The sequence below is a fragment of the Amphiura filiformis genome, chromosome 19 (genome assembly GCF_039555335.1).
Source record: "Amphiura filiformis chromosome 19, Afil_fr2py, whole genome shotgun sequence".
NCBI lineage: Eukaryota > Metazoa > Echinodermata > Ophiuroidea > Amphilepidida > Amphiuridae > Amphiura > Amphiura filiformis.
In genome coordinates this window covers 19,204,345-19,314,394 of record NC_092646.1, presented here as the reverse complement: position 1 = coordinate 19,314,394, position 110,050 = coordinate 19,204,345, and the positions used below count along the sequence as shown (strand labels likewise).

The window sequence follows — 110,050 nt, the reverse complement described above, 5'->3', positions numbered from 1 at the left end:
ATATTAAAACGGCGCTCTTTCAAACTAAGAAACATCACAAAGGACTCCTTCTACTTTTGTTTTTTCAGATCACTCCATTTATCCACATGTAAGTCAGAGAGCCCTTGTGAAAAGCAGGGCTTAGTTCGCTAATCCACCCAATGGCTGCCTCTTTAGATATGTCTGAATTAAATAAAAATAATAAATGAAGATAACATTAGACAGCCTGCTCATTTATGATAGACATTCATGTAGCAAGTGCTAAACAGACAATTTAAAATCGGGATCGGAAAACATCGTGATACCAGGCGCATTGAGCGCTGTAGCTATGGATAAACTTCTGTACACATAAAATGTATAATAAACTATAATAATTATAACATAAATTTTCTTATTCCAAATTTTATCGGACCAAATTATCAACAATATTTATATTAATTAATATAATGATTAATAACATACTAGAGTATGGACTGGATATGGCTATAATAAGCTTAATTGCGTTTGCCATCAGTGGTTCCTAAATTATAAAGACATATGTACCAGTTGAAGAAGGGTTCTTTCATTTCCTGATTGTTTTATGGGTTGAAAAGAAGGGCTCTCAGAACCTGTTGGAACATTTTTCTCAGCGAATACACTATGACATTTTGTAGGTTTGTCAATTCTTGACGTTATTTTTCAGGTGAGGAATTCAATTACTGCCGAGTGGGTGAGAATGACAGCTAAAATACATTCAACGACAACCAAATTCAACAGCATTAATTGCAGTAAGTGTCATCCATGCACGTGTAGCATCTGTGACGATACTTAAATATATCAGATATATGCTGGGAAAAGAAGATAATTTTTCTTTCGTTTGTGTGATAACATTACCGATTGTGTCCATCAATATTTATAATGGTCAAGCTGTTATCAAGACCGGAAAATACGCGCGGTATATAATTTTCATTTTATTTGTTATATATTTTTGCTACTTCTGACATTGACCTTGTTGATATTTTACTTTTTTATTTCAAATTCCACAGTCATCGAGGCAAGACACCCGCGAAGACAAAGCATCACCGTCACGTGGGAAAACTCCCAGCAACCACGAATCTATCGATTATCTCAAAGAAAACATTATGTTGAATAACAAAATCAATGGACTTTTATTCAAATTGCTCTTTTCAAACTATTTGGTGAAATATTTAAGCTATTTTATGTCTTACTCAACTTAACTTAGTAACAATGTTATGAACAAATATGTATTAAGTTTCTGACTCTTGAAATATGTAGATATAATGTAAATTGTTATTGGTTGTGTTGCTTATTATATATAGTATGTACTGACATTGTGCAAGTTTCATTTAAATCGCTCGACTGTATCGAAGGATATGATCCCAAATGTAAAGTAACACTGATTCTGGATTGTCTCAGACAATCTTAAAATATTTTCCCATTCTACTATGCCCACTATGGTCATCTTCACCATATCTTCTCCAAACACTGATGCAACATTATTTATTATTCTTAGATTCCAAGAGCATGGATATCAGAGCAGGTATTCAAACACATTTTTTCCGGGATTGTAGGTGCAGAGAAAAATCACTGTGTGGCCAGACAATTTGCGCCCTCGCCATGCTCACAAAACCTACACAATTTGATCATAGCATTTATTTGTAAACGGCGCTCTCTTAAACTAAAACACATCACAAAACACTCTGCTGCTACTACTGTTTCGGTGTCTTTCAGATCATTCCATTTATCCATATTTAGGCTGAGAGTCCTTGTGAAAAGCAGCGCTTAGTTCTCTAATCTTGGTTACCTCTTTAAATTTGTCTGAATTAGATAAAAAATAAATGAAGTTAACATTTGACAGGCTGCTCATTTTTAATTGACATTCATATAGCGAATGCTCAATAGACAATTTCAAATCAAGATCGGAAAGGTTATAGAAATAAAGAAATACCGGGCGCAAGGGGGTATTTATTGAGCTACGGTCAAAATGTCGGACAAGAATTGTCACGAACCTTAAGCGAAAATAAAGCTTATTTATAATTAAAAACAGAGATAAAAAGAATTTATCGCGTCTGACGTCATCTGTCAATCAAACTCGAGCACGGTTTGTTTACAAATGTCGTGATGATGACTTGCTTAACGCGGCGGTATTACCGGGCGCCTTATTGTTAATTTTGCACTTTCAAACATGCAAACCATCACAAAAGTTAGGTATTTATAGTAGGAAACTTTCTTTGGCGAAGCATGTCAACAATGCCTAAAAAAGCTGCTTTTTGCCTCCGTTTATTTTTTGAATTATGTATCATGGATTTCATGTCGTATACATAACAAATTTAAATTGTCTCTCTGTCTTCCACAAAAACTTTTCACTTGACAATGTAGGCGGTGGTCGAAAAGGTTACAACGGCTATTACCGCTGCGCTGAATCTAACATTTACGCCACCAGCAGCTGGGGTAAGTTATCTTTTATACTTAGGCAAATCGTCACATTCTGTATACATTAGAAACAATACAAATAGTAAGAAATGGAGCTAAACAGTGCTGTTGCCTACACGTGCCAAACTAAGTTTCACTTATGTGTGTCTGAACATGCGTTGTTATAACTTAAATCAGTTATAAATGCCTACCAAGAAATTATTGTATTTCTTTAAAGAACTCTGGTGAAATGGGTTCTGATACTGATGAGGAACTACCAGTGGAGGATCTATTGCAGCAATGGGTAAGTAACATGCACTGAGTTATTTTATGGACTAGGACCAATGTTAAAGAAGAAGAAGAAGAAGAAGAAGAAGAAGAAGAAGAAGAAGAAGAAGAAGAAGAAGAAGAAGAAGAAGAAGAAGAAGAAGAAGAAGAAGAAGAAGAAGAAGAAGAAGAAGAAGAGGAAGAAGAAGAAGAAGAAGAAGAAGAAGAAGAAGAAGAAGAAGAGGAAGAGGAAGAAGAAGAAGAAGAAGAAGAAGAAGAAGAAGAAGAAGAAGAAGAAGAAGAAGAAGAAGAAGAAGAAGAAGAAGAAGAAGAAGAAAAAAAGAAGAGGAGAATGTCGGAGCAAAAGAAGTATAAGGATATTGGAAAAGAAGATGGTGAATACAAAACAATAATAATAATAATAATTATTATTATTTCTAATGATTATCATTCAAGATGCAAAAGTGGAGCGTAAATCAACAAAGGATCTGAAAAGGAAAGGATGGATTTATACCACCAATGTGACCAGTAATGAAACAGATTACATTGGAATAACAGCAGAGGCTTTCCAACTTATTTCATCTGGTCAGTAATTTATCTCTACTTAATTATTTCATTTTACATACTATTAAAAAAAGCTTATATATTCTTGGTTAATATGCGCGATATTTAGGATTTATTTTGTACATTGGAAAAAAAACACAGATGCTTGCAAATTAGACATTGATTTTACCTATATATTTTAGGCTTTTGGTTACATTTATGCATGAATGCATGAATAAATAAACGAATGTGTGTATGAATGAACGAATGAACGAAAATTAATGAATGTATGAATATAGTATTAAGCAAGAGGACAGCATCATTGTAGTAAATTTTTAAATAAAATGTTTTTCAGATGACGCTAACACATCCTGCGCACTCCTCGGGATATCATACAAGGGTATAGCAGCATCCATGTCAAATCTAACTACTAATTTCTCTGGACATGCAAGCTACGTTGCCGCGGACGTAGTTACGACGTCAGTTACTTGTAACAACCAGAAACAAAACGTGCCCTCATATTATAAACGATTACTGATTCAGGTAAGGCCTCGGCTGGTTAGAAAGACTAAATATATAGTAGTGGGCATTTCTTGATTTGAGAGGTTTTATGTGTGTTCCTGTTATAAATACCTGTTGTTGCCGTTGGTAAACTGTCGTTGTGTCATCGCCATGTCGCCTAAACATGTAATGCCCCTGTCAGACTTTCCTGCCGCTTGCCGCTGCGGCAAGTAGCATGAGGTATCAACCAATGACAAGTCTTGTGTCCGTTTGTCTACAATGCGCGTGCGTCACACCGCTTAGCGGCAAGTGGTATAGTAGTATGAAACCAGCATTATGCTTCAGTCGAAGTATTAACATTTAGCAGATACATAATACTTTGATCAAAATTACAATACTTAGGATAAGGAGCAAGCGAATTAGTTGTTTTTCTGAAATTCATTACGTAACAAAAAGCCGTGTGAAGATTATGCATGAACGGCTCTGTCTAACTTATACAAATCATATAAAAAGTTTTCTTTTAATACTTCATTTCAGCCTACTATTGAATTTGAAAAAGATGAACGTTTAGAACCGCGTTGTGTGTTCTGGAATGAAACGGAAGAGTAAGTATTTTTAGGGTTTTTTTAAAATTATTTTTCTTCAGTTTCTACATGATATGAGCGTACAAATGTCAAAATTTTAAATGTTCTGGACCAAATCATGTGGAGGAAAAAACATAACTTTCCTAACTAACATATTACCCTTTGTAGCCAACGGAATTGCCTCCTTTAGAACAAATGGGATAACATCTTAGTTATTAGTTTTGGGAAAAGGATAAAATATATAATATTGAACAATGTGTTTTCCAGTGGCGGATCATGGTCCGATTATGGTTGTGAAATACATTCATCTGATGGCGATCACGCAATAACATGCTTCTGCAATCACACGACTAACTACGCTGTTCTGATGCAAATCAAACCACCGCCTGTAAGTTTAGTACTATCTGTTAAGGGGCACTAAATCTATAGGTTTGTTATTATATTAGCAAACCACCGCCCGTAAGTTTAGTACTATCTGTTAAGGGGCACTAAATCTATAGTTTTGTTATTATATTAGCAACGGCAACCTATAACAAATCGTTTTGGTTTGCAAATTAGAAAGTGAGGAAAGTTATCGCTTGGTAATGATAATGCATACTCTTCCCATTAAGTTGAATAGATAGAATAGACGTACACCAGTGGCCGTGATAGGCTTAGTGTTTCTAAAAGGCTGCTAGAATTTAAAAAAAATTGTATACTAATTTATTGCACATGCCTTTTTAAAATAGCCGCGTGAGAGGGGTTTCAATGAAATATTTTTTGTTTAAAAACTGAAGCATGATATGTATAAAGGAATATTTGAATATTAACTGTACATCATATATAACGATTCGTTAAACGCCAAAATATTTTCTGAAAATTAACACTGAATGGATGGGGAAAATTTTCTGTAAAATTTACATATGTCCCTACCAAAGATTACTGTTTCGTCTTTATGGGAACCTCATCTTTTAGTATCTGACAGAAACTTGGAAATTTCTCCCGACAGTGATGAAAAATCAAATGAAAGTTAACAAAATCACAGCTACAGTAAATGGTAATGAAGTCCTTGATATTAAACAGCAACGAAATGGTCCTAAGAGATCAAGAATTGAATAAGTGTCCTTGAAACTCGTCCAAGGTCCAAAAGACTTGCTGACGTCACCACTAATGATATACGTGCTGATACAGTGGCATTGATAATAAAGAACCAAAAAAGAAAGACGAGGTATGACATTTCTGATGAAAAAGTTTTCAACATAAATTAATTAATAGTTGGGTATTCAAGGGCGTCAAAATTGATAAAAGTTTAATTAATCAGGTCCACACCTTCTATACACTTAGAATGAGGACCGAGACAAGTTTAATCTATATTTGGCTAAAGATGATAAGATATACATTAATCACTGGAATTATGAGCAGAAGCACATGTATCTCCTGCCCATAAGAAGGTCATCACTCGGTCACCATAGTGGAAGGTCTTCATCGCTGTTTTCTGAGATTCAGGGAGAGTCTTGATAACAGTTCATTTGCCAAATGAAAGTACAATCATAGGTATATATTGCACAGTTGAGGCAAGCCATCAAGTGAAGAACGTTGGTGGTAGGAATGAGGCTGTTCTCCAATTGTGTCTCAGTTAACTAAATCAACCATATTGTGGTCCAGCCAGGGCCTCTAGTTAGTGAAACCAATTTTAGAATTTTAAGTCATACCTTCATAATATCAGATTTGCTGGTGATCGATGCTGGTGAGCCTTCCCTGAAGAATGGCTCATGAAGCAGTCGGAAGACCTTTATTTTGTTAACATTGAAGCTTTCAAGTAAATTGGGACGGATGCATTATGGTTTGCAGTGACCATGTTCAACAGTGAAATGGAAAGAATTTGGCTAGTCCTTGTACCTTGTTCTACGAATTTATTGACCGCCCCTCTTAATTCTATACCCGATATGTTGTTATGTACATAGCTTCATATTTCAAATTACTACCTGACAATCGGTGACCGAGGGGTCTAGCGCATCGGAACCATACACTGACGTTTATTTCAATAGCCATGTTAGTGGCAGGCGGCGCAGGTTCGCGGCCCACCTCTACCAAGTGAAGTTTTTGGAAAATGTTATTTTAGGGAAATGAGGCTAGGCGAATTTATGTATAAGGAGGAGTGAACTAGACGGCCGAACGATCACGCATTTGGAAATCGCAACATTCCTAATAAATCTATAGTTGCCGGACGTACACGTACTTAAATACCGACATAACCAGTTTGTATAAACATATGTAAATAATCATTATTCGCATTGCAGTTTGAATTGTGCATTTACTACATCGCGTATATAAAAAAATAAGAACGCGATGACAAGATCATTGCAGATATTTATCACGATATTTTAACAACAATCGGAAGCATGTTAAAAAGCATTTTTGAAATATGGCGGGCAAAAAAGTAGAGGGCGTACTTTCAAGTGAGTAATCTTTGGTCAGCTGAGAAGCATACAAAATATCTTCCTTAATTGTATTCAGGAGTACATAATCAACTCAATAGTTCAGTCTGTAATCTTTAAATTTCTTTTTTTTCAGGCTGCCAAGAATCATGATGAGATATTATCCAGCATAACATTTTTCGGATGTACAGCGTCTATCCTGTTTCTTTCCGTCGGGCTATTGTTGTCATGTCTGTTGCAGTAAGTATTTTTAACATATCTCCTTAGTTTAATATGCAGAGTAGCATATGAGGCTCAAATCTGTATTATTATATAATTTTATCAAAGGGATGGGAATTCATTTGATCGTTTCTTTGCTGGTTGTTGTAAAGCACATTGGCAATATAATTCAATCATTAAATACATCTTAACTTTTCTTACAATATTAATTTCAGTATTTCTATAATGCTATATATGCTATATGAAAAATAAGCGTCAAACAGGGTGCCTCAAAAATGTAACATAAAAACAGTGATTTTTCTCCTTAAATTATGAAACCGAAATTTTACACCGTTCTTGAAAATAAGTTTTTTTACGAAACTACCTCATTTTCAAAAATTCCCACGGATTAAAATAAAATCTCTAGGACACTTTAAGATCCTAATTCCTTATTGATGTCTTTTAAAAAACGACATACATAAGTCAATGCTGCGTTTCGGAGATATTTTCAATTAATAAATATAAAAGCTGGTGGTTATGTATTTTAAAAATGATTTGTCGTTATTTATACAGCCAATGCTACTTAGTATTAATTGATTAGATTTCTAGCAAACCCTTTATTTGTAATAGATTCGTCAGCTGGTACGACCAGATCCGACATAAATTAGTCATACATTATGAATTATGCCATTATGCGTTTTGTAATCCGGATTGTTAACACAATTGCCAAAAAAGATTTATATAATGGTTATTTTTTTAACATAGGATACAAGAGTGGCGTCGTGGCTTAGTGGTTAAAGCGTCTGTCTCGTAAACAGAAGATCCCCGGTTCAACTCCGGGCGGTGCCTGTATTTTTTCTTTCGTTCTGTTTTTGTTTTTGAATATGCTCTTATTTTGGGAAAGTGATGAAGCCTTGTAACTTTGAACCATTCTTATTTTGTTTTTCTTTTTAATACCGACACAATGCTTTAATTGCTTTGACCGACATAAAGAAAGAAACTGTTGGTAAAAAATGTTATTATTATTATTATTTTTTTTATTGTTATTGTTGTTGTTGTTGTTGTTGTTGTTGTTGTTATTATTATTATTATTATTATTATTATTATTATTATTATTATTATTATTATTATTATTATTATTATTATTATTATTATTATTATTATTATTATTATTATTAGGCTATTATTATTATTGTTATTAAATGCAGACACGCATCTTTGAGTGCAGAGAGAGTTATGATACATCGGCATCTAATGGGATGCCTGTTAGTTGCCATGTGCTTGTTCTTGCTGAGTAGTCACTTTGAATATATGTTTGTAAGTATGACTTTCACAAGGTTCTATAAGAACATATAACATGACCTTAAAGCGCAAGTACGTACAGGTTAAAAAGCATATACGTACATACTTCCTTACTTTTGAAAAATGACTTATGTAATTTTGTTACGAGGCTGACGATATGATAGTTGAAATGTGTTGTTTTTTCAAAGTACATTTTTTAAGGGTTCGGCGTTCCGGGTAGTTGTTTTCAAAGCCGGACAAATACTGATAAATTCTGCCTCTCGTCACGTGGTTATGGGTTTTAATGAACATAATTAAAATATTGCACAGGTTGGAAGGAAGACTGTATGTAAGACTTTTGAAAACCATGTCATTCAAATGAATGGAGCTGCGATCATGCAGCTTTTGCCACCCAAGGGTGCAAAGCAAAACGTCGTTAGGATACCTACGAGGAAGACCGAGGATTATCTTTCCAGCTGCATTTTGAAGTTTGTCAATTTTGGATAGATAAGTCTTGCATGCATTCCCCCATATAATGTCACAATAGTCGAAATCAGGGACAATAAGTGATTTAAAAAGAAAATTTAGTGTGTTTTGCGGGAGGATATTGCGAACACGCCTAAGCAAACCGATACGTTTGTTTATTTTAGAAACCAATTCATCGGTGTATTATTATTATTTTTTTATTATTATTATTATTATTATTATTATTATTATTATTATTATTATTATTATTATTATTATTATTATTATTATTATATTATTATTATTATTATTATTATTATTATTATTAGGCAGCATGTAAGGCCTTTGCTATAGCTCTTCATCTGGCTTACACATCCGTGTTTTCTTGGATGTTCGTAGAAGCCATACATCTATATCGTCTGCTTGTTGTTGTTTATGGTAGTGAAAGAGATATGACAAAAGTCTATTATGCTGTTGGATATGGTAAATATTACAGGGAAAATTGATAACCGTTTGTTATTGTATAACTTTTGATGTTTTAGGACAACACTTTCCTTATCCATATGTGAAAATGAATAAAGAATAATTAAATAGAGATTGTGAACTTTTAACTAATCTTACATATCCTATATGACATCTACTGTATGCATGCATTTCAAACACCCCACGCAAAACGCATACCACAGTATACCTCAGTAAACACCCTTACAAGCACACGCCCAACACACTCCCCATCACAACAAACGATTTAAACATGAATTAAGAAGGTATCTGCTAATTGCTTTTGTTACAATAGGTCTACCAATAGTCATTGTCGCTATATCAGTTGGAATTGGAAACAGATATTATGGCCTTGATAATATGTGAGTACAATTTCATAAGACTCTATATTTGAATAGTTAAGATTAGGCTAGGACTTCCTTATAGGGAGAGTGAATCCTAATGGGCCGGGGTTATCTGAATAGGTGACTCCATTTGAAATTAACACCCCTTGCGTGGGGAGCACCCAGTCGGGTGACAATTCGGGATTTCCCTATTACTGCGTGCGAATCGAGCCAAAATTTTTGAACAGTCTAGGGAATCGAGACCCGTGACCCCCCCTTTTGCATAATAAGTATGTCACATGACCATCCCAGTAACCCTGGTCTGATGGTATCAAGCAAACCACCCTACTTAGCAAACTAAGCAAGTTTCAGTTATTAGTTATTGATAAAATAAAAAAAAATAAATAAAAAATGATCGATCTAACCATCAGAAATATAGTAATAAAACATTAATTTTTATTTATTTGTTATTCATTTATTTATTCTTACATAAAATAAGATGTTGGTTGTCGGTAAAAAATGGCTTCATATGGGCTTTTGTCGGACCTGCTTTGGGAATTATTTTTGTGAGTATGTAACATAAGGTACAAGGTATTCTGACCTTCCGATATTGCATATTAGAGTTCACAGAGACACATTATAATTATATAATAATTAATACGTTTCCTTTAATTGTAGATGTCTTGCACATACACACATGGAAATAAAATCTACACTCAGAAAAAAAAGAGTTCTTGCTTATAATAACCTTTCCTGGGGACTCACTCGATATATTTTTAAACCTCCAAGTTGTAAAACCCAATGCTACGACTTTCTAGCGTACCCATTTACACAGGGAAGAGGAAAAATATACTACCAAAATCAGGTTTTGTTGGAGTAAAGAGGGATGGGTTGTAAATTGGGTCACTAATTTAGTTCTTTCGTTCTTTCATAACCAAGTTAGTTTTACACTAATGATTCTATTTATTTTATTACTTTTTGCTGTATTCAGGTGAACACTGTTGTGCTGTTGATTGTTGTCAGGACAGCTATGAGAGCATCGAACATAATGGAAGGCAGTCAACTTGAAAATGTTAAGTAAGTTTTATTAAGTGGAGGTTAATGGGAATTATTGGTACGGGGATGTTTATCTGGGGGAAACTGAGAAACCTGGTGCAGAGAATGTGTCTTATTTTATTTATCTTATTTATTTCTATTATTATTTTATAACAACATTTCATGTTCATCCATTAAGTTTACTACCTTAATTTTACCCTTTATTTAGGGTTGGCGTAAACAGTGCCTTTATGCTTTTTCCAATGTTGGGAACCACGTGGATCTTCGGATTATTATCTAGCTTTCATATCGCTTTCAGCTACCTGTTTACAATTATGAACAGTCTGCAGGTAATAATTCGCATTAAACAAGAATGAAAGATATTCTATTGAAACGAAAACAGAAAAAAAATAACCACAACAAAAACACGAGTCAATAGAAACTACAATCTGTAAGACAATAGAACCAGAATATTTCGAGCTTTCGATCAACCGTCGATGTTCGGTCGATGCTTATTACTTATCAAATTAATTAATATACTATTGTTTATTGCGATTATATGAATCTGAGCATGTAATGACATTGACCACCACAAATGTACTACTGATTCTAATTAATTAGTTGATAGTTCACTAATTACAAGCATCGAAACAGCATCGACGGTGCATACAAACATCGGACAAGTTTGGTTCTGCTATTACACCCAAACAATATCAAAACTTTTATCTGTAAATGGTTCAATATAATGACAACATGCAGGCTTTCTGGTTACATGAATTTGCACAAACAGGCTAGGTACAGAGTCATATGTATCCATTAAACATTAAACATTACGCTTGAAAGTTAGACAGAAAATGAAAATGACTTCACTAATAAAATTATTGTTATAAAATGTAGAAAAAGTTGATTCGGTTTATACAAAGTTTTAACATTATGCCTTACTATTGAAGACTGTTGCTCTTTTGCAGGGTGTGTGGTTGGCTTGTGTTTGCGTTTTGATTAACTCGGAGGTAACGTTGAATGTTTCTTTTATATCTTAAGATTTTCGATTTTTACACAATTCTGGAATGTTAGAATTGCTTGTCAGAACAACTGTATTAAAAATTAAATAATCGAAGGTTTAAAGGTTTTTTTACTTGTTTTCTCATGGTTTGCCATCAATGGTTCAAGGAACCAATAAAAAGATCTTCACTCTTTGAAGAATAATTATTAAATTTTTAAGGGCTTTCCCTGGACATTGCAAAACCTGTTGAATCATTTTTTCTTAGAATGTACACTATGATATAAACTTTGTAGATATCAATTTTCAATTTTTCAGGTGAGGAAGTCAATGGCTGCCGAGTGGTTTAGAATGACAGCTAACGTACGTTCAACGGCAACCAAATTCAACAGCATTGCAGTAAGTGTCATCCATCCATGCACATGTCGCTTCAGTGACTATAATTAAAACAAAATAATGTATTATGTGATAGTAACCGTGCTGGCAGAGGAAGATACAATAGTAAAACTGTTTTAACACTTAAACCTGGAAAATACGGCCCATATATAATTTTTATGGTATTTTTATTTATCTATTATTCGATGTATGACATCCAACCTATTGAACCAAAAACGTATCTCACTTTTTTTTTTCAATTTTATTTGAAATACCACAGCCATCGCAGGAAGACAACACCGAAGACAAAGAATCATTGTCGCGTGGACAGACTCCCATTGATCACAAATCTATCGATTATTCTATCTCAAAGCAAACTTCTGTGGAATAACAAAAGCAATGGACTTGCATATCGGTTATCTACCTACTTTGCAAACCGATATTGCTTCTTTGATGCAAAGCTAAAAACTGTAATACCCAATGATATATACTGCGCCAAAATGTATCCTTACACTTGGAAGAAAAATCCTAATTTTAAAACTAAACCTTATTTGGGTAAATTTATTTGTTTAAAAGGACACACTATGACACCACATCCAATCCAATGTGAGTTCAAAAAGCAAAGTAACAAGCATTTGATTAGACGAAGGTCCAGTTTTAAAAGTGACAAACTGTCCTATTCAAAACTCCACGGACTAGAAATTCGTTGCCACACCTGCACGTTCTGGTGTTTAAAGCACGCAATCGGAGCCAAATATGTGATAATTCCGTATTATTTTGTATAATAGTTGCAAATCGTCGGACGCATCACATACTGGTCTATCTCGAAAAACATGCATTTCGAGAAAATCGCAATTGAAAATCTTCGTATTAAGTTAACCTTTCTATAATTTAATTATACTATGGATTTTAATGAAAGTGGTTTTAAATTAAAGCATATACTTAACAAATTTATTTAAGTGGAATTTTGAATTATATTTATGTATGCAGTATTGCTTAAAACTACACTAAAGTTGTAGTTATGTATGTGAAATAGTTAATTTCCCGATATCGTATTTAAAATTCGTTTCATACTGGTCTATCTTGGGGGCTATCTCGATTTCGCGAACAATGATGTGACTTTAGACGCATCACATACTGGTCTATATCGAGATAGACCATAGACCAGTATGTAATGCACTTTCAATACGATATCGGGAAATTAACGATTTCACATACAGAACTACAATTTAAGTGTAGTTTTAAGCAATATTACATACGTAAATATAATTAAAGATTCCACTTAAATAAATCTGCTAAGTGTATGCTTAAATTTAAAACCACTTTCATGAAAATCCGTAGTCTAATTAAATTATAGAAAGGTAAACTTAATACGAAGATTTTCAATTGCGATTTTCTAGAAATGCGTGTTTTTTTCGAGATAGATCAGTATGTGAAAATACGTATTTTGAAAAAATCATAGATAGTTTAAATTAAACATTTTATAACTAATTATCTAGGAAAAATTGAGGTCTGTAATTTGTTGTATTTGAAGAGCTCCGTAAAAAAGAACTATATACCAATTTTCTCAAAAAAGTCAAAAATTCAAGATAGACCAGTATGTGATGCACCCGACGAAATGTACATTCAGCTCACACTCGCCCCTTCTCCCCCCCCCCCCCCATTTTTCAATGTTAGGAGACTGTAATGTAGAAATAATGACGATTGTGTCCAAAATCAACATTGCAATAGGGGAGCGGGGAAGGGTGTTGGCCAATTAACGCTCAGGTGTGGCAACATTTTCCGCCAAGGTTGTGGTTTGAGAGTGGCGAATGGCTACTTTATGCGTGCATTTAATTTGAATCAAAAAGGAACAAAAGAAAACTGAAACAAAAGAACTGAGAAATAAAATGAAAGTTATGAAAAGTACAGAGAAGTAAAAACTGCTTTAAATAAAGCTTCATTGCAGAAACTGTGTTGTCACTTTGTTGCGCTTGTTGGAATCTTTTTGCACCCTGTATAGGTCAGTTTGTCACTTTTAAAACTGGACCTTCGTCTATTCAATTGCTTGTAACTTTATTTCTTGAGGTCACATTGGATTCAATGTGGTGTCATAATGTACAGGGTTAGATAGTGTGTCTATTAAAAAACAAATTTATTCCAACATGGTTCAGTATTGGAATTGTGATAAATTTTCCAAGAGATAATCGAACACTAGTATCGAACTCAGCCGAACAGAATCATTGACGAAAAAACCTATGCGTGCATTACAAACGGCTGATGCTATACGTATCAGTGGCGTAGCTTCATAGGGGCACGGGAGGCACGTCAATCGATCTCAAAATTCCCATAGGAAAATTGCTAAAAAATGGCTTGTGCCCCTATCAGACCCAGTGCCCCCCAATCATGGTCCCCCCCCCCCCAATGTGATGACACACGCTACGCCAACGTGTTCTTTATACGTCCATGCGTGAATCTGCCGTAAGTTCAGTTGGTGAATCTCGGTTAACTGAAACACACAGTGGACGGACGATACATGGGCTAGAATGAAATTTTACTATACTTCATTTGGTCAAAATTCACAGGATATATCTGATTGAAAACTAACAATATTTGGGGAAAATATAATTAAATATTGTAACGCAAATCGCACAATATTGCTTGAAGTTAATACTGATAATTTAATAGTACTCTTAAACATGTGACTCATATGTACATATTCGTATCTCAATACTAGTGCTCTCTGTATAAATATAATAAGAAAAAAGTAATGTTGAAAATGATTAAAAGGATAATGTTGAATAATTATGAATGGTAACCTTTTATCAGTGTAGTGTATGAACTAAACCTTTTCACATGTCTTGCTGTTTGGTCAGTGTAGAAAATGTTGTATAATAATAGGTATATCACCTCAAAAATAAGGGCAGCAGAAACACATTATTTAATGTTTCTACATGAATGACCTTTATTAAAGCATCAAAAATAAAAAAAACCGAATTGAAATCGGTCAATGCATTGTGACATAGTATCAATTTTAAGATGCTCATAAATGGAATGCAAATCTGCCACAAATTGCTATAATGACAAAATTGGCACATTTCGAGATTTTGAAGGTTTATTTGGACACTTGCTTGAAAAAGCAACGTTAATTTAAGTATCACAGGTTAATTGCCTATCTTTTTTAACTTCGTCAAAGAAAACAAAATTAAAAAATCTATCATTGAATAATTATAATAAATTTACCAAATATACTATTTTAGTAATTCCGGCCAATCTGCAGACAAATAAAAGTTGAAAAAATGACTAAGTTCAGCTAATTAATATGCAAAATTGATGCCAAAAGAAAACTGTACATGATATCAGGGTGCGGTTTTTTTCACAAACATATGTATATAAAGTTTTTTCAATTGATAACAAAAAATACAAAAAAGTAATCAATTATGCAAATTAGCTTATTACAGCTAATTATGTATTTATGATATTATTATGTAAATTAGGCATGAGTAATTTTTTTTTTTCAATATTTAATGAAAGTCTTTTCATTCATCATGAATTTGTCAAGTATGAACCTGTTATGATGTTGAGTAAAGAATCTGCAGTTAATTACTTTAATATAATACAAAAAATTTGACGGTGTCTGGAATAGAATTTTCATTTTTTCTGTAAATATGGTATGTGTCACCATTGCTCAAAGCCAAATCCGAAAAGTAAAAATAAAAATTCATTTGCAATGAGACTTTAAATTAACATTTTGTTATCTGGATTAACATGGGAAGCGAAACGGTAAAAGAAACAGCCCCTCTATTATACAGCGTATACAAAAATGGTGTGGCCTTGGACACACACAATGGCTTAGAGCTATTGTGGTTTGGAATATTACTCCCTTTAAACTCACTTAAAAAATGTTTTGTTTCAAATCGTTTTCCTCAAGTGTGCCATTCGTTGTCGACGGAAATAATTTACATGCTTAGAAAGATAAGTATTCCAGCTAAATGGTGGTAGATTTTGATTTTTCAAAAGGCCTATATTTATTGATTTATGAGGGATCTTCAACAATCCATAAAAACAGGTAGTAGCTCTTAAACGAAGCAATATTTATTTTAAAAAAACCCGATGGTAGTCACAGAAAGGTTTCACACACCATATATCAAAAATTCAAACAATTGTGATAAATAGCACATATGAGGAAATTAATTTTTCGGCATGGATGTTTGCCAAAATTGAACAACTTTCATGCGCGCGCTTTTCAATTTACTGTTATGCTTGCATGCACAGTGTGGCAGAAGTATTGTGCAGCCACTGTGACATGCCTAATAATAAGGACGTTGAGGGTGCTATTTTGTTTGCACATTTACAAGTGGTAAACTTTTGTAAACTAGCAATTAAGACATGAAGGTTCGAATAGATAAAACGAAATTGTCAGGCGGCATAGGTCACGCGACACGTAACGTACGAGGATGGCGAAAATACAAGGCTGACAGGCCCATTCAAAATACACGGTTAGCAGGTATAAATTGAAAAACAACATACTTGCAGTGGGGGTACTTTGTCGTACCCCAACGATTTTAGAGTAAGATAATTTTGCTTTGACACCACATAACACAGAAAATATTTAGAATTGTTTGTGAAGGTTTCGTGATTACGTATTAATCAAATGGCGATGTTAAAAATGGCGATATCGCATCCACCACCACCTGGAAATTGTAACGGATTGTTTTACCGCCGCGTTCAGCAACTCATATCCTCACGACACTTGTAAACAAACCATGCTCGAGCTTGATTGACAGATGACGTCAGACACAAACTAGTCTTTTTATCTTTGTCTTTCATTATAAGACGTATTTCTATTTGGTATGACATCTTAATGGATACGCAATTTGGATTTGACATTGTTGCTAATTTGCTGCATGTGCCTGTTATCGGTGTATTCTATCTCAAATCAAATAAATCTATTAGCGGCTCGTAACAGAGGAAAAATCATACGCGTATCTTTGCACGTTTGCATTGTTGAAGGTAAATTAGCCTATTCTTAACAATAAACAACCATCCCTGCCATCCCACGGTTGTATGATGTGATCATTTATTAGGTTTTTAAATAAAACATCATGTACAACCCAATGTTTAGGCTTAAACAGCTTAAAGCGGTCAATATTAATGTATACAGACAACATTATTTACTTTCACAGCATTTTTTAAACTTTTCGGATATAAAATGTATCTATTTATGACAAGATTGGTGGCGCTATTTAGATACTGGAAATTACTCTTTTAGGCTTTTGATAATAATAATTCCATTTATTTTTTGATGAAATATGTTTACAAAATTTCTTTGTTCCTTGTTTCACCTATTAAACCTGTTTAAATGGCAGTATTGATTACCTACCCCTTGCAAATTATGAAATATGATTTATGATAAATAGCGCCATCTGTAGTTTGCATTTTCTTAATAATGAAGCCAATTATATATACATCAAACAACCGTGGCCACGACAATTTTTGATATTTGGATAGGAAGAATCAGCAGCAGTTAATTAATTCCCAAAGAGAACCAACTCAAGCATGCATTAGCCACATCACTTAATTGTTTCTGCTGCGCTATTTGGATTAATTATTTTAATAACAAAAAATCTAGCGTCTAATATCCATTAGCACCAATACACTTAAATATTAATGATGAACACAAATTACTTTCCTACAAATAAGCGTATACTTAGTCACGTGTAAATATATCGTGTACAACAATAGCAGCTGCACCAAAAATAGGATATTGACCTCTTGAAAAGTTATCTTAAAAGGAATCAAGATACACAGTTCGTTTAGAATCTCGAAGTGCTATTTAACTGCTACTCAGTTTCGAACTGAACTTCCTGAGCCTTGCTGAGTGCATTGTTTCAGTCTTTCTGTATCAATACGGCGACGTCTCCGGCAATTACAGCATTTTGCCTAATATGTTAGAAAAATAATTATCAAGTACGAACCATGTGATTTTATATTAAACAAACTCACATTGGCCATAAAAATCAATAAAACTGCCGTCTCTCAACACGCAATATTCCAAATAACGGGCACTGAAATGACGTCCCAGTAATCATGGTAATACATATACAATGAAGGCTGACGACAATTGCGCACAAATATAAATGGCGGATACCTTCAAAATGCGCCTAAGATATTACGCCTAACCTTAAATGTCTAAGATGCAACCTTAGACGTCTAAGATGCATTCTTAGGCGTCTAACATGCAATCTTAGGCGTCTAAGAATTTCGCGGTTACTTAAATCATCGAATCACAGGACCAGATATCCCAAACAGCCAATCTTCTTAAGCGTATTCAATTATTGACCAATGAAATCTTGGACGCCTAAGATTTTACACGCCTAAGATTTTCTACACGTCTAAGATTGATATTTTAGTGGTGGACGGTATCACCAATGTGATAGCTCGCTCGCCTAGCTCGCAAAGCACCTTGGAAGACTACTATCAAGCAGCTCGTATTACAGATACCATGCGCAATGATCGATCATAAAGTACGGCGGGATAATCAGTTCAGTTCTGTTTATATATAGGCCTAAGTTTCGAATATTTTATTCACTATTATCAGGGAAGTGCCATTATAATCTGGCAGAATTATGGCAATTCGCTGCCCCATTGTATATCAGGTAGTAGATCAGTTTGACCAAATAGCATGACCGCCAACCATGCCAACACAGCCTGCAGCATCATCTACAGGGTCTGACCAACAACAACAGGCGCCAGTTTTGCACATTTGCGATACCGTCCATCACTAGTCACGGTTAAATGGTCAATCTTGGACGTCTAAGAAAAATCTTAGCCGTGTAAAATCTGAGGCGTCTAAGATGTCATTGGTCAATAATTAAATACGCCTAAGATGATTGGTTGTTTGGGGTTTCTGGTCCTGCGAAATTCTTAGACATCTAAGATTGCATTTTAGGCGTCTAAGATTGCATCTTAGACGTCTAAGGTTAGGCGTATTATCTTAGGCGTATTTTGAAGGTATCTATGTATGGCGGACACCTTCAAAATACGCCTAAGATAATACGCCTAACCTTAGACGTCTAAGATGCAATCTTAGACGTCTAAGATGCATTCTTAGATGCATAAGATGCAATCTTAGACGTCTAAGAATTTCGCGGTAGACTTAAATCAACGAATGACAGGACCCGAAATCCCAAACAACCAATCATCTTAGGCGTATTCAATTATTGACCAATGACATCTTAGACGCCTCAGATTTTACACGGCTAAGATTTTTCTTAGACGTCCAAGATTGACCATTTAACCGTGACTAGTGATGGACGGTATCGCAAATTTGCAAAACTCGCGCCTGTTGTTGTTGGTCAGACCTTGTAGATGATGCTGCAGGCTGTGTTGGCATGGTTGGCGGTCATGCTATTTGGTCAAACTGATCTACTACCTGATACAAAAATGGGGCGGTGATTATAACGGCCCTTCCCTGATAATAGGGAATAAAATATTCGAAACTTAGGCCTATATTACCATCTCCGCCAATTCCTCTTTTTATTTAATTCCCCGATTTTTTTTTTAATTTCCCTTTTTTTATTCAATTCCCAGAACTTTTTAAATTCCCCCTTTTTATAAAATTCAATTCCACCATTTTTTAATTTACTGATGAAAGGCTTTTCCAAAGTAGTTTATTATTTTTGGAATAATTCCCCCTTTTTTCATTCCCCCTCCCCCTTTAAAAAAAAAATATTAACATAGTTAACATATCAAATAGTTTATCTTTTTTTTTCTTCAAAATAGTTTATCCTTTTTGAAATATTAAATTTCCCTTTTTTAATTCCCCTTTTTATCGCACAAAGCAGAATCTCGACTGAGTTACAAAATACTGGTAGTTGTCCAAGAATCTGCTCGCTTCCCGCTACGTTTGCTGGTCTTCACGTGTTCGATATTTGACACTTTTGTTTAATAGGGGAGGGGGAGGGGGAGGGGGAGGGGGGAGGGGGGGAGGGGGTTAGCCTTCTAACGAAAGGACTTTCGTTTATAGGGCTTCATCGAACTTCTGGGTTGTTCCCTTAGAGCCGTATTTCAAGTCACGGGACTAGTAAGAATATTTATGATCGATCACTGCGCATGGTATCTGTAATATGATCTGCTAGAAGTCTTCTAAGGTGCTTTGTGAGCTAGGCGAGCTATCACATTGGTGATACCGTCCACTACTAAAATATCAATCTTAGACGTGTAAGAAATCTTAGACGTGTAAAATCTAAGATTTCATTGGTCAATAATTGAATACGCCTAAGATGATTGGTTGTTTGGGAATTCTGGTCCTGTGATTCATTGCTTTAAGTATACCGCGAAATTCGGGCGTATTTGGAAGGTATCCGCTATCTATAGGTATCCGCCATCCATACACAAATGACCATTACGTCATTGCACTAGACAATTTCGGTGCGGGGATATTGAATATCGTGCTTCATAATTATATTTCTAACATAAAGGCATAATGTTAGGATTGCCGGAGACTTCCTTTAAGCATCTTTATTTGTATCTACGGTGTTGTGCGTGCTAGAGGAAAGTGATCGAAGGGTTGGACATCTGTATAGCGGGGACCAGACACCAAGTATTTTTTTGTTCCGAATGGTTTATATTTAGAAGGGTCGGTTGTCGAACTAGTATGTGTATTCAAGTCCTAATATATTGTTTTCCGCTCCGTTGAAAAGGTTTTGGACTCTTTCAAAAAGTACAACCTGTATTTGTTTTGATGATAAATATACTTTGCACCGAAGAATAATGTGGTATCTTTAAGACGTCTGATGCAAATGGGACACTTTTCTCTTTTATTCTTTACAATAAATTTTTAATAATATTTTCTAATCACGCGACAGAAATTTATTAAGATAAAAGGTGAAATTTATTCTGATAAAAGGTGAAAAGGTGACAGATAATGCCTAAGTGCTTTTAGTAGCTCATCAGCGTTTTATTTTAGCACCGCACGAATGGTTTCTCAACTGCATGCAGGCACACCAAAATCCATCAGAGGAATAATTACAGTTTTTCTTTGGTTACTAAGTGGCGTTCTAATCTAATATCGTATGGCAATTACTTGGAGATGAGCATTTTAGAGCAAGTTATCAAGAATGTGACACCCTCAAGTCTGCTCTCTGCTATGGATTTGTAACTATAGGATAATCACAATGGACTTCGATGTTTGTTTTATGGTGTGGTTTTCTCTTTGGGTATTTTATTGCCCAACTTCTAAATGCCAATGTAAGTGACGGTGAATAGTTATATTTTGTTTCTGTGTGTGCTTTACTAATTTTAACTTCAGAGTATACCAACCAAATGTATCTTACCATTTTATAACACCTGTTTTATGTGAAGTTGTAAGCGAGCAGAAGAAGAAAAAAAAGCATTGTGAGTGATACAATCAACGAATATGAATCCTTCAATCGGCATTGACACCGATATACCGTGACCCATAAATGAACTCAATACCTATGAAATCACGTCGCATAAGTTGAAAGGAGAAGAATTGTCCAATTATATCGTTATGAACACGGCAGAGTGCCGAATACGCAAAATTGCTGTTCTGAGTAAACAGTGTTTGAAAATGTTGGTACCATTCCACTGGTCCTTCTGAAACTTTAGAACATTCGTGACCACTCATTTGAAATGTATATTATAGAAGTGAATGTACACGAATTATTTTCAATACTTGCATGTTCTGAAACAATCGATATATCCCTCAAAACGCGTTTTGACAGCTATTCGGCTTTATGCTGTATCCAAAATGTCTCTACCACTGCGCAGAGAGTAGTATTCGGGGTCGAATACGCATTCAACTACGTGTAAACCATAGCACGTATTCTTGTTTTGGGGCTTTTGTGTAGAAATTACTGTTTTTCCTTAGGCTATGTAAATTTAACTTGTTATATATATAAGCTATAAATAGTCATCCCTATAATATTTAGCAAAAACTGGATTTTAAAGCAGAAATAACAATATTGGCCTATATTTTGCGTATGATTTTCTGGGATTTTCAAATTTCACGGGGGCGCACTCACATTATTAAGCCATAGCGATATAATGTGGGGAATATTTGTACTTATTTTGGTATAACTGGATAGAAGATACCTACAGCTATACGTTGGTATCAAATATATCAGTACAGGGTATGTAATATAGACAATTCGGGGTTTCCCGCTATTGAATACTATAGATCAACCAGATTTGTACAGCTAAGTATACGATTCCTCTCTCTGCCGAATTCATTAAACTCACTAAGGCGCGATTCGTCCAAATCAAAATTTCAATTACTACGTCGGGGAGTAATATTTACCATTAATTTGGAAATAAAAGATAACCTGAAACATAATCATATAAGCCTACAAAAACTCAATTTGCTCAAAATTCTCGATTCGTCCCTCTGCCGAATTCATAACGATATGTCGGGCTAATATTTTCAGTATGTTATTTATAACAATACAGTTTACTATACTAGAAACATACTGTTTATACTGTCTAAACGTTCCGTAACATTTTGTCTGATCAGATCGTTGTGTATATCAAAGACCAAAGTCAGTGTTTTAATATTTTGCAGCTGTGCGGCTTGAGGGAGGCTTTAATGCATGGGACGGACGCGTCGAAATCTATCATAACACAGAGTGGGGAACGGTATGTGATACTAATTGGGATGCCAATGATGCTGAGGTTGTATGTCGTGAGTTGGGGTATCCAACTACTGCTTCAGCTATAGCGTATCCGGGTGCAGTATTTGGTCAGGGAAGCGGTACAATATGGATTGATGATGTTGCTTGTAGTGGGTCAGAAAGTACTTTAGAATCCTGCGCTGATAACGGATGGGGTGTTCACGAGTGTGGACACCATCAGGACGCTTGTGTTAAGTGTGATGGTAAGCTGATTTATTATTACATTACCTCTGTCTTAAATAAATATATGTTGCACTTTCACTAAATAGCTTAAATTTCCCTTGATGTTCTTTTTGTATCACAGTGAGATGATTTAGCCATATAAGTAGGTCGATGAGTTACTAAATATAACTTCAAACTGCATCATCTAGTGTAGTTCTAAGAAGTGACCGGTTGTTGAAAAATTGACAATCTCAATTTTTGTTCGTTAGCAATTTGACTGAAAAAAGCTGTAATAATATTATTACATATTCTTTAAAGCATAGGTAATCTAATAGGTTCCGCATTAAGTAATTATTTTAATTATATTACATTTGCTTGGCTTGTTGAAAAAAATTAAGTAATCAAACTTAATATGTAAAATACCGATGCCTTTAAATTTGAACAATTCGCTTCATACAATTAACATTTTGTTTCGCATCATCTTTCAGATACAGATGAATGCGCGTCTAATACGGACAACTGTGATTCTTTCGCAACATGTACCAATCAGGTTGGTGGCTTTACTTGTGCCTGCATAACTGGATATGAAGGCAATGGGGTCACGTGTACAGGTCAGTGTCGACCCACAGCTGCAATTATGCATGCGTGCGTCAAGTTGATACTTGAGAGTAAAGTACAATTAGTATCTTGCTCAAAGGTAATCTTCAAACAAAGTTTACATATTTCTGTATTATTAATGACCATAGCTGGTGCATCGAAAATATAGAAATATCAATTTGGCTGTTTCACTCGCATCTGTTGGTCGTGTTCACTGGGTCTCGTTGGTCTGCTGCATTTAAAAAAGCTTAAAATGCAGCACTTTGCCCAGGCATTCATCAGATTATTGCGAAAAATGCCACTCAATCACTAGAACACGCATAACAAATAAACAGTTAAAATGTAACGCATTAGTCTGTACTTTTAGGTCCGTATTGCACAAAACAAGTTAGACCAGGTCTAACTTTAAACCTGGTCCAAACAACGAGGTACAACAAAGAGTAGCGACTACACCATGCTTGCTTGTCATTTATGTAGTGAAAAATAGTTACCTCTGGATACGTAAAATGTATCATGTCTGAAACTTGTGTGCGTTTATACACGCTTATGTGTTGAATTCATTATTTCAGAGGAATCGGCTAAACATTGTCGTTTTGTTTTGTAGTTTTGTTGCTGATATCAACAGAGAAATCTTCGATCTTCTTGAGTGGCAATAACTAAACTGGATATTATCATGTGAATAAGACGGTCTTTAGCTTGTTTTGTTGTTGAAAGGGATTCGATTATGTTGTTCATCACCGTTTAACACCGGCGCATCTGCGAAATGTAAACCACGCAGACGACGCGGACGCATCGTTAATAAACGGTAATGAACAACGGTGAAACATAATTGAATCCTTAAGTGATCCTTTTCAATCCAGAGTGTCAATACTAGTCAAAACGAACTAATGTATTAGTAATTACAAGTCTTTCTACGAAAATATCAAAATATCAAATATTATTAATTTAAAAGGACATATTGATGTCTGATAATGTAAAATAATCCTCTATTCTCTAATTCAGAGTGGTTTATGTGACTTTGAGTACACTTAATGCATTGTTTTATTATTTAAATTAAAATGAGATACTTATTGATGTGTAAACCCAAGCAGACATCATTAAGTGATGAGTTGCGATCTTGATCGATGAACATGCCGCCCGAGTTTTTGAATAATTTACAACAGTATGGGTCATTTAACTTATTCTGTATGTGCGTGACACCGCCGTAGTTTTTGAGTACACTCATTATTAAAATGAGATACTCGTACTATAGTTTGATCAATGATCTGTAAACCCCAAGCAGACTTCATTAAGTGATTCGTTGCGATTTCTATAGATGAACATGCCGCTGGAGTTTCTAAATTACTTTTGACATTTTAATAGGTTTATATATCTGTCATTTGCGAATTAATTATGTAGCGGGATCACCTGTTTGCATTTGGAGACAAGTCCTTACAAAAAGCAGTATCTACACGAAATTAACGTAGCAGATACAGCGATCTGATATGGGAGGAGAGATGTGATACTATTGAATATGGATTCAGGCAAATATTGAAAATTAATAATCCATTTACACATCGACGTGGATCTCGGCAAATATTGTACATTCAACAAGCTATGCCACCTTTACACGCCGAAACAAAGACATGCATGCTTATCACGACTGATATTAAACGGATATTGTTTACTCGTAATTATGCTTAAAATATACATTATGGTTATCTCAGGGTCGTTTATCGGCCCTAAAATTGTAACATTTTTATCATTCCAATTGGTAAGATCACCAATCACTACAACCTTTGATGTAATTCCTTCACAATTATGCTGACAAGTAAAGATATAAATATAAATGTTTCCCACCACATGATCCATCAACATTTGTTCTAAAGTCACTTGTAATCAAATCGTGGATGACTTATTTCACTATGATTGACCTGAATAATGATAAAATAAATGATAAAATCAAATACGCTTTTTACATGCTTTTAGATATAGATGAGTGTACCGCTGAAACTGATAATTGTCATGCAGCCGCTAGCTGTACTAACAACGACGGATCATTCACTTGTGCATGTATTACGGGTTATGCTGGGAATGGACAAACATGTTCCGGTATGTAAAATGGTTCCTTATATCCACGTAATATTACATATTTATTTGGCGAAATAAGTCACTTTACAGATAACATGTGATGTGATCAAGTAAACTCAGCCAGAAGTCGGAAATACTGCTTTTGGGGTATAGCAGGACAAAGGAAGTATTTTTGTTTTGGAAACTCTTTAACTGTTCATATCTTTTGAACTGATTGTCCAAATTCAATGGAATTTACTGCAAAATTTAGCTTTGCAAATGCTGTTTACAATTCTATAAGAAACAGAAAATTGAGTATGTCCGACATCAGACTAATTTTGCTTGATCACACCACATTTACCCATTCCGCCCAAAACTTGTCGTAGTTGAACAATTGTTACATACTTGGCAGATATATGTGAGCGTACATTACGAATGAGCCGTAAAGTCGGCAAATTGTATTCTGAGATACAGTGTAAAATGTGCGTGAAGGTCGTATTAATAGGTACCTCAATTAGGCGCGACATGTTTCTCATTTGACAGCGTTTAAACAAGCGTAAATAAAACAGCCAAGCTTTGTTATTTAAAATAGGACATAAATATGATATTATTTCTTCTTTGGAGGAATGGTTAATGTTACTTTTATGACATTTTTTCGATTGTTTGTTTTGAATGTCACCAGATATCAATGAATGCACTGCAAACACTCACAACTGTCACGTTGGAGCTACGTGCACTAATGCCATTGGTTCTTTCACGTGTGCATGTAATGCTGGCTGGAATGGAAATGGAATAACATGCACAGGTAAGGCTGCTATGCTCTTCCCATGTGTTAATTAATTGATTAATGAATGAATGAATGAATGAATGAATGAATGAATGAATGAATGAATGAATGAATGAATGAATGAATGAATGAATGAATGAATGAATTAGTTAATTAATTAATTAATTAGTTAATTAATAATGAATTAATTAGTTAATTAATTAATTAATTAATTAATTAATTAATTAATTAATTAATTAGTTAATTAATTAATTAATTAATTAATTAATTAGTTAATTAATTAATTAATTAATTAATTAATTAAACGTTGAAAATTAAATGACGTCCAGCTTTGAAAATGAACGTGTTTATTCTAGATAATCAAATTCAAAATGCTTACGCATTTCGATACGTGCATTCCATAAAATAATTGCAGTCAGAATAAATCATTCTTCAAGAAGTACGTCAAACATTGATCGTATAAATTGTAAATGTTCCCTATGACAAGTTCAGGTATTTATATTTACTTTTATTGATTTAAGATATTGGCAAAATATAACTACTTAAAAATAAAGAAATTATGAGCTTTCATTTGTGAAAGTATAAAGTAGGATGTCAATTTAAGGGGGATGGCATTTTCTTTGGAAAGGGGGGTCCCAAAAATACAGGGGGGGGTCATAGAATTTTCAGACCAAAAATAGCGGGGTTATAATTTTTTGAACACCCAAAATAGGGGGGTTATAGAATTTTTAAGGGCTGGTGACTCAAAATTTTCGCGCGCTGCGCCCGCATTCTTCAACTTCGCAATCGAAATGTGCGTACAATCTATACTTTGATCAGCTCGTAATCGGTGGGAATTTTAACATCGCGGATTAATATCAATATATCTTATTTAGAGAATTGTCTTGTGACACCTCGCCAAAAAAATCACTAATTATCAAGTCAAGTCTTATACTTGTCTATTTTCTTTAACATGCACATTTTAGATCTTCAAGATGAACAATATCACTCTTAACGTGGATCTACTTTTTGTGCGTAGTGGTAAAAGCCTAACAATTCCCGCCGATTAAGAGCTGATCAAAGTATATGCAAAAGTTTTACGCCTTCTTTACATTTTCGATATAAGTTTTAGCGCTCTCCGCACACTTTCATCACTTTTAAGTTTTGGCGTGCTTTAGTTCCGGCAATGAATAATTTTTCTTGAGTCTGTGTAGTTGAAAGGGGGGTCATAAAATTTTTTCGACTCCCGATAGAGGGGAGGGGGGTCGTAAAAAATGTTGCCCTCGATAGGGGGGTCATGAAAAATTACCTAAGCATTAGCATTAGGTCACATGTTGGTGGCCGAATCTTACAAAGTTTGAAAAAACTTTTCATACACTTCTGTACAGATTTGAATGAATGTAGTTTGAGTACTGATAATTGTGACACAAATGCAGCTTGTGCTAATACCGTCGGGTCATTTACGTGTACTTGTAATACCGGCTATACAGGAAGTGGACAAGTGTGTACAGGTGAGAAAAAAATGTTACTGTTTTTTATCTGTCTACATTTGTCAATACCCGCAACATTTAATTTTTATATACATAACAAATGATGTTACATGATATCAATGATGATTATGATGAAATAAAGAAGGAAATGAAGAATTAACCTGCAGCAGAGAAAAAAGGAGAAATGGGGGAGGATAAGCAGTGCCGGCTTTGATAGTAATCAACCGATACTAGATACCAGTACCGGGTTCGTTGCATTATACTGAAGATAAATGTGCAAGATTAAACATTAAACAGACAACTGCCATAGTGGTGCTACGTGCGCCAATATCGTAATATTCCTTCTGTTTCCTCATGTTTTGAAAATTCTTAAATTGCTCATATCTTTTGAACGAGTCGTTCAATTTCAATGGGATTTTTGAAATATGCAGCTTGGTCCATGCTTGCTACAATCCAATAACCTCGGGCCAATAACATACTACAAATTGAACATGACCGGCTTTAGACTGATATTGCTTGATCACACCACATATTGCATGCGTTTGAGATAGATATGCAATATTAAACTATTTTGCTTTCTTCTGGCTTAATTTGACCAAAGATCGTGTTGCATTTCCTAATTGTTACTGATTAATAAAAAACGACGAAAGGTTTATTGACATTCATACATGATAATAATCACATACTTCGGAGAGCAAGTCAGTTGCAAAACTGAGTTGTCAATTGCTAGTTTCATTAAAATCAACATGCATTTATTTTGTGTGCCTAGATGCTGATGAATGCACATTAAATACAGACAACTGCCATGATGGTGGAGCTACATGCACCAATAACGTTGGTGCTTTCACATGTGCATGTAATGCTGGTTACAGCGGAGATGGAATAACATGCGCAGGTAATTTATTTTATTTATTTTGAAACTGTTTGAAACATTTCAGCATATTAACCATAGTTCTTTGTAGTCAAAAAATGAATGACGTATATTAACTTGTTACTACAAGTACCTAGATATTAAAATAGTTTATTTGGTAAGAAATGTGTATATTCACCAAACATGGATTGTAAATAGTCGGCAAATTTGGAAAATTATTCATAATTTTGTGTACAGATATAGATGAGTGTACTTCAAATACCGATGACTGTGATACAAATGCTGCTTGTGCTAATACCGTCGGATCATTTACATGTACTTGTAACACGGGCTATACAGGGAGTGGACAAGTATGTACAGGTGAGCCCAATAAGGAAAAATAATAGCAAATTTATTAAAATTATTTGTTCATTTGTAGTTTGATTCTGTTGCAGACGATTTATTTGAAGATGATGAACATGGTTTCGATGATGATGTGGATGCTGTTGTTGATAATTTTATTTGTTAATGATGATAATGAGGAAGAGGAGCAAGAGGAAGAGAATGTGGGGAAGCGATGTATTATTTATTATTTTGCTTACTCTGATACTGGAGTTGCAAATAAGTACTACACATTATTTTATACGACTAGATGTTGATGAATGCACAGCAAACACACACAACTGTCCGAATGGTGCAACGTGCACCAATGACGTTGGTTCTTTCACATGTGCATGTGATGTTGGTTATAGCGGAGATGGAATGACATGCACAGGTAAGTCTGCTTTTGTCATCCTCAAATTTACTTAGCCATATACCTCGGAAACTGGAGGTATGGCGCGATTTGTACTAGCCGAGCGCACCACGCTCTTTACGCGTCGTTCGCGTGTGACGCAAAGCATCGACCCCCGATGCCACAGATTTAGTTTGTACTTCTATGTGGACAGGCTGTAGCTATAGATTTTATATGTTCAATTGCTACGGGTAGTTACAGGTAAAAGAAACAGGGATTGTAAATAGTCGTCAAATTTTAAGAATACTGTAGTTCTCACCTTTTTGTACAGATGTGAATGAATGTACTGCAAATACTCATGACTGTGATACAAATGCTGCTTGTGCTAATACCGACGGATCATTTACGTGTACATGTAATACCGGCTATACAGGAAGTGGACAAGTATGTTCAGGTGAGCACTACAACAAATATATTTATACATGATGTTGTGATGATGATGGCAATGACAGCGACTGTGATATTGATGATGATGATGACAATTGTTAGACTTGCACTTGAATATTATGTGTTGATAGAACGTGGCCATCTTCAATCTGGAGATTGAAAACCAAGCCTGCATTTTAATATCAAAAACTGACATAAATTCAAAATTTACATGCTGGGAATATATACACGAATATATTTAGTAGCATGTTACTTTAAAATAGACAGTGACTTATATTAAATAATGAATTAATTCCCTTGTCAAACATGATGTTGGGTGTAAATGCAAAAGAGTTGTTCTATTGACAGAACATTATACAAATGCAACATGTTTTGAGGGGAAGTATTCAAAACTACTGGTCCCTCGGTGTTGGATGATTTGACTACTCCCTGACACGCCAGCGGAGGGAAGTAGTCTAATCATCCAACACCGAGGGACCAGTAGTTTTGAATACTTCCCCAAAATGGAACATGTTGAGCTAAAATTTTGAGTTGAAAATTTAAAACATGCACATTATTTTATGTGACTAGATGTTGATGAATGCACAGCAAACACACACAACTGTCCTAATGAAGCAACATGCACCAATAACGTTGGTTCTTTCACATGTGCATGTAATGCTGGTTATAGCGGAGATGGAATGACATGCACAGGTAAGTCTACCTTTGTCATTCTCAAATTTACTAGTAATTTTTTAAACGCAAAGAAACTAAGACATAGCTACAGATTTTATAGCCGTACACGTAGAAGAAACAGGGATTGTAAATAGTCGTCAAATTTTGAGAATAGTTTTCACCTTTTTGTACAGATGTGGATGAATGTACTGCAAATAGTGATGACTGTGATACAAATGCTGCTTGTGCTAATACCGTCGGATCATTTACGTGTACATGTAATGCCGGCTATACAGGAAGTGGACAAGTATGTTCAGGTGAGCACTACAACAAATATATTTATACATGATGTTGTGATGATGATGGCAATGACAGCGACTGTGATATTGATGATGATGATGATGATGATGATGATGATGCAAGTCATTCTCTAGCTAAATTGTACATATGTTACAAATCGTGAACACCTAATTTTGTTTATATGATACATTTTAAGGCATGCGCAATAGAAAGATTAAAATGTAAATATATTACATTTTAAGAAAAATACGACTTCTGCGCATTTCACTGAAGTGATGATGATGCTTATTTTGTATATTTAGCACGGCAGTAATTAGCGCCCTCTGTGTTACATTAATGTTGCTGTTGGCCAATTTTATACATTAAGTTTACTGTTGGTCAATGTTACATTAAGGTTAGGGTTAGGGATAGTGGATTAGGGTTAGGATTAGTGGGTTAGGGTTAGGGTTAGTGTTAGGGGTTTAGGGTTAGGGATTAGGGTTAGGGTTGGGGTTATGGTTAGGGGTTAGGGGTTAGGGTTAGGGTTAGGGGTTAGGGTTAGGGTTAGGGGTTAGGGTTAGGGTTAGGGTTAGGGTTAGGGTTAGTGGATTAGGGTTAGGGTTAGGGTTAGTGGGTCAGGGTTAGGATTAGGGTTAGGGTTAGGGTTAGGGTTAGGGGGTTAGGGTTAGTGTCCCAGTATCAACAAAAACATCAATACAGCAGGGCCGGTATGCCCGAAGGTTAGGGTTAGGGCTAGTGTCTCTACTAGGTGACGGGCTGTCGATAACGAAAAATGGGAATTTCCCTCATTCTTCAGGCCCTGCCCTCTATCGTTGGCTAATTTACAGTTTAAGCTTGTTTGCTATTCAGTATCGAAGTTACGTAATGTTACTATGTCAACGGGATCACGCGCTAGAGTAATGAACCACGATCGAAATGATCACCACATAAAGTATATGGCACTCGAAGGCATACCAAAGTAGCGTGATCCGGTAACCAAGAGAATTACGTAACCACTTCGATGCTGAATTGTATTGGGAGCAACATTGTTTCTTTATAGGCCTGCGGCGCAACCTTGAACAATATTGTCCTTGAGCTAAGAGGTCCCTCGACCCATAGTCTCAAAACTATTAAACAGGTCGGAACAAATGGCTATGCGTGGCTGTTGAAGAACCAATTTATTCGACATACCATCATGGGGATTTCTACCATGAAGATATCGGGGCGATGACACTGTGTGATGGCGATGATGATGATGATGACTCTGATGAATTCAATAAGTTGTCTGTCAAGCATTTAAAGCCCATTACGCTCATAAAAGACCCTGCAAATGTCACATAGGAGAAAGTCGATATTTGACCATATGTGCCCTATAACTTCTTAAATATAGGTCACTGGTGCATAGAGTCATCGCCCCGATATCTTCATGGCAGAAATCGCCATGATGGTAGGTTGCATCCACAGCCACGCATGGCCATTTTGTTCCGACCTATTTAATAGTTTTGAAACGCCGAGGGACATCCGACTAAGGCTAATAACAATAGCCTGGTGACTGGTCTCTGTAGATGTCAGTGAGCATGGTATACGTCATGACGTCATTTGCTTTTAGACAGCCTTCACCAGTGGCATACGCTGCGCTATAGTGTCATGTATCTTCCGTGACCCGAGTGTTTACGAATGAGGGCAGCTGTCATTTTTTTGTTCGGCACAAATAAAATCAGAAGTTTTGTCAGTTTTTGAGTTCAAAACGTACGGTTCTTTCTCAATACGCAAGCTAACGACTATCATAATCTTTCAACACATATATTCAAGTGCAAGCCTTGAAATTGGCTTCATTAGAATAAAAAAAAGTACGGGAGATATTCATCATTTTCTACTCCGGTATCCAAAGATTTATCATCTGAATATCAAATCGTGCGTAGCACATACACGTGTATAGATCCCGTGTATTGGTTTTAGTTTCTCTGCTGTACAATGTAATTATTTACCAGGCGATGTCGGTGTGTGCTGCACAAACTTTACCATTCTATGATCCATGGGACGCACGCGGTGCCGATGCGTTGATCGCCACCGCGGACAGACGGACTAACGGATGGACAAACTCTCTATAATTAGTATTATGATATGCACCTAATTGTGTGTTATGTTATGTTTCATCAGATGAAGACGAATGCACAGCGGGTACAGATAACTGCAATTCTGTTGCCTCGTGTAGTAATACTGTCGGTTCTTTCACATGTGCATGTAATGTCGGTTATAGCGGAGATGGAGTAACATGCAATGGTAATGCTATTTACATTATATTATCGATCTGATCTACTTGTTACCTAGACATAAAATGTTGCTTTCATATCTTATTTTGAATGATTTTTATTTATATTTATTATGACTATTCAATGTTAATATTATATAACATCATTATTTTCGAACGTAAAATGTTGCTTTCATAGTGTTTATTTGATTGATTTTAATTTTAGTAACTCGTTTCAGTAGTAATTAAATATGTGACTTGATCAATCAAAAGTTGAATTTACAATATGAAAAATGCTGAAAATGTCATCACAATTGGGCGGTTTCGAAGATGTCGTTTTTTGTATGATGCCTTCTCATCTGTTTTTTACTAACGATTTATAACTTAAGATGTGGATGAATGTACTTTGGATACAGACGACTGTGATATAAACGCTGCTTGTGCTAATACCGTCGGGTCATTTACGTGTACATGTAATGCCGGCTATACAGGAAGTGGACAAGCATGTGCAGGTGAGACCATAACCATAAAGATTAAACATTTTAGTCTAGTGAGGATGAATTTATTATAAAGTCTGGAGAAAAAGTAACACAGCTGTTATAAATACGCCTATAGCTTCAGAACTAATACTTTGTTCCACTATATTTCTACATAGAAAGAAGGATGATTTATTGACGCGCATTTTGATACCTCATTTGTCAAAAATCGTTCAATATCAACAACACAGTAGTGCCTGTAAATAAAAATGCCCGACATTAAAAGTTGCAGTTTACAGCGATCAATAGTTATTATGCTAGCATCATAAGCATGGTGGCACGTAAAATCCTCCATACAGGGTGTATCAAAATGATTGGTACCCATAAATATCCAGTGAGCATGGCTCACACCGACATCGCCTGGCTAATAATTACTTGGTACAGCAGATATACTAAAATAAATACCCGGGATCGATACACGTAAATGTGCTATGCACGATTTTGATATCAGACGAAAATCTTTGGATACCGGGGCAGAAAATGATGAATATCTCCCATAAATGATTTCGTCTAAAGAAACCAGATGTGGTTCCTTGTACTTGAATATACGTGTTGAACAGATATGATAGTCGTTAGCTAGCGTCTTGAGAACGAAGCGTGCGTCTTGAACTCAAAATCTGACCAAAATTCTGATTTTATATTGCGTTGGTCCTGTATGGACTACAGCGCGCAGGCTATAGCTGCACTCACTACTCCCGTGGAGGCAGTATAAAAGTCGATGACCATTGACCTCAATGTCGTATACAAGCTTACTCACACACAGAGAAATAAATTACCCGGCTATTGTCAGTAGCCTTAGTCAGGTCCCTCGGCTCATTATGCGTCTCAAAGGTGGGAACAAAATGGCCATGCGTGGCTGTGGATTCAACCTACCATGGCGATTTCTGCCATGAAGATATCGGGGCGATGACACTGTGTGGCCACGACTGCCACATTTAATGCAGCCTATAAAATCCACTATTATTTGTAGATGTATGTATTAAAATAAAAAGTCATAAAACTATAAATTGTAGTCGTTGGATCTAATGTTAGATTTAGATAACAAAGCTGATGGGTACCAATCATTTTGATACACCCTGTATATCTTCGCGCTGACTTCAAATCAATACAAATAGCTGTAACTTTTTAATTCGGGTATTTGTTCCTTAAAAAACTGCTGTGTTGTTAATATCAAACGAAATTTTCGACAGCCCGTCACCCATATCCATACTTAGAGACAGCCCGTCACCCATTTCACACTTTCAACTTTAAAAAAAATTTTACCCAATAATTTTCCTCATTCTTCAGGCCCTGCCCTCTATCGGTGGCTAATTTACAGTTTAAGCTTGTTTGCTATTGTATTGGGAGCAACATTGTTTCTTTATAGGCCTGCGGCGCAACCTTGAACAATATTGTCCTTGAGCTAAAAGGTCCCTCGACCCATAGTCTCAAAACTATTAAACAGGTCGGAACAAATGGCTATGCGTGGCTGTTGAAGAACCAATTTATTCGACATACCATCATGGGGATTTCTACCATGAAGATATCGGGGCGATGACACTGTGTGATGGCGATGATGATGATGATGACTCTGATGAATTCAATAAGTTGTCTGTCAAGCATTTAAAGCCCATTACGCTCATAAAAGACCCTGCAAATGCCACATAGGAGAAAGTCGATATTTGACCATATGTGCCCTATAACTTCTTAAATATAGGTCACTGGTGCATAGAGTCATCGCCCCGATATCTTCATGGCAGAAATCTCCATGATGGTAGGTTGCATCCACAGCCACGCATGGCCATTTTGTTCCGACCTATTTAATAGTTTTGAAACGCCGAGGGACATCCGACTAAGGCTAATAACAATAGCCTGGTGACTGGTCTCTGTAGATGTCAGTGAGCATGGTATACGTCATGACGTCATTTGCTTTTAGACAGCCTTCACCAGTGGCATACGCTGCGCTATAGTGTCATGTATCTTCCGTGACCCGAGTGTTTACGAATGAGGGCAGCTGTCATTTTTTTTTTCGGCACAAATAAAATCAGAAGTTTTGTCAGTTTTTGAGTTCAAAACGCACGGTTCTTTCTCAATACGCAAGCTAACGACTATCATAATCTTTCAACACATATATTCAAGTGCAAGCCTTGAAATTGGCTTCATTAGAATAAAAAAAAGTACGGGAGATATTCATCATTTTCTACTCCGGTATCCAAAGATTTATCATCTGAATATCAAATCGTGCGTAGCACATACACGTTTATAGATCCCGTGTATTGGTTTTAGTTTCTCTGCTGTACAATGTTATTATTTACCAGGCGATGTCGGTGTGTGCTGCACAAACATTACCATTCTATGATCCATGGGATGCACGCGGTGCCGATGCGTTGATCGCCACCGCGGACAGACGGACTAACGGATGGACAAACTCTCTATAATTAGTATTATGATATGCACCTAATTGTGTGTTATGTTATGTTTCATCAGATGAAGACGAATGCACAGCGGGTACAGATAACTGCAATTCTGTTGCCTCGTGTAGTAATACTGTCGGTTCTTTCACATGTGCATGTAATGTCGGTTATAGCGGAGATGGAGTAACATGCAATGGTAATGCTATTTACATTATATTATCGATCTGATCTACTTGTTACCTAGACATAAAATGTTGCTTTCATATCTTATTTTGAATGATTTTTATTTATATTTATTATGACTATTCAATGTTAATATTATATAACATCATTATTTTCGAACGTAAAATGTTGCTTTCATAGTGTTTATTTTGATTGATTTTAATTTTAGTAACTCGTTTCAGTAGTAATTAAATATGTGACTTGATCAATCAAAAGTTGAATTTACAATATGAAAAATGCTGAAAATGTCATCACAATTGGGCGGTTTCGAAGATGTCGTTTTTGTATGATGCCTTCTCATCTGTTTTTTACTAACGATTTATAACTTAAGATGTGGATGAATGTACTTTGGATACAGACGACTGTGATATAAACGCTGCTTGTGCTAATACCGTCGGGTCATTTACGTGTACATGTAATGCCGGCTATACAGGAAGTGGACAAGCATGTGCAGGTGAGACCATAACCATAAAGATTAAACATTTTAGTCTAGTGAGGATGAATTTATTATAAAGTCTGGAGAAAAAGTAACACAGCTGTTATAAATACGCCTATAGCTTCAGAACTAATACTTTGTTCCACTATATTTCTACATAGAAAGAAGGATGATTTATTGACGCGCATTTTGATACCTCATTTGTCAAAAATCGTTCAATATCAACAACGCAGTAGTGCCTGTAAATAAAAATGCCCGACATTAAAAGTTGCAGTTTACAGCGATCAATAGTTATTATGCTAGCATCATAAGCATGGTGGCACGTAAAATCCTCCATACAGGGTGTATCAAAATGATTGGTACCCATAAATATCCAGTGAGCATGGCTCACACCGACATCGCCTGGCTAATAATTACTTGGTACAGCAGATATACTAAAATAAATACCCGGGATCGATACACGTAAATGTGCTATGCACGATTTTGATATCAGACGAAAATCTTTGGATACCGGGGTAGAAAATGATGAATATCTCCCGTAAATGATTTCGTCTAAAGAAACCAGATGTGGTTCCTTGTACTTGAATATACGTGTTGAACAGATATGATAGTCGTTAGCTAGCGTCTTGAGAACGAAGCGTGCGTCTTGAACTCAAAATCTGACCAAAATTCTGATTTTATATTGCGTTGGTCCTGTATGGACTACAGCGCGCAGGCTATAGCTGCACTCACTACTCCCGTGGAGGCAGTATAAAAGTCGATGACCATTGACCTCAATGTCGTATACAAGCTTACTCACACACAGAGAACTAAATTACCCGGCTATTGTCAGTAGCCTTAGTCAGGTCCCTCGGCTCATTATGCGTCTCAAAGGTGGGAACAAAATGGCCATGCGTGGCTGTGGATTCAACCTAACTTTTTAATTCGGGTATTTTTCCTTAAAAAACTGCTGTGTTGTTAATATCAAACGAAATTGGACAAATGGGGTATCAACATGCGCGTAAATTAGTCATCCTGTCTATGTTGAAATATTATGAACACAATTATTAGTTCTGACGCTATATGCGTATTTATAACAGCTGCGTTACTTTTTGTGCAGTCTTTATTATGATGATGTGGTTGCTACTGTTGCCGATGATATTTAACGACGATGGCCATGATAATGATTATTATGTTAATTAATGCACATTAATGCAAAATATTATTAATTTATATTTTATTAAAATCGAAATACTTATTGCTATGTGTGACTAGATGCTGATGAATGCACAGCAGGAACAGACAACTGCCATGATAATGGTGCTACATGCACCAATAACGTTGGATCTTTCACATGTGCATGTAATGCCGGTTACAGCGGAGATGGAGTAACATGCACAGGTAAAAATACTTTTTATATTATCGATCATTTTTTAATATTTTACTATTCAAGGAATAATAATTACTTCTTACTTTTGTGTGTGGGGGTGTGTGTGGGGGGGGGTGTAGGGAGTGGGTGGGGGTGTGTGTGTGTATGTTTATTTTTATTATATAGTAAGTGGTAGCAAGACGACTGAATCGGATCTCTAAATATATGCTAACCAACACCAGCGGGTTTTTTCTTTCTTACGTCAGACTTGGATGAATGTCAGCTTGAGACCTATACATGTAGTCCGCAAACTTATTGCTCAAATACAGCCGGAAGTTACGACTGCGATTGCTTAACAGGATACGAAGTGTTAAACGAAGAATGCGTAGGTAAGTCCTCCAAATCTGTGTACTAGTTGGCCTAAAGACAAACAAATTGTGTATTCTATATGATCCCATATTTAAAGTCATGTGAGTATTTTTCTTCTACTAGCTTAAATTGAAGAAGCAATGAGCTGCATAACATGAAAAATCTTGTTTTTAAGTAGGACTACAACAAGACTAAAAAGAAGTGTGAAGTATACACATATGATACGTGGAAACAAGACAATCCAATTTAGATTTAGAAAATTTAAAAACTACATGATGGATATGTGGCTAATACAACTTGATCGATAATTTCAATTACAGATATTGACGAGTGCATCCGTGGAACACATACCTGTGATGCGCAGGCTACATGTACTAATAATGAAGCCAGTTTTACGTGTGCATGCAATGGTGGCTACGAAGGCGACGGGTTATCATGTACTGGTAAGTTATCATTTAGGGAAGAAACGCACCTCACCTTCCCCCAGAGGATGATTTAAGCACTTCCCAGCAAGTCTTGCGGTTAGCACAGCTGTGTGAGTGAACATGACACCACTGCCCGCCCACTGCATACACACGTGCATGGTTAAATTTGAATTTGGACAGATATATTTACAGTAAAAACACCTTCACAAAGTTGGTCGATTTCACATTTTATGTTATCTACAGAAGGTGTGAATTATCCTTCATGCATACATCACTTTAGATCTGAAATCGACCAAGTAATAATGACACACGGGCAATTCTAAAACAACATCTTTTGCACAGAGTTCAATGGGATTTGAAAAGTAAAGTGGCAGTTGAAACTCTAGTGATAACACTTTTACAGTGCATGATGGGGCTTCCTTAAATCATCCTCTGACCTTCCCCGATGCGTATAATAACAACACCAACCTGACAATTGTACCTTTTGCAAGGGCTTGGGGTAAATTAAGTAGATAACTCTTTTTTTTCATAAATTACCGTTTTAACATACCTTGATCGTGGAAAGCTGGCATTTTGAAAACTGTAGCTTTGACCCCTTTTTGAACCCTAAATGACCTTAAATTTATTTTGAAATATTTTAAACATGTTTAGAATGTCATAAGGATCAGCTCAATTTGAGCATTTTGAAAATCTGACCTATTTTTGACCCGTGACCTCTAATGACCCCAAATGCACATGCAAGCCCATAACTTTTGTAGAGGATGTAAAGCTTGATCATATGCATGCGTAACATGAACATGCTATACAATGAATCTGTAGAAGGAGTAGCATTTTTGGGTAAAATGACTTCAAACAACCCATAGCTACCCAATACTGCTTTTGACTAAGTTTGGTTGAAATCAGATCAAGGATGTGAAAGAAGTAGGAAATTGTGAAAAAAAGAAGAAAGAAAGAAACAACCCAATAATAATAATAATAATAAAATAATAATAATAATAATAATAATAATAATAATAATAATAATAATAATAATAATAATAATAATAATAATAATAACCGTATCATTATTATTAATAATAATAATAATAACAACAATAATAATAATAATAATAATAATAATAATAATAATAATATTAATAATAATAACAAAAATAATAACAATAACAATAATAATAATAATAATAATAATAATAATAATAATAATAATAATAATAATAATAATCAAAAGATTTTGAAAGCCACAAAACGGTTGCTCATACACAATGAATACATACAACCTCAACCATACCCAATGGTTTAATAATTATTGAGTCTATATAGTGCAACCTGTTATAAACTATGTGGTTATATATATTAAAACTTGTTTAATGAATGGCACCAACTATTCTTCTGGCATACTCTAAAACTCTTGTATTCGCAGATTTAACTTCTAAACAATTAATTGTAAACCATCATCTTGGTGAAGCTCATCATTAATTTCATAATAAAGAAGACTAATTAAAATAGGACTAAAGAATAAAGAAAACATTAAAACAAATCGTCGGAAGCATCACATACTGGTCTATCTCGAAAAACACGCATTTCGAGAAAATCGCAATTGAAAATCTTCGTATTAAGTTAACCTTTCTATAATTTAATTAGACTATGGATTTTAATGAAAGTGGTTTTAAATTAAAGCATATACTTAACAAATTTATTTAAGTGGAATCTTGAATTATATTTATGTATGCAGTATTGCTTAAAACTACACTAAAGTTGTAGTTCTGTATGTGAAATAGTTTATTTCCCGATATCGTATTTAAAGTGCGTTTCATACTGGTCTATCTTGGGGGCTATCTCGATTTCGCGAACAATGATATGACTTTAGACGCATCACATACTGGTCTATCTCGAGATAGACCAGTATGTAATGCACTTTCAATACGATATCGGGAAATTAATGATTTCACATACAGAACTTAAGTGTAATTTTAAGCAATATTACATACGTAAATATAATTAAAGATTCCACTTAGATAAATCTGCTAAGTATATGCTTTAATCTAAAACCACTTTCATGAAAATCCATAGTCTAATTAAATTGTAGAAAGGTCAACTTAATACGAAGATTTTCAATTTCGATTTTCTAGAAATGCGTGTTTTTTTCGAGATAGATCAGTATGTGAAAATACGTATTTTGAAAAAATCATAGATAGTTTAAATAAACATTTTATAACTAATTATCTAGGAAAAATTGAGGTCTGTAATTTGTTGTATTGGAAGAGCTCCGTAAAAATGAACTATATACCAATTTTCTCAAAAAAGTCAAAAATTCAAGATAGACCAGTATGTGATGCACCCGACGAAATGTTTTACTTTATTTACACTGAAAATTGCTTATTAACAATGTGTCTATTCTTACTATAATGAAAGACAAAGATACAGACAATTTATCGCGTCTGACGTCATCTGTCAATCAAACTCGAACACGGTTTGTTTACAAGTGTCGTGATGATGACTTGCTGACCGCGGATTTATAACCGGGCGCCTTATTGTTAATTTTGCACCTTTCGACATGCAAACCATCTCAAAAGTTAGGTCTTTATAGTAGGAAACTTTCTTTGGCGAAGGCACCATGTCCACAATGCCTAGAAAAGCTGCTTTTTGCCTTGTAAAAGTACGAACTTTTTCGCCATTTGCTGCTATTCCTTTTCTCCGATCAGCACCAGATAGATCGGTCTTCCTTTACGCGCTGATTAACCCCGTGTAAACCAATCAAGGATCGTAATTGACGGTGACATCAGACGCGATACATTGCTTTTATCTCTGTCTTTAATTATAATCTGCTTTTATTTTTGTTACAGATATCGATGAATGTTCTATCACAACACACGATTGTCATTCATTGGCTACCTGTTCTAATGTACCAGGGAGCTTCCAATGCGACTGTAACTTAGGCTATGAGGGCGATGGAACTTCGTGCACAGGTAAAGCTGCATTGTGGTTGGGAATCCATTTAAAAAAGTAGGGGACATATTTGTTTTTCGTTACACACATAAATATTTTAAAAAAAGAAAAGAAACTATAACATGATTTTCTATCTTTTTGTTTTTCAATGTTGCTACCCGGCTTTTTAGATTTTTGGAAACACCAACTAAACAATTGTACAACTACGATATAGCATAATATTCGCCGCAAATGTATTTGAATAACGCCCTCAAACGAAAATTTACAATCATTTGCAGCTTAAAAATGATAGCCACCGTGGCGTCCTACTATCGACACACATTATTTCTATCATTTATGCATTAATTCATTGCAATTATTTCTCACTACTTTATATAGATAGCGACGAATGCACCCTGAGCACACATGATTGTCATACTCTTCATGGTGTATGCAGTAATACCGTAGGAAGCTATACATGTGCATGTGATATCGGGTATAGTGGAGATGGATTTCAATGCACAGGTAAGATCACGCAAAGTGTGATTAACAATAATACCAGGATCAGGCCAGTAACCAAGATAGGTTATCAAGATCTATCGAGATCCAAAAACATCCCGAGTATCTCAAAGATTTTCTGGGCACCTATGCTAGTTCCGGGGTTCCTGGAGGTAACCACAACTGGGACTAATTTTAGGTATAACTTAAAGTATACCCTAGATTTCTATAAAATCATACACCTAGAGGTATCAGATTTCAATAAAAACATGCCGTATGACGGGACTAGTAGTCGCCTGGAGTTTCGGTGAAAGTCCCCCCTAATAAGACCAAGTGCACAGGTATATTACACGACAATTATTGTACCAGAAATAGCTTTTGAAAGTGTTATAGCTTTTTATTAAAAAATCCAAAAAAATAAGATACGTAGGCATGAAATCAGACAATTTGATTCCCTTTGCAGGCTAGAAGAGATGAATTTGATATCCCCAGTGGGACTAGAAGAGGCTACCGAGAATTTGATACTCCCTATGAGAGTCACAAGACTAGTGATAGTGCTGGTGTCACTTTTTCAAGTACCCTCCAGGGCATAACATCTCCTCCAATTCGTCCAAAATATCCCCAATCCCCAATTCCCAAAATGCCGCCTGAAATGATCAACATTTTCTCAAGTTTCTCTAAATTAAAGTAGAATTTTGTTTGTCACTCATAAAGGTCTACTTTTGAAAAAATCCTCCAAAATAGTTCCGTTCCTAGCTACGGGCTTGATAAGTATTGGGTACTTTGAAATTTCAATTTTTCAAGTGCCAATGGTTGTGACAAGATAGTAATAGTCAATTTGTACTATTTTTACAACGTATTACTTACCAGATATTGACGAATGCCTTACAAACGCCCATGATTGCCACGTCGAAGCCACCTGCAGCAATACAGATGGAAGTTTTCAGTGCACTTGTAACGCAGGTTACGGAGGAGATGGACAGAACTGTGGAGGTATATCGTAAAATACCAATATTACAAGATTACGGTTAACGTTTCATACGATATTTGTTGTCATATTTTAATACTCATCTTTTCACACATTCTGACGATCGGCAATTTAAACCGCAAGCAGTAATCAGCAAAATTGTGATTAAAGCATGATAAACACTGAGCTGGATTACTCGAATCTGATCAGCTTTCAATAAATAAAAAACCGAAACAGAAACCAATATCTTTTCTTTATCAGAACGATTTTTTTATCAGAACAATTTTCTTATATCATTTTTACTAATTAACATTTTCACGCAGATCTTGATGAATGCGCCACGAATACGCACGACTGCCACCTAAATGCAATATGTACAAATAACATTGGTAGTTTTGATTGCGCGTGCGGTAACGGATATGAGGGAGATGGTAAAGCACTGTGTAACGGTGAGTAATCCAAAATAATGGGAACCTTTCAAGAGAAAATGGTCTAAGATCACGAAGATGATAGTTTGTCTTTGTTGTAAAGAAGTTTGCCATGCGTTTAGTTCCCTTTACTCAATTTTACAAGTAGCATACATACTTCACCATGTGATGGTTGCAATCTATATGTAAGAGTCCTGGACCTGGAACCGTGTGTCCAAACACTCCAAGTGGAGTGAAATGATATGGTTCTGTTGTTAACGCACACTAATCATGCTAATCGCTTCATTCGAATATATAATATTGCTAGATTTCAATACTATACTAAAATGCCTGAGGTACACTATATTGGTCCCATACGTGACAAAACAATACGGTCGATTCGCACAGCGGATCCTTAGGAATTTTGACTCCCCTAATATGACCTCAAATATACATAATTGAACCCCTACATTTCCAGCAATAGAGTACCAAGATTATTTTCAATATTCTATTAATCTATAGATGTTGATGAGTGTATAACAGGTGATAATACCTGCCATTACAACGCCACGTGTATCAATACAATTGGAACCTTTGATTGTACATGCGACATTGGCTACGGAGGAGACGGTTATGAGTGTGCAGGTAAGATATTGGATGTTAATGCAACGGCTGTTACGGTGACTTAACAGCAGACCTATCTTAGCAATGTAATGCGTTATGCAAGTAAGTAGTATCACTTCAGTCGCGTATACCCAGTTAATCGCGACTAGACCACTATATCTTCCCGTGAATTTCTTTTTGTATAAAAAGAAGCAGAAAAAAGCACCTTTTCAATTGCAAAAATTCTTGAAATCCATTTTTATTTTTCTATCATTGCCTTTTGATCACAAAGCAAAATCACACTTTTATGAGAACTTTTGAGAAAAGAAAATCTAAATTATTTGATATCAGAAGGACATTCCTCATATTCAGAATTCAATTCGATATGTCCCTTGTGCTCTCATTTCTCACAAAAAATACTGTACAAACATTCATGGCAGAGCCCTTAATACTGCAGTTTTGCAACAAACTACAGAGAGTAATTTAACTCTCATAATTGAAATTTGACTTCAGGTGGTAGAGTATGAACTTTCGTACCTAACACATTCAAATGTCATTCAATGAGTATATAAACATAATGGGTTAAAGAACTGTTGCAATGGGGGTGCGACGTCCCAGTCTTTTTGGCCAAGCTTGCCAAAACCCTGTTTTGGCAATTTTTAGACCATTTTAGAGAATTCTAATAATTTCCTTGCATATAAAACACCAATGACATTGGGAGAGAGTGTTTTTAAAACTCTAGTGATTTTAGTTAGTATGGTTTTGCAACATTTCGGCGACTTTTTTTGTTGTTGGTGATTTGGTGTGAAGTTCGGATGGTTCATTTTCAGCAACCCTATACAATTATCATCAGGGTAAATGAATCAGGTCATTAAAAGGGTGAAATAACTCACTCAACCACACGAAGGTGTTTACTCTCTGGATCTATTATAGTGCATATGCAGTTTTACGGGAAAAAGTAGAGGGCTGTACCATATGTGATCAAGCCATCACACAAGATGGTTAAAACTAAGAATTGACCTTTTGGGTAAATCCCATAAGCCTTTGCGAGTACACCTGAGATGTCGTCAGTTGACGTTACGCCGATCTCGCCGATGCGATCATCGTTTATTGAGCATCGTTACTGCGCACTGCAAGTCGCCGTGACGTCAAATGGCGACATCTCAGGTGTACTCGCAAAAGCTTATGGAATTTACCGAAAAAGTCAATTGTGATTTTAAATTTATAATGTATTTGGGTAACATTCACTCTTGTATAGAAAGATGTTTTTTTAATAATGATCATCTTGTTTTGTTACGCTAATAGATATAAACGAATGTGTAGTGGAGACAGATGATTGCCATTCTAATGCAACGTGTTATAATACAGACGGTAGTTACTACTGCGTATGCAAGTCAGGGTGGGAAGGAGATGGCCACAATATCTGCTCAGGTTTGTTAGTTTCCCTAAGTTTACCCAAATTGGTTGCACAATTTCGAACTTTATGCAACATTGTTCAGTTATCATCAAACTTATTTGGGTGTGAGGTGATATTTCCTAAACTTTGTCATCAATGGGCATTCGTCAGAGCTAAAATACACTTGCAATGTACCAATATATTGAAAATGAGAGGAGCTTAAAATATGGTTCTTAAAAGTGGTACGTACTTGGGGTCAGATGTTATAAACCTACGGTACAAAAACAACTGCGCGGATTCCTAGTTGTCCAACGTACCACTGTTATGAGCCATTTATTTTCAAAAGCTCCTCCCACATTCAAAACTGGTTCATTACAAGTGCATTTCAGCTCTGACCAACACTTATTGGTATTCAGTTTCAGTAAACATCACCTGAAAATTAAATAAATTAGATAATATCAGAAAAATATTGCCCAAAATCAGAAATATTACCCCACACTACTTAAATTCGGCGTCCTTAAATCCGCCATTTTAGGTAAATTCACTACATTATGCGCCATAATGTAAACTCGTGGAAATCACATTTTCTATCAAAAACTATTTGACACCATCTTCCGACACACTCCAATAAATAGTTAACCCGTTACAGCAGTCTTGGCATTTCGTGAGGAAATATTCCATACTTAATGCCAATTCTTTATCATTTATATAGTATTTTGTCAGCATTCGCAATTGTGGACAGCCTACCACGGTGATTTTTGAATCCTTGGTACCATCGGTTTAACTGATACATACTATACTACTAAACTAAAACTTTAACCCTCGCAGATATTGACGAATGTGTCCTGGGAATTCATCAGTGTCATTTCAACGCAACATGTATCAATACATTTGGTTTATATGATTGTGACTGTAATTCAGGGTATGGAGGTGACGGATTCAAATGCAAAGGTACTATTTTCATTATTGGTTTTAAATTAAAATATCTTATAGTTCAATAAAAAAGCCTTAAAGATTTAAAATTCACTTTTACTTATTTGATTTAAGATGTGCTAAACTATAGTATATAGAACTGATAATATTGACTGATATTTGGTAAAGTTTTGACAAATGGTGTTAAAGATGGCCCGAATATCCTCAACCTCCTTAAATTGAATTTGGATGACCCTTTGACATTAAAATGACTTATTGTATAATGTTTAAGGCAACAATACCAAACGTTTAGATTTAAATTTAGTTCAATCCAAAATGGAATTGGTAATTAAACATTATCCTTTATTTTAAGGCGAGTGGGATGACAGGAACAATGTATTAAATTAAATTCATTTGCGTTTTGCACGGATCTGCCATCTTGCTACCAAAACGAGGTTCTCCCTGCAAACGCATGCGCGAAAAGTTAATTTTATTCCGCGCGTTTTTATAGAAACGCGGCAGAATGCTTATTCAAGGCATAAGCGGCAATTAAAGCACTTGTTTGACAGGCGTAGACAAACACAATAAGCAATTTGCGCGTAGAACCTCGTTTTGAAATGACCGTGCAAAGGGTCAAAAAACCATACCATTTATTTTGCGTGTCTGCTTTTTTTGATGAAATGTTTAAATAGAAAAACTGTTAGGTTATGAACGGTTCCAATAAGGAAAGCCCCCCCTTAAGACATTTTAGTATAATCCAAAAACGGCTTAATCATAGACTGATTAGTTATACATCAAGTAAGCGGGATTTGGTTACTACTTTTTATCATCTTCATTGCAAAATGCAGCCATTTATGACATTTTCGGCCAAAAAAAAAGTTGCATTTTTCTACATAGGCCTTTTATGCTTCAATTTGTGTTTGACAATTTTTTCCCTTTAAGTGAGTAAAAATTGTAGGAAGTTCTTCATGGACCATTTGTTTTTAGAAGTTTTAAACCATGAACGGTGAAGTTTCACAGGAACTGTTTTAAAGTATAGTGATCCGTATTATTTGTCTTAAATTCTGGCAGAGGACATCCGATAATTGCTAGACAAAGTGACCACCAATCTGCAACGTTGAGACAGAACTGCGTGTCCACTATAGCGTGTCCCGTCTTAAGTTGAGAGTAACGCCATGTTGATTTCGCAGTGGCAGATTAGAATCAGTGTATTTACGCGTTTGTGACACCAGCGTACGGATAAATAGTCTCTGTACGCCTGTGTATACGCATCATTAGCGCGCGTGATTCGAATCTGTCACTGCAAAATCTAACATGGAGCTCTCAACCAGACAGACTCTAGTGGAGCCCCTGTTTGCATTTGGAGTTGAAATTGTATATCATAATGTGGTTCCTAATACAGATGAATCAGGGATAACTATAAGCAGTGTCTTTGCATTAGGCTGGCTGAGGGGATCTTATTTTTCTTTTTTAAAACAATGTTAATACCTCCTGACCCATGTCGTTCCTCTTGTGTATCAAAGTGGTTCTATCTGGCCAATCCTCAAACAGTACGTCCATCAATGCCTCTGTACCACAAGGCTCAATCCTGGGCCCGCTGCAATTTACTGTCTTTATTGATGATCTGGGAGATGAATGCGAGAACACCCTGTATCTGTATGTAGATGACTCCACCCTATTCTGCGATATCAGATCAAGTGATGACAGCATAGTTGCAACAGCGAGCCTCAACCGGGACCTGGAGAGAATGAGGATTTTGGCAGACAAATGGAAAGTCACCTTCGAGCCCTCCAAGTGCAAAGCCCTGACTATCTCAAGAAAGAGGAATCCAACTAGACTAGCACTTTATTTTGGAAACAACAAACTGGCAGAGATGGATGAGCTGGAAATCCTGGGTGTTATTATTGATAAGAAACTCACCTGGGCTAAGCACATTTACAACACTGCTGCCAGAGCTGGACAGAAGCTTGGAGCACTAAGGAGGGTAGCACACAAGCTTGATGTTAAAGGGAGAGCCACAGTTTACAAGGCCCAGGTTCGTAGTGTTATGGAGTATGCCTCACTATGCTGGATGAGTGCCTCAACCACCACCCTGAAGCTTCTTGACTCCATACAGAGCAAAGCATTGAGGATTATTGGCGTTGGCGAGCAGCAGGCAAGAATGGATCTTAACATCCCCTCTTTACATCACAGACGACAGGTGGCTGCTGCATCTGTGCTCTACAAGATGCACACCAGCCTGTGCCCGCCAGACTTGAAAGCATTGCTGCCCAAGCCTTAAGTGATCAGACGACCCACTCGCACCAGTCTCTCAATGCCAAGTCATGCATTGACTGAGCCAGTCTCAAGAACCTTGTCAACAGGCAGAACTTTCGTCCATGTTGCAGTACATGTTTGGAATGGAATCCCGGATTGTGTAGTTGGAGAGATCACTGATTATGGGGCTCAATCCTTCAAGAGCCGTGTACATCAACATCTTTTGGGATTATGATTTAGCAGAGGGTTCTTGTCACTCTCCTAAGCTGCTGTGAACCACTGATTAGCCCATACGGATTACTAATATAGTGCCCTGTTGCCTATATAAGTGCTTGACTTGGTCATTCCTATTGGGCTATTGTTCACCTTGCATTTTATTTTTAAAAAAATATTTGTCTCAATATTTGAGTGTAGCTCCTCCCCCCGCTTAATGCTCAAATGCGCCTTAAGCACACTGAATGCTGTTTTCCTTAACATTATTAATCTTTTGGATACAAATTTGTTCAAACTCTATTGCACTTATTAGAATATTTAATTTTCATTAATTTATTTTCATGTACAATACTATTAGAAAACATCGTTGTTTATATCACGCCAAATACACCAAACTTGTCCTTACAGAATTAACGATTGACTGCAAGCACTATGATAACGTTGACAGCCCAGAGAGTGACTCACTGAAGGAGTACCTACGAATACTTGAATGTCGACCGGACCTTGCTGGCGAAGGTGATGTTGTAGAGCAGGTTGTGGAGGTATACCGTTTTTGGAAATTTTATTTTATTTTATTATTAAATAGTCTCTATACACAGGCGTACAGAGACTATTTAATTTTTGGAAAATAGTTATTTCCGTGTTACATGTAACAATAAAACGGAATGTATAATGCGATACATTTTCCAGAAAAGCGAATTACACGTAACCTCAATCTGCAAAAACGACCTCACTCACTCTGGTAGTGGCTACACTTGAAGGCAGCTGTCACGAAAACTAAAACCTGCATGACATGTAGGCGCCATGCAAGGGAAATAAAACCACAGTTCAAATGTGATTTAATGACAATTACAAATCATACAGTTATCAAATGTGCTTTGATGGTAATTTAAAAATCCTACAGTTAAGTATCTGTGGTACAATTGATAACTCCGTTTATTATTTGAATGATGTATAATAGATTTTAAACCGTGTACCTAAAATATTACTGTTGTCTCCATGTTTTCTACTTTAACTTTTCTCTCAATAATATAGGCGGTGGTCGAAAAAGTGACTACGGCTATTACTGCTGCACTTAATCTGACATTTACGCCACCAGCATCTGAGGTAGGCTACCTTTTATACTTAAAGTCATAATGTACGATCTTATAATATGAATTTGGTTAATTTTTTTCAAACCTGATTTTGTAATGTTTACACATGTCACAACTTGCACCTAAATGGAATCAGCCAAATTTGTTGTGTTTGTAGGTAAACAGAGAAAGTTCGACATAAAGTCATAATTCAAGAAATTATGACTTTATGTCCGCCCATAGAACTGCGTGTTAAACGGCCAAAATAACAAGCAGTGTTTCTTTCACGTTACCTCGTTATTTCAGCTCAAAATGGACAGAAACTATTCCCGATCATTATTACTAGTATTATTTCAGCATTTTGAGTATATAATGACAAATTTAAAATTTGATGGAAATCGCACATTAAGCCTTTAAACAAATCGTCACATTCTGTATACATTAGAAACAATACAAATAGTAAGAAATGGAACTTCCTACTAATGCTGTTGCCTACATGGACCAAACTCGGTTTCACGTATTTGTGTCATGCGGGGGGCGGCCAAAACGAAGGGGCGGCGGAAGAAGAAGGGGCGGCAAACAAAGGGGCGGCGGAAAAAGAAGGGATGACAAAAAGAATTAGTAAAGAAAAAAGGGCGGAAAAAATGTGAAAAGTATAAAAAATTAAAAAAAAAATTATACTACACATAAAACTGTGTTGCTTTTAGGGCGCTAGCGCTTATAAACCTTTTTTTTTTTTTGGTTTTTTTTTTTTTTTGGCTCTTCACTTTTTCAAACCACCGAAAAAAATTGGCAAAGAGTAATACAGTTATAAATGCATATCACGACATTATTGAATTGCTTTAAAGGAATCTGGCGAAACGGGTACTGATACTGATGAGGAAATACCAGTGGAGAATCTATTACAGCAGTGTGCCAACACATTGGAATCTATAACAACAGACTTGCCTTTGAAGGAGCCACTTGAAATAAGTACTCCAGCCATGGGTAAGAAACATGCACTGAGTTATCTTATGGATAAAGAAGAAGTTTAAAAAGTGCAAGATGGCGGAGAAAAAGAAGTATGAGAGTATAGGATATTGATGATGGAACAATTATTATAATAATAATTATCATTATTATCATTCAAGATGCAAAGGTGGAGCGTAAAACAACAAAGGATCTGGAAAGAAGAGGATGGATTTATACCACCAATGTGACCAGCAATGAGACAGATTACATTGGAATAACAGCGGAGGCTTTCCAACTGATTTCACCTGGTCAGTTTTCCAGTTTTCTCCACATAATTTCTTTATTACGTATCATGAAAATATACTTACATCATCTTCTCGTTTAATATGCGTTTAATATTTTGGATCTATTTAGTATAGGATTACAAAACATTGCAATAGCACATGTGTTTGCAAGTTAAGCTTATTTGTTTTATCTTTTATTCTGAAACATTTGTCAAGTCAAAGTTAATCTACCATGATCTATAAGCTTTTAGTTATTAGAAATGAGATTGAGTAATAGCTTTTTAATGTTATTAGATTTAATCCTTTTGAAATCTCACATAATCCGTACTCTGCTTCCATTCATTTTGTATATTGAATTTTACATAGCTGATGATATTGATTAATCAGCTATTAATGTTCTTTGCCATGACCAAAGGACTTTATTAGCTGCTTAATCAACCGACCTGATGAACCTCTTCAGTGATGTTAATTAATGTTCAGATTCACTGAACCTCTTGCTTTTGCGTTTGTAACTTTTTATGGTATTTTTGATTAGTGTGAGTGAATGAGTGCATGATTAAATAAACGAATGAAACAAATAAACGAACATTTCGCGATATTGAGCTTTTTTCGATATGTATGTACTTTGTTATGTTTTTTTTATAAATACAAGGAAAGAAAACCCAGATTTGTAAACTCCAACTGCACTATTTTATGGATTTTATTTCACTATAATTTTACACGTGTTTGCAATTCAAAAGGAAAGAAAACCTTACCACCAGCAGTTGTACCAGCAGGATATACTCGCGCAACAACGCAACGCGTTGCGCAGTCGCGCAATTTTTACTTTTTTGTGAATTTCTTCAAAATCGTTGTTTTTAAACCAAATCTGTATTTATATTCAGATTCCTGGTAACTTTTATACGTCTTGCGTAATTACAAAGTTGTGGCACATTTACTACATGCATGTCATTGAGTACACAGCCACCTTAATGAATGTATGAATGTAATATTAAACAAGGGGACAACATCATTACACTAAATTATTAAATACAATTATGTTTTTCAGATGATACTAATATATCCTGTTCACTCCTCGGGATATCATACAAGGGTATAGCAGCATCCATGTCAAATATAACAACTAATTTCTCTGGATATCCATGCTACGTTGCCGCGGACGTAGTTACGACATCAGTTATTTGTAACAATAGGAAACAAAATGTACCCTCATATTATAAACGAATACTGATTAAGGTAAGGCCGCGTCTGGTTAGAAAGAACACATTTACAGTAGTGGACATTTCTTGATTTGAGAGATTTTATGTGTGTTCCTGCTATAAATACATGTTGCTGTTGTTGGTAAACTGTCGCTATGTCATCGCAATATCACATAGACGCGTAATACTTTTAAATGGGTGAAAATTAAACGGATGTATACAACTTTGATCAAAATTATAATACTTAGGATTATACTTTTGAAATTCATTACATAACAAAAAGCCGTGTGAAAATTATAAATGAACGACTCAGATTGATATCGGTCTACGTCTGTCTTATTTGTATACAAATCATACAAATGTTTAACTCTAATACTTCATTTCAGCCTACTATTGAATTTGAAAACGATGAACGTTTAGAACCGCGTTGTGTGTTCTGGAATGAAACGGAAGAGTAAGTATTTTTAGTTTTTATTCGATTTTTTTTATGAGACACCAGGTAAGATGTTGAATGTTCTGGACCAAATCTGGCGAAGAGAACAAATTATCCTCATTATCCTTTGTAGCCAATGGAATTGTCTCCTTTAGAACGAATGGGATCACTTCTTTTGTATAAAATGGAGAATAAATCGCTTGCAAAATTATTAGTTTTGTAACAATGATAAAACCTAAACATTACCTGGAGCTATGTAAGATAATATTAAACAATTGGACCATCTTTACCTTTCCGTTTTCCAGTGGCGGATCATGGTCCGATTATGGTTGTGAAATAAATGCAACTGATGGCGATCACGCAATAACATGCTTCTGCAATCACACGACTAACTACGCTGTTCTGATGCAAATCAAACCACCGCCCGTAAGTTTAGTGCTATCTGTTAGGGGGCACTAGATAAACAGTTTTGTTATTAGGCTTTAGAAACGGAAAACTATAACAACTTCTGTTGGTTTGATAACTAGAAAGTGAGGAAAGTTATCGATTGGCTATGATAATTCATACTCGTCCCAATAAGTTGGGAAATACAGGCGGCGTTAGTTTAGTGAACTTTGCGTGTGTAATGCGGGTGCAAGCGCCCTCTAGCAAGGTCACCACTAACCGGAAACGGGTCAAATGGTATGTCCTAGCAGGCATTGCGATATTTTGTTTTCAAGGAAAGTCACTCTTCCCTACCTCATACATAAATTCGCCCAGTCCCATTTCCCTAATATGAAAAAAAGGGTATTTCAGTCTGGCAGTCCAGCACGCTAATCCATTGCACCACCTGACTTAATTGTAGCCGATTTGAATTTTAAACATGTAGGTTGTAGGCAACTCCAACATTTATCGGGTATAGAATAGAAACATAACAATACGTGTACAGTGCTGCGTACAATACATTCATCGATTTTGACTGCATCGTGCATGGTATATCGGTCCGAGCAATTTTTGGGAGCCCGCCATATTTCTTGTAGGCCTATAGTCCCCGGGGTATAGACGTTGAGTTTGCCCCTTTATTTCAAGATTTTCGCATAGAAACCCAAGTTAATTTAAGAAAATGAAAGATTAGATTACCATAAAAACTATAAAAGACTAATATTTCGGTAGATTAGGCCTGAGGACCACTACATGTATACAGTCGCCTTGCACGACGCCGTACAAAATGTCAATTTCAACACCCACTGTGCGTGTCATAGTGCAGATAAAATGCACAGCAAACATGATTCGACCTTTGCAGTACTACTCCAGCAAAATCAATCGATAAAGTCTAGTATATCCTCCACATTGAATGGTGGGCTGCACTTATGCCCAAATATGGCACTTGCCAATCAACAATCACCCACTTGAAATCCCCTGAATCGCTGCACTGACCAACGTTAGGGCAGATATGGGAGCTGTTTTTGCTGTTGTCTGTCATTTACATAGTAGGGAGGTACGAACATTAGCAGATAATCCAACTACTAAGTTTTTATCCTACATGTAATGTATACATTATTCTTGATTGACAGAAAGTACAAAAAATATCCGTCAAGTGGTGTAGCTTTAATGCCCTTCGGCAGAAAGCGGTCTACAAGTGAGTGATAGTCACTAAAACTTGATTTACACAGGGAATTTGCAGGCCATGTCGTGCCTTCCTTACTAAAACACCAAATTAGCCAATTATTAATAGGACTTGTTACAAAACTATATTTTCTAGAATTTCAGAGAGTACAATAAATATTGGCCGGTTATTTTTCACACAGTGACGTTAACTAGGAAATGCCATATACCTCTCACATACACTGTTTGTACAGGTCACACGTCAATGGTGAGAGCACTGTGTATTGTGTATAGGAAAATGAACAGTAACTGCAGTATGTACACAGTGCGTTTGTATCCAGACTGGGATCACCACCCCCTTGGCGCCGCCACTTTAAACAGGCAAATCGCGATCTCATTTTATACGGTCGCTCTCACAGGCATTTCACTGGACAATATTTGTATGTATGAACCGCACGTTTGAATTAAGTCAAATTTTCATACCTCATTTATCATGATGATTTTTACAAACAAAAAAGATCATATTAATAGTTTGACTGTTTTTATTATTGTTAAATGGACATTATGTGCATTTTTTGTCTATACGTTCATTTCGTACGTGCAAAATCTAAAAAACTGGCTAAATACGCGACTTTGCTCCGTTACTTTTTTTGTTTTTTGTTATGTTTTAACGTGAATAGATAGACGGACGAACGATCACGGCGTTTGGAAATCGCAGCCTCTCTAATACAGGGTGTCCCAGAATGATTTATACCGTGTTTGAACAAAATATCAAAAATATATAGTCAACAGTGTATGTAATTTTAATAAGTGCAGTACAATGACACATATGTCTCCTACTTATTCTGTGACTTTAATGGACATAACTTGATTCGTTTTGGCGTGACATTGCTATTACTGAAAATGGTCAAAAACTGCATGTGTGTAATTTGCAGCGCAAAGGCTTCATAACACATGGATCCTTTATCGCCACACTGTGCAATATATTGGAGAAATCCTACATTCTTTTGTAGGGAATACACCAAATTTGGCACAGATGTAGATCTTCCCACGCTGAATAATTATTGATATTGAATTAAGTGACACATTCCAATATAACTTCAGATATTTGGGTTGAAAAACGAACTTTTTATGTGATTTTTACCCAAAAATGTCATTATTACAGAGGATATAACTTCCTCAAGGATCCTTCGCAGTAAATTTTAATCTTCTCCGTTACGTAGCTGTGGGTTTGCCAATATACTGTGGACATAAATACATGCTGTGATACTAAGGACGAACCTTCTCTATACTTTTATGAATCTCTGCCGGCATTTCAAATGATGAAAAAATTGTCTTCAAAACTGCCGCCAAAGAAAGAATAGTTTATGCTCTCTCAAGCGTAACAAATCCTTTATTCCACACAAGGATTGCTTTGTAACATCATAAATAATCTATAGATATTGACTATTTAGTAGAAGTAAGAACAGGACACAACAAATATACTGCATAACATTTTCCAAATAACTTTGTGCTGAACGGTTAGTAATTTTACAGGTTTTTCAAAATAGGTAGTTTTGTCAAAACTTGGAATTCACCATTTTTACGCAATATCCTGTAACTTCTATTAGAAACGTCCAATTTCTAAAATCTAAAATTTCTAAGAAAGCTAACTATATGTAAATTCTATAATTTAAAACAATACTACCAATAGTAATGCCCTTCATACCTAAAAAATGCAACTTTTCCGGTATAAATCATTCTGGGACACCCTGTAAATCTATAGTTACCGGACACCTTGGTCTGGGGCGGACATTTTATAAATGAATTTAGAAGAGCAGCAACGACACTACATTCCAGATGTTAAATCTACATCATATGCAAATTTTGAGAAAAATCAATGGGGCGTTTTTATTTTAGGACAATTTTTCATGTAGCCCTATAGAGAGAGTGCCCGTTGAAGGCGCTATAACCCCCATTTTAGTAATAAAAATGTAATAAAAAATGACTCGTGCTAAAATTTTCATAGCATGTAGTATGAACATATAGAAATATTATCAAATAGTTGCCCTACCTGCTCTTCTCCTAAAAAAAATCAAAAGTCCTATACCTCAATGATAATGAAACCTAGGTGGGACGTACACGTAGTTTAATGGCGGCCTAACCTGTTTGTTTCTAAACACATGTAAATAATCATTACTCGCATTGTAATTTGATGTGTGCATTTACTACACGATATTTTAATACCAATTGGAAGCATGTATTTAGGCGGCGTCTTCTCCAAAAAATCTTCCTTGATTGTATTCTGTAGTACATATTCAATTCAATAGTTCAGTCTGTTATCTTTCCATTCTTTGAAAATTTGTCAAATTTATATATTATTTTGCAGGCTGCCAAGGATCATGAAGCGATATTATCCGGCATAACATTTTTCGGATGTACAGCGTCTATTATGTTTCTTTCCGTCGGGCTATTGTTATCATGTCTGTTGCAGTACGTATTTAAATATCTGCAATGTGTAATATACAAAGTAGCATCTGAAACTCAAATATGTATTATTATATAACTTTATCAGTAGAATGGGAATTTATTTGATTGTTTGTTTGCTGGTTGTTATAAAGCACATTAGCAATATAATTCAATCATTCAATACAACTTTTCTTACAAGATTTCAGTATTTCGATACTGCAATATCCAAATGGAAGATTAACAATTAACAAATATAAACACTGATGGTTATGCATTTTAAAAATGATTTGCTGTTATTAATACAGTCAATGCTACACTACTCCAAGAAATTAGAGGAACAAACCTAAATTTCATGTTTTCATCAAAGATAAAACTTAAATACATTGAAAAATTGGTTCAACTTCATTGCAGACAAATTCACTTGTTTGCTAGACATAATGACTAATGAAAAAATGTGTTTCTCCAATCAGCTGGTCCTCAGAGTATCGGAGTGTCCAATTGTCGAATTTTGGCATTATTCTTGCTTACAAAAGGTTCTCCAAACTTAAACAGTTTTGAAATCAAAATCTCCACAAATCATTCTTAAATGGTGCCTAGTAATGGGTAAGACCTCCTCGGGCTGCTATACACTCTTCACAACGTCGAGGCATGCTCTGGATCAGGGTGCGGAGAGAGTCCTGAGGAATGTTCATCCACTCTTCAATCAGAGCATCTCTTAGTGACTGGACATTGTCTGGAACTTGTTGCCGTTGTCTTATCCGTCTACCAAGCATGTCCCAAGCATGTTCTATTGGATTCAGGTCAGGTGACCTTGCAGGCCAGTCCAGATTCTCAATTCCCTCATTGTCCAGGAAGTTCATCACAACACGAGGGATATGTGGACGGGTGTTATCCTGCATAAGAATGAAATTTTGACCAATTGCACGAGCAATGGGGACAACAACAGGTCTCAGTACCTCATCTCTGTATCTTACACCCGTCAGTGAGCCTCTGCCTATCACAATAAGGTCCGTACGTCCGTTCAAAAAGATCCCTGCCCAGACCATGACGGACCCACCTCAAAAATGATCAACTTCAACAATGTTACAGTTAGCATATCGTTCTCCTTGACGTCTCCATACCCTCACACGCCTATCATTGGTGGAAACAGTGAATCTGCTCTCATTTGTGAACAGTACAGGGGTCCAATCACCATCTTGCCAATGTTGGTGATTTCTGGCAAAGTCCAATCTGGCTCTGCGGTGCCGTGGGATCAAAATGGGACCTGTTGCAGGTCTTCTAGCGTTCATTCCGTCTTCATGCAAACGACTCCGTACTGTTTCATTGCTCATACGCACACCAACCCCTCTGCGGAAGTCCATATAATGGATCTTGCTGTACTCTGGCGGTTCCGACAAGCAAGCAACTGGAGATAACGGTCTTGCCGGGGGGTTGTGATACGTCTGCGGCCTTGGCCTGGTCTTCTGCCATACAGACCATCTTCCAGGTAGCGATGATATGCACGATTAATGACACTGGGGGATACCCCAAGCTGCTCAGCTGCATAACGCTGTGTGTGACCTTCTGCAAGCATCTGGACAACCCTAGCAACCTCAACCTCGGTCAATTCACCATTAACAACATCCCACATGCTCAGACGAATGAGCGGTAACAGTAGAAATTGGATTAACATGTTGGAATGAAGAAATCTGAGAAAAGCTTATGAAGTCTGCTTTACACAAAATCAGTGCTTTGAGTGAACACATGGATGTCCAAGGCCGTAAGTCCTTGAAGACATGCATGATTTCACATTTGACTGTCCAGTATTGCTAAGATTACAATAGGCTACACCTGGTATACAAATGACATGTCCTTGATGCTTTCTGTTGATGCAATACCCAAAGTTACTACATAACCTTGTTCCTCTAATTTCTTGGAGTAGTGTATTTAGCATTGATTAATTAGATTTCTAGCAAACTCATTATTTGCAATATATAGATTCGTCAGCTGGTACAACCAGATCCGAAACGAATTAGTCATGCATTATGCCATTATGCGTTTTGAAATCCGGATTGTTAACACAATTGTCTAAAATGATATACATAATAGTTATTTTTTTGACTTACAATATAACAGAGGCGTCGTGGCTTAGTGGTTAAAGCGTCTGTCTCGTAAACAGAAGATCCCCGGTTCGACTCCGGGCGGTGCCTGCATTTTTTCTTTTTCTGTTTGTTTTTGAACATGCTATATTTTCTCTATCCCGTTATTTTGAGAAAGTAGCATTGTAATTTTGAACCATTATTATTTTGTTTTTGTTTTTAATACCAACACACTGTTATATAATAATAATAATAATAATAATAATAATAATAATAATAATAATAATAATAATAATATAATTATTATTATTATTATTATTATTATTATTATTATTATTATTATTATTATTATTATTATTATTATTATTATTATTATTATTATTATTAGTATTATTATTATCATTATTATTATTATTATTAGTAGTAGTATTATTATTTATTATTATTATTATTATTATTATTATTATTATTATCGTAATTATTATTAAATACAGACACGCTTCTTTGAGTCCAGATAGAGTTATGATACATCGGCATCTTATGGGATGTTTATTAGTGGCGATGTCCTTGTTCATGTTGAGTAGTCACTTTGAAAATATGTTTGTAAGTATGAAAAGGTTCTGTTAGCACAAAACATGACCTAAAAGCGCAAGTACGTACAGGTTTTTAAACATATGCGTACATATTTCCTTAATTTGAATTAACATCTCTAATAATGAAAGTTGAAATGGTGTTTTTAAAGTATACATTTCAGAAGGGTTTGGCGTTCCAGGTTTATAGTTATTTTAAAAGCCGGAAATATTATTGTTTAAGAAACCACTCAAGAAAGGAAATTGGCAGCAGAAAAACCTCAATTTCAGACCAATACTCATAAATTCTGCCTTAAAATAATATTGATTATTATTATTATTATTATTATTATTATTATTATTATTATTATTATTATTATTATTATTATTATTATTATTATTATTATTAGTGTTATTATTATTATTATTATTATTATTATTATTATTATTATTATTATTATTATTATTATTATTAGGTAGCATGTAAGGCCTTTGCTATAGCTCTTCATCTGGCCTACACATCGGTGTTTTCTTGGATGTTCGTAGAAGCCATACATCTATATCGCCTGCTTGTTGTTGTTTATGGTAGTGAGAGAGATATGACAAAAGTATACTATGCTATTGGATATGGTAAATATAACAGGGAAAATTGATAACCGTTTGATATTGTTTCACTTTTGATGTTTTAGGACAACACTTTCATTATCCATAATTATGTGAAAGTTAATAAAGAATAATTAAATAGCTTATCCTACATAACCTATAACATCCACTACAAGACTAGCAAATTTGCCAAGTTTCCGCTGATGGGCATCAACAATATTTATCTCAAAGGGTATGGTTAACTCAATACAAATCTTGCTGAGATGATGGTAATGAATGACAAAATCAGGACACTGGAAGGTATGGGGAGAAAATCAGGTGGGACTGTTGTGACTGTTTTGCCTTTCTTACCTTCAAGATCAGCATAAACATGATAGTCATTAGTATTGTCAGCGTTCTTAAAAAGAGACACCAAATAATTTAAAACCGAATCATGGCGCCATGTGTACCTTCCTTGATCAAGTATGATGGAGAGTGTGGCTGTTTTGACACAAGGGGCATTTGATATTAGCTGATCTTAGGCGCCATGTCCCCAATTCGGTCAATACAGGAAGAGATTCTGTGGCTGCGATGAGAGCATATTGAAAGACACCATGTGGAAGCGCGTACATTAAAGTTTCCAGGTAAAACAATCCTGTTAGTGAATAAGCTGGAGAAAACAAACACAATTTAAACACTGATTAATAAGGTACATGCTAATTGCTTTGGTTACAACAGGTTTACCGATAGTCATTGTCGCCATATCAGTTGGAATTGGAAACAGATATTATGGCCTTGATAACATGTGAGTACAATGTATTTCATAAGTTGAATAGTTAAGATCAGAAAAGGCCTTAATCTTCCATATAGGAAGAGTGGATTTCTAATGGGGTTACCTGAATGGGTGACTCCATTTGAAAACTACACCCCTTGCGTGGTAGATTAAGGTCATGTCCAAAGTGGGCATATAGATTTCAACTGACATAACCCAATCCTTAGCCATAATAACAGTGGCATGCGCAAAGGGAGGGGGTTGCCAACCCCGAACGTTTGGTTGTAAGTAGGGAAATGCACCCAGTCGGGTGAAAAGTCTTGATTGACCTATTACTGCGTGTGAAACGAGCCGAAATGTTTCGCGGGAATCGAGACCCGTGGCCCACACTTTTGAATAATAAGTATGTCACGTGACCATCCAAGTAACTGTCTGATGGTATCAAGCAAACCACCTTATTTGTGCAAACTAAGCACATTTCAGCTGTTGATAAATTGATTTATTTATTCTTACATAAATTAAGATGTTGGTTGTCGGTCAAAAATGGCTTCATATGGGCTTTTGTTGGACCTGCTTTGGGAATTATTTTTGTGAGTATGTAACATAAGGTATAATGTAATCTGACATTCCGTTAATGCATAATAAGGGTTCACAGGGACCCATTATAATTAATTACACAAAAATTATTAATTCGTTTCCGTTAATTATAGATGTCTTGTACACACACACATGGGAATAAAATCTACACTCTAAAAAATAAAAGGGATTCTTACTTATAACTAACTATAAGTAATAGTAACCAATATACTCAAATCCTTACTTATAATAACTTTTATGCTCAAATCATAGTATTATATTTCTTTAGTTGGACCCCACATTATATTGAAAAGCATCGTTTAACTGGCAGTAGGCTTGGCAATAGCCAGAGAGTAATATGAGTAGGTTTATTACACCTTGAAGGCATGGATAGTTTTTCAAATTGGGGCTAACTTTCTCCTAGGCCAGATGCGATCCTTTAGAGGAATTACACTCGGGGGGGGGGGACTTCAATATGGAATGGATATAGGTGTACGGCTGGCGCTTTCGCATTAAGGGGCATTCGGTGAGAGCAACATGTAAAAAAATAATTGGGTCATTGGGTGAGAGCATGATTTTTGGCATTCGGTGAGAGCAAAATGTAAAAAATAATGGGATCATTGGGTGAGAACATGACCTTTTTTCAAACAAAACATTTGGGTAAGAGCCAAAACAGCTCCACAGAAGCCTCGAACATCGAATGTCTAGTTCTAAATGGCTTCAAATTTTCGAAATAAGTAACAAAACATCAGTAATAAATAAAAGTTGCTGTTTAAATTGAACAAATAAAGGTCTTTGGGTGACAAATCAAATGGAAAAGTAGGGGGTCTTCGGGTGACAGAGCATGATTGTGTTCGCCACTGTCTAGCATACACATTTCACTAGTTCTACACAGATCATTCTATTTATTTTATTACTTTTTACTGTATTCAGGTGAATACTGTTGTGTTGTTGATTGTTGTCAAGACAGCTATGAGAGCATCAAACATAATGGAAGGCAGTCAACTTCAAAATGTTAAGTAAGTTGTATTAATGTCCATTGCTCGTTGTTGACGAGTGGAGGTTAGGAAACGAATTATGGGTACGGGGATGTCTATCTGGTGATAATTGAGAAACATGGTGCAGAGAATGTGTCTTATTTCTGCTCATCTTATATATTTCTATTATTTTATAACAACATGGGGAATTTCATCTATTAAGTTTACTACCTTCATTGTTTGATAATTAGAAATTGTATAGATATATAATATAGTATCTAATAATATAAAGAATACCATTTATATATACATAAATGTTTGATGTCATAGTCCTAACCGAATATCCGCACTTAACCTAAAAATGAAGGTGCCATGATGACCCTATTTCAACCAATATTAGTCTCTGCCATGGTCTTATGAAGTAAAACCATATATCTATTTCATATTTTCCTTTAAGGATATAGCGTTTTTTCCTTTTGAGGATTCATCTGGTAATTTCATCAATTCTAAGTTGTTTTTTGGGCCTTTGGGCACAATTTCTTCCATTTACCCTTTTTTTGCAGGGTTGGCGTAAACAGTGCATTTATGCTTTTTCCAATGTTGGGTAGCACGTGGATCTTCGGATTATTGTCTAGCTTTCATATCGCTTTCAGCTACCTGTTTACCATTATGAATAGTCTGCAGGTAATAATTCGCATTAACCAAGAATAAAATAATAATCTTCTATTAAATCAAAAACAGCAAAATACACCACAGTAATAAATCAAAAGATACTTTAATCTTAAGGCACCAGAAACAAATTTGTTCGATCTTTGGATAAATCGTCGATGCTGCTTCGATGGTTGTTATTAATGAATTAATGACTAATTAATCATCATTAATGCTAAATTTATACTTGTCAATTTCAATACAGGCAAAGATTTACATGTTTTCACAATTAATAATGGTCAATTAATTGATTTCATAAATAAGAATCGACCTAGCATGGCATCGATGGTCGATTGTTTCTATTGCCTAAGTACAACTACACAAAAATCTGTAAAACTGTAAATAGCTTTCATCTGTAAATGGTTTTAGCAGTCAAGTTAGCTCAATCGATATTCGATAAGGCGCTCGTCTCTGGTGCGAGAGGTTTCGGGTTCGAATCCTATATATATGCAAACTTTCTTGTTACATAAATTTGCACAAACAGATGCAGAGTATTATATCTATTAAACATTAAACATCAAAAAGTATGTTTGAAAAGAAGAAAAAAATGAAAAAGGCTTCACTAATAAAATTATTGTTATGAAATTCAGAAAAAGTGATTCTGTTTATACAACGGTTTAACATGTTTAGTATCGCCAACAATGTAAATTTATTTGATACCCTATTATTGACAACTAAACGATTGCTCTTTTACAGGGTGTGTGGTTGGCTTGTGTTTGCGTTTTGATTAACTCGGAGGTAATGTTGTTTTTTGCACAATTGTTGTATGTAAGAATTGCTTGTCAGAACAAGTGCATTAAAAACAAAATAATTAAAGATTTAAAGGGTTTTGTACTTGTCCTTTCAGGGTTTAACCTCAATGGTTCCTAAAAGAAACCAACAAAGTGATCTTTACTATTTGAAGAATAATTCTTACATTTTTAATGGCTCTCAATTGACACTTCCGAACCTGTTGAAGCATTTTTTTCTCAGTATGTACACTATGATATAAACTCTGTAATTTGTAAATGTTCAACTTTATTTTTCAGGTGAGGAAGTCAATGGCTTCCGAGTGGTTAAGAATGACAGCTAACGTACGTTCAACGACAACCAAATTCAACAGCATTGCAGTAAGTATCCACCAGAAGTTCCAGTGACGATAATTAAAACAAATATATATCAAATTTGTTATCTTGATGCGATAGCAACCGTGTTGGCAGAGGAATATAATTTTTCTTTCGTTTGTGTCATAACATTAACGATTGTTTTGTTATAATGGTGAAACTGTTTTTACACTTAAACCAGGAAAATACACCAATGTCATTTTTATTGTATTTTTATTGATTGATTGATTTATTTATTTAGGTATTTATTTATGTATTTATTTATTTATTTACTTATTTATTTATTTATTTATTTATTTACTTAATTAATTAATTAATTAATTAATTTATTTATTTATTAATGTATTTATTTATTTATTTATTTATATATTTATTTATTGTTCGAAGTATGACATCGAACTAATTGAACCAAACAACTTAACTTATTTTTTCAATTTTATTTGAAATTCAACAGCCATCGCAAGACAACAGCGAGGATAAAGAAGCATTGTCGCGTGGACAGACTCCCATTAATCCAGAATCTATCGATTATTCTATCTCAAAGCAAACTTCTGTTGAATGACAAAAGCAATGGACTTGCATATCGGCTATCTACCTACTTTGCCAATCGATACTGCTTCTTTGATGCAACGCTAAAAAACCTGTTTGTAATTTTTTTTAATTTGGGCACATTTAAAATAGTGATGTGCCCTCATTTTTTCCCGAATTTAGACTTTTTGCACAACTGTAATACCCAATGATATACTTAAATCCCATGTGAAACACTAAACATGAAATGCTTTAATTACAGTAAAGTCTTAATGATAAACATACACGGATTGTGTCGAAATATGAGGAGATTATCGTACACTAGTATTGAACTCAGTCAAACAGAATCATTGACAAAAAATGGCTGATGTTATACGCCTCTTTTATACGTCCATGCGTGAATCTAAGGTTAAGCTCAGGTGATCGACCTCGACTCACTAAAACACACACTGGACGATACATGCGCTATAATGAAATTACGATTTATTCTGTTTTCATTTGGTAAAAATGTGATTAAATGTATCTGATATTGTAAACTAACAACACTTAAATATAAATTAAATATTGTAATACAAATCACACAATATTGCCTTAAGTAAATACTGATAAATTAATAGTACTCGTAGATACGTAAGTCCTATGTACATATTCGTATCCCAATACAAGTATGGAGGTGCTCTCTGTGTAAATATATTTGAGACAAAGTAATGTTAAAGATTTCACCTGTCCCGCTGTTTGGTAAGTGTAGAAAATGCTGTATAATAGTTGAGGGTGCTATTTTGTTTGTACATTTACAAGTGGTAAAGTTTTGAAACTATCAATTAAGACATGAAGCTTCGAATAGGTAAAACTAAATTGTTCATGAAAACATCCATGTTCTATTATTTCAAGAGAATGTATGTATAACACGAGTTTAATAAAGGGTAAATCGATATTCAGCACTCTGTTGAACTCACAATAACGATATGAACTAGAAGGCTATATATTTGTACACAAATACGGCTATACCCGCATGTTGTCGGTGTACCCAAACTAACAGTCCTTATTTGCTGAGGACTAAATTGTAAAAAGTCGTCCAATTGGGTGGAAAATGTGTAAAAAGTGAAAGTCCAAGTCACAAGCTTTAATTTAATATATGTTGCACTCTCGTAGCACTTAAAATAAAGAGATTGTAAAAAGTCCCCTCCCAGGGGAGTCGTCTCTCTTACTCTCCATAGATTGCTGTTGTCAGTCTCTCTTATTCACAGCGAGGCTATGCAATATGATTAGGGGAAACTATTCCAGAGGGAGTATGTAAATTAAATGGAACAGCCATTTCAGAGGGAGTATGTAAATATACGGAACAGCCTTTTTTGGGGCCATTTCAGAGGGATTATGTAAATTAAATGGAACAGCCAATGGGTATGTAATTTAGCTGGAACAGCCTTAACGCTTCACGCTGGTATTTCCAATTATGATATAATACGATCTATCTGTTTAGTCCTACGTGTGTGGGGTGGATGGGTGTGTGGGTGTTATTTAGTAACAATATAATTCTCAGGTGCTATCTGTGTACATATTCTCAGCCTGGAAGTTGCTTTCTTTGATGAGAAACGGCCCGCCCTTTGTTTTGTGGCCCATAATATTTGACTTATGAGGCCCATGTACATAATTATGTTGAAGTATAATTCTCTAGTGCTATCAGTAGACTCAAGCTGGCCACTGTAGCTACTTTATTTACTGAGTAACGGCCGGCCCTATGTTTTAGCGTTTCGGGCCCTGGGGCCAATATTATGTGATATATGGGGCTCATATGTACATATAACAATGTAATTCTCAGGTGCAATCTGTATACAAACTCTGAGCCATAAAGCTGCTTTATATGATGAGAAACGGCCGGCCCTTTGTTTTAACATTTGGGGCCCTGGGGCCCCAATATATATGACTTGTGGGGCTCATGTACATATGTTAAAGTATGATTCTCAAGTGCTATCAGTAGACTCAAGCTGGGCATTGTAGCTGCTTTATTTACTGAGTAACGGCCGGCCCTATGTTTTAGCGTCTGGGGTCCTGGGGGGCCATATTATGTGATATGTGGGGGTTATATATGCATATAACAATATAATACTAAAAGACCTATCTGTGTACCAAATATGAACCCTGTAGCTACTTTATTTGCTGAGAAACGGCCGGCCCTTTGTTTTAACATTAGGGCCCCTGGGGCCCGCAGCCTTGTACATATGGGGCCAAAATGGGCAAAAGGCACATCTACAACTTAGGGCCCATACATATGCCACATATGAGCCCTAGTGCCCTTGTAGCTTTAGATCTAGCCTTGTCAATCTGTTGCCCCTTATTTTTTAACATTTGGGGCCCTGGGGCCCATAAAATATAACATATGGGGCTCATGTATACTGGTTTTTATAGAGTACCCCTAGGGCTATCAGTGTACCAACACACGGCCCCAACACACGGCTCTGATAAGAAACGGCCTGGTTTGTGTTTTTACATTTGGGGCCCGTGACCTTTGACCTCTGGGGCCGAGATGGGCAAAAGGCACATCTACGGGGTAGGGCCCATAAGTGTACCACATATGGGCCCTGGGTCCCTTGTAGTTTTAGCGCTAGCCTTGACAGAATGATGTGTTTGATAGGAGAAGGAGGGGAGGAGGAAAAGGAGGAGGAGAAGGAGAAGAAACCACAGGATGGCAATATACCCTTTCATGCTTCGCATGCGGGTATAAGAAACCACAGGATAACAATATACCCGTCCATGCTTCGCATGCGGGTATAATAAACACGATGGAATGTGTGGCAAAATATGAATAGGTAATATAACAGATCCGACTGTTTGCCATCTTAATCTCAGCAGATATATTTCACGTGCCCCAACAGGGAGAATATTTGAAATGTGGTAATATTTGAGATTCTTATTATAAAGCACATACTCTGAGAGAACCAATTATGCAGTTGGCCTTGATGTGGGGCCAAATAAGTTTTGAAATGTTGACAGTTAGCTGGGTACCCATAGCAAAAAGAAAAGTTTCCCGGTGACCACCCGATGACCATTCGGTGGTCGTCAGAAACCTTTCGGGTACCTTTTCCAGAGTTATCCGAAAGTGCCCGCTAGCGGATACCTTGCGGATACCTAATTAAGTTATCCAAAAGTTTTCGGGTAGACATCCGGTAGTCTCCCAAAAACTCAAATATTTCAAATGAGTTACCCAGAAGGTTCCCAGAAACATAGATTCTTTGCAGGAGTTACCCGGTGGTTATTCGCTTTTAATTTGACCTTGAAAATAGCATAACGCATCTTAAGAATGCATTGTGGGTGGGTATATGGTCAAAGGTCACTGAAGGAATTCAAAATGGAGCAGCTAGCTGTTGATGTTGGCAGTTGGAAAATTTTTGTGCAGAATATTCATGTTATTTGTGGTCCAAAATGTATGGATTTACATGTAGGACATTACAAGATGTAATAATTAATCTGGAACATGCTGTAGGAATTATAAAGCATTGAATGCTTGATTTCATATGATAATGCAGGTAGGAAAATTTGTATGAAATGATTTGTATATTGATGCAGTCTTTATACATGTATGTACCTAATATGACACATTTGAATGTTTTAGTATATCTTTTTTAGTAAATCATACATGATTTTGACAATAAATTAATGTCAATTAAATTACTAATCATCAGCTAATGTGTCAATTAACTCATATAAGCTTTATGTTTTAAAGCTATTTGTTGTAAATAAATTATAATATTTGATATAGGCTAAACATTATAGGCTGTGTCATCACATTTAGGTACTGTAATACATATACTATAACAATTTGGTTGTACATTAATTATAAAGGTGTGAACCAAATTACATCAGAAGAATATTTTTGTACAATAACTACAATTTACATTGTACACTTTCAAGTTTCTTATTGCAAGACTGCCACTCCTTAGTAGTTGTATTTCTCCAAAAAATACAATTCTAATAATAAGCTTACTGTCTAATAAATTTGTGCATACTCATGAATTTGTATTTCTGCATTCCCCAAAAGGTCAATAGGAAGTCTCCAAAGAGGTCACCAGGTATATTGTCACCAAAAGTTATCCGCTAGGTCCCCGAAAAGTTATCGGGTAGTTATCCGCTAGTTCCCCCAAAAAGTCACAGGGTAGTTACCCGCTAGTTTCCCAAAAAAGTCATCGGGTAGTCATCCGGTACCTATTACCTGAAAGGTATCCACTATGGTTTCCCAAAAATTTATCGGGTAGTCACCCGCTACCTATCTAATTTGCATGTGAAATTTGCCGGTTTCTACCCGGTGACTATCGGGAAGTTATCCGGAAAGGTCTCATTTTTTGATATGGGTAACGAACATATACATACATACATACATACATACAACGGCATTTATATAGCGCAATTTCAAAGAAATGATCATTGCACTTTACAGAAAAACTTACCCTACTACTAAAGACTACAAGTAAACAAAAATATGCAAAAGAAACAACATAAAATTAGCAATGGTTAAAAAGATGGGTTTTCAGGCTACGTTTGAAAGTAGTAACTGTGGGAGATGACCTAATGGATGAAGGAAGATTGTTCCAGATTCTGGGTCCAAAGACACTGAACGATCCATCGCCTATCAGTCTGTTTGTCTTAGGAATTATAAGGCGCGTAAGATCTTGATTAGAACGAAGACCTTCCCTAGTTGGAACACGGATGGTCAGACAATCAGAGAGGTAGGGTGGTGCCAGATCGTTCAATGTCTTGTAAATGTAAAGTAGCACTTTGAAGCAAATTCTCTTGTCTATTGGAAGCCAGTGTAATGAATTTAAAAGAGGTGAAGATGAATGACGGCGTGGAACTTGGAAGATAATGCGGGCAGCACGGTTTTGTAGTCTTTGTAAGCGAGCAACGTCTTTGCTTCTACATCCAGACAGAAGGGCGTTGGCATAATCTATCTTGGATAACACTAGTGCCCGCATGGCATTACTGGATGCATCTTCGGTGACAAACCTACGAATTCTGGACAAGTTCCACAAGAGAAAGTTAACTGTTTTACAAATAGATGTTATATGGTTAGACATGTTCATCGTAGCATCAAAAACAACTCCCAGATTCCTGATGGTAGCAGATGGAATTACTTCAGCATCACCAATCTTTATATTGATGTTGGAGAGACTTGGCATATTGTGTGGAGGGGCAGCAATGAAAAACTCAGTTTTGGAGTCATTTAACTTGAGCATATTACAAAGCATCCAATCACGAACTTCCTCAACACACATGGATAGCTTGAAGATGGCACATGCTGAATCACCAGGAATCTTGGGATTGAAAAACATATAGATTTGAACATCATCGGTATATATGTGAAAATGTAAACCATGACGACGGATTATGTTGGCAATATACTGAGAATATTTTGTAAACACTCTTGGCCCAATAATAGAGCCTTGAGGTACGCCACACTCAAGAACATGCCTATCAGACATCACCCTCCAACAGATACTCTAAACTGACGACCACTTATGTAAGACTTGAACCACTGCAGGACTGTGCCTTTGATACCAAAGCCAAGCTCTAAACGAGAGAATAAAATGTCATGGTCAATGGTATCAAAGGCAGCAGAGAGATCAAGCATAATTACGAAGACTGCCTTGTTATCATCAATGGCCCTAGCAATATCATTGGTCACCTTGAGCAGTGCTGTCTCAGTGGAATGCTTTTCTTTGTAGGCAGACTGACATAATTCATCAAGCTCATTAGCACGCATATGGTCATTGATCTGGATAATTGCAGCCTTCTCAATTAGCTTCCCTATAAAGGCGATGTTTGAGACTGGTCTGTAATTCTGTAAGTTGTTCCAATCTAGATTGGGTTTTTTGAGGATAGGTGTGACAATTGCTTGTTTAAGATCACCTGGGAAAATACCATTTGTTAAAGAAGAGTTAATAATGTCAGTTACACATGGAAGAACAATATCAATATTCTCCTTTAGCAGCCAGGTGGGAAGGCTGTCAAGACTACATGTTTTGTTGGCACATTTCATAATAATAAAACGAACATCATCTTCAGTCAATTCTCTGAAATGATCAAGATGATTTTGAATAACAATATCACTATGTAGTGAGGACACCGAGTCATTACCTACAGGAATATCAATTACATTACTACTACTATCCTTAACACTACTATCCTTAACACTACTATCCTTAACACTACTATCCTTAACACTACTATCCTTAACACTACACTTGATACTAATTCTAATTTTTTCAACTTTTTCATTAAAGAATTCAGCAAACTTGTTGCTTAGCACATCAGGTGTGTACAATGATGGCAGACTTTTCTCATTTTGGTTTAGTAAAATACCAATGACCCTGAAAGTATCTTTTGGGCTAGCATTATAAAGAGCATCGTTGAAATGTGTCTTTTAGAGTCCTGTAACATTTTATTGTAACAAAGATGCTGCTCCCAATAGGATTCCTTATCTGATGAAGAGCCACTTTTCCTCCACTTCCTTTCAAGTCTACGTTGTTTACGCTTTTCTTCTCTGAGATCGTCATTATACCACGGAGGGCGATGGCATACACGACGAGATCTTGTGGTTGCAGGAGCATGTTTATCAAGGACTCTAATAGCAGCTTTCTCAAGGTGATCCAAAAGATCATTCACATTACTAGGTTTCGGTTTCAGACTGTTATTTAGTTCGCAATTAAGATCAGTTTTTAAAGCCACTGGATCCACCTTTCTGAAATCCCTTAATGTACTAGTGACCCTTAAAGGTGGTGGTTTACTTTGTTGCAGGACAAATCTTACCATGTAATGATCAGAGCCATAGGCAGTGCCAGCATCACAGAGTCTGACCAAATCTTCCTTCTCAGGAGTGAGTAACAAATCAAGAGTGTTACCGGATATGTGAGTGGCCTGGGTAACATGTTGGTTGAGACCAAAAGAGGATAAAATTGCTTGAAAACGAACAACCTCGGATCTGTGAGGCTCGTTCATGTGGAAATTAAAATCCCCCAACATGATAAGTTTTCCTGTCAACAAAGAGACCTCCTGGAGGAAATCCTCAAACTCCTCCATGAACCGATTAAGAGTAAAACCATTTGCTTTGGTTGGGTGGGGACGGTATATGATAATGTAGTGAACACCATTGTTTGGATCTAAGATACTTGCATGTTCAAAGGTAACTGTCTTAGCATTAAGCGGGTGTAAACGAAACGCAAGTTGAGCCTTACTAAGAACCCCAATACCACCATGATTACTGGTACCACGTGGGATGTTCAAGAAGGTATACCCATTTGGCTTCAATTCGCCAATGACAACTGGGTCATTGGTTGCTAACCATGTTTCAACTAAGAAGATAGCATCTACATCGTGTTCACTAATATAGTCATTACATGTAGTTGTTTTATTTCGGATTGATCTCGGATTCCAGAGTCTCATGTTCATTAACGGTTCACGATTTATATAGGGTGTTATGAGGGTACGGTTGGGCCTATCAGTGTGAACAGGCTTTATGTGCAGTTCTGTTTTCCTTTCAGATGAGATATGAACAGGTATACTGTGAACTGAATCATCTAGGTGGGTGGAATTGTTTGAGATCAGCCATGGTTTTCGTCGGCCACCTCTTTTTCCACGTGGTTTTGAATGGAATGAGTTATTGATTCCAAGGGAAGTAATTGTTCTCCAAACCTCTGTGGGTAACCGGGGTAATGATTGCTTGGTTGAGTTGTTGTAGGTGTTCAGTGCAATCAGCTGTCCAGGACTGTAAACAAGTTTGGGTTTGATTTGCTCATACTGATCATGATCAGTCTGGTTTGGGCCTGGGTTTGGGTTAATGTCACCGAATATCAGGATGTCAAGTTGTAAAGACGCAGATGTGTTACTGCTGTAAGGAATGCGGGCACCAAGATACTTAAGTGTCTGCAGTTGTTGATTTCCATGTTGAACATGTAGGCCTACATAATTCCACTCTAAGCTAGTATATAGAGGACATTGGCAATTTGGTCCATTATTGATGGCCAATAAGATGACCAGCAAGACATGATATAATACCATTGTTCAAATGTCAGTTTATCTTCACACAAAAAACAAGATGATGAAACCTTATTCAACAAGGTGATCAAAGAAGACAGGTTCTTATGCAACAAAGTGATCAAATTAAAATGATCGTTTGATCATTCCTTTTTAAGACGTTGGTAAAACGTAAAAAATTATTTAAGATATCTATATTGTAATGGATAGTATGCAAATGCCAAGTATGGATAATATGCAAACACCAATTATTGTCTACTTCTAAATTTTCACTGTTCCTCACTTGGCAAAATAGAGAACTGTACACAATGTCAAATTTGAGGGAATTTTCATTTTGCAGGTGACTTCAAAACAACTTAACTAACAAACGTTTGATCAGTTTTTGTGTCCTCAGCTATATCGATGCCCTTAAATATGACATTTTGTACTGTTCCATGTATTGCCAAATGAATAACAGTGGGGGTTTTTCCTGCCCAGCGACGATACACTCAAAACACTAGTGAATCGATGGCTATTGTTATACGAGGCTCACTCAGTCATTTAATAAGGCAATACAAACGATCAAATTTGGTGTTGAAATGAGCAAAATTTTGAATAACACCTTTTCACTGTAAAATTATTTTTTCGGCCAAATAAAAGCAATAATTTTCATTTTTTCAGTAAATGTCTGGCACTGTATATTTTTTCACAAACCCTGGTGTTAAACTTGGGTATGAATTTAAGGCTTCTATTTTTAAATTTTCCATTTTCACAGGCTTCAACTTGCCCCATGAGCTTTTTAGGGGGGGGTCAACGTTTTTGCTTTTCAATATAACATAATTCGCTTGTGAAAGATATACCCCAACTTTCTAAAGCACATCATATAGTTCTATATATCATAGTTTTGTCAGAATTTCGGTTTTGATTGCACCAGTTTTTAATTCCGACTACCAATTTTGTCAAAATCAACTCACGAATGTACCCATGAATGGATGATTTTGCAAGCCAGATTTTGCAAGCCACAATAGAAAAATCAATTATTTTTACTGGTTATATTAGAAATGAAGTACTGAGTTGGACATTTTGGCAGTCGCAAATGAAAAAAGGTGAAATAAAAACAGATATTCTGACAAAACTATAATATATAGACCCACTCGATATGCCTTATAGAGATGAGAATCGCACCCCTCCCCCACCGCCATTTTACACTCCCCACGACTCATAATTATTGCACAACCCCTGATAATCTCCAAAAATAATCAATTATTTTTTCGATGGGCCTAAACTCTTGTAATAGACCTACACATATTAAATACAGCAAGTTAAATTCAAATTATACATGCACGATACAAGTGCTATTCCAGAAACGCTGCACATCAGTGACGCCACTTAATTAATATTACTACCGGTTTCTGCGCTGTAGTTTATAGCAAGCTTGAAGTTTGAAAGTGCGCCCGCTTTCAGACCAGAGAGCAATCCGGTGGTGGCGTTTCAATTTATTATGTGTTAGGAAATATACAAGAATGATATTTATTACCACACGAGGAAATAAAAACAAACGAATATAGCGCTTCACGTGCTGTAGGTTAGGTCAGTGGTCAAAGGTTTTTTTTGTATCGCTAAATCGCTGGCTGGATATCGTATCAAATTCGTGTGATACACTACCGTCGTATTTTTGACACCAATTCCTAATTTCGACATTACTATTGCGATAGGTAATTATTCCATTATCAAATTAGTAAACTTTCTGTAAAAAACAAATCACTGGTGCCTGATGGGAAATAATAGTACGCCGCCGCTAGATTGCTCTCCGGTCTGAAAGCGGGTGCGCTTTTAAGCTTGCTACTCGCATTGAACAGTCAAAGTTCGCAAAATTAACAGCGTCGTTATTTGCCAACCTTAATTAACATAATCAAGTAATCGAATATGAATTATTCATAACCGATCGATAACTGGCCTCATTTTTTAGGTAGGAAACCAGCGGGATTTGTCATCCCGTTTGCGTGCTTCATAGAACAACCATGAATTTAGTGTCACCCCTTGTATGAACTGTTCCATTCAACACGGCAAAGCCACCTTGCATGGAGCAGTCTATATTTCACCTCATGCAGATATTTTTACCGTTGCCTCATAAACATTCAATATTGACCATTGCCTGAACAGAATCGATCACGACTTGAATTCCCCTGCAGGTTACACGAGTACGTTAGTAATGCTAGTTGTAAAAAAAATGCCCTGTTTTGTGTTGTTGTATGGTAGCTCAAGTTTAGGATCCAAACCAGTCAAGTATTAATAACCAGTAGTTTCTAACTAATCATGGTGCAGTCATGTCTACAGTAGAATTCAATTCGACCTTTGCAGGACTTAAACCCCATTAAAAGCTATTAAACCAAGATAACACTCATTGAAAACAGCTCAACTGATTAAATCATATCTTCTCTGGTTAAATACACACATCATATGTTTCTGCTTTTACACGTACAATGGAGCAATGCGCTGGGATTATAGTTTCAGTTGGGTGAACGATTATAAAGCGAGCGCTAGAGAACAATTGTGTGTGGTCTTTGTTTACGAAATGAGACAATACGTGCTTATTGTTAACCAGCGTTCTTGAAAATGAGAAACATGGTGGTTTGCAGACTTAACACGGTTTGGAAATAATTTCTTCATATTTTTTGGTGTTATCTGTCGTTTAAATATCCTTCCTAAAACAGCAAAGTGTAGGACATGTTACAAAACTATATTGTCTAGAATTTTAGAAGAGTACTTTTAATATTGGCCGGTTATTTTTCACACAGCGACGTTAACTAGGCATATCCCCATACTTTTAACGTAGGCTATTTGTAGAGGTCACGCGTCAATGGGAAAGAGCACTGTGTATTATGTATAGGAAAACGGACAGTAACTGCAGTATGTATGCTCGATGTTTGCGCAATGCGCTCGCAATTTAGACGAAGCGATGTGCGGGAGCCAGTTCTAGTTCCATGGACCCAATTCCTACACTGTTTCTAAATCAACGTATCAATGAACTGGCTCCTATCATCACAGATATAATTAACGGGTCTTTTTACATTGATTAACTTCCTGAATCACTAAAAATTGCTTACATATTAACCCACTCATCAACAAGCCAAAGCTTGGTTGTGAATTTCTTGAGAATGATCGGCTAGAAGTGGCTCATCTAAATTAAAATGCTTTGCCAAACTTATTAAAGCTGCCGTCTTATCAGAAATTTAACAGTTCATATATGGAGTAATTATCAAGATCACAATCCGTATTCAATCCTCATTTCCACTTCCTTAAGACCTTGAACACCTTATAAAGGTCTTTACTTTGATAATTGAATCATTTTGCATTGTATGCTCATTAAGGAGACCGTTCCTCTTTTTATTCATCATTAACGTATGAATGCTACGTGATAGTAATTTACTCTGATAAAAGGTAAAAACATTATAACAATATAAACAATATAATGCCGAAGTGCTTTTAGAAGCTAAGCAGCTTTTTAATTGAACAATGCATTAATTAATAATTTCTCATGAACGTGCACTAAAATTTCAGGTATAATTCACCTTGGTCGCTAAGCGTCGTTTCAACTCAAGCATTGCAATGCAATTAGCTGGAGATCGGCATTTTAGCCCAAGTTGTCTGGAATGAGACATCTTCAAGGTGTTTGTATTCGTAGGAAATATAGGAAACAACACAAATCACAATGGACTTCGTTATTTGTTTTCTGATGTGTTGTTCTCTTTCGGTATTTTACTGCACACCATGTCAATTCCAATGTAAGTGATGGTGAATAGTTATCTTTTATTTTAGTGTTCGGTATTATTTTTTGTGTTATTGATTGTAAGTCAGCGTAAATCAATATATCTATATATAATGTGCCGTGACGTTTTATCAAGTATTTTGTGTATTTGAAGGAAGTAAAACCATTTCTATTTTTTTACAGCTATCCGGCTTGTTGGAGGGAATAACGCGTGGGAAGGACGCGTTGAAGTTTATTACAACTCCGAATGGGGAACAGTCTGTGATGACGGCTGGGATGCCAATGATGCCAAAGTTGTATGTCGGCAGCTAGGATATCCAACTACTTCACCGGCTATAGCTTATCAAATCGCATATTACGGTCAAGGAATTGGAACGATTTGGATGGATAATGTTGCTTGCATTGGGTCAGAAAGTTCTTTGGGATCATGTGGTCATCTTGGATGGGGTAGTCACAATTGTGGGCACGGGGAGGATGCTAGTGTTAATTGCGATAGTAGGTTAATCTTTTATTATGTGTGCCTTAACCATTTTTTAAATTTATTTTTCATGTTCACCGTTTACTTGTAGCTCCTATGGTATTTTTTTAATCTGTCACTCAGATGACAATACCGCATACGCATCCACCATACTTCACCATTTTAGCTTCAATATGTCCAATAAACTTATTATATCTCCAAAATGTTCACTTTCCTTTTAAGAAATTTATCCCGACTCCATCCCACCAATGTTAAAATGTAATCTACGCCAGCCACTGGATATATCCAAAAGCAGTACAGGATTTGGGTGGATCGGTGAATTAACAGACATTTCAAGTCATTTAATTTCTTGAAAGTGATGCCCCCAGGGTGATGCCCTGCTGGATATGAAGGTATTCCTTCATCAAACAGATTCAGAAAATATAACTCTATAGGCGAACGTACAGTTCTACAGTACTCAGAAAGTTTGAATGCCCCCCCCGGGTCAAATGTTATAAAGCTACGGTACAAAAACAACTGCGCGGATTCCTGACTGTCCAATGAACCTGACCTTACCTTACCTATCCTCTTCGGGCCCTGTGGCCTATAAGGCTGCAAGTCTCCTCCTCCAGCTGTCCCTTTCTCTAGCTACTGGCTTGGCTTCACTCCATGACCTCCACCCTAATTTCTTCCTTTCTTTTTCCACTGTCCGCCTCCATGTTGTCTTAGGGCGACCAACTTTCCTTCTGCCTTCTGGAGCCCAGGAAAGTGTTGTCATGCAGTGGCTATTATCTTCCATCCTTAGCACATGGCCAATCCATTTCCACCTCCTTCTTTTTACTTCTTCACTTGTCCTGTTCATTTTGGTTTTCTTTAGTAAGTCATTGTTTGAAATGACATATGGCCATCTAATCTTAAGTATTCTCCTGAGACATTTGAATTGAAAAGTGTCCAACTTCCTGTTATCACTATCATTGATCTTCCAAGTTTCACAGCCGTATAATAATACTGACATTACCAGAGATTTGAACAGCAAGTATACATACCTAAGTGCAAACGTCAGCAACCAAGGGGACCATTCATACTTTCCGAGTGCGTACCACTTTTAGGAGCTATATTTTTTTGAAGTTCCTCCCACTTTCAAAACTGATGGATTACAAGTGCAATTCAGTTCTGACGAACAATATTGGCATTTAGGTTCATTAAATATCGCCTCAAACCTCAATAAACTTAATAATATCAGGATAATGTTGTTCAAATTCAGAAATTTTACCCCCACAAAAATCTAATTCAGCCTCCTTAAATCCGCCATTTTAGGCAATTCACTACATTATGAACGCCATTATGTAAACTAATGGAAAGCATATTTTCTGTCAAACAATTATTTTACACCATCTCCCGATACACCCAACTAATATTTAGCCCGCGCGGTTTATGGAGACCCCTTCCAGACCAGTCTTGGAATTTTGCGAATAATATTCCATATTAAATGTCAAGTCTGTACATGTACTATGTCAATGATCTTATCATGGTAAATACTGTTCTCTTTGTCAATCAAGACATGTTAAGACAAACAAATATTGCACACTCTGTTGTAAAATTAAAATCATGTCAACGAAATATTGTACATCATAGGTTGGAAATTTGACACTAATGATTTAAAATTCAATGATGATTTTCATCAAATCATAAGCACATTTCCGAGTGTGCAGCAGCTGCATCCGACATTGCTTGAAAACAACAGTTTAGTCCATTACAGTTTGATCTTCTACATTATTGTTCGTTTACATGGGCCACTCAGAGCCCCCTTCCTCCTGCGTGACCATCACCTGTAGCAATGCATCTTGCTGCTCCTCGTCTTCAATACAATTATACTGAGCTATTTTAACATAATCGTTTCTTATCCTACAAATGACTGTTTTTTTATTAACTGTACTGTGCAGGTTCTTGAATATAACATTCTATTCAATTTCCTGAAAAGTAGCACAAAAGGGTTTTCATACATTTGTGTTTAATGAAGCAGATCTCTGGATTGCCGAAACCAAATTAATGAAACAAGTGGTATTTAAAAGCTAGGACTGCTCCCTTGACGTTGATGTTAGCATCATGTCACACCAATATTTTCTAACTGCCAACGATGGCGCTTTCCACTTGCACAGATTTTTTTTTGAAAAAGGCTGTATATTCCTAGTCTCGGTTCCAATATAGTTGGATTATGCCCCTTCGTCACGAAAGAGAACAAACACTAACATCTGATCTGGTAACAAGAGGGCGAATCCCTTGAAACTTAGTGGTGTCCGGGTTGTATGTCTACTTTAATACAGCATGCTTTTGATTTTGACTAACCCAAGGTTGACATGCTGCTTTTGGTATATAGAATAAAGACCACTACATCCATATATCATGACTTTACTTTCAAAATGCGACTTTTTCTCGTGGTGGAAATTAGGCGGGTTGCATGAACCGCCGTGACGCCGTAAACAATGCCAATTTCAACGTGGACCGTGCGTATATAGCGTGCGTTTGTATCAAAAAGGCGAGTCGCAATCTAATTTTCATACGGCCAATCTCACACGCTTATAAATGGACAATCTGTATGTATGAACCGCGCTTATGAATGAAGTCAATTTTCACACCTCGCTGTTGCTTTATTATAATGGTTTCTTACAAACAAAAAGGACCCCATTAATAGTTAAAGTTCCTTCGTATGTTCATTATCCTTAACTCGATTTAACCCTTACTATTGAGCCATATTTTGTAACACGGACTACGAAGACGGGGGGGTGTTGCAACCCCTAATTTTCAATTATAAACGTCATATACCGTTTATATTTGGTACCAATGTATAGCTATGGGTCGCCTCTATCAAGTGATAGCAAAATAAGTACAAACATTCTCCACATAATATCGCTATGACGTCATAATGTGAAGGTGCCCATGCAAATTTTGGGGAATTCTGGCCATGTACAAAAGTATAGGCAAAACTGATTTTCGTCTAAAAATTCTACGAAAATTCGTTTTAAATAAATTCTTTTAAATATAAAAGGAAAGGACAATTTCAACCTAACTAACGAGTAAAAAGTTAGTAGTTCTTGGAATAATTTTCCAAGAGCAAGATAAAAAAAATCATTGATTTTACTGTAGAAACCAAATGGCCTCACCCCGGACATTTTTTTATGGCCGATCCAACCCCGAGAAGGCGTTAGGTTAAAAATTGTATCACTAAAATGACGACAAAGGTGGCATCTATGATTAGCTTAGGTCGATTGGGGGCATTGGTAAACCCTTTTGTAGTTCTAGGATAAATAGATTGTTAAATGGACAAATATTGTGCCTTTTTAAGGCACAATCCACTTTCATTTCGTACTTGCAGAATCTTCAAAACTGACTAAATACGCGACCTCGATTCGATACAGGAGAGTGATTTTGAATAGAAAGACGAAGCGAGCGATCAGGGCGTTTGGAAATCGGAAGAAATAATTTATTAGAATAAAAAAACCTTTTTGCAATAATTGCTGATTCTTCTTCTGATTTTGTGTACGCTAATTGCATTTTTAGTGGTATATAATGGTTTGATTAGTGATGCGTGAAGCCTAGAACAAGATCTTCCGGAGGTTAATTGGTTAAATAAATTAGTAATTACTAATTAAATTAAACTTGAATTTTACTGTTTAAATTAAAATTAAATTATTTTATTTTATTGAAAGTATTTCTAAGTCAATTGAACCAACGTAAATGCTCTACAAGTAAATAAAATTAAAAACAGATTACCACGCTCTGATGTTCGAGGGCAGATATGATAGGTTTTACAATTTTGTATTACAATTCCACATTATTTTGTCACATTAAGATCAGGACATAATGTTCAATTTAACAAATACACTTACGAAGAAAAACACTTCAAAACACATCCCGAAACACATCCCTAAAACATATTGAATTATTCTATACAGTGACAATCCATCAATAACACCCACTGGTTTGAGGTCGTATCACATGAAGTTATCCTCCAAACTCTTCAATGCATGTCTTTTTTTCTGTCATGCGTCATGCACACAGTTAGCGTGCGACGCGAGATAACGCGTAATTGCCGTCTACAATACACCGTTTGCTGACCCGGTGAGTGTCGGTGCTGATTAAGAGCTGGTTAATATACGGTCCATCAATAATTCAATTATTTTGTTTTCATATCACTGGTCGTGTGTAATTAAAAATCAAAAAATTGATAACTTAATGGCAGTATTTATGAACCATGACAAATGACTGTAAAAGAAAATCAAATTAGCTTTTTTACATATTTTTTTAAGAGCATTACACTGCGGTACAGTGTCATCGCCCCGATATCAGAAATCGCCATGGTAGGTTGAATCCACAGCCTCGCACGGCCATTTTGTGTTCCGACCTGTTTAATAGTTTTGAAACGCATAATGGGCCGAGAAACATCCGACTAAGGCTACTGACAATAGCCCGGTGACTGACCTGATATTGATGAATGCACAGCAGGCACACACAACTGTCACTCGGCTGCTACATGCACAAATGCCGTAGGTTCCTTCTCATGTGCATGCAATGTCGGTTATAGTGGAAATGGAATATTATGCACAGGTAAGGTTACTTTATCATTCTTCTGTTTATACATTATTCGTTTATTCAACTGAATTATATTTAAAAGCATTTCAGCACATTCATTTTGAGTTTACAATCTTGTTACTGAAATGAAGGAATGAATCTTACTTTGGAACTTAATAGAGATATTGCGATGTTGCATACGCAGCACATGGACCGTAGGTTTTAGCGTACGTTTTTTACGTACGTTAATACGGTGTTAAATATTGCTAATCTCGGTTCCAAACTGGATTGTGCTCATTCGTCACGAAGGAAAACAAGGCGCCTGGAACAAAGACTATAAGCTACTATAATATCTGATTTAGGTCAATAGAGGGCATAGTGTGATGTGCCCTGAGTAATTTGATTTAATTTAATTATTTAACTTTGTTTACAAGCTGAAAGTATTTCATGAGATGGGAAACCCCTTGTATTTTGGAATTCCCCAAATTATTGTAAACAAAGTCAGATCTATGTTTGGAACTTGGAAATCCCCAGTTCATTATTGCACCATCAGGAAAAACCCCCAGTGAATGTGTATAATTAATCTTGGGAAATCCCAAGATTGCAGCAATGTTGTGAAAATGTGATTGAAGTAATGGTTTATTAATAGATGATGGGTTTTTGCATGAGTACTGATATAAAAAGCTGGAGACTTTTGTGGGACTTTACAGAATGCCGTGGGAGATTGAGAAACTCCACATGTGTGTGATGGTATTCGTGCTTCAAAAAGAAGTACATTTTAACCAGTTTATATAGCCAATAATTGAGCTAATTTTAATACAGCAACGAAGAAGACAGCGAGCACACAAAAGTGCTCTTCCTCATCAAAGGATTAAAAGTTCTTCTGTCAAATTGCTGGAGTTTGCTGGGTTTGTGAAGGCCACGCATCTGTCAAAAAACAGCGGAGCTGTGTTAAAGAAACCTGTTCCCTGGAAAAGAGTGGTTGGTGAAAGAAACACCATTTTTGGAGAAAGCAGCGCAATGAGATATATTTGTGGAGAAAGCAGCGCAAGGAGATATATTTGTGGAGATTGGAGGAAGCATCATCATTTTCGTATGAGGATTTTATACGCAAAGATTTATAAATGCAAGTGTACTATGGACTTCGCTGATTTTCGCAGGACAAGTGAATAAGGATATATTACATCAGTCGTCCAGAACATTGCAAGAACTCTAGAATCGCCAACAAGAAGACCGCTGGTTAAGTACCGATAGAGTAAAACTGTCATTGTGTGATTTTATTGTATATGCGATATTGTTAATATATGTACCAATCATACTCTGTTAATTAAAGACTTAGATTTTGTTAGCTTAAACAAACAGTGTATTTGTGTTGTGCATTCGTGTGAGTTCGGGAAAAAGGTGATTTTGGCCTTGAGTCAAGTACGACTCGTAACAATAGTGATTGAAATGGTTAGCGCAGGCTACCGAGTCTCTGCCTAATTCCCCGCCTAATTCAAACAGCATGCTTTTTATTTTGACTAAAAACCAAGGTTAACATGCTGCTTAAAGTTAATTGTATTTTTGTGCTCCCCAAATTTTATAGTTACCCCAAAACATATATTTTGGTAGATTAAGGATCTAGTGATCCTTACATCCATACATCATGACTTTACTTTCAAAATGAGACTTTTTCGTCCTGAAAATTGGGCGCGTTGCATGAACTTCGACATGAGGTAAAATCAGCATACTTCAACGTAGCACCTGCGTTTTATTCCACGTTGGAATCCAAAATGTGAAATCGCAATGTCATTTTTTATACGCAAAGTATTACACACATTTCAATGGGAAATCTCTGCGTATGGACATCGCGTATAAATTAAGTCAATTTTTAACACATCGCTGCACCTTATAATGATTTGTTACATACAAAAAGGATCATTAGACTTTCCTTCGTATGTTCATTATCTTTGACTGTCTTTAACATATTGTGAAATGGACAAATTTTCTGCATTTTCAAAGATGTATGTACGTTGATTTGCTGGAACATCTTCAAAATCGGCTAAATACGTGACCTCGCTTCGATACAGGAGAGTGGTTTTGAATAGATCAACGTACGTCCGATACCTACGTTTGTAAATCGCAATCTCTCTATTATAATATTATTAACATTAACGCCAACTTTATGTTCATTTGCAAGATTTAAGTCAGAATAAAACTTATTTATTGTTAACTATTATTGTCAATCATTGATCATATAGTCGGAGAATATTTTACTATTTTTAAACAGATTTGAATGAATGTACTTTGGGTACTGAAAACTGTGATACAAATGCTGTTTGTGGTAATACCGCCGGGTCATTTACATGCACGTGTAACACGGGCTATACGGGAAGTGGCCAAACATGTTCAGGTGAGAAATATAGCAATAATGTTTTGTAACATATGTTGATGATGACGACGTCGGTGATGTTGTTCTTGCAGTTGTTGCTAATGGTGATGATAAATATTAATAATACTATGATGATGATGATGATGATATCAAATTTGGTTTTTAAAGACTCTTACACTTACTCTTACACCCATTCATGAAAGATGAAGTGATTAAGGGGAGACAGAAGATGAATTTTGTATGCGTTGACGAAAACGTAATTGCAAACTTCGTTATAATAAATTGCTCCAACTGTTAATTTGCGTTATATTATGATATTTTATGTTATGTATCAATAGATGAAGACGAATGCACAACAGGTACAAACAACTGTCACTCTGATTCCTCATGCACCAACAATGTTGGTTCTTTCACATGCGCATGTAATGACGGTTATAGCGGAGATGGGTTAACATGCACTGGTAAGTTAAATAATAATCACCGATCTACTTTATATACACTTCAAAACTGAGCCAAAGCGCCATCACAGCATTGCTTCAAAATACTGTCCTTGTCTTGTCTTGGTACTGTCCAACGCCCACTGTTAGGCGAGTCAACCGGACAGAATACTGTGCGCATGCGTATCTTTCTTGGAATGTCCTGGTTACTGGTGGTGTTGTACGGCTGCTTTGCAGGCTTTCTTGTCCTCGATGGATGATATTGACTGTGGCAGAGCGTTCAAGTCGATTAGTGTTCGTGGCACGAAGAATACTTGTAACAATTTTTGTTACAAGATATTGATAAGGTATATGTAGTAGATGTGTTACGTTCCAGTATATAACATGTTTGTATTTTATACAGATGTCGATGAATGCTCAATATCGACGCATAATTGTCACTCATTGGCTACTTGTTCTAATGTGCCAGGGAGTTTCCAATGCGACTGTAACTTAGGCTACGAAGGCGATGGAACATCGTGCATAGGTAAACCTACATACTATTGGTATTCGTTATTTAAACAAAACTGGCGGATATGTTTGTTATCCCATTATACAACGTTTTTTCAATGAAATTATTAAATCTTATTTCTAAACCAGTTGAGTGCGTTAAAACAGGATAGAAAAAAAAATTTCTCCTTTCAAATTATGTCATCTTGGCGTTATAAGATTCTTTAAAAAACGTCAGCCAAATAAATTAACAACTTGAAAACTGCCCTCCAACGAACAGATATATACAATCCATTGCAGTTTATAAACAGTGTCATGCAAAACATGCACAGATATAACGTTTACTGTCAGACATTGTATATTGTCTTACCGAGTTTGAATCATTACTATAGATATCGACGAATGTACCATGAACACACATGACTGTCATACTCTTCATGGCGTATGCAGTAATACCGTAGGAAGCTATACATGTTCTTGTGATATCGGGTATAGTGGAGACGGATTCCAATGTACAGGTACGATCATGTAATTAACATTAAAATAACATTAACAAAAGGGTTCACTTTTTATTTATGATAGGGATAAACTGAATGAAGGCTCAAAACGTAAATGCAATAACTCCATGGTCAAGTACGCTTATATTGACAAATGCATTTGCTCGAGCTTCATTATCTTTATCATAAATATCAAGTGTATCATTTTGATAATGATTATTTAAATTCATTTTAATTATTTTTTTAATTTCAAGATATATCATTTAATAACAGCTTTTACAATCACGGTAAAGCTGACGGGTTGGCGGCTATATAAATGTTAATGTTCTCTTTTGAAACTGACCACATTTCCTGCCAGTGATAAGGTAGATGGAATTTGTAGATAGAGTGTCGAGTGGATGTTGTATATGATACCTTTCTCCTTTGGTGGTGCTGTACAATGTCTCGCTAGCAGTCTTGTGTTGGGAGAGAATCCTAATTAAGACAAGGGTTTCAGTAGAGGGGATCTCGAGAGATGATCTAAGAGCCATGTTCTTGATGTTGGTAGATAGTATCGCAAGATTTGGTAGTTCGTAAAATATAATCCACGGGGAAGTAACAATGGTATAATGTAATACACGGGGAAATAACGATGAACAGAAATGGGCACTTTAAATTTATGACATTAAAAGTACATTGAGTGATTTAGAATAATTTTCTTAAGTGCCAATGACTGAGACGTGCTGGTAATTGTCAATACGGTCGTATGAACTTAATTTACAAACGGTATTACTTGACAGATATTGACGAATGCCTTGCCAACACCCATGATTGTCACGTGGAAGCTGCTTGCAGCAATACAGATGGAAGTTTTCAATGTACCTGTAACGATGGATTCGGAGGAAATGGACAGGACTGTGGAGGTATATCGTAATATACCAAGTTTCATATACGTTCCTATAATATTTTGAAATCAAATTTATTTTTGTCGTTACTATTATCACAGATTCCTGTAATTCGTGCCCTATATAGGGGGAATATGTCGTTCGACAATATTACCAATAAACAATAATCAGTAAAATGATATTTATACAAGACATTTTCTTACCTATGTCACCATTAATAATAATTTATACAATACCTGGTCATCTTTCTGCAGATCTTGATGAATGTACCACGAATACACACGATTGTCACGTTAATGCTATATGTACAAATAACATTGGTAGTTTTGACTGCGCATGCGGTAACGGATATGAGGGAGATGGGAAAGCAATGTGTAATGGTGAGTAATCCAAATTAATGAAAACTGGTCCAATTATTATTTAAGAAAATTGGATAATTCATAGTGTAGCCTTATCTTCAAAAACGTTGGTCATGCTTGTTACATCCGAAGAAATACAGCTTTCATCAGCGTCATTAAGATTAATTATTAGCACCAATGCACTGCTTAGGCTTCAAATGAAATACAAGAGTTTAGTGGAACGGATGGGTTTGGGTTAAATTGGTGAATCCCAGTTCGTTATGTATGGGTGTCGCTCAGTACCCTCATTTTTGGATACCATGCCCTCGGTTTACTTTGATATGCGATTATTTCCAATTTTATGTGTCACAATTTCTGTTGATAGAGAGATTGCGATGTAACACACGTGCTGCGTGGACCGTGCGTTAATACGGCGTTCAAAAACGTGCGTACATATTGCTAGTCTCGGTTTCAAGCTGGAGCCTGCTCCTTCGTCACGAAGGGGAACAAGGCGGTGGGAACAACATGCGCGTATTTGGGGGGACTTTGGGGCGCCACTCCCGGGGTCAAAGTATGGGGCGTCCAAAACGAAGGGGCGGCGGAAGAAGAAGGGGCGGCAAAAAGAATTAGTAAAGAAAAAGGGCGGCAAAATTTGAAGAAGTATAAAAAATTGTGAAAAATCGTATATACTATACATTGTTTTTTTGTGCTGTTGAGGAAGGGGCGGCAAAATGTAATTTTCTTCAGCCCCCCCCCCCCCGGGTAGGAGCAGCCACGGTACGCTACTGAACAAAGGGGAACAAGAGGGCGAAGCACTTGAAATTTATTGTTGTCCGGGTCTTATGACTACTTCAACACAGCATGATTTTGATATTGAATAAAAACCAAAGTTAACATGCTGCTTATTATGCTTGTGTTTCAGTGTTTTCCATATATGGTTGCCAAAAACATTTATTACATGAATTAATTCGGTAGATTAAGGACCACTACATCCACATATCATGACTTTACTTTCAAAATGACTTCGTACAAAATGTCAATTTCAACGTGAACCTTGCGTATATGCGTTATTTCCACGTTCATTTTGTGCGTGAAAAATCTTCAAAACTAGCGAAATACGCGACCTCGCTTCGATACAGGAGAGTGATTTTGAATAGATAGACGTGCCGTACGATCAGGTCGTTTGGAAATCGGTAGCTCTCTAATGCGTATACAACATAGGCCCTATGCACAAATAATTTTCTGATTTTGGCACTTTGATGAAAAAAGGAACATGAGGGTGCATTTGTTGTCCAGTGCGCTATTGTGATAACAATTTCCCATAGCGTTACATATAAGACTTTAGCTAATGTGGAATCGCCTAGTGTAAAAATTGTAAAAAAATTTTTTTTTCGAATAGAATAGTTTGTTTTTTGAATATTTGTTTTTCAATTTTATGTCAATCTGTTTAGATGTTGATGAGTGTATAACAGGTGAAGATTCTTGCCATTACAACGCCACATGTAGTAATACCGTTGCAAGCTTTGAATGTACGTGCAAAGTTGGCTACTTAGGAGACGGGCAAGAGTGTGCAGGTAAGGTACTAGAGATAAATGAGACTTCCTGATAGTGACGTAAGAGTATCTTAGCAGTAATCATACGTGTATTGTAATACGTCAATCACAGTAAAACAACCATTAGGTCATTAGGAACAGGCCAAAAATTATCTTATTTTGATAAAAATGATCTCATATTGTGCCGTTTGCAAAAGCATTTGAGAAAAAGAATATTTTGCTATATCTTAGGTGCTTTTTTACCATGGTAACATGACAAAAAAGATCAAATTCCATTGAGCTTTGTTGACCTAGACCTACTTTGTGATTTCCTATGTAACAAAACAGCAAAAACAATGCAACATTTGTCATTTTTGGCCAATTTAAAACCAGTTGGAACAAAATTACAGCATATTTTAACTTTAAACGCCAGTGGGCCCCAAAATTTGACCTTTGACCTTTTTGCCTATAACTCAAGAGCTATATGTCGGAGACTAGTCAAACAGAGAAGATATTCAAACTATACTTTTTCTGAATCCTTATGAGAGCAATACATTGGTATGGTTGATAACAAGATTTGACCAACTTTGTAATTTTACCCCTGCATGCTATGATCCGTTATGGGTTTGTTTTGAGATCACTGCGGGCCTATAAATGTATCCAAGTTCTCATAGCAGCAATATTTGTCATAACGTTATAGGTCGCTGTATAGTTGCAGTATTTTTGCTGAATCTTAACGCAATAAATTTGTACTTAACATGAACAGAATCGGTTTGCACCTGGCTACATTTTCTGATATTACATTTTAGCTATTATATTCGAAATTCTTAAACGCAATCTTAACAAAATAATGTCTAAGAACAAAATTTAAAAATCACAAGCTACTGTCGTTTTTATCATGAAAAAATGTTTTCAACTATTGCTGTGGTAGTTATTTCTATTTATTACGTCACTTTACCAGCGTATAGAAATAAAAAAACACTCTGATTGTCTTGTTTTTTATGACGCTAATAGATATAAACGAATGTGTAGTGGAGACAGATGATTGCCATTCTAACGCTACGTGTTATAATACAGACGGTAGTTACTACTGCGTATGCAAATCGGGATTTGAAGGAGATGGCCAAAATATCTGCTCAGGTTTGATAGATTACTTACAGGTGCAATCGCTTACGTCCACCATGTTTATATGTGTTTGATGTATTGTTAAATCAGTGTGGAAGGTCTAAGACGAATTTTTTATTTACATTTTCAACTGCCAATACTATTTTACTCTGCAACATTATTGTGTTAGGGTGAATTTTCGCAATCAATGAAAACCAACCACGGTTGTAACACTCCTTCGTAACTTTACCTAAGTTTGTAAATACTACTAAAATTTAAACCTTTCCAGATATTGATGAATGTGTCCAGAGAATTCATCAGTGTCACTTCAACGCAACATGTAGCAATACGTTTGGTTTGTACGATTGTGACTGTAATTCTGGTTTCGGAGGGGACGGATTTCAATGCGAAGGTAAAATTTTCATTTGTATCTATTCATTCATATTTGTCATTCATTCATATTTTATGAATCTCTATGGAGATTTGGGATGGGTATAACATTTATTTTTTCTCTTGGGTATATAAAATAATTCACAAAAGGAATACCAGTTTAAATATTACGTATTTAAAATTCAAGCATGAACGATTCAACATTCAAAATAAAGCTTTAATCGGATCGTTCACGAAACACAGTTCGATTTATTTAAATGACTTACCGCGTGTTGGTAGCATAGCATGTTAAACTTATTTCACATTAAAACATAACAACAAAATGAACAAAGGCACCTGACATTTTGTTTTAGAATTATCGATTGATTGTCAACAATATGATAACATCGACAGCCCAGAGAGCGACTCTCTTGAAGAGTATCTACGCATTTTAGAATGCAGACCGGACCTTGCTGGGGAGGGTGATGCTGCAGAGAAGGTTGTTGAGGTATATTTTTGAAATGAAGCATAATCTAAGTTTTCTGTAACGCTATATCACCGTATGTTAACGCATCACTTGTATAACAACCGTAGCTCGGAAGAAGTTGGTATATGGAACTTTTTTTCTTTCTTACACAAATGTTGCACTTTTCTCGCTTCCATGGTTATGGAGATTTTTACATGGATTATTGAGGACAATTGACAAAAATATTCATTCATTCAATCATGCATGAGCGGATCCCTCACTGGGAACCATGTAAGGGAAATAAAACGACATGTTAAATGTAAAATAACCCTATGTACAACATATTACATTGCAATTTAATTCCACCTTGTTTGGTTCCAAAATTAACTACACTGGCCATTTGATAACTCTGTCCATTAGCAGAAATTAAGCTGGATTATGCATAATGGTTTTGTTGTCGTATACGAAAACAAATGATAAGTACCTTTCCGTCTTCCACTTTTCTCTCAATAATGTAGGTGGTGGTCAAGAAAGTTACAACGGCTATTACTGCTGCGCTTAATCTGACATTTACGCAGCCATCTAAGGTAGGTTATCTATTAAACAAATCGCTACATTCTGTACAAAGTGCTGCCAAAATTGGTTTACCTGGTCTGAACTGGTGTTCACGGCAAATATTTGTACGACGTATATGTAATTTACAAAGTGAAAATTATTGATATTTGATATGTATAAGTATCGAGTAATGGAATGTATCAAATGATTAATATTTTTTATAAAGGAATCTGTTGATATGGGGAGTACTGCTGATGAGATACCAGTGGAACATCTATTACAAAAGGCTGCCAATACATTGGAATCTATAGCAACAGATTTGCCTCTGAAAGAACCACTTGAAATAAGTACTCCAGCGATGGGTGAGAAATATGCATTTAGTAATATCTTCTTGAATTCTAAACCCTTTGTTGAAAAAGAAGAAGAAGACTTTATTGCTTAAATTTCTTCTTCTTCTTCTTCTTCTTCTTCTTCTTCTTCTTCTTCTTCTTCTTCTTCTTCTTCTTCTTCTTCTTCTTCTTCTTCTTCTTCTTCTTCTTCTTCTTCTTCTTCTTCTTCTTCTTCTTCTTCTTCTTCTTCTTCTTCTTCTTCTTCTTCTTCTTCTTCTTCTTCTTCTTCCTCTTCTTCTTCTTCTTCTTCGCATCCTCCTCCTCCTTCTTCTTCTTCTTCTTTTTCAAAAAGTCGAAAATTATTTACGACGGGTATTATCTTCATTTTTATTAAAGATGCAAAGGTGGAGCGCAAAACAGCAAAAGACTTGAAAAGGAGAGGATGGATTTATACCACCAATGTCACCAGCAATGAAACAAATTACATTGGTATAACGCCAGAGGCTTTTCAACTTATTACATCTGGTAAGTGTATTTAAAATAGTCTTGCCTTGTTCAATTTTTATTATTAAATACTAGGTTTTTAAAACATACAAATTTCCGTTAAAAACCTATTCCTACATGAGCCACATCCTTGTCCCCCAACAAAGTTGACCATACGAAACCTAGTAGTACTATAATGTTTGTGTGTATAATCGTTCTGCATATTCGGTAATTTGATATTTATATCATGATCCAATTGGTATTTTACAACACATTGTCCTGTGTGGTGCTGCAGTTGTAATTGTGTGTAGCTCGCAGTGCCGATGGAAACATTATAATTTAGGAGTGTAACGATTTTACCCGATTTTACAAGAAACTTTGCACGCGAAACGAACGTAAATATTTGTTTGAATTGAGTATTGGAGGCGAATTTTGCTATTTTATAGGTCAACATTATGCAATTTTACCCTATTTTGGCCCAAAAATACGATATTTTTCGTGATAAAAGGTAGACACATGGGCAATTATGATTTTATTTCATCTTCTATTAGGAATGTTAGGGGGAAATCCTCTTCAAAACATGCCCCTCCCCCTATGGTAGCTCGCAAATTCAAAGATCGATCCTTTCCTGAAATTTTGGAAATATTATTCTAAAATCACGAAAGTTTCATTTTTACCGTACATAAAACATTAGCTAATAACACAAATACATGTAGCTAGAGGCCATTCATGACCAGAGGAGTTAATGAGTTACATAAGGCGTAAAAGAATAAAAGCTGTATATTGCCCTTTTCGCCTAACCCTTTTTTATACTTGAATTTTCATATTTTTGTATACAAAAATATTGCATGTTTGGAATCCGTAACATAACTAAATGAGCATATTGAGAATATTCCTAAACCACTTAACTTGGGAATGATTTGAGATGAGTCTAGTATTGATTCCTAGCTATTATAAATAAAGACACACATGTAGCAGCCAATAAGTGCACCACTAGTGAATATTTAAAATATAAATTCTTTCAAAGTAATGAAAATGGACAAAACTATGATAATTGAAATTTTTTCTCATTTCTATTCAACTTTCTGATCCAAATGCATGAGAAATACTAATTAACGGGTCAACAACCTGTCACAAATGGTTGTTTGACACTGAAATTAATGTGAGCTTCATTTTCTCATTAGTAATATTACATGTATTATGATGTAAAACACATACAACAATGTGGGTTTTTTTTCAACATGGTCCACATTTTATTCTTAGACACAGTTGATTTTGGTTTGCAAATGCTTTATGATTTAATCACACCAATCATCGCAGCTGTGGAATGATTGTTGTTTAGTTTTTTTTATATAATGAAGATGATGATGACGACGACGACAATGATGATGATGATGATGATAAGTATCTTGATATGAATTCATAATGACTGTTATGATTGTAATGATGATGATGACGGCGATGGTGGTGGGGGTAATGATGATGATGTTGTTGGTGGTGATGATGATGATGATGATGATGATGATGATGGTGATTATGGTGCTTATGTTGTTGATGATGAAGATTACGACGATGATAACTATGATGATGATGATGATGCAACCCATTCTCATTCTCATTTAAATTATCAAGAAGATGTGATGAAAGCTTACACGGACCTGTAGCTTTACTAATGTAAATAAAGTATATTAATTGATATATCATTTATACATAAAAAGACATCGTCATAATAATAACTCAATACTGATTTTTACAGGTGACACTAATACATCCTGTTCACTTCTCGGGATATCATACAAGGGTATAGCAGAATCCATGTCAAATGTAACTACTAATTTCTCTGGACATCCAAGCTACGTTGCAGCGGACGTAGTAACGACGTCAGTTATTTGTAACAACCAGAAACAAAATGTACCTTCATATTATAAACGATTACTGATTAAGGTAAGGCCGAGGCCGGCTAGAAAGACTAAATGTACAGATGTGGACATTTCTTGATTAGAAAGATTTTATTGTACGTTCCTGCTATAGATATATGTTGCTGTTGTTGGTAAATTGTCGCTGTGACATCGCAATATCACATAGACGTAAAATGCTTCTGTCAAAGTCTCTCAATAACATTAAAATGGGTGAATTAAACAGATGTATAAAACTTTGCCCAAAATTACAATAGGATATAAGGAGCAAGCGAAGTAGCTGTTCTTCCGAAATTCAATACATAACAAAATACATGAACGGCCTTGATGTTTGACAAATGTGAGACTCTGCTCCGTAGACTCAGATTGCTATCGGTCTACGTCTGTCTTAGTTGTAAAAATTATACAAATGTTTTACTTTATTACTTCATTCCAGCCTACTATTGAATTTGAAAAAGATGAACGTTTAGAACCGCGTTGTGTTTTCTGGAATGAAACGGAAGAGTAAGTATATTTAGTTTTTATTATATTATTTTTCTTTCATTTCTACATGAGACAAGCATCAGGCAAGATGTTGAATGTTCTGGACCAAATCTGGCGAAGAGAAAAAACATAACTTTGTGCCTCATTATCCTTTGTAGCCAATGATCACATCTTTTGTATATAGGCCTAAAGGAGAATAAATTGCTTGCTGAAGTATTAGTTTTGTCATCACAAAATGATAAAACCTAGACATTACCTGGAGCTATGTAAGATAATATTGAACAATTGGACCATTTTACCTGTCTGTTTTCCAGCGGTGGATCATGGTCCGATTATGGGTGTGAAATAAATTCAACTGATGGCGATCACGCAATAACATGCTTCTGTAATCACACGACTAACTACGCTGTTCTGATGCAAATCAAACCACCGCCCGTAAGTTTAGTAACTATCAGTTAGGGGGCACTAACTTTATAAAAAATCAGCTAACAAACAGAGGGAGTAGGGTGACTGAAAAGATCAGATGTGAAAATCTATCAATTGTGCACACATTAATTAAATCAGAGTTTTAAGCTTAATGCAATATCCAGAGTATGCACAATGGGCAAGTGGACTACAGGGTAGTCTACACCTCTAATAAATCTAAAGTTAATAAATCCGGACGTACACGTAGTTCATGACCAACCAAACCTGTCTGTTTTTAAACACATGTAAACAATCATTACTCGCATTCCAATTTGAATTGTACACAGGGCCGTTTTCTAGGGATTTTGCCGCCCTAGGCAAAGCCTCTCCCTGCCGCCCCACCAAAGCATACCAAAAAAGTGTTAAGGGGGGAGGTTACCCCCTTGAAAACTTATCAGTTTTGACTATTTGTATACTGCCCACGACCGTTTTCATTCTTTATCCGCCCTCATTTTCTTCTTATTTCTTTCTCCATTCCCGTTATTTCCCTTTTCGCCCATTTTTTGCGCCCCTCTGCGTTTGCCGCCCTAGGAGACCGCCTTACCTGGCCTAATAGTCGGAACGGCCCTGTTTGTACATATACTACATCGCGTATAGAAATAAAATAAAAGCGCCCCAACAAGATCACTGCAGATTTTTATCATAATATTTTAATAACTATCATGTTAGTTAGGTGGCGTCTTCTGCAAAATAATCTTCCTTGATTATATTCTGGAGTACATATTCAATTCAATAGTTCAATCTGTTCTCTTTCCATTCTTTGAATATTTGTCAAATTTATATATTATTTTGCAGGCTGCCAAGAATCATGAAGAGATATTATCCGGCATAACATTTTTCGGATGTACAGCGTCTATCCTGTTTCTTTCCGTCGGACTATTGTTGTCATGTCTGTTGCAGTACGTATTTAAATATCTGCATAGTTCAATATGCAAAATAATATCTGAAGCTCAAATTTGAATTATTGTATAACTTTATCAAAGGAATGTGAATTTATTAGCTCGTTTGTATGCTGGTTGTTATAAAGCACATTAACAATATTATTCAATCATTCAATGCAACTTTTCTTACAAGATTACTTTAAGTATGTCAATACTGCTATACCCAAATGAAAGATAAGCGTTAAACAGGGTGCCTCAAGAGTGTAACTTAGTGATCCCCCCCCCCTTAAACTGAAAGAGCTGTATTGTATTTTGGCTATCAAGTACTCTTTGCAAACCACTGCAAACAGACAAATTCCTTATTGATGTCTTAAAACGACATGCAGCAGTCAATGCTGCATTTCGGAAATATTTTCAATTAACAAATATAAAAAACTGATGGTTATGCATTTTAGAATTGATATACCGTTATTAACACAGTCATTGTTATTTAGTATTGATTAATTAGATTTCTAGCAAACCCATTATTTGTAATAGATTCGTCAGCTGGTACAGCCAGATCTGAAATAGATTAGTCATGCATGCTGAACTATGCCATATGTGTATTGGAATCCGCATTGTTGTTTAACACAATTAAACAATTGTCAAAAACGATGCACATAATGGTTATTTTTGCAATTCGGATATAACAGAGGCGTCGTGGCTTAGTGGTTAAAGCGTCTGTCTCGTAAACAGAAGATCCCCGGTTCGACTCCGGGCGGTGCCTTCTTTTTTTCTTTGCTTTTGTTTTTGAACATGCTATCCCGTTTTGGGAAAATGAAGAAGCATTGCAATTTTGAACCATTATTATTTTGTTTGTGTTAACCGACACACTCCTTTAATTTCTTTGATGGAAGTAAAGAAAGAAACAGGACGCAATTGTCGATCAAAATGATTTTTATTATTATTATCATTATCATTATCATTATCATTATTATTATTATTATTATTATTATTATTATTATTATTATTATTATTGTTGTTGTTGTTGTTGTTGTTGTTGTTGTTGTTGTTGTTGTTGTTGTTGTTGTTGTTGTTGTTGTTGTTGTTGTTGTTGTTGTTGTTATTATTATTATTATTTACTGCAGACACGCCTCTTTGAGTGCAGAGAGAGTTCTGATACATCGGCATCTTATGGGATGCCTGTTAGTGGCAATGTGCTTGTTCATGCTAAGTAGTCACTTTGAATATATGTTTGTAAGTATGAAAAGTTCTATAGACGAATCCAATTTCACGCATTCCTACATCTCAATGGCAGGCATAGCTGGGTCCCCGTCGACTCCATTTCACCTAAAATGTGAAATGATGCGGCCTTGGAGGGGAATTTAAACTGTTACACGTAGACAAAAGAACGACGACAGTTTACATCACAAAAGAATCTAACATCGATTTTTAAGCGGCTTTAATCCACCCAATTTGGCAGTCACAGCACCAGTTTAGCTCTAGTACAGAGCCTCTCTGCCATTGCCCAATAGCACAAGTAATTTATATGAGGTCTGACTACTACCATACCACAAGCAATCCAAGTTCTGCCTCGGCGCTACGCGCCTCAACTGTTAGCACATCGAGATCCGAAGGAACTGACCAAGTTCTGCACCAGTTTGGTGCTGCGGGGACCCAGTAATGGCCGACCAAATCCTGACCATGACTTGGCTCGTTGGATTCGTCTATAAGTACATAAAATATTACCTAAAAGCGCAAGTACGTACATGTTGATAAGCATAATATACGTACACATTTACTAAATTTGAAACTATTAACACCTCTAACATATGATAGTTAAAAAGTATACACCTAAACATGGCTCATCGGTCCATGTATTTGTTTTCAAAGCCGGAAACCTCATTGTTTAAGACACCAATCAAGAAAGAAAAATAGCAGCATAAAAAGCCTATTTTTAGGCAAATATTCATAAATTCTGCCTTTACATGACAGTGTTTTTGTTCAATTATTATTATCATCATTATTATTATTATTATTATTATTATTATTATTATTATTATTATTATTATTATTATCATTATTATTATTATTATTATTATTATTATTATTATTATTATTATTATTATTATTATTATTATTATTATTACTATTGTTGTTGTTATCATTTTTATTAGGTAGCATGTAAGGCCTTTGCTATAGCTCTTCATCTGGCCTACACATCGGTGTTTTCTTGGATGTTCGTTGAAGCCATACATCTATATCGTCTGCTTGTTGTTGTTTATGGTAGTGAAAGAGATATGACAAAATTCTATTATGGTGTTGGATATGGTAAATATTACAGGAAAAATTGATAACCGTTATATTTTCTAATCCTTAGGTGATAGTGAATAAAGAATAATAGAGATTGAGAACTTTTAACTTAAATATCCTACTTATCCCATAACATCTACTGTATGCAAATATTACAAACACCCCACGCATATATCCAGTATTAGAGAGATTGCGAAATTTACGTGAAACGTGACACGGGAACGCGAACGGCAAGCTACCTTAGTCGAAAATCGGTTATTATGCCCTCTAGAGGGTGAAATCTATTGTGAATTGGTCAATCGTGGAATTACCGTAAGGCGATTACGTTGCGGTTGGTAGCAAAAATTGACGTTCCAAAATGACAAAAAAACGCATTATAAAATGCAGAAAAATTTTATGTTTATCATGTTATGAAACGAATCAAAGTATCCTAATAGAACAAGTAGAGTTCGACATGTAATAAAATCCATTTTGGGGGTTAAAATTTGATCTCGTATAGACAAGAAGAAGTGAACACATTTCGATTTTTTTCGACGCGAATTCGAACGGGCAGATTGCCTATTCATTTGTGTGTGGAAAATGCCGTCCAAAAATCAGCTTGCGAAGAGGCGTTTTAGGCAAGATTGTGTCGTGTTACGGCATAAATGCGGTATAATTGTCTGTTTGGGACGGGGAACAGAAGTTCGTGCAACGCTATTTTTCGCCTTGCGTTTTCGTTGTGCATTAAACAGCTGTCAAAGTGTTTTGCTTATGGATACTATTCAGCAAACTCCAAAATGTTTTTAAAACATGATAATGCATGTGATTTTGGTTTAAGTTAAAACGTTTTGATAACATATCGATGTATGTTTATATAAAAATCATGAAAACTCGTGTTATGCTGAAAAAATAATTCATCAACATTTTAAGCCAAAATTCGAAATGCTATAGTAAAATATCATTTGGCAAACATATTTAAGTGTCTATTGTGTTAGAACGTTTATAAGCAAGTTTAGAACAAAGGGTTTTTTGAATGTTATTAAAACTTTTAATGCCCTTGACCCTCACATAACCTTTAACCCGACATTTAACGTTTTCTTTAATATATTTGTGTTTGCTGGGTAGTAATCGAACTAGGCATATTAGATTATCTATTTTCATTTTGCTTTAGAAAGTAAACATGGTATTATTTATATGATAATGGAGTTTGTTTCTTGTTATTCGAATCTTGTTATTCGAATAATATACACCAAGACTTCCTAGGCATCCAACACCAAACTCTGTTTAGATTATTTAGACAAATAGCATACACGTGTGAACATAGGCCTATACTCATTTTCCAATAGCCCGCAAAACTCAAATATCGCTAATCTGGACTGAATGCTTAGAACATTATAGATACAGCCAGTCGTATTTGCATATCAATACCAAGGAAAGTAGTTCGATGAAAGAAGATAATCTTCTCTGGTTCGATGCACCCAAGGTGAATCAGTGGGTGCTTCCTATTACCTTGAGATTATTTGTCTCAGCATAGCGCCATCATGATTGCAATTGCGTTTACACGTAGTCTTGGTTCAGACTCTATGCGGCTATCACGAACATACTAGGAACGACGAGCGTTAGGACCGACACAAACTGGCTGTGTAGGAGGCTAGTTTGGATGTGAACGGGACTATGACGTTCTACCGCAAAATGCAGAAATCCGTAACCCGTATGGCGTTTGCAGTGAACGCCTCTCCGCAATCTCTCTATTATACCTCAGTAAACCCGATCTGGGAGTGTCGTCTTTGTCATCACCACTTACACAAAAATCTGTTGAAGTGAATAGAACAAGTAACAGACAACAAACAGACGAATCACAAACAATTTAAACACTGATTAAATGTATCTGTTACTTGTTTTGGTTACGATAGGTCTACCAATAGTCATTGTCGCCATATCAGTTGGAATTGGAAACAGATATTATGGCCTTGATAACATGTGAGTACGATGTATTTCATACACTTTATATTTGAATAGAATCAGACATGGACTTAATCTTCAATATAGGGTGAGTGAATTTCTAATGGGGTTACACGTAATGGGTAACTCTCTTTGAAATCTACACTCCTTGTGTGGGAGATTAGGGTCAAGTCCTTCAAAGCGGGCGTATGGATTTCAACTGACATAGCTTAATCCATAATACGAATGGCGTGCGGACCCAACCCCTCCCTCACCCCTACAGTCAGGTGAAAAATCAGGATTTACCTATTACGGAGTGCGAAACAAGCCGAACATTTATAAACAGTTGAGGAATACCCTTTTGTAAATCTACGGACGCCACTGCATAATAAGTATATCACGTGACCATCTCAGCGGGTCAGAAATTCTGGTATGTTGATATCAAGCAAAACACCTTATCTGAGTAATCTAAGCAAGTTTCAATATTGATAAAAATAATGAAACAAACTCTACTATATGGGTAATAAAATATTTATTTATTTATTTATTTATTTATTTATTTATTTGTTTGTTTGTTTGTTTGTTTGTTTGTTTGTTTGTTTGTTTGTTTGTTTGTTTGTTTGTTTGTTTGTTTGTTTGTTTGTTTGTTCGTTCGTTCGTTCGTTCGTTCGTTCGTTCGTTCGTTCGTTTATTTATTTATTTATTTATTTATTTATTTATTTATTTATTTATTTATTTATTTATTTATTTATTTATTTATTTATTTACATTAATTTATTTTTACATACAATAAGATGTTGGTTGTCGGTCAAAAATGGCTTCATATGGGCTTTTGTCGGACCTGCTTTGGGAATTATTTTTGTGAGTATGTATAACGTAAATTAATAAAGGTAAAATGTACCCTGACCTTCTATTAGTGATTTTTAGGGGTTATAGAGACCTATTAGAATTGATTGCACAAATATAATCAATTTGCTTCCGCTAAGTAAAGATGTCTTATACAAACACAGAAGGAAATAAAATCTACACTCTGAAAAACGGAATTCTTGCTTAATATAATAATCATTATGCTCAAATCACAGTATTAGCAGACCTGATAATGCCAGACAATAATATATGAGTAGGTTGCTTTCAACTTGAAGCCATGGATAGCAAATTTGAGTAAACATTCACTAGGCCATGCAATAATGCGACTCATTTATCTGCTGCTCACGGTTGTTTGATGGCATGTAAAACTGAGTCATTTTAAAGAAAAGTTTGAACAATGATGGCGCTATTTGTCTAGAATCTTGTTTGCCTCTTTACAAGGGGTAGTCACTTGTAAAAATGTATTAGAACAGCAGTAAACAGAGTAACAGATGACAAGGGAGTTTTCAGAAAATTATGCTACCAAAATCAGTTTTATATTAATGGAGTAAAGAGAGATGAGGTTGTAAGGCGGGTCACTAATTATGTAGTTCTTTCTTCAGAATCAAGATATTTTTACACTGATGATTCTATTCATGTTATTACTTTTTGTTATATTCAGGTGAATACTGTTGTGTTGCTAATTGTTGTCAAGACGGCTATGAGAGCATCGAGCATAATGGAAGGCAGTCAACTTGAAAATGTTAAGTAAGTTTTATTAATGTCTATTGCTCATTTTCATTGTTTTATAACAACACGAGGGAATTTCATCCATTAGGTTTACTAGCTTTATAATACGAAATTGTTTAAATAAGTCATTATAATATTTAAATATTTAAATATATTTTATGCAAAAATGTTTCATAGTCCCAACCGAACATCCGCAATTAAACCAAAAATGAACTTGACATGATGAGCCTATTTCAACAAATATTAGTCTCTACCATGCCCTTATGTAGTAAAAACATATGAAGACCTGAACGCACGAAGACCGGAAGTCCATATTTGGCATTTTGAGATATGATCGTTTAAACTTTTTAAAATAAGAAAATGTGTATATCAACCAAGTAAATATCTGTAATATTGATCGATATTGATCGATTTATCATTTTGGACTTACGGTCTTCTTGCGCTCGGATTGAAACAAAAGCTTACAACTCAAAACTGAATGCAGATGTTGGAAATATGTAACCATATTGGTAATCTATGTGCAAAGACGAGCAATTTGACACATTGTTTGTTGAATTTGAAGGTTGTTTTAAAATTTGACCTCAGTTGACCTTTAACCGATGTGACCCTCTAACTCATTAACAGAGCTCAAAATGTATGATAAATTATATATTTCCGTAATCGTTGTGATGAGACGAGTAATTTGACATGTCTCTTGATGACATTGGATATTTTTTTCATTTTTGACCCCTCTTGACCCCTCACGTGACCCCCTATGGGGAGGGGACCAAATGTCAAAAACAAATTGTCAACATTTTGTCTTCATCCAATAACTTCAAAACAGTAACTCAATTTCGTAAAAAGTGGACTTACAGTCTTCTGGCGCTCAGGTCTTCATATATCTATATACACTGAGCTCAAAAAGAAACTTATAATTTTTTACAACTTGTGAATCACAAGGTCATATCTTAAAATACTGTCAATCAAAATGAACCAAAACCACACACAGGATTACCTTAATACTCTACTCAAAACACATGTCAGTAACCAAGCAGTTGTCCAACTGACACAACAGCAAAATGCACTGACATGGAACAGCTTCCTGGACTTCCTCCACTTTCACAGCCCAACATTTGGCACCCAGCACAAACAATCTGTGAGAATACGCACAAGATCCTTGCACAGATGATAAAACGGTGCTGCTTTCTGCTTTTCATACACTTTTTTCATGAAACAGGGCTGGGCTGTGAATGTGGTCCAGGAAGCTGTTCCATGTCAGTGCATTTTGCTGTTGTGTCAGTTGGATAACTGCTTGGTTACTGACATGTATCAAGAGTAGAGTATTAAAGCAAACCTGTGTGTAATTTTGGTTCAATTTGATGGACAGGATTTCAAGATATGACCTTGTGAAAAATTATAAGTTTCTTTTTTGAGCTCAGTTTATTTTATATGTTCCTTTGAAGATGTAGCGTTTTTTCTTTTGAGGAAGCGACTAGTCATTCTATTCTAAGTTGTTCTTTGGGCCTTTGGGCACTATTTCTTCCATTTGCCTTTTTTTGCAGGGTTGGCGTAAACAGTGCCTTTATGCTTTTTCCAATGTTGGGAAGCACGTGGATCTTCGGATTGTTCTCTAGCTTTCATATCGCTTTCAGCTACCTGTTTACCATTATGAACAGTCTGCAGGTAATGATTTGCATTGCTCTATTTAAACAAAAATAGGAAAAATAACCTCTACAAAACATAAAAGTCAATAGAAACTACAATCTTAAGTGCTAAATTACACACACACACACCCAAACAAAATAAAATATTTCGCCTATAAATGGTCTTCATATGTAAATGGTTATAGCAGTCAAGTTAGCTCAGTTGATAAGGTCAATGGTGCGATAGGTTTCGTGGTTTTCGAACCTTTTTTATATGACAACAAGCAAGTTGTCTAGTTGTATGCGTTTGCACAGACATGTACAGGATCTTATATCCATTAAGCATTAAACATTATGTTTGAAAGGCTCAAAAAATGAAAATGACTTCACGAATAAACTTATTGTTTTGAAATTCAGAAAAAGGTGATTATGTTTACACCAAGTTTTAACATTAAGTTTAAGTGTCACCAACAATGTTAATTTATTTGATGCCTTATTATTGAAAACGATTGCTCTTTTGCAGGGTGTGTGGTTGGCTTGTGTTTGCGTTTTGATTAACTCGGAGGTAATGTTGTATGTGTCTTTTTTATGTTCTTAAACGTGTTAGATTTTTGCACAATTCTTGAATGTTAGAATTGCTTGTCAGAACAACTGTATCCAAAAAAAACTAAGGTTTAAAGGGTTTTTTTATTTGTCCTTTCAGGGTTTGACCTAAAATGAACCAATAAAGTGATCTTCACTCTTTGAATAATAATTCTTACTTTTCTTAAGGGCTCTCCTTGGACACTTCAGAACCTGTTAAAGCATTTGTTCTCAGAATGTACATTCTGCCGTTGGTTTTTTAACTTTATTTTTCAGGTGAGGAAATCAATGGCTGCCGAGTGGTTAAGAATGACAGCTAAAGTACATTCAACGACAACCAAATTCAACAGCATTACAGTAAGTGTCGTCCTTTTACCTATAGCTTCAGTGACGATACTTAAAACAATGCCTATATCAGATTTATTATCTTGATGTGATAGCAACCGTGCTGGCAGAGGAAGATAATTTTTCTTTTGTTTTTGTCATAACATTACCGATTGTTTTGTCATACTGGTGAAATTGTTTTAACACTGAAACCCAGAAATTACGCCACACATATCGTTTTTATTGTATTTTCATTTATTTATTCTTTGAAGTATGACATCGAACCTATTGAACCAAACAACCTAACTTATGTTTTCAATTCTATTTGAAATTCCACAGCCATCGCAAGACCACAGCGAGGACAAAGAATCATTGTCGCGTGGACAGACTCCCATTGATCACAAATCTAACGATTATTCTATCTCAAAGCAAACTTCTGTTGAATAACAAAAGCAAAGGACTTGCATATTGGCTATCTACCCACTTTGCAAAAACGCACATTTAAGGTAGTAATGTGCTCTCATTTTTTCTCGAATTTAGACTTTTTGCACAAATGCTCTAATTACAGTAAACTCAGAGTTTTAATAATAAACCGGGGATGCTGGTTTATACATGGACAATGTCGGAATATGAGGAGATTGTCGAACCCTAGTATCGAAATAAGTCGACCAGAATCATTGAAGAAAACGACTGATGTTACATGTCTAATTTATGCGTCCATGCGTGAATCTACGATGGTTAAATTCTGGGTATCGACCTCGACTCACTGAAACACACACTGGACGATACCATGCAATGTAAATTTTGTATAAAGTAATCGTGATAAAGTAAACGTGACCATTTAAAAGTATACAAATATTAACTGTCTATGAGTGTGATGGTTGAAATATAATCACGAGGTGATGAAATACATCTTTCACCGAGTGATTATATTTCGACCATTACACGAATTTAAGACAGTTAATATTTGTTTTATATCACACATACATAAATTATGTTGCTCAGAAATACTATTTAAGATAGGGAATACATTTTTTCATCGAAATAACACCATGTTTTGCCGTGACATACTTAACATTTTGGTGTCCATCCCATAACTAAATCGACGAGTCTAAGAGTCAGCGCACGGCCTGACGCAGGCGCATTTCGGCGCAGCACTATATTGGTCAAAACTATCACACGGAGAGGCTGATGGTAAAAATGATCAATGGCAATAAACCAATGAACTGTCTAGAATTATGTATGAGTGATATAATATTCTTAGGCATGTGAGTCATAATTTATGTAGATATTCGTACCCTAGTACCTAGTATATAATGCTCTCTGTGTAAATAGATTTTAGAAAATTATTAAAAAATGGATATGTTTAATGATCATAAATGGTAGCCGTTATTCAGTGCAGTGTATGAATGGGCAAGGAAATAAAACTTTTTCATCCCGCTGTTTTGTCTGTGTAGAAAATGTTGTATAATAAGGACATTGAGGGTGCCATTTTGTTTGCACATTTACAAGAGGTAAAGTTTTATAAACTGTCGATAATATTAAGACATGCAATTGTACAATACCGTACAAACCCGTCTACAAGCATATAGTAGCAACTGTGATGATAGCAAAATTCACGCTAGCGCCCTCCACAATAACATATCATTATGGAATTTGAGCAAATCAATTACCGACACAAGCAGGTATACAAATGTATTATTTGTTATCTTTATTTCGCATCTCACGAGCATAGCTCACTTGGTAAGGCATAGGACTTTGGTACACGATCGCTTTAGACTATAGATCGAAAGATGGTGAGTTCGAGCCTCATCACGGTCACATGAATTTTATAAACCAAATATTTTTTGAACTTTTCATTTATATTTTGGTGTTGTATTTATATTTTCTTACATTCTTCTATTAAGACTCTTTTCGTGTTCTCTCTTTTCATATTTTTTGTTTAATTTTTTCTATAATTGTTTTTCTTCTATTGTTTCTTTTCTTTGTTTTCTTTGTCTTTTTTTTTTCTTCTTTTTTTAAATTTTTATTTGATTCATATTGCCAGGGAGAGGAGTGAACTAAAGGCCCATTCAGTGATTTGCTCATCCGGACGATCGTAAAAATCATCAAAATTCAGATTTTGTACTTTTGTCATTGTCATAGATGTGCTAACATAGCCTGCTAGTGGTTCAGCCGAAAACCGCATATAATGCATTCACGTGAATCTGTAATTTATATAGAGGCCCTGAATTCTTTTATCGATTGACTCCAAACAAAGAATTTGAACCGGTGTCCTTCACCGTAGTGCAGTCGCAGTGCAGTCCATTCAATCAATTGTTGTCATCAACCTATTTGATCGTAGTGCATTTGTTATGTTTGTGAGAAGAACTGTCGCGGTATATTGCAATCATGCTTTTGTTGAATGCATTTGAGTAGTCCGTAATATTCACTGTATGATACGTCATGTGCACAATATCTTTACTGACAGTTAAAATTAGCTACATGTATTTGAATGGGGCTTCGACTTCGTCAATATCAGCATGATATGGTTCAATGCAGAGGTACCGCTTGAATGTACCAGTGCAGCGCGGTATATTGTTTTCAATTTGCTATGGTAGTAAATCCGATTATTGCATAACTTCGCCAGCGTATTCAAGACATAGGTTATGTAAGGGATAAACTGTGCATAGGAGTATGAGTTCAAGTTATTGTTATGGTAATTAAAGGAGTATTTCGTGATCCTAGCATCCTCTTTTTATGACATTTTTCAGTACATATCCACGAAAAAGCATATTCCCAAAATTTCAGTTGATTCCGATTTTGCGTTTGCGAGTTATGCATGATTATGTGTATTACACTGCTCCATAGACAATACGTTGTAATTTCGTTCTGGTGCACCAGAACGAAATTCAAATTTCGCGATATATTTGCTAAACGAATTAATCTGCAAGAAATATTTTGTACATAAACATTATGTAGCCAGAGCATTCCAGTGATATAAAAATCTCAACTTTTTTTGAGAAAAGTGGGGGGATGAGGCTGTGGATCACGAAATGCTCTTTTAATCCTGTTAGTGTAACATCACTACTTTGGTGAATAAAGGTTGTGCATATGACGTAAATCACACCGTAAATATGGCGGACTACTCAAATGCATTTCAGCAAAAGCATGATTGCAATATAACGAATGCACTATAATCAATAGGTTGATGACATCATTTGACTAAATGGAATGCACTGCGCCATGAAGGACACCGGTTCAAGTCTTTTGTTTTGAGCCAATCAATAATTTCACGCACAAACTCTATACAAAAGAAGTGGGCCTTTGTAGTTGAATGAGCTAAATAGTTGTCTTTGTAAGATGAAATGATTGAAGTTTTGGAAGACATTCTATTCATGATGGGATAATAGATTCAAACATGGAATAATTATTATTCTTCATTTGTTTTAGTTTTTATTGAAAAGACTGCAATTGTGGCAACAAAACAATATTTTTTTAAATGTCATCACAAGTCTCTCATTCAATATTATTCCGCGTTTCCGTATGGAGAGGAGCAGTTTCAGACAATAGCTTGAGATTATTGATATCTTTTGAATTCTTTCATGACCACTGAATAATAGCAGGGAACCTCTTATTTTCGGGAATTGCCTGTCACACATGATCGCACACAAGGTCGTAGGCAATTGGTGGGACCTCATCTGCCCAGAACATATTGACCCAGGTCAGCATACCGCCATATCCTTCCCGACATGCTTAGTAGCCAAGTCCGTAGAAGAGTGGATCCACACACTATGTACACAAATATACATTTGGCCACATTTTATTATACGATTAATACGAATTTATTAAACATAGTAACAAATGTTCTCTAGAAAATCGGTTATACGGTGGAACTGGTAGGCATATTATAAATTCGGGATATTAAATATCTTCCTGACCAGCCAGATCTGCGCATGGTCAAAGACGAGGATAGACGAGTATCAGACCGACGCAAACTGGCTTAGTCTCCACATCAGCCAGTTTGGCTCCGCCCCTCCACAGGGAGCGTAACCTGTTTAGGAGACTCGGTCGGACCTGGTGGGACCTCATCTCTCCCCATCGATTGAAAAATTGTGATCTATAATCCCCGACATTGCTCTTATGAACTGACATCCACCTGATAATAGTCAAGCCTGTCAAGGACACTCGGCGCGAATTGAAAGACCATGTCACTCGCCACAAAAGAATGTCAATGTTCATAAAACACCAATTTAGGTACCTTCTACTCCCAATAATATGTACCTAAAGCCCTATGGCTGCTCTAACCGTGGGTTTCGATATTGTTTGGAATAAATGCTTTTACTAGTTTCTTTAAAACCACAAAATCTCTATATAGATCTAAAAAAAAAGTGAATAAAAGAAAAAAAAATCTAAAATGAAATCCTAAAAGAAGAAACGTAGATTTGAAGATAGATAAAAAGAACATGTCAAAAAGTTACAATATACATATATGGAATGTATTATAGCCATCTATTGCCAGTACACGGTGGTGCCAGTATAATTATATTTGCTCAAACTTCAAATACAAAAAGCACCTAACTTTATTGAGGGCGTTTCTTTGATCATGCTTCTAGAAGGGTTTGTACGGTATTGCTTAAAATCAACACAGCCGGTATACACTTCTTATTCTTATTCAGTTTAAGTACACTTTTATAAGTAAAATTGCCTTCGTGAGGACATCCCCGTTGTTTTAAATGAATAAAACCGCCACGAACATGTACCGTTGAACAGCGTGTACGCTAACGCAGTGAGAATCAACAAGCGTGCCGCCGCTCGCTGTCTAAAATCAGTATCCAATACCTTATTTCCTTAAAACTAATACTGAATTTAATGATGAACACAAATTACTTTCTCACATATAAACCTAAATTCACTCATTTGTAAACACATTTTTAGCTTGAACAAGAAGAGGAAATTTATATCTATACACTTTATGTACAATATTTTAACAATTATTTTCTGAAAATGAATCAGAATACAATTATACTGCTACTCGAGTTTTCTGCTCCATCTTAAAACAAAACTTTCTTGAGCATTGTTAAAGTGCATTTTTTAACCTTTTAACTTAGTATGACATTAAACGGTGTGTATAGTGTGTACATATGGTTTGAGAAACAGATGGTACCGAAAATGATTAACGTTTGTCTCATGCAATACCGATAACATATATAAATGACAACTGCATGAGCATAACTATATATAATAATATAGCGCCGTCATTGTTCAAAATTGTAGACGATGTAAGTAAATGACTAACATGTATAAATGAAGAGGACTGCACATCCGGTTAATTTTAAACATGATATTGCATTTTCATTTGTTACCTGTTGGGTAATATTGAAAAAAATATTTAAATAAAAGGTAATTTACATTAAGCAATATCAATTTTATTTCTAAAGTAGGAAATTAATTTAGTTTGGTTTATTTCTTTTATTTCACAAAAACATCAAAATCGACACGTGATGTAAAAGGAAACCCCAAACAGGCCAAAGTCCACTTTCCGGGGTCCCTCAAAGACTCGTCTAAAGGAAAAGTATATAAAAATAAATACACAAGTACATGTAAGTTTCAGATTTACAGTAAACAAGAATAAGATGTTAAAAATATTCATACATATAATATGTACATAAGTTATAGGTAAAAGATTTTTAAAAAGATAGAAACTCAACATGGGGAGTAAACAACTGTATAGCACAAGTTTGAAACAAGCCAGCCAAAATGAAGACCTATGTTTGTTTATGTTCGTAATAGTTCGTAATAAGTGGTCGAAAGGCTATTTTTTAAATGCAGATAATTTATAGAGTTTATTAAAACAACTGCGATGTCATTCCAATATTTGCACAATGTGCACAGTTTGTTCTGCACTTATTTGGGATAATCAAAACACAGTCAGAATATCTTAAAGTGTAAGATCAAATGAACGGAAGGTAATCATGCCAGTAAGATCGAATGCCTTTGCTAAACAAACTATAAGTTCAAACATACGACGCTGCTCAAGGCTCAAAACATTAAGCTCCTTCCGACAATCTTCATAATTTGGAAGAGTGCTTCTCAAAATAAATTTAGTGGCCTTACGTGAAACACGCTCTATGTCCCCAGCAAGACCGTTAGCAATAGAGTTCCATATCTCTGAAGAATATTCTTAAATCTGTTTAGCAGGACAAGATCCCTGTTTTATTCTGGTTTGAATATCCTGAATATCAAAACACGTGTAGCTGATCATGTTAAGAACACGATTTGGCATTTCATATTATGTATCTAATACGGAGTTTCTAATAAAGGTTGTTACAAACATAATACCAAAATCATTTTGCTGATCAACTTTGGTAATAGTGAGCGTCTCAAGTTTGTAATTGTTAGGAGGCAGATGGTGATTTTACGATAGATGACATGAAGGATGACACACTTTTTAACGTTAATGTCAAGGTCTCATATCTTGCTCCAACTGTGAAGAGCTTTAAAGTGAGACTGCATAGTGACTTGATCATCAACGGAGCATGTATGTCTGTATAATTATTTGGCATCGTCATGACCAGACTAGATTTAACACGCATGGGGAGGTAATTTATATAAATGACCAATAACAATGGCCCAAGTATAGAGCATTGGGGCACCCCAGAGGTCATCAGCAAAATTTGTTTCTGTAAATGTTCCAAATATCAAGGAACGATTGATCAAATCAGCTTAAATGC

At 35.8% G+C, this 110,050-nt stretch overlaps 2 protein-coding genes and 3 non-coding genes across 7 annotated transcripts; all 5 read left to right on the top strand.

The window, feature by feature from the left end:
- The first annotated feature begins 7,677 nt into the window (after positions 1–7,677).
- On the top strand, positions 7,678–7,750 carry Trnat-cgu (transfer RNA threonine (anticodon CGU)). Its single transcript has one exon. It is a non-coding gene; the product is annotated as a tRNA-Thr (tRNA).
- A 2,726-nt stretch (positions 7,751–10,476) lies between these two features.
- LOC140140758 (adhesion G-protein coupled receptor D1-like) lies at positions 10,477–12,291 on the top strand. The gene is made up of 5 exons (XM_072162499.1): positions 10,477–10,548; positions 10,736–10,856; positions 11,475–11,516; positions 11,825–11,905; positions 12,162–12,291. Exons 1-5 carry the CDS (start codon positions 10,502–10,504, stop codon positions 12,270–12,272), a joined length of 402 nt encoding a protein of 133 aa, XP_072018600.1. The 5' UTR covers positions 10,477–10,501; the 3' UTR covers positions 12,273–12,291.
- An 8,645-nt stretch (positions 12,292–20,936) lies between these two features.
- On the top strand, positions 20,937–104,019 carry LOC140141017 (uncharacterized). 3 transcript variants are annotated; one of them, XM_072162794.1, is made up of 43 exons: positions 20,937–21,112; positions 22,446–22,757; positions 23,205–23,327; positions 25,282–25,404; positions 26,045–26,167; positions 27,517–27,639; positions 28,388–28,513; positions 28,727–28,849; positions 29,121–29,243; positions 29,533–29,655; positions 30,219–30,341; positions 30,497–30,619; positions 32,742–32,864; positions 33,222–33,344; positions 35,835–35,957; positions 36,315–36,437; positions 37,674–37,799; positions 38,034–38,156; positions 38,457–38,579; positions 41,405–41,527; positions 41,886–42,011; positions 42,855–42,977; positions 43,275–43,400; positions 43,881–44,003; positions 45,267–45,392; positions 46,186–46,308; positions 49,147–49,280; positions 49,774–49,845; positions 50,660–50,798; positions 50,942–51,070; positions 52,095–52,282; positions 52,632–52,699; positions 52,984–53,104; positions 56,631–56,734; positions 96,129–96,237; positions 97,158–97,311; positions 99,186–99,252; positions 100,008–100,074; positions 100,742–100,827; positions 102,351–102,471; positions 102,955–102,996; positions 103,290–103,370; positions 103,677–104,019. In XM_072162794.1, exons 1-43 carry the CDS (start codon positions 21,040–21,042, stop codon positions 103,782–103,784), a joined length of 5,142 nt encoding a protein of 1,713 aa, XP_072018895.1. In that variant the 5' UTR covers positions 20,937–21,039; the 3' UTR covers positions 103,785–104,019. The 3 variants fall into 3 exon arrangements, with proteins under 3 accessions (XP_072018895.1, XP_072018893.1, XP_072018894.1); XM_072162792.1 differs by lacking the exons at positions 96,129–96,237; positions 97,158–97,311; positions 99,186–99,252; ... (3 more) ...; positions 102,955–102,996; positions 103,290–103,370 and adding exons at positions 59,283–59,391; positions 59,834–59,987; positions 60,678–60,744; ... (3 more) ...; positions 63,669–63,710; positions 64,001–64,081 and having other exon boundaries at positions 20,940–21,112; XM_072162793.1 differs by lacking the exons at positions 96,129–96,237; positions 97,158–97,311; positions 99,186–99,252; ... (4 more) ...; positions 103,290–103,370; positions 103,677–104,019 and adding exons at positions 59,283–59,391; positions 59,834–59,987; positions 60,678–60,744; ... (4 more) ...; positions 64,001–64,081; positions 64,530–65,778 and having other exon boundaries at positions 20,940–21,112.
- On the top strand, positions 58,827–58,899 carry Trnat-cgu (transfer RNA threonine (anticodon CGU)). The gene has a single exon. It is a non-coding gene; the product is annotated as a tRNA-Thr (tRNA).
- Positions 95,695–95,767, top strand: Trnat-cgu (transfer RNA threonine (anticodon CGU)). The gene has a single exon. It is a non-coding gene; the product is annotated as a tRNA-Thr (tRNA).
- Positions 104,020–110,050: the final 6,031 nt, after the last annotated feature.

Bases quoted from the DNA above. Each gene is read 5' to 3' on its own strand.
- LOC140140758 (XM_072162499.1), top strand. From the start codon at position 10,502: ATGAGAGCATCGAACATAATGGAAGGCAGTCAACTTGAAAATGTTAA. The intron at 10,857-11,474 runs GTAATAATTCGC...GCTCTTTTGCAG, and splicing joins CAATTATGAACAGTCTGCAG to GGTGTGTGGTTGGCTTGTGT. The intron at 11,906-12,161 runs GTAAGTGTCATC...GAAATACCACAG, and splicing joins CCAAATTCAACAGCATTGCA to CCATCGCAGGAAGACAACAC.
- LOC140141017 (XM_072162794.1), top strand. From the start codon at position 21,040: ATGGACTTCGATGTTTGTTTTATGGTGTGGTTTTCTCTTTGGGTATTT. The intron at 42,978-43,274 runs GTATATCGTAAA...ATTTTCACGCAG, and splicing joins AGATGGACAGAACTGTGGAG to ATCTTGATGAATGCGCCACG. The intron at 52,283-52,631 runs GTAAGGCCGCGT...ACTTCATTTCAG, and splicing joins ATAAACGAATACTGATTAAG to CCTACTATTGAATTTGAAAA.